The following is a 144179-nucleotide window of genomic DNA, read 5'->3' as shown; positions in this document are numbered from 1 at the left end:
CTGTAGATCAATTAGGAGAGTATTTCCATCTTTATAGTATTAAGTCTTCCTATCTTCCCTCATAGCTCAGATGGTAAAGAATCTGTCTGCAATGCAGGAGACCCGGTTTTGATCCCTGGGTCGGGAAGATCCCCTGGAGAAGGAAATGGCAACCCACTCCAGTGTTCTCACCTGGAGAATCCCACGGACAGAGGAGCCTGGCAGGCTACAGTCCATGCTATTGCAAGAGCCGGACACGATTTAGTGACTAAACCACCACCACCCACGAGCACATGATGTCTTTCCATTTATTTTAGGTCTTCTTTAATTTCTTTCAACCATTATTTTTAATTTTCAGAATAATTTTTATACCTCTATTAAATTTGTTCTTTAATATTTTATTCTTTTTGGTGTTATTGTAAATCAAATTGTTTTCTTAATTTCATTTATGGTTTGTTCATTGCTACCACATAGAGGTACAATTGACTTCTGTAGTATATAAATCTTGTGTCCTACAACCCAGCTGAATTCTTTATTAATTCTAATAGTTTTTTAGTAAAATTCTTAGGATTTTCTGTATACAAGAATGATCACATCATCTGCAAATACAGCTCATTTTTTTTCTTTTCCAATCCAATCCTTTTATTTATTTTTTTGTCTAATTGCCCTGGCTTAAAACAACCAGTAGAATGTTGAATAGAAGTGATAGGAACAGACATCCTTTTCTTGTTCTTGATCTTTAGGAGAAAGCATGTAGTCTTTCACCGTTGTCTGGTAGAAGCTTTTCATAGATACCATTAATCAAGTTGAAGAATTTTCCTTCCATTTCTAGTTTATTGAGTGTTTTTATCATGAAGGTTAAAATTTTGTCAAATGCTTTTTCTGCATCTATTGCAATGTTCATGTGGTTTTTGTCCTTTATTCTTTTGCTTGATGTGTTACACTGATTGATTTCAGATATTAAGTTTGAGCATTTAAAATATGCTTACAGGCCATTTGTCTTCTGTTAAATACTATTCATAGCGCTTGCCTTTTTTCTGCTGGTTGCTTGTCCTTTTAATACTGCTTTTAATACTTTTTTATATAGTCTAAATATCTTTATCTGTTATAATTTAGCAAAAATTTTCTCCAAAATTTTTGTCTTTTATTTTTATGAAGTCTTTTGATGAACAGTAGATTCTTAACCATAATGTTATGAAATTTAAAAACCTTTATAGTTTGTGTCAGTCGTTTTGGAGATGTTTAAACATTCCTTCTCTTCAAGGAATAAGTATATTCTCCTGAAATGTCTTGCCATTCGCAATTAGATCTTGACTCCCAACTTGAGCTTTTTTTTTTTTTTAATGTGTGAGGTAGGATCAAATGTCGTATTTTCCCAGTTGTTTTGGACACAGTTAACGCAGCTCCTCAGATTCACTCAGCCTCACCTTGCTCAGGGTCCTCTGCTGAGCATGCTTGATGAGCTCCTGATGGTTCCGTGGGTGCTGTTGCTAATGCCTCATTAGCATGTTGCTAATGCCTTATTTACCTTGCCCATGGAGAGCAGCAACTCCAGCATCGCCCCCATCGTGTCTATTGCTGTGGGAACCTCAGTGGGTCTGGAACCCAGGCAGTATGGTCAGGTCAGTCAAGATGGCTGTTCTCTTGTTCTCTGTACATCCCCTGCTGGACTGGTCCTTGCTCCACCTTTATCCTACTCACATGACTGACCTTCCCTCTTAGTACATACTTGCCCCATCACAGCTAGTGATTGTTCTAATCTTTGATCAGAGCATCTTCACCATGATAGCTTATCAAAGGGATGGTGAAGGCATGCACCTCTGCTGGTTTCCTTGGTAACAGATCAACAAACGGGATGTCAGGTCCCTCTATACACACCCCTGTCCCCACCCCATGGCAAAGACCATCAGCATGTCCTGCCGGCCATCTGCTGCACATGTTGGGGTGTTGCTCCAGGATCTTGTTTTAGACATGTAAGATCTCCCATCCATTAAACCATTAATGTCTGTGTTGCTTCCTGACTCTGAGCTCTTCCTTCAGTTTTGAGGCTGGACAGGTACAGGGCTTGCAGGCCTGCTGGGTGCAGCCCAACATGGGCTCAAACCGAATGGACCCACAGAATCTTTGGCTCCTCCTGCCTCTGCCCATTCTGGACAAAATCCAACACTACAGGGTATGAGTGTTCTAGAGGTGGCCCAAAGAGATCAAGTGATACTGCCTGAACTGTGCTGGGGGTCATGCTTTCGGAGACAAACTTTGACCCAAAGAGGAAGAGAAGATAGGAGTGAACCAGATCATCAAGTCCTTGTACCTCCCCACACCTGAAACATGATGCATCCGAACACCCTGTCTTAAAACGTCCAGCATGACTGAGCAGTGCGCAGCCAACTGTGTCCTTATGTGAAGCTGTGGCTAGCTCAAAAATGTGTTTCTCCCCCTTCACAGTCTTAATGCCCCCTTCACTTTTTGCCCCTCAGAAATTAGATCTACCAGTAAAATAAAAGACCTTAGGCTTTTCCCTAGGCTCTGGTTTCTAGAAAACCAGGCTAAGATAATTATCTTAGACTTTCCTTTACTCCCTTACCTGCAGTGCCTGTTATATCATAAATCAGGGTTCTCTGAATGTATCTGTTTCAAAAGTGTGTATTTTGTTCCATGGATCTATTGTGTAGCTCTACTGATACCACTCTTTTTTTTTTTTTTTGGTGGTTTGGGGTCATCAGCTTTATTTATTTATTTTAAGAAATTTTTACAATGTTGTGTAGGCTTCCGCTGCACAACAAAGTGAATCAGCCACAACTGCACACTTGCCCCCTCCCTCTTGGGCCTCCCCTTACCACCCATCCCACCGCACTAGGTCACCACAGTGCCAGGCTGGGCTCCCTGTGTTATACAACTATCCATTCTACACACGGTAGTATGCGTATGTTGATGCTCCTTTCTCCATTCATCTCACTCTCCCCCTCCTGCACTGTGTCCACAAGTCCACTTTCTACAATCTGTGTCTCCATTCTTTCCCTTCAGATTCTTTTCCCTTCACCAATACCATTTTTCTAGGTTCCATGTATATGTGCTAATATATAATACTTGCTTTTCTCTTTCTGACATACTTCACTGTGTATAACCAACAGGCTCTAGATTCATCCACCTCATTAGAACTGATTCAAATTCATTCCTTTTTATGGCCGAGTAATATTCCATTGCATATATGTACCACATCATGTTTATCCATTCATTTGGGGATGGACACCTAGGTTGCTTCCAAGTCCTGGTTATTGTAGATGGTGCTTCAGTGGACACTGGCATACCTGTGTCTTTTAGAATTAAAAACTCATTTTTAGTTTTATCAGATATCCCCTAATTCATCTTCAGTTAACTTGGGGTCATAATATATCATAAATATAATACTTACTTAGATCCAGTTCATTAATACTTTGGCAAGCTTTTGCAGCTATGTTCATGAGCAGAAGAGTTTGCATAAAGATGGAATTATATGATAGAATTCACCTGTAAACTTTATGGGGCTTGCCATTTTTTCAAGGAAAAATTTTAAATTACTGCTTCAGTTTCCTTCATGGTTAAAGATTATTGCTTATACTGAAATATGTATCAATTTTAGTAAATTATATTTTCAGTTTCATGAGCTATAGTGTATGTATGTGTAAATATAAGTATCTACAAATCAATATCCAAAAAATCAAATAGCAATGGATGTGAACAAACCCTTTGCAAAATAGGAAACACAAGAAAAATGCTCAGTCTCACTAGTAGTAAAGGAAATGTAAATTTAAGTAAAAGTGGATGCTATATTATACCCATAAAATTGGTAACAATAGTAGCCTGATGATACCACATGTTGGGAAGAATTTGAAGCAGTGGGAACTTTCACTTATTTGTGAGATACATGTTGTTATAACTGCTTTGAAGAACACATGTTACATGTATGTGCACAAGGATATCATGTGTGTCCCCAAAAATATCATCAGGTATATTGATGAAAAACTGGAAGCAACTTGCCATAAACATAAGAATAGAAAAATAAATTTTAGTATAATAATACAGTAGAAAAAGAAGAGTAAATACTAAATGCAACATGATATCCCAGATTAGATTCTGGAACAGAAAATGAGTATTAGTAGAAAAACTGGTGATCTCTAAATAAAGCCTGTAGTTTAGTTGTTTGTAATGTATGAATGTTAATTTCTTAGTTTGGACAAAAGTACCATTGTTGTGTGGGATGTTGACACTGGGGAAAGTTGAGGAGGTGATATGTGGGTTGTCTCTGTACCCTCTAACTTTTCTGTGAGTTTAAAATTATTTCAAAATAAAAAGTTTATTATTATTTAAAAATAATGACTAGAGTTACTTGTGTCATTATAGATAAATCTCACAAACATAATGCTGAGAAAATAGCAAGTTCAAGATGAAACATAATATGTATCCAAATATACAAATGTAAAAGCATTTAGTATGATAATGTCATTTAATGATACATTCATATGTACTGTAATTTTCAACACATATATCTGAATAATAAATATCAAATTATGAATATCAATTATTTCTTGAAGGTGAGGGAGTATCATATGATCAGAAATTAATAACAGAATTTAAACCTTATTTGCAGTGTTTAATTTCTTAAGCTGGATTGTGTATACACACACAGGTTTTGTTTTAAAAAAATCTTCCTTTAAATTATTTGAAATAAAACAAAAAGCCAGTTTCTCTAAAAGGAAAGAAGCAAGGAAGGGAAGGAGGGAGAGAGAAAGAGAACATTGAAAGGAGAGAAGCAATTCTAAATACAGAGAGTTTTAAAATGAAAGATTTTTCTGAATGGTTTGTAAGTCTCATTGAGAACTGGTTTTAACAACTTCTTGTAGTAACCTTTAAGGTTTGGGGTTTGAGGCATATTTAGGACAACAGCCATCTGAATCAGAAGTTCAAGGAAGCTCATGTAAAAGTTTGATTCTAGGTCCAAGACTCCAGGAGATTTGATTTCAAGTAAGATTTGAGCTCCAGAACTTGAACTTATATCATACTAAGTGTCCTTATGTCCTTGCGGTGTTGGAGGAGACCCTTGGACAGCAAGGAGATCAAACGAGTCAATCCTAAAGGAAATCAACCCTGAATATTCACTGGAAGGACTGATGCTGAAGCTGAAGCTCCAATACTTGGACCACCTGATGCGAGGAGCCAACTCGTTGGAAAAGACGCTGATGCTGGGAAAGATTGAAGGCAGGAGGAGAAGGGGACGACAGAGGTTGAGATGATTGGATGGTATCACCGACTCAATGGCTGTGAGTTTGAGCAAGCTCCAGGAGATGGTGAAGGACAGGGAAGTCTTGAGTGCTGCAGTCATGGGGTCACAAAGACTTAGCAATTGAATAACAGCTTGTCCTTATACTATTGGACAGATTTGGTTTACTTCAGCATGAATTAATTTTTTTAAAAACTTGTTTTATCTATCTATCTGTATCTCTCACTATATATAATCTTGCTATGTCTATCTACCTACCTATGTATACTTTATGTGAGTATGAATGTATGTATATATGATTTATAGGTTACCTGAATTAATGAGTAGTCCCAGCTGAGAGATAATTTGGCCAGGAGATTATTAGCTAGCCAGATAGCTATCCTATGTGGACTTTTTAACCTTTTATTGTACTTTGGATCCTTTAACAGTCTGGTGAGGTTGTGGATCCCTTTTCAGAATAACTCATTTAAATGAATAAAAGAAATTTCATAAGATTATAAAATAAAGCAATTATATTAAACTGTAGCTATAAATTATTAAAAAGAAATTTGTGGTATATTAATGTGTGCTTCTTTATTAAGGCATTGAATAACAATATATACTGCAGATGTAAATACCATGATTTGAAAGTTGTGATGAACAGAAATATTTGGCGATATTTGCCACAGTCATAATGTCGCATGAAAATATCAGTAATTTCTACTGGCCTCAAGTCACAGATAATATTCATACATTTACAGCTTGTTGCCTAAGTTTATAGTTAAAGGAAATGCTTTAAAAAAGAAAATGCTAAGTTTCAATTAGAAGTTTGTGAAAATAATAAACCCCTATAGATCAGGTCTACGACCAGGATGAGATGAGTAAAGTCATTGCCTCAACGGTAAAATTTAAGGAGCACCAAAGAACTCCACTATCAAGCTATTTAACAAATGTTTAATATATTTAATAAATTTAAAAAATCATTTAAATATTTTATTTGTTTATTTAACTGCACTGGGTCTTAGTTGCGGAATACAGGCTCTTTAGTTGCGGTATACAGGCTCTTTAGTTGCAGCATGTGAGATCTAGTTCTCTGACCAGGGAGCGAACCCATACCCCCTGCACTGGGAGCATGGAGTCTTAGCCACTGGACCACCAGGGAAGTCCCTAATAAATTAAAAAAAATTTTTTTACGTTTACAATATTTTTAAAAATAAAAATTAAGGTAAAAATCATGATGAGCAAAATATCAAGAGGTTTAAATTAAAAGAGGATCAGTACAAATGTCCTGGATTCCAACTGCAAGAATTCTCCCAGAATACAAAATTCATGCATTATAGGCAGGCATTCTCATTTTGGGCTTCCTCCTGGCTCAGCAGTAAGAATCTACCTGCAATGCCGGAGACGCAGGAAACATGGGTTTGATCCTTGGGTTGGGAAGATCCACTGGAGGAGGAAATGGCAACCCATTCCAATGTTCTTGCCTGGAAAATCTCACGGACAGAGAAGCCTTGTGTGTTACAGTCCATGGGATCACAAAGAGTTGGACATGTGCAAGTTGGACATGCATGCACACACACACCCAGTCACTTTGCCTCTTTTCCACCACTTATTTGTCATTGGTTGGCAGTCTTCCATATTTCACTGTTGCATTATTAATCTTTACATGTGACAACAAATACAAATACATTTTTCAAAATGCTGCATAGATCCCTTAAAATAAAAAAAGTTTCAAAATTGAATAAGTCTGTCTTCATTCTTTGACGATAGTGACAAAGATTTTTTTTTAAAAGTTAATTTTGACATCGTGTGGTTTCTGTTTGTAATCTAATAACAGCAAATCATTAAAAAATAATTCTAATTATATCTCTTATAATGTTAGATTTTTTACTCTTAAAATAGGTTAGTTAGTGGTGGTATCCCTCTAAGGAGAGAAGAGAAATGGTGAGGAGAGTGTGCTAAGAGGTTAGAGACAGTCCCTCTTACCCAAACTATCTCAGAGACAGAATAAATTGAAGTATAGTTGATTTACAGTATTGTGTTAATTTCTACAGTGCAGCAAAGTGACTTGGTTATACATATATATGCATGTCTGTGTGTTAGTCCCTTAGTCATGTCCAACTCTTTGTGATCCCATGGACTGTAGTCTGCCAGGGTCTCCTGTCCATGGAATTCTCCAAGCGAGCATATTAGAGTGGATAGCCATTTCCTTCTACAGGGGATCTTCCCAACCCAGGGATTGAACCCAGGTCTCCTGCGTAGGTTCCCGCGTTGGGCTTTCCTGATGGCTCAGATGATAAAGAATTCACTTGCAGTGCCGGAGACCAGGGGTTCCATCCCTGGGTTGGGAAGATCCCCTGGAGGAGGGCACAACAACCCACTCTAGTGTTCCTGCCTGGAGAATCCCCATGGACAGAGCAGCCTGGCGGGCAACAGTCCATGGGGTCCCAAAGAGTCACAACTAAGTGACTAAGCACTCCTGCGTTGCAGGCAGATTCTTTGCCATCTGAGCCACCAGGGAAGTCCATTTATATATACTACTTTTCATATTCTTTTCCATTAGTTTTGCACGGAATATTGAATATAGTTCCCTGTGCTATACAGTAGGACCTTGTTTGTCTATCCATTCTACATATGATAGCTTACAACTGCGAACCGCAGAATAATGTGCTTTCATTCTTTATTAGGGAACACACTCTTTTGAGAGTTATTCTTAAGCAAAACATATGCTTCTATATTCATGTTTTTCCTATGCCAGAAACATAACATCAGCAACACACAAATGTGGGGATAAGATGCCGTCATTCCTTCTGGCATTTTTAGAGGACTTTGATTTATGTTGTTTTCCACTTGGTCTTGCATTTGTGACCACCAGTACTGAGGCTCCACCTAGGGCCCTTTTCTGTAATTACATTCATATTCATGAAAGCTAATCTTCAGGATGGCAATAGTGAAAACAATTATGCAAATTAGAGGGAGTGGTTGAGTCTGCTTTGTTCTGAGCATCCAGCACAGACAGATTAGATTCGGTTTCCCTTTGCACCCCCTCCCTGCGTGCCCCCAGGCACTGAAGGCTGAGGCTCTGATGGCCACAGGATATTGCTCTGGTGAGAAAGTGGTTAGCATCTTACCTTTGGCCTTAGGAAAGTGCCCTCTGGGAATGCAGCTGGCTAACCTCTGTGTAACAGGTGGTCCCAGTCCGGGGGTGGGGGAGTGGGCCGGGGCGGGGATAGGCAGGGGGGTAATGGGTGGGGGGGTTGGTGATGGTTCTGGGGCGGTAGTAAAGTGGAGAAACCACAGCCTCCTTGTGCTTCACGGGAATACCAGCAAGGGAGGTGGGAGAGCTTCAGTCAGAGGAAGGCAGACAAAGATCAAAGGGCAGGCCTGAAGAATTTAGTTACAAGTTACAAGAAGTCCCCTACACCCGAACCTTCAAGTTGCGAACCTTTCAAAGGTGCAAATGTGCGTTCCCATGTCCAATCATGTAAGTTAGTTCATGCGTCTGGAGTATATTGTCATGTGCATTCATCTTCTAGGAGAGGTTGTGCTTTTGTGTACTGGACTGCAAGAATAAAACTATTTATTTGTGTGTGTGTGTTTCTAATACATTATTTGCATGAAAAGTGTTATAAACCTATTATAGTACAGTACTATATAGCTGACTGTGTTAGTCGGGTACCTACGCTAACTTTGTGAGACTTACAAACAAAATGGACTTAAAAACTCCTTCTCGGATGAGAACTCATTCGTATGTACAACGCTTAAGACCCTGGTTATCTCCTCCACCTTTTGTTTCAGTTGTGTTTTCAGCATTTTGCTCCTTGACCACTGGGCGATTGGTTTTTTGATTCCCTCTTTCTCTAGCAGTGAGGAGTGCAGGATGATTTGAGCTAGCACCCCAGAGTGTTTTGACTCACACCTGCCATCTGTCTGCTTAGTCACTGTGCAACCATCCTTCCCCGAAGTGATGGTTTTTATTTGATATAAGAGCTGGCAGGCAGCAGTGGCTGTGTGAGGAGATTGCTGGAGTCCCGGTTTTCTTTATTCCTGTGATCATAGCAGCAGGGTGTATTAATGTTTCAGATAGCCACTTGGCTTTTTCTGGGAACTGCCATATGTTCCTAAAGATTCGGAATGTGGGGAAGAGTTGTGAGGAAGGGGAAGGGGATTATTTTTAAAAAAGTTATTTTGAAATTTGTAGACAATTCAAAATTGTTATGTTGAGCAGCTTGTCACCACTCAGCGTAGAGCAAAGTGGAAATCTCCCAAATTATTCCTATACAGAGTGAATACAAATAATCCCAGTGCGCCATTTCATTACAACTACTCTGACTTTCTACATAATCCCATTGATAGTCTTCCTCCATAGATTTTGGGTGTGAACTCTCGATGAAGGAAGATAGAGCTGTAAAGAGCGAGTTCTCTTTACACTGTTATTGGGACCACGCACACAACAGAAATTGTGCTTAAAGTGATTACTGCAGGTGCATATCCAAACAATTTAGGCAAACAAACCCACTTTAGAATCAGGATGCAAACTAGGAGTGTTTAGCTAAGCACTCACTACATATGATAGCAAGCTCATTTAATTATTACACATATGTAAAGAATATATAATATACATACGTACAGTATAAGTAAGAAAAATAGAATAATCATGCCTCTACCCACTGCTCAGCTTAAGAATGAAAATCATGACATATTTTTGATCCTGGCATCACCAAGCATCACCATTCTGTCAATTTACTCCACTCCTGGCTTCCAAGGTAATCATTATCTTGAATTATGAGTTGTCATTTCTTTCTTTTTCTTTCTAGTTTCAAAAAACTTGAAAGTGAAAATCATTCAGTCATGTCTGACCCTTTGTGACCCTATAGACTATACAGTCCATGGAATTCTCCAGGCCAGAATACTGGACTAGGTAGCCTTTCCCTTCTCCAGGGTATCTTCCCAACCCAGGGATCGAACCCAGGTCTCCCGCATTGCGGGCGGATGGATTCTTTACCAGCTGAGCCACAAGGGAAGCCCAAGAATATTGGAGTGGGTAGCCTATACCTTCTCCAGTGGATCTTCCAAACCCAGGAATCAAACCAGGGTCTCCTGCATTGCAGGCGGATTCTTTACCAGCTGAGCTATCAGGGAAGCCCTCAAAAAACTTATGCATCACTAAATAATATGTTTGTACGGTTTTGTATGTGTTTCTAATACATTTTTTTATAAATGGAACTGTATGTATTCATCACTTTCTTTCTTCATCAGTATCATTTCATTCATGTGGATGCATAAAACTCTAGTCGATTTGTTTTCACTGGTATAAATTAAGCATTCCACTTTATGTACCTACCACAATTTATTTATCCAGTCTCCTGTCAATGGTCCTGTGAACTGTGTTCCAGTTTTTACTTATTAAAACCAGTACTGCAGTGAATATTTCAGTACCTGTAATATTTAGTACCAGTACATATTTTAATATTTTAGTGTTCTGCTGATCATATATGAGGGTTTCTTTAGTCTGGGATATTTAGCTTGAGTTGGAATCGCTAGCTATTAGGTGGGTACATCATTACTAGATAATGTCAAATTATTATCAAAGGAGGGTGGACATATTTATCCTCCCAGGAGCAATGTTTAAGAATTTCTGTTTTCCCTCATCCTCATAAGCACATTGATCTGTTAGGCTTTAAAATTGTGGCCAACATTTTGTGTGCAAAAGGATATTTCAGTCTTTTCCTGATTACAAGTGAAGTTGGACATGTTTTTATATGAATATTCATTATAGGCTTTTCCTTTTCTATATAATGGATATCTATCTTTTTTACCCATTTTTAAAATTGGTCCACACTTTTTTAATTGAAGTTTCATAGATGTATATGATTCTAATACTTTGTTCTAACTAATATATGTTGGAAATACATTACCATGGTTTATATCTTGTGTTTCTACATTTTAACAATAGTGTCTTCCAATACACAGAAGTTCTTATTTTGGCAGACTTCTGTTTGTTTCTTTTACTTTATGAATTCTGCCTTTTTTAAAAGAAATCCTTTCTGTGATACAAGTTTGCAAAGATAATCTATATTTTCTTCAGAAAGTTTAGAAATCTATGTGTATCTAAACCACCAAGAATTTATTTTTTGGTTATGTATGATGTGGAACCATATAGAAAGCAAACTGTCTGGGCATTATTTATTACGTCATTTGTTCCTTCCATACTGCTCTAAAATTGCAGCTCTGGCTTCTGTCTTATGCATATGGGAGGGTCTCTCTCTGAGGTTTGGTTCCTATTTTTGTTGCATTAGTATATTGGTCTATCTCTGCCCTACTAACACACTGGTGAAACTAAATAATCCTCAAAATCTGGTGAGTAAATTCTCTCATCTCCCTATGGTACTTTTTTTCTTCAACAGTACATTGGCTGTGCTTTTTTTCTCCCTGGCTATTCTTGCTGTTTTGCTCTTTTGTATAATTTTATTTTTATTTTTTAAAAATTATTATTATTATTATTTTGGTTGCACTGGGTCTTCATTGTGTGCATGGGCTTTCTTTACTTGTGATGCACAGGCTTCTCTAGTTGCCCTGTGGCATGTGGGGTCTTAGTTCCCCGACTAGGGATCAAATCCCTGTCCTCTAAGCTGGAATGAGGCTTCCCTGGTGGCTCAGATAGTAAAGAATCCGCCTGCAATGCGGGAGACCTGGGTTCAATCCCTGGGTTGGGAAGATCCCCTGGAGGAGGGCATGGCAACCTGCCCCAGTATTCTTGCCTGGAGAATCCCATGGATTGAGGGGCCTAGTGGGCAACAGCCCATGGGGTTGCAAAGAGTCAGACATGACTGAGTGACTCAGCACTACGTTGGAAGGTGGATTTTTTACCACTGGACCACCAGGGAAGTCCCTTGTGTAAATTTTAAATTCACTTACCACATTTTGCAAAAGCAATTTAATAAAATTTTTATGCAGGTGTACTTTCTTTAATTATAATTTTTCTATAACATTGAGTCTGCACAAAGCAGTATTAAATTATTTCAAAGGATTGGTGGAAGATTAAGGAATGAGTTAACTCTGTAACATCTATCCTAAAAAAATTTAATTAGCACAATTTTATTTTGTTTAAAAACACGAAATATCACAGCTTGTAGGAAACCAGCCAAGATCAATGAATGGGGATTTTATACGCTGTATCCCAGCCAGCTCATTTTTGAATCAGGCCTATCTTGGGAAAATCTAAACTTTCAGTAAAAATAGGAACAAGTATTTATTCACAAGCAATTGTAATGTACCTAGCCCCTGTTATTGATGATATAAAGATATGCAAATGAAATAAACTATGATTTAGGTCTTCCAAGAATTTATAACTGATTGTGAAGACAATTGATTTTCAATAAAACTCCAACTTCATAGTTCTGACTATGAGCTCTTGTGGATAAAGGGAAAGGAAAGAACTATGTGGATTGAAGTAATCAGGATAAATTTCACATTAAGTAAGTAGCATATTTTTTTAAGTAAGGGAAGGAAGAGCAAGGTCTGGTACATAATAAACATCTAATAAATATTTGTAAAATGAGTGATATCAAGGTATATTTGACCAAGTAGATACAGAGGTGTATATGGTGGTCCAATGGAAACTTCACTTTTATAGGTTAGAAAGCAGAATTAATCAGGGAGAAAGACTTCCCTGATAGCCCAGTGGTCACAAGACCCGAGCTTCCACTGAAGGGGGCACGGGTTTGATCCCTGGTTGGGGAACTAAGATCCTGCATGCCAAGTGCTGTGTCCAAAAGGAAAAATAAAAAGAATGAATCAGGAGAAATTGAGTCACAAAGTAGTTGATTAATCCAGTACAAAGGCAATAAACCTCCGAAAAGAGCGTCATGGCCTTGTGAAAAGAACATAAATTGATGAATTAAGAAAATATTTATAAAGGCCTCATTTAAATAAGTGACATACCAGATCACTAAAAAAGAATGATTAACATCATAGTTAGTATCTAATAAAAATAAGAAGGGCTTCCCAGTGGTGCAGTGGTAAAGAATCCACCTGCCAAAGCAGGAGACACAAGAGATGCAGGTTCAATCCCTGGGTAGGAAATGGCAACCCACTTCAGTGTTCTTGCCTGGAAAATTCCATGGACAAAGGAGCCTGACAGCCCATGACTTTGCACAGAGTCAGACACGACTGAGCCACTGAGTGTGTGTGCAACACACACGCACGTACACACACGTGTGGAAGCGGGAGAGTCAAAAATTCCCTCAAAGCTTCTCAGGAAGTATGATGATAATACTGATTCCTCTTCCCCTCCTCCACAAAGTTAAGAAGTCGGAAAGACTTGCTAGCACATGTGACAGGAAAGATAACATACTGAGTTTGGGACAACAGAAAAAATATAAGCAATTGGAAACATGAGATGAGCGCACAGTTAAGATTTTAACTAAGTTTGTAAAAGCTAAAATTACAGAGGGGTCCCTCAGCCTGGGAATTTAAATAGGACTCCTTGGATGGGACACTTTTAAGTCTATCTAGAGGTCTGGCAAAGACTGCTGCTTAGTTCAGGAAACTTACTACATGAATTCAAGATAAATCCAAGCTAAATATCTGATGCCAGCAATGATCCAGGTTTTGTTCCCAGAAGTCCCTGCTCTCATTAAATCCAGAATCCGGTAGGTGCTGAGATGCTCTCGGGAAAGTAACTCATTCTCAGGGAGGAGAGTGTTGAACACAGGCTCTGGGATGAGAGACTAGAACTCTCAGCTTCATCCTCCTCACCCTGAGACTAACAGTGGCATACCACTCAACCCACTTTATACTATATTAAATGAAAAAAGAAAAGGTAACCCCAATGACTCTGGGGTCTTTTTGCCATTTAGTGTTGAGAATTATGCCAAAAGTTGAGAATTATGTTTTATTAGGTGGGCATTCTGAGGACTTCAAACCTGGAGACAGCATCTCAGATAATGCTGAGAAAATGTTCTAAAGAGGCAAGTGGAGAGCCAGAATGTATGAGAGCTTTTGTAACAAAAGACCAGGTAATCAGAACATCAAAAGGTTACTGTGAATTAAAGAAAACCAGAGATCTCAAGTTAAGAAATTTAGCGCTTTTCCATGTATCTGAAGATGAAAGAGTCTGGGCTCACTGACATTTCCTTTGATATGCACCTCACTCTCTGGGGCCAGTGTCTTGTGTTTTCTCATCCTGAGCCTCCTCGGGGTGCCCTGGGACGGGGTGCGGCAGGAGCTGACTGCTAGATGGCAGGCAAATTCTGCCTCCAACCTGAGTTCCCTCAGGGCTCACTGTCAGGATGCAACATTGTAGCTCACGACTTAACGGGAGGAAGCAAGCAGTACAAGTGTATATATGGAAAGAGCTGTCACAGGAAAAGTACCAGTAATGATGTGATGGACATCACTGCAGAAGGCTGGAGCAGGAAGAAGGAAATTAGCTGCTGCCATGTGGCAGAGGAGAGGTCAATTTCATGCGCACAAGTGAGATGCCCTCTGAAAGTGAAAAGGGAAAGTGTTAATCGCTGAGTTGTATCTGACCCTTTTTGTGACCCTATGGACTGTAGCCCGCCAGGTTCCTCGGTCCATGGAGTTCTCCAGGCAAGAATACTGGAGTGGGTAGCCATTCCCTTCTCCAAGGGATCTTTCCGACCAGAGGATCGAACCCAGGTCTTATACATTGCTGGCAGATTCTTTACCATCTAAGCCACCAGGGAAGCCCTGCATGACTCCTATAATTCATTGTGAGAGATGTAGAGAGGAGAAGGAGAGAGTTTGGGATGTCTCAAATTTGTACTGTATCAATGAATCTGCTTCAGTTAGCGACAATACCATACCCCCAGAGGGTAATTATAAATATACGTGGGCATTTTTGCTTATCACAATGACTCTGGGGTCTTTTTGCCATTTAGTGTGTTGGGACCAGATGTGACAAACTAATGCTATGCTTTGAACAGTCTCACACCTGAAAATATCTTTCTGCCCAAAATACTACTAAATAGTGCCTCTAGTGAGAAACTGTGCTTATAAATATACCAAGTAACACGATAAACTATAAGGCTGTGCTCCCTTTCTTCTACAGTAGTAAGATATTTGATAAATTCTATAGTACTTAAGATAGTGATACAACTGCATTTGATGAGCATTAATTTTTAAATCAAACATCATGACGGAAGTAGTAAAAGACGCACAATTTGCAAACTCAAGGAAAGTACAAACTAATGTTGAATTACAAAAATCTAAATATTAAATAAAATTCAGTGCAGTTTCTTAACATTTCTTCTGCCAAACATAAAGGTCACTGTAGGAGGCTTAATTACTATTGTATTCAAGTTTTAAAAAGATGGAGAAGTTTCTCTTTTCCAAATCCCAAGAGAATGGAGATTATGCAAAATTTTGAAAAATAGAAGACTTAAAGAAGTTTAATGTGTTCTCTGATTTCAGGGAAAATAACATATAAATTGTTCCACGAATGGAGTTCACTTTGTGGAAAGGGAAAGAAAGGGAACAATTATATTAACTGAATGTATTCCTTCCTTCCTAAGTAGGTTTAATATTATATCCTCCTGTTGTTGAACACCCATTTCTTCCTTGTTCTCCTGCCAGGGAAAATTCCATTTCATTAATCTAAATGGGAATTTTCCAAATAAAAAAAAAAAAAAAGAGGAAAAGCTTTTCCAAAAAAAGAGGAAGACGCTAAGCCCCAAACAGCAGGAGATATACCAGGGGAGCATTACGGGTCAAATATCAAAGAGAGTCCACCTTCAACAGTACAAACTATCAGAGCACTGTAATTTCCTCTCTATTATAATTACCAAAGTGGAAAGCATATTCTAGCCCTTCATACATAATGTATCATTCTATCACCCATCTTAAATATTAAAAGGATTCAGTTCTGTGAAATTCTTGTGTATTTTTTGAGAATCATTACAATAATGAAAAAATGCAGTACATTTTAAGTTAAATAACTCATCCATTGGAAGGATTTCTTTATTGATAGTATTAGGAAACAGGGAAGAAGGAAAGAGTACTAAATTTGAATCCAGATAGCTCAAGATCAGACCCTGGATTTACAACGTACTATATAATTGGGTGGAGCTACCCCACGTCCGAGGTCAGGGTCGGCGGCCGAGAGGACCTACCCCACGTCCAAGGAGCGGCTGCTGCGGGGCGCAGGAGGGCTGATAGGAGCTACTCCGCGTTCAAGGTCAGGAGGGGCGGCCGTGAGGAGATGCTCCTCGTCCAAGGTAGGAGCAGCAGCTGCACTTTGCTGGAGCAGCCGTGAAGAGATACCCCACGTCCAAGGTAAGAGAAACCCAAGTAAGATGGTAGGTGTTGCCAGAGGGCATCAGAGGGCAGACACACTAAAACCATAATCACAGAAAACTAGCCAATCTGGTCCCAGGACCACAGTCGTGTCTAACTCAGTGAAACTAAGACATGCCATGTGGGGCCACCCAAGACGGCAAGGTCATGGTGGAGAAGTCTGACAGAATGTGGTCCACTGGAAAAGGGAATGGCAAGCCACTTCAGTGTTCTTGCCTTGAGAACCCCATGAACAGTATAAAAAGGCAAAATGATAAGATACTGAAAGAGGAACTCCCCAGGTCGGTAGGTGCCCAATATGCTATTGGAGATCAGTGGAGAAATAACTCCAGAAAGAATGAAGAGATGGAGCCAAGGCAAAAACAATACCCAGTTATGGATGTGACTGGTGATAGAAGCAAGGTCCGATGCTGTAAAGAGCAATATTGCATAGGAACCTGGAATGTTAGGTCCATGAATCAAGGCAAATTGGAAGTGGTCAAACAGATGGCAAGAGTGAATGTCGACATTCTAGGAATCAGCAAACTAAAATGGACTGGAATGGGTGAATTTAACTCAGATGACCATTATATCTACCACTGTGGGCAGGAATCCCTTAGAAGAAATGGAGTAGCCATCATGGTCAACAAAAGAGTCAAAAATGCAGTACTTGGATGCAATCTCAAAAATGACAGAATGATCTCTGTTCATTTGCAAGGTAAACCATTCAATATCACGGTAATCCAAGCCTATGCCCCAAACAGTAACACTGAAGAAGCTGAAGTTGAACGGTTCTATGAAGACCTACAAGACCTTTTAGAATTAACACCCCAAAAAGATGCCCTTTTCATTATAGGGGACTGGAATGCCAAAGTAGGAAGTCAAGAAACACCTGGAGTAACAGGCAAATTTGGCCTTGGAGTACAGAATGAAGCAGGACAAAAGCTAATAGAGTTTTGCCAAGAGAATGCACTGGTCATAGCAAACACCCTCTTCCAACAACACAAGAGAAGACTCTACACATGGACATCACCAGATGGTCAACACTGAAATCAGACTGATTATATTCTTTGCAGCCAAAGATGGAGAAGCTCTATACAGTCAGCAAAAACAAGACTGGGAGCTGACTATGGCTCAGATCATGAACTCCTTATTGCAAAATTCAGACTTAAACTGAAGAAAGTAGGGAAAACCACTAGATCATTCAGGTATGACCTAAATCAAATCCCTTATGACTATACAGTGCAAGTGAGAAATAGATTTAAGGGACTAGATGTGATAGACAGAGTGCCTGATGAACTATGGATGGAGGTTCATGACATTGTACAGGAGACAGGGATCAAGACCATCCCCATGGAAAAGAAATGCAAAAAGGCAAAATGGTTGTCTGAGGAGGCATTACAAATAGCTGTGAAAAGAAGAGAAGTGAAAAGCAAAGGAGAAAAGGAAAGATATTCCCATTTGAATGCAGAGTTCCGAAGAATTGCCAGGAGAGATAAAAAGCCTTCCTCAGTGATCAATGCAAAGAAATAGAGGAAAACAACAGAATGGGAAAGATTAGAGATCTCTTCAAGAAAATTAGAGATACCAAGGGAACATTTCATGCAAAGATGGGATCGATAAAGGACAGAAATGGTATGGACCTAACAGAAGCAGAAGATATTGAGAACAGGTGGCAAGAATACACAGAAGAACTGTGCAAAAATGATCTTCATGACCCAGATAATCACGATGGTGTAATCACTCACCTAAAGCCAGACATCCTGGAATGTGAAGTCAGGTGGGCCTTAGAAAGCATCACTACGAACATAGCTAGTGGAGGTGATGGAATTCCAGTTGAGCTATTTCAAATCCTGAAAGATGATACTGTGAAGTGCTGCACTCAATATACCAGCAAATTTAGAAAACTCAGCAGTGGCCACAGGACTGGAAAAGGTCAGTTTTTGTTCCAACCCCTAAGAAAGGCAATGCCAAAGAATGTTCAAACTACCACACAATTGCACTCATCTCATATGCTAGTAAAGTAATGCTCAAAATTCTCCAAGCCAGGCTTCAGCAATATGTGAACCATGAAATTCCAGATGTTCAAGCTGGTTTTAGAAAAGGCAGAAGAACCAGAGGTCAAATTGCCAATATCTGCTGGATCACTGAAAAAGCAAGAGAGTTCCAGAAACACATCTATTTCTGCTTTATTGACTACACCAAAGCCTTTGACTGTGTGGATCACAATAAACTGTGGAAAATTCTGAAAGAGATGGGAATACCAGATCACCTGACCAGCCTCTTGAGAAACCTATATGCAGGTCAGGAAGCAACAGTTAGAACTGGACATGGAACAACAGACTGGTTCCAAATAGGAAAAGGAGTACATTAAGGCTGTATATTGTCACCCTGCTTATTTAACTTATATGCAGAGTACATCATGAGAAATGCTGGTCTGAAAGAAACACAAGCTGGAATTAAGATTGCTGGGAGAAATTTCAATAACCTCAGATATGCAGATGACACCACCCTTATGGCAGAAAGTGAAGAGGAACTAAAAAGCCTCTTGATGAAAGTGAAAGAGGAGAGTGAAAAAGTTGGCTTAAAGCTCAACATTCAGAAAACTAAGATCATGGCATCTGGTCCCATCAGTTCATGGGAAACAGATGGGGAAACAGTGGAAGCAGTGTCAGACTTTATTTTGGGGGGCTCCAAAGTCACTGCAGATGGTGATTGCAGCCATGAAATTAAAAGACGCTTACTCCTTGGAAGGAAAATTATGACCAACCTAGATAGCATATTAAAAAGCAGAGACATTACTTTGCCAACAAAGGTCCACCTAGTCAAGGCTATGGTTTTTCCAGTGGTCATGTATGGATGTGAGAGTTGGACTGTGAAGAAAGCTGAGCTCCGAAAAATTGATGCTTTTGAACTGTGGTGTTGGCGAAGACTCTTGAGAGTCCCTTGGAGTGCAAGGAGATCCAACCAGTCCATCCTAAAGGAGATCAGTCCTGAATGTTCATTGGAAGGACTGATGCTGAAGCTAAAACTCCAATACTTGGGCCACCTCATGCTAAGAGTTGACTCATTTGAAAAGACCCTGATGCTGGGAGGGATTGGGGGCAGGAGGAGAAGGGGACGACAGAGGATGAAATGGCTGGATGGCATCACCAACTCAATAGACATGAGTTTGAGTAAATTCTGGGAATTTGTGATGGACAGGGAGGCCTGGCGTGCTGCGATTCATGGGGTCGCAAAGAGACACAACTGAGCAGCTGAACTGACTGAACTGATCTAATTGGGTAAATTTCTTAGCTTTAATGACTTCATCTGTAACCTCAGAGATTTGCTTTTCCTAATAAAACATCATGACAGAAGTGAAGTCGCTCAGTCATGCCCGACTCTTTGCAACCCCATGACAGTAGCCTGCACCAAGCTCCTCCATCCATGGGATTTTCTAGGCAAGAGTACTGGAGTGGGTTGAAGTAGCAAAGACTTTGCAGACTCAAGGAAAGTACAAATTAATATTGAATAAAAAGTTAAAAATTGAATAAAATATAATGCAGTTTTATGTTCTTAAACTTTCTCCTGCCAGGCATGAAGGTCATTGTCTTCTATTTACATACTGCCCAGTCTCTTCTTTGGCTCATCTCCCTCTTACAGTACTTTAAAAAAAAATTTATTTGACTGCATCAGTTCCATGCAGGATCTTTAGTTGTGGCATGTGGGATCTAGTTCCCTGACCAGGGATCAAACCCAGGCCCCTTGCCTTGGGAGCATAAAGTCTTACCACTGGACCACCAGGGAAGTCTCCTTAGAGTACTTTCTAATAGACAGCTAGCAGAAACCAGCCAGCACTGCCTGGAAATCTCCATAGTTAGCTAAAAAAAATTTTTTTTTTTTTCTTTAGCTCCACAATTTTGTTAGCTATATTTTCTATCTTCCAGAGTACCGCAGGTGACAGTTATGAATTGTTGCAGTAGTGTGTGAATGGGTCACCACTTTTTTCAGCCTGCTGCCGTAGTTTACTTATTCTTGTTCCAGCCTTCACTGGTGGTTGGTTCAACATTCTTTGCAGCCTTTGCTAACTGTTTCCTTGCTACTATCCCAGTCTTTGTTAACAGCCATGGTCCACAGCTCTTCCAGCCTCCGCAGATTGCCTAGCCCTAAAGTCAATTGTCACGCATTTTAGATATTTGCAATAGCAATGACCCACTTACAAAAAAAATTTTTATATCAGTTCATGTTTGCTTGTAATGAACCACTCCAAAACTTAGTCCCTTAATAGTATAATCATCTGTTAGCTCACAAATCTGTAAATCAGCGATTTTGGCTGGACTTACCACGGTGGTCTCACCTGGACTCACTGACGTGGCTCCATTCAGCTAGTATGTAACTGGGGTCTGGTTATTTATAAATGGGCTCACTGACATATAGTGGGTGACGGGAGCAACAGGGACATGCCTCCAACGTGTAGCAAGGAAGTCTAGGCTTCTTGTCATAGTTGCTGAAAACCAGGTCAAAACAGCAAGAGAAAGTGAGTTCCAACGCATAATCACTTTTCAAGTGTTTGCTTTGTCATATTTTTTTATTCTCATTGGCCAAGCAAGCTCCTTGGCCATGCCAAAAGTCAGTGTGGGAGGTGATTATCTGAGTTCGTGGCTGTAAGGAGAGAAATTTTGTGAAGGATCTGTAACAGATGGTAGTGCCTGAGTTTGGTTTTGAATACCACAGGATTTTGTCTATTTTACAGACAGACAAGTAGGAGGGAAATTCATTGCAAAAATAGGGGACATTGTATTAAAAGCTGTGTAGGAGTAAACCCACCCAGAAAACATGGGATTTTGCCTTTTCTTCATATCCCTGTCATTCAACATTGCATGACTCAAGCTTCAAAAGAGAACTTAGAGGGAATTCCCTGCCGGTCCAGGGGTTAGGACTCCACACTTCCACTGCAGGAGAACTGAGTTCGATCCCAGTCAGGGAATTAAGGTCCTTACAAGCTGCGTGGCCAAAAAAAAAAAAAAAAAAAGAACTTAGATTATTTCTTCAGACGTAGAATTTTAATTCCAACCCATGCATATTCTGACAGAATAAACTTTAAAAATCATGAAGAGAACATGATTTTTTTAAAGGCAGTTCTATTGTCATTACTTTATAAATAGGATAAAATTTCAAGGGTTAACTCACAGACAAATAATAAAATGAATGATTAATATTATTTCCATTCAAAATGATTCAGATTGGGAGTGGCGATGGTGGTTGGCAGTGCGTGAAACCAATAAAGCACAGCAGTGGAAATCCTTGAGGAAATAGACACTGTTGGCTATGATGGATTTTACATAGAAGGGGGACAAATGACTAAGTAAAGTTTATTGGTGATGGTCAACTGTATGTTGAAAATGGATTAACCACTAATAGTAGTTGACCTGTTATGTTATACACCTTGCTCTGTGCTTAAGTGACATTATACAACTCTCAACATTCTAATATTCTGGAATTGAAAGAAACATCCATGTTTAAATGCATTTCACATTAGATGCATTTCACATTTAACTGCAGGGGCTCCCAAATTTTGCCAATGGATCTCTTTTATGCCACTGTCAAGGTGCCTGTTTTTCAGCATTTTACTTCTGTGATCTAGATGATGAAAATTGTTGTTCAGAGCAGTTGTAACCCAACTTTGTGTCTTGGTTCCCTCGTGACCTATGATAGTTTTCAGAAGAAACTATCTTTCAGAAGATAGTTCTTCTGAAAACTATCATACCTTTGAAAATTAGTGAGTTATTAAGCTGTTACATCTGGAGTTTTGCGAAACTATTGATAATGAGTTTTTTTGGCAAAGGTGTGAGGAGATTAATCTGAGTGTGTTAGAGGTGAATTGGAGACTGGAGATATGGCCTTTCATTTTAGCACTGTCCAGGGAGCTGAAGGAACTTATCCAAAACTACAAGTCAGTTAATTGCATAGCTGAGCTCCTAACCCAGACCACCCATCAGTACTATTGCTCTTTCTGCCACATCATGTTACTGCTCATCAAAATAAAGTTTGTGGTACAAATAAATCACCATTTCATAGCCATTTCAAAAAGTTTTATTTTCACAGCTTTTCATATTTATTTTCACAGCTACTTCAAAAGTTAAATATTTATTAGCATGGTGCTAGTGGTAAAGAACAGGCCTGCCAATGAATGAGACCGTGAATTGATTCCTGGGTTGGGAAGTTTCCCTGGAGATGGAAATGGCAACCCCCTTCAGTAGTCTTGCCTGGAGAACCCCATGGACAGAGCAGCCTGGCAGGCTACAGTCCATAGGGTCGCAAAGAATTGGACACAACTGAAGCGACTTAGAATGCACTTATGCATGCCCCAGTTCTAGGTGCCTAAGATAAAGAAAGCTGAGCTCCAAAGAATTAATGCTTTTGAACTGTGCTGTTGAAGAAGACTCTTGAGAATCCCTTGGACTGCAAGGAGATCAAACCAGTCAATGGCAAAGGAAATCAGTCCTGAATATTCATTGGAAGGACTGATGCTAAAGCTGAAACTCCAGTACTTTGGCCACCTGATGCCAAGAACTGACTCATTGGAAAAGACCCTTATGCTGGGAAAGATTGAAGACAGGAGGAGAAGGGGATGACAGAGGATGAGATGGTTGGATGGCATCACCGACTCAAAGGACATGAATCTGAGTAAGCTCTGGGAGTTGGTGGTGGACAGGGAAGTCTGGGGCTTTGCAGTCCATGGGGTCACAAAGAGTCAGACACTACTGAGTGACTGAACCTACTGAACTGAACTAAAGACAGGATAGTGAACAAAATATAGTACTGGCTTTCATATGTTATTAGTATCAGATTAGTTAAGATATCACATAACAAATGATTTGTGTGATAAACAGTCTTATAACTGTCCATACATGCATTTGTTCAAGAACTATTTCCTAAGCACCAATAAAGTGTCATTACTTTTCTAGGCACTGATAAAATGTCAGTGAATCAGAAAGAAAATATCCCTGTTCTCAGGGAGCTTGCAATATAGTATTCATTTGAAAATATGTGAATTTTTCTTTATAAGTAAATATAATAGTATAAATATAAAATATATAAATATAAAATATAACTAAATAAAATAAATATTATATGCATACAAACATTTATACACATAAACAACGTGACATAGTGCAAAGGCAACTTTCTAGGAATCAAGAGATGTGGGTTTTAATTTTGACTTTTGCCTTTCAAACTGTATGACTTTGAAAAAGTTACCTAACTTGCTGAGGTCCCTATTTACTAGTCTGTAAAACAGGGGGAAGAGACTACACTTGTATAATTCAGTATGGTAGCCACATACCAGTCCTGGAATTAGCCATTCCTCTTAGAAGCCCTGGTTCCTTTCTGTAAGGATGACATCAGAGACCAAGGTTGTGCTACTTGCTATACTTGCTGTTTTGCTTTCAGATGCCTCTTACTGGCCTGAGGGCTTCCTATTTCTTTTCCTTCAAAATTCTTATCTTCTGTTTATCTCAATCATTTCTACCTGCTTCTGATTCTTTCATCCTGCTGGCTTCCTTTTTGTATTTGCAATATGCTGTTATTTATCAATCCCTGTTTCGCCAGAAGTTTTCACTTTCATCTCAGGTTTGAAGGATTTGTTAACAAAATAAGCCATTCGTTATACACAAATAAATAATATAGATATTTATTAAAGCATTATCTAGCTTACTTTCAATATACTAACATTAAAAGAAAAGACAAATGGAGCGCAGCATACATCACCAAATTGGGTTTTGACCAACATCCAGACTTAATTAGCACTGGGAAGTCCCATATCATAGCACATCTGGAGTCCCAATTGGGAAAGGGTCCCAGGGAGCCTGTCTGCTTGGGGCGGGGGGTGAAATTTCAAAGATTGCAGTTCGGATTCCTGTTTATAATCCCAGGACAGCAAAGTGATTTCATCATAATGTGTGACCAAATTGCAGCTCTGGTTTCATGTTAATGCTGTTTGTTTTGTCTTGTAAAACTTGGAATGTTGCTAAACCGGGGCCTTGGTTGGCCAGTTCCCCTCCAGGGGCTCAACAATCTCAAGATTCCTTCCCCATCTTCTGTAGGGTGCTGCAAGTCTTGCACTCACAACAGGCAGTCACTCACAGTCACTCCTGGTCAGGGCAGTGTCCAGGTAGGTTAGAAGCTAGCTCAGAGGCCTGCTCTGCTTTGTCTCTGAAGCCTAAACAAGACGGTCTGATTTCCCTAACAATCCCATCCCTCATTCCTGACGTGCCCCTTCTTCTACACATCCAAAATAGCTCCTCTTTTATTCTTTGGAAAGCTGGTACATGTTAACCGCTTTCTTTTCTTCCTTCATTCTGGACCCTGGAAAGTGGATCAGCCTACCTTTTTTGTGTGTGTGTACTGGCAGGTAGTGGGGGGTGAGGAGGGGTAGTAGTATATGGTTAGATTGTGATTCATTCTGTTTCACACTTTCATCTAACCAGTTTTAATATCAAACTGGTCTACTAGAGTGCAGTATTCTTCCAACAGTGGTCTTAGCTCCCTTTTTCCTGTTACAACTTTGGGAACTAAATCCTTTTTTTTCTTGTAATTTGAAATTTGTTCATTAAATCCTTGCTTGGTATTCCAGAAAATAAAGAGAAAGAGAAGACACACCTGCCCGTGGTAATTCTAATCAAGGTCCATGCCATGGAAATATTGGTAATTGTTTTCACTTAGTGATAGACACATGGAGATTCAGTATATTGTTCTATTTTTGCATATGTTTGAACATTTTCATAAGAGGGTGTGGTATATACACACAATGGACTATTACTCACCATAAAAGATGAACTAATGCCATTTGCATGGATGGACCTAGAGATTATCATACTGAAGAAGGAATTCATAGGGCCTGGACTCCATCTGAGGCCTGTTCATGCTGATCATGCTCGGCCGCCTCTCCAATGGACTCTGCACTCTTGTGTTCAGTGTCTATGGAAACTACAACAGAAGGATAAGACCCCCTCCGGACAGGCGAACCATGAAGATCGTATCCAGGTTACTCATCGCCTAAGAGAACACATACACTAATCACCCCTTCCTCCAGACCTCCAGACAGGCCATACGTTTTTCTGTACCTGTCGGAGTGTAACCTCGTGCTTATTGATTAATGGCTAATTGTTTAACTGTCTGAGCATATGGCACATGAGTGATGGGGTTATTGGGGTTGTATTTACTCTTCCTTAGTTTATGTAAGTCTCAAGGAATTTGGGGTGGTGGGTTCGGACACGTACACATGGGATATAAAAGATTTTCACAAATGCTGGTCGGGGTCCTTGGCTAAGAGGAGACTCTGCCTTGGGCCCGCTGGTGTAATAAACTGCACTCCACTATCTGCATTGTCCTTCTGAGTGAGTTTGTTTCCTGGAACGCATGGCTACAACAATACTAAGTGAATTGAGCCAAAGGCAAATATCATATGATATGGCTTATATGTGGAATCTTAAAAAATGATACAAATGAACTTATTTGCAAAACAGAAATAGACTCACAGACATAGAAAACAATTTATGGTTACCAAAGGTGAGGGCAAGAGACATAAATTAGGAGTTTGGAATTAAAATATATATACACTACTATATATAAAATAGATAACCAAAAAGGACCCATTTATGGCACAGGGAACTATACTCAGTATCTTGTAATAATCTATAGTGGAAAAAAGTCTAAAAAAAGAATACATATGAATCACTTTGTTGTACACTAGAAACTTCCACAACATTATTAATCAGCTATATTTCAATAAAATTAGAAAAGTAAAAAATAAAAACTCCAACTTTTTTATTTAAATTAAAAAACAACACAAGTACCAAGGATGCATCTTATATATTCACGTCAGTTTGTCACCAGAATATTTTGCTGTGTAGTAGCCATCTCACCATTGGTCAGAAGGTCAATTAGAGATCTTTCTTATTTCACGGAAAATTTATATGTTACTATGGACATTGGGGTTCATGTATCTTTTCAAATTAGAGTTTTCACTGCGTATATGCCCAGGAGTGGGATTGCTGGCTCAAATGACAGCTCTGTTTTTAATTTTTTAAGGAACATCCATACTGTTCTCCATAGTGACTGCATTCGCACCACCAGTTTAGAAGGGTTTCTTTCTCATTTTTTAAAAGTAAACCTATGACTATATGTTTGTTCTCCAAGTTTGGCCTTGGAGTACAAAAGGAAGCAGGGCAAAGGCTAACAGAGTCTTGCCAAGAGAACACACTGGTCATAGCAAACACCCTCTTCCAACAACATAAGAGACTACTCTACACCTGGACATCACCAGATGGTCAATACTGAAATCAGATTGATCATATTCTTTGCAGCCAAAGATGGAAAAGTTCTATACAGTCAGCAAAAACAAGACCAGAAACTGACTGTGGCTCAGATCATGAACTACTTACTGCAAAAGTCAGACTTAAACTGAAGAAAGTAGGGGAAACCACTAAACTACTCAGGTATGACCTAAATCAAATCCCTTACAATTATACAGTGCAAGTAAGAAATAGATTCAAGGGATCAGATCTGATAAACACAGTGTCTGAAGAACTATGGATGGAGGTTCATAACATTGTATGGGAGGCAGTGATCAAAACCATCCCCAAGCGAGAGAAAAGCAACATGGCAAAATGAAGCCTTACAAATAGCTGTGAAAAGAAGAGAAGCAAAGGGCAAAGGAGAAAAGGAAAGATATTCCCGTCTGAATGCAAAGTTCCAAAGAATAGCAAGGAGAGATAAGAAAGCCTTCTAAGTGATCAGTGCAAAGAAATAGAGGGAAACAGTAGAATGGGAAAGACTAGAGATCTCTTCAAGAGAATTAGAGATACCAAGGGACCATTTCACGCAAAGATGGGCACAATAAAGAACAGAAATGGTAGGGACCTAACAGAAGCAGAAGACATTAAGAAGAGGTGGCAAGAATACACAGAGGAACTATGCAAAAAAGATCTTCATGACCCAGATAACCACGATGGTGTGATCACTCACCTAGAACCAGACATCCTAGAGTGTGAAGTCAAATAGACTTTAGGAAGCATCACTATGAACAAGACTAGTGGAGGTGATGAAATTCAAGCTGAGCTATTTCAAATCCTAAAAGCTGATGCTGTTAAAGTGCTGCACTTAAAATGCCAGCAAATTTGGAAAACTCAGCAGTGGCCACAGGACTGGAAAAGATCATTTTTCATTCCAATCCCAAAGAAAGTTCAAACTACCACACAATTGCACTCATCTCACATGCTAGCCAAGTAATGCTCAAAATTCTCCAAGCTAGGTTTCAACAATACATGAACCGAGAACTTCCAGATGTTCAAGCTGAATTTAGAAAAGGCAGAGATACCAGAGATCAAATTGCCAACATCTGTTGGATCATGGAGCCAGCAGAATTCCAAAAAAAATCTGCTTCATTGACTATGCTAAAGCCTTTGACTGTGTGGATCACAACAAACTGGAAAATTCTTCAAGAGATGGGAATACCAGACTACCTTACCTGCCTCCTGAGAAATCTGTATGCAGGTCAAGAAGCAACAGTTGGAACCAGACATGAAAGAATGGACTGGTTCCAAATAGGGAAAGGAGTATGTCAAGGCTGTATATTGTCACACTGCTTATTTAACTTAAACGCAGAGTACATCATGCAAAATGCCAGACTGGATGAAGCACAAGCCGGAATCAAGATTGCCGGGAGAAATATCAGTAACCTCAGATATGCAGATGACACCACCTTTATGGCAGAAAGCGAAGAGGAACTAAAAAGCCTCTTGATGAAAGTGAAAGAGGAGAGTGAAAAAGTTAACTGTTGACTTAGAGCTCAACATTCAGAAAACTAAGATCATGGCATCTGGTCCCATCACTTCATGGCAAATAGATGGGGAAACAATGTAGACAGTGACAGGCTTTATTTTGGGGACTCCAAAATCACTGCAGATGGTGACTGCAGCCATAAAATTAAAGGACGCTTGTTCCTTGGAAGAAAGTTGAAGAAGTGAAGTAAAGTGAAGTCGCTCAGTCATGTCTGACTCTTTGCGACCCCATGGACTGTAGCCCACCAGGCTCCTCCATCCATGGAGTTTTCTAGGCAAGAATACTGGAGTGGGTTGCCATTTCCTTCTCCAGGGGATCTTCCCAACCTGGGGATCGAACCCCAGGTCTCCCGCACTGCAGGCAGACGCTTTACCGTCTGAGCCACCAGTGCATGCTATGACCAACATAAATAGCATATTAAAAAGCAGAGACATTACTTTGCCAACAAAGGTCCATCTAGTCAAAGAGCTGAGCTTTCTGCAGGGGTTAAAGTAACAAACTCCACATACATCCTCTCATCTGTTGTTCATTCCTCACGGCTATACTATCTCCTTCCCCACAGGAATAACTTATTCTTTTTATTCAAGTGAAACTCATTTGACCCTCATAGCAAATCAATGTGCTGATGTGTTTAAATTAACTTTTCTCTTTTAGGAGATTCTCATTTACGTTATTCATTTGCATTGTAAACATTTTCTCCCTTGATGATTCCAAGGAAACCAAGAGCCAAGTCAGACTTGAATGATCATGTCTTAAATCAGTGAAGTTTAAAATAATAAACTGTAATATACATAATTGTTTGTCCATTCCAGCCTGATTAATTCCAAACTCTGTGCAATCAAGGGTAACTTTTCTCCTGGAAGCATTCTGGAAAAAGTTTTGCATGCCAAATGGGACACATAAATGAATTGTAAAATATTAAAATTGGCTTAGAAAAAAGACATTCTCTGGATTTTTAATGTTTGCTGGCTGAAGCAGTGTCCTAGCAAGCTCATCCACTACTAATTACAATGCATTTTCCTCCAGTGTGCATTTATTCCAAATGTAAATATTCCAAACATAATTACCTTTAGAAGGCTACTGCATGGTAATATTTGCTACAATCTGGGAACACTCCCAGGGGAATAGTTCCATTGCTCTCATTTCTCTATTAATAGCTCCTCACATTGTTTATTTCATTTTACAGATGTTTTTGAAAATCTTTTCTGGATGCTTTTTGTTGCTCAATAAAATTTTAAACCTTTGATATTTTAATAACAATTTGGAAATTTTAAAATCTTCTCAAAGTCATTAATTTTATTTTTTCTTGTCATAAATCACTAAAGCGATCATGAATTAAAAGGGAAAAATTTGATAGGTATCAATTTTAATAAAAATTACAGTGATTCACATTATAATTCTGTGTGTCTTCTTTACTCAATCATCTTACTTATCATCATTTAATTTAGAAATTATCTATAAAATATTATAAAATGCAGGTACTCTTTTATATCTGCTGATTAAAACAAACAAATCATGTTTTTAGATCAAAGTTTATTGAACTGTATGTAATAGCATTCTACTTGGACACCTTTGTTGTTGCTGAGTCACTAAGTCATGTCTGACGCTTTGCAACCCATGGACTGCAGCCCACCACACTCTTCTGTACATGGGATTTCCAAGACTCAATAATTGTATTTGTGGTCTGGGAAGAAATATAAATTGGCAATTGTTATTTTATATATTTCTCACATGGCAGAAAAGCATGAATTGTTATAAAAGTAAATTTGTTACTGAGTTTTCTAAAGTACTTTATCTTTTTCTAATCATAAAAGTTAAACATGTTCATAATAGACAAATTAGAACCTATATTTAAAACACAAATTCAAAAATATCCAGTAGCTCCATCATCCAAAACCAGAGTTAATATTTTTGCACATTTATTATGTTATTATGTTGAAGTTTGTTTCTTTTCAAAAATTATTGTATTATTTCCTTTCCTCATTATGTTTAACATTTTTAATGTTTCCAAAGTTTAATCATATATGATAATATTTAATCACATTACAATTTATAGTATCTTCAATTTTCTTTTTTAAATACTTTCATGATTATTGAATTTTGCACATTATAATTTTTGTACAGAGGAATTTCTTCAAACAGAATAATTCTAAAAGTGGAATTATTGGGTTGAGGGATACAGTCATTTTAAGACTTTGATATACTACTAACAAAACAATTCAAAGCAGTTTATACTACCAGAGTGACTGAGAGTGCCTGTTAGAATACCTCCTTACCAGCATTCAATATTTTTATTTTGAAATAAGAAATAAGTGGAGAAATGAAAACAGAATCTACTTGGATCTAATCCCTTGATTTTGAAAAATTTTAAAGGCTTCTAATGATGTTAGACTTTTCCATATTTCTAACATGCATTAACTTCTCTTTGGGCAACTGTCTATATTTGTATCTTTTGTTAATATGTTTTACTGGAAACGTCTTTCACTATTTATAACTTTAGAAAGCTTCCTGCTTGCAGAAATTGGATAAATATTTCATGTTATACTTGCTTTTTATATTTTGAATATTATATTTAGTTCTTAAATTCATTTGGAATGTATTTGATGAAATAGTATAAGGTATTGGTTATAAATAGAGATGTCTAAGTCTGTGATTTTCCCCAGAGTCATTTAATGAATAATTCTTATTTTTATTTGAGAAGTTTTCTTTATCATATATTAAATTTATGTTAGTACTATTATAAAAACTTTGGTAGCACTCTAATATTTTAATGTTTGAACATTTTATATTTCTCCTCATAATTATTAGTTTTCATTTTTAGCCTTACTTTGTGTGCTTATTCATTTGAATATATTTTAAGATCATTTTGAAAAAAATTTTTAAATGGAGTTTGGACTGTCAGTGAACTTATAAATCAATTTGGGATGATTTGACACCTTTAAATTATTCAGTTTTCCTTTTCAGGGACATGGTATATTTTTAGCTTTTTCTTTATGTAGGTCATGAAATGTGACTACTGTGAATGAAACATCTTGTCTTTTACATTTTCTAGCCAGATACTGATAGATATTTCATAACAGTATCTGTAAGACAATATTTATCTATATAATGTCTATCTCTTTCATTGTCTAATTAGATATTGCTAGGTATATAGTAATAATATAATAACATACATACACTTACATATACTTACACTCAGTGGCCTTAGGGTTTACTACTCAATTATGTTATTTAATTTACAAAAATCTGAGGAAGTGAACACTTTGGCTTCCATTTTACAAACAAAGAAACTAAAACTCAGAGCGTTTTGAGTAACTTGCCCCAATATGCACCTTCTGAGTGACAGAGCCAAGTCTTTCTGACCTCTGACCTCAGAGTCTGTGTTATTAAACACATCACTCTGCCGTAGGAAAGCTATTCCATTTTATATTTTTGACTTATGTTCTGATGGACTGAAACTTAGGATTTGGAGGAAAGTACATTTGAATTACAAATTTCAAGTCAGCATTTTTTATTCCCTGTTGCAGACTCCTCAATAAATCCTCTATTGAATTTCAAAGAATACTCTAGAAACAAGAATTCTCAAATGACTGTCAGTAGAACTTGTCAAAAGAAGATTAGAAAGGCTCTATTAATATTTTTGCATATATTATGTCCTTAGCACAAACTTTGTGATTTAGAAATTATGTTTCTCTCCCACCTCTGGAATTTCTTATATAAAAATCTTCTAGGTACTTCCAGAAATTCCTATTTAATTTTTTTCAGTAGACAGCTATCATGATGACATAGCATGAACATACCTACTATGGTTACAACATGAAAAATAAGAGGGAAAACAGGTCATTTGCCTCTCCAAAGATCATTGAGAATTATAAGTTCTACACAGCTCATTTGGCCACATAATTTTAAAATGACATTAAGAAATGGATGATAAATAATAACTTATGAAAAATAAATGGATGATAAATAATAACTTATGGTCCCTTAAGAAATGAATAATAAATAATGACTTATGAACAATAACAGACTGAAGAACAGTCCTTTAAAAATGGGGACAAACCATATAATTTTCTCAGAAATCTGTTCATTATCAAAGACACTGAATGGAAAAGGAAGGAAGATGGCTCAGTCTTACAAGATTAAGTCATCTAGAATCTTTGCTATTCTGATGGTTTCTGTCCATCATGACTGCAAAAGTCACTCTTCTTGTTTTGATGTTTACATGCTCGTCCAAGTGGTACATAAAAGGAAACAAACCAAAACACACAAATTTTGGATCTCTTCTTTTCACTGGGGCCACAAGCATGGTTATCTTCATTTATGTGATAAACTTTTCCTTTTGCACTCAGTTCTTCTGCACGTGTGTGTATCTTGTCTAAAATTGAAGTTTGTTGTGATTTTGAAGAGTTTCAATAGAAAATAGTCATGAAAATTATTTCCACCCATCTTCCTCAACATTCCATAACTTTGATCGGAGTAACATTGGGACTGGCAGATACAAACTCAGAGACCGTGGCTAATTAGATGGTAAAATGAGAACTTTGTTTCTTGACTCACACCAACTACGAACTATGTTTTTCTTTCTTCACTTTGTTGTGTATATTATATAAGTTGCTTCTCAAAGGAAGATTCCAGCCATGATTGAAAAGCAGCTTCCATACCAAAACTGAATACTCTTTGGAAGATGAGATTCTTTCTGGTCTAGTGCAACACAATTAAAAGGGTTCGAATCACCAAGACAATGAGGAGTTGATTCCAAACCTTTGGCAAAGAGTCTCATGCCTAGAATAACTGCAGTCTGAAATACTGCAGTCATTATGAGAAGCATGTAACCTCGCTTAAGTATCAAATAACCATTATAGAATGCTCAGATAGTATTTGTAAAATTCATAAATGAAGAGCCACTGTTTTGACAACTGAAAACATTCCCAAAGCAGCCTTGGATTCTCCTAAACTAATGCTTTTCAAACTTTGCTGTGTATACAAATCACCTGGATGAAGGCTTTTATTCCGTAAGTCTGGGGCGGGGCCTGAGACTAAGTGCCTCACAGAGATGCTGACACTGCTTGTTTGTGGACGCCACTTTGAGAAGTAAGATTTTAGCCAAAAATATCCCAGCTCACTTTAGATAAACCACTGCAAAGCAGCCATGACTCCTTTAATATTTCAATAGCTTCTACTGCTCCATTATATAATAAAGGATTTAGGAGATGAGGCTTTCTAACTCCGAAGAACTTGTGCATAATTCAAAATCTCTTTATAGCCTGCAATGCAAAAAGCTCACCTGTAGCAGTCCTGGGCTTCCCTGGTGGTCCAGTGGTTAAGAATCCACCTGCTAATGCAGGGGACACGGGTTCAATTCCTGGTCCAGGAGGATCCCAGACAGCAAACGGCAGCTGAGCCTTTACAACACGACTACTGAAGCCCGTTCACCTAGAGCCCACGCTCGGCAACCAGAGAAGTCACTGTCGTGAAAAGCCCACATATCGCAACGAAGAGCAGCCCCCACTCACTGCAACTAGAGAAAGCCTATGCACAGCAGTGAAGACTCTGTACAGCTTAAAAAAAGCAACAGTCCCCCAATTATGTATATTAAAAAATGGAGTAAAATCTTTTAAAATTGTAATTATTCTACTGTATACTTGAAACTTACATAATATTATACATCAACTATACCTCAATAGAAAGATTTTCAATAAATAAAAGCTTGGAAATGGGGGTAAGAACAACAAATTTTGAAACTTTGTGAAAAAGTTCTCAATTAGCCTTCATCAGGGTTCCTTAAAATGATGGATATTTCTCAAGGAGCTCTTTCTCTGTAGTAGACTGGCACGCTCCCCTTTGTATATTCAAGTAACACTGCACCCTTGACTGTTGACTTTCATAGAAAATCTCTACTGGATGTTGCATGAAAGGATACACTCTTCTGGCACATTGGCAGAAAAAGTATTAGAAAGGCCCAGAGACAGATGCCGAGGTCATGACATCGAAGTCCCAGTAAGACAGGTTTGCCTAACTATCTGAGACACAGATAGTTATGCCGGCAAGGAGGCTGCAAGGCAGAGGCATCTTCTAGGGTCATCAGTTACTGAAGGACAGGGAAGCCTGGCGTGCTGCAGCCCATGGGGTCGCACAGAATCAGACATGACTGAACGACCACCACCACACCACACCATATGTGGTGACCACCCTGTAAAGAACTTAACAGCCCATGTGGTCTTGACTTGACCATTTGTAGGAATAGCAGTCAGGTGACCATGGAGGTAATTCTATAAGATCAGGTCTGGTTTCTGTCAGACAGGACCAGCCAGTGCAAAGCCAGGAAGCAGCAGCTCTGGGTAGAGTAAGCCCTAATGGGGAAGGTCTCCCCATTAGGTGGTCAGGTTTTTGTCTCGGTTATATTAAATCAGGGAGGAAGATGGATATGCATGTCTCATCCTACAAAAGATTCTAGAGAAGCAAAGAATCCCAGTTGGGGGGAAATTCAGGGGTGGCTCAGTAAACCCATAGCTGGTCAAACTCTCCATTCCAGTGTCCATGCAGAATTCATTCCTTTCTGAAATCAGTGCCAGTTTCTGCTCTCAGGTCCAATTTCTGTCTCTTTCTGTTACCAGTAGTTACAAAACCAAGCCTCCTCCCTTTAGCTACATGTTGTTTCAAATTCTTTATCTGCATGCATAATACTGTACAGCAAAGCCATGGTCACAACAGTCACTTTGTGTGTGTGTGATTTGAGAGCCTAATTTTTCATATCTTTTTAATTTTTTTTTTAATTTTTAAAATTGTAGTATAGTTGATTTATAATGTTGTGCTACTTTCAGGCATACAGGAAGTGATTCAGTTTTATATATACTATAGCCCGCCAGGCTCCTCTGTCCATGGGATCCTCCAGGTAAGAATACTGGAGTGGGTAGCCATTTCCTTCTCCAAGGAATCTTCCCGACCCAGGGATCAAACCTACATTGAAGGTTTGATGAAACCTACATCTTTACCATCTGAGTCATCAGGGAAGCCCATAATATATTGTTTTTTAGGTTTTTTTCCCTTACAGGTTATTGCAATATATTGAGTATAGTTCTCTGTGCTATGCAGTTCCTTAATAAAAATTTTTTTTTCTATGATGGAAGTAACGGAGATAGTAAGCTTGGACAATGTAGAGCTATAGAAAACCCCCAAATGTCCATAATTCTTATAATTCAAAAGCAATCACTATTAACATTTTAGTATGTTTATTTCTGTTTTCCTCTTGAAGTGAAAGTGAAAGTTGCTTAGTCATGTCTGATTCTTTGTGACCCCATGGACTATACAGTCCATGGAATTCTCCAAGCAAGAGTACTGGAGTGGGTAGCCTTTCCCTTCTCCAGGGGATCTTCCCAACCCAGGGATTGAACCCAGGTCTCCCACATTGCAGGAGGATTCTTTACCAGCTGAGCCACAGGGAAGCCCAATTTTCCTCTTACTAAACATTTAACAATTTATTAAAGCAATATCAAAACTTAGAAAATCTTCTAAGTGATACAGATTTCTCTAAGACTCCTTGCCCCTCCCCTCATTACCTGTGCCAAGTCTCACTCCCCAGGGGTAATCATTTTCATCTAGTCCTCTGAATGTAAAGGATTTTATTTTTTTGTGGTGGTTACCCTCTAACTTCTCACTTCTATTTATTGACATTGATTTTAGGTGGTCTTCATCAACTAGTTATGAAAGATGAGGAAATTAGGACATTTACAGATACCCCACCTTTTTCCTTCCTGAGTTTTGTTAAATTTTTTAAAAAATTGTTGACATTTATAATGCTGATAGGGCTTCCCAGGTGGCGCTAGTGATAAAGAACTTGCCTGACAGTGCAGGAGTTGTAAGAGACATGGATTCGATCCCTGGGTCAGGAAGATCCCCTGGAGGAGGGCATGGCAATCCACTCCAGTATTCTTGCCTGGAGAATCCCATAGACAGAGGACCACAGTCCACGGGATTGCAAAGAAGCGGATACAACTGAAGTGACTTAGTGACACACACGCACATCATGCTGATAGTGTCTTGTGCCTTTAAGGAGCTCTTCCATGCGTGCTGTTTGTAGACGGAGTTTGGGGATATAAACCCAGGGAAAGACAGAGAGAGGGAGAGGGGAGCAGGGAGGACCCAACTGTCTCAGTAGTCCTTTAATTAATTATACTGATGATAACCCCATCTTAAATTGACTTTTGCCAACAGTGTCTCTGAACTTGGAATTTCTCTGGGCCTCATTTAGAAAGGAATTCTCTTACCTATGAAGTTTTAGACTGTAGCTTTTCACTTCTCTATTTGCACCTTCAGTCTGATCCTAATTAGTTTCTGTCTTCTAGGATTTCTGCAAACTTTTGGCCAGTTGCTATCTCTGTCCCACGGAGGTATGTTATGTTTTTAATCTTTAAAATGTTTTTTAAGATTTATGTGATGGTTCTTCTGTTATTTCCCTGGGACTTCATGAGGCAGAGGGTTAGATGTGTGTGTTCAGTCCACACTTGGCAACACTAGGAATAACCCCCCCTGTATGACCATTGCATGGTTTCAGCCATGTTATTATGAATCTGATATCTCACTAATTGAATTGGTTAACTTAAATCTCAATAAATACAAAGCTGTAGCATCGTGTCAATATTTATTCAGATACCAGAACGTGAAGCTCCTTCCCCGACTTGGTCCTATATTCTACTAGCTGCCCTGCCTCCTGTCATTTTCTTCTGTTAGGTCCATTCTTATCCTAACCACCTCCTATGTGGTTCCCATAAATGCCTTCTGCAAAAACCAAAAGGAAATTGAAGAGTAATTATGTCCCATTCCTACTGAAAACTACATTCATTTTTTGTTTTAAACTATTTTGGTGCCTACTCTTGTGTGGATCCCTGTTCTAGGTGCCAGGCATATGACAGAGAATCAAACACAGACAAACTCCCACCCTGAGGTGCCTATATTCTAGAAGGCAGGGACATGTTATATCCTTTAGGACTACAGCCATCAGCTCCATACAAATTGGCAAGCACCAGAAGCATAAAATGTGTAATGCTGCCAGCTTTGGAAATGCATCATCAGAAACTTCTGGCTAGCTTACCAATACCACAGACTGTTGTAATGGATTACTTGGTGGTCAGAATATCTTTGTCCATGGATCAGCAGATATTTTTTTTTTCTTTTTTTTTTTTAATTAGTTGGAGGCTAATTACTTCACAACATTTCAGTGGGTTTTGTCATACACTGATATGAATCAGCCATAGATTTACACGTATTCCCCATCACGATCCCCCCTCCCACCTCCCTCTCCACCCGATTCCTCTGGGTCTTCCCAGTGCACCAGGCCCGAGCACTTGTCTCATGCATCCCACCTGGGCTGGTGATCGGTTTCACCATAGATAGTATACATGGGATCAGCGGATATTTAATAATGAAAATAATAATCACAAATCCATGGCTGATTCATATCAATGTATGACAAAACCCACTGGGAAAAAAAAATAATAATAAAAAAAAAAAAAAAAAAATCACAAAAAAAAAAAAAAAAAATAAAGGAACAAATAAATGCTAGAATTCTTAAAATTTGAAAACAACATCAGTATCCTACAATATTAATGGTTAACAAGTTGTGACATATCTGTAAAATGGAAATAGACTATTATAAACAATATTTATATAGATTTTTTTGCGAGTGTGAAGATTTTTTTAAGATGAGAAAATTGTTGTCATCAAGTGAAAAAAACTCATAAAAAAATCACGTATATAGTTGGATTATGTATGTTAATGAAGCTGTCTCCATATTCAAAAATACAGCAGTATCACTGCTTTCCGCTGTGTTCTCTTGAATTCCAGATTAACATCTTGGGCAGATTCTATAACACAGCTGCTACTTTCAGGGTTGGAAGTATATTTCAGTTTTAAAGCCTCAGGCTCATTTCTGACTCAATCTCTTTCCCTCCCCTCACATAGTAGAACCTGGAGCTCTGAACACAATGAAAGGCAGGGAGCTGGTCCGGCTGGCTATGGAGTATGGAGGGGATCAACCTCCACCTTCTTCTGTGATGGCCCATGGGTCTCAGTGGGGAGGCATCACTGGTCTCTCTGTGGTTCATCATGTTCTTGTCTGATGCCAATGCCTCCGAGGATGAGGTGGTCCCCAGGCAGATGAAGTGTAGGTGCCTTGGGGCAATGCTCAGCTTTCCCCCAGTCCCCTCTGTTGGTGTGAGGAAGAGAAGGTCCAACCAGACTTCCTTCAGGTTGCCCTGCTGGTCATCCTTCCTGTCTGTCTGGGTTGTTCATCGACCACCCATGGGTCTCCTGGGCTGCCCCATGCTCTTCTGCTCCTCCTCTAATTCCCTGCTCCTGCACATGGAATCTTGAGGCTCCAGATGTCCCTGCCCTGTCCTTTAACACCAAGGCCGACAGACTGGGGCCAGGAGCCCTTCCTTCTTCTAGGCACACTGTATCTTCAAGTCTTATTGGGAGTGGCTTCTCTATTCTCACCATTAGAGATTTTAGCCTGGAAATGAACATTTAGTCTCTGCATGCCTCATAAACACTGGGAGACACCCCCAACCAGCTCAAATGCTTTAGTCCAATGGCAGCACAAAGTTCCCAAGAGGTTGCAACTTAGCAGACATCATTCAGAGACCAAGATGCTTAGCCTGCTCTTCTTCAAGGCACCTGATGAATCTCTCTGAATTATTCTCCTGGATTTCTTCCCCTCACGCCCACCCACTAGGCCTTTCCTTTGGTAAGATGAAGGCAAAGAAAGGAGTTTCTGAGGGTGGTGGTTGGTAGTGGTAAAGTTGATTCTATACTTTTTAATAAGCTCTGGTGGAACGTTTTGAGTCCTAATTATTTATGGCTCCTTAAAGAATGATGGGGCTTCCCTGATGGCTCAGACGGTAAAGAATCTGCCTGCAGTGCAGGAGATGTGGGTTCGCTGCCTAGGTCAGGAAGATCCCCTGGAGAAGGGAATAGCTACCCACTGCAGTACTCTTGCCTGGAGAATTCCATGGACAGAGGAACCTGGCAGGCTACAGTCCATGGGGTCGCAGAGTCGGACATGAGTGATCGACTAACACTGTCAGTTCACCTCAGAGAATGAGCTCAGCTTTGGGCAGTAGCTACACCTCTGGACCAACAGGAAATCTCATGTAATACTAGGAAGTGGGTAAGGGGAAGACCAGAGATACTTTTCAAGTTCAATAACTTTTATCCCACTCTCTGTCTTTATATTATTTAATTTGTATTATCTGGTGAAAAGTCTTCTCAATTCATCCAACTCTTAGTTTTCTTAAATGTCTTAGGTAATGTCTTACCTAGTAACCTGCTGCCTCTTGATACCATGACCACAACCCCACTCTTGTCCTGTCACCAGGAGCAAGCAACTGGCCACTGTGCCTTTGACAAGAAGAAACAGTTCAGGGATGCCAAACAACACAAGTGGGATCTGGCTTCCTGCTGTCTCGTTTCTTGCCTGAGTCTTCAGATTCAGTGTCACTCATTCTTTTTTTTTTTTTCCTGAAAGCAGCCATAGGCAACTGGGTATATTTGTGTTTCTTATTTATTTATTTACTTGGCTGCATCTGGCCTTAGGTGTGGTACTTCGTTGTGGTACTCCGACTTCTTAGGTATGGCGAAGGGGCTCAAGGGCGCTTGGGGTCAGCAGCTGTGGACGGGCTTCTTTGCCCTGCGGCATGTGGGATCTTAGTTCCCCAACCAGAGATCCAACACACGTCCTCTGCATTGGAAAGCATATTTTTAACCACTGGACCACCAGAGAAGTCCCAGGTCCCTCAGTCTCGTCTCAGGATCCAGTCTAATGAATCGCATGGTTACTGCTGCTCAGCCACGGCCTGGACTTGCCCTGAGTCCTGCTTTGCTTCTGAATTTTCAGGAAGGGCATCCCGTGCATGCCAGCTTCGCTCAACTTTAAAGCCAGATGTGACCACCTGTGCCAGTTCATGACAGTTTCTGTCATCAAGGCTAAGGACAGCCATGAATTGCAATATTTTTTAAAGTTGTGGTAAAATATCCCTGGTAGCTCAGTGGTAAAGAATCTGCCTGCAATGTAGGCGATGCAGGTTTGATCCCTGGGTTGAGAAGATCCCCTGGAGAAGGGAATGGCAACCCACTCCAGGATTCTTACCTGGAGAATCCCATGGGCAGAGGAGCCTGGTGGGCTACAGCCCATGGGGTTGCAAAGAGTTGGACATGACCGAGCAACTAAACCACCACCAAAATAAACATCACTGTGTAAAATTTACCACTTTAAGCGTACGATTCAGTGGCACTAAATAAATGTAAAAGTTGCATTATCATCGCCTTTGTCTATTTCCAGAAGGTTTTCATCATCTCAAACAAAAATTCTGTATCTTGTAGACAGTAGCTCCCATCCCTTTTTCTCTCTTTTGTTTCTGGTTCTGTTCTACTTTCTGTCTGTATGAACTCGCTTATTCTGGATTGTTCATATGATACTAATGTTTTTTCCCAAGGCTTACTCACCTCTGTCTACATTGACCACTGAGTGTCAGACTTTTGTGGGTTTTTTTTTGTTGTTGTTTTCTATTTTTAAAATTGAAGTATAGTTGATGCACAATATTATATTAGTTATAGGTATACAATTTTAATGGTTATATCCCATTTATAGTTCTTATAAAATATTGGCTCTATTCCCTGTGTTGTGCAACATATCCTTGTAGCTTATTTTATAACCAATAGTTTTATACCTCTTAAAATCCTACCCCTGCCTTCCCCCTCCCAATTTCCCTGTCCGCACTGATAACCACTAGTTTGTCCGCTGTATCTGTGAGTCTTTCTTTTTTGTTTTATTTACTAGTTTGTTTCATTTTTTAGATTCCACATATAAGTGATGTCATACAGTATTTGTCTTTCTCTGTCTGACTTATTCCACTTAGCATAATATGCTCCAAGTCTATTCATGCTCCAAATGGCACAATTTCATTCTTTTTTTTTTTTTTAATGGCTGAGTAATAGTCATTGTATATATACACCCCCATCTTCTTTATCTGTTTATTTGTAGATGGATGTCTCTGTATTTTGGCAATAGCAAATAATGCTGCTATGAACATTGGAGTGCAATGACCCAGCAATCCCACTCTTAGGTACATATCCAAAAAACAAAAACACCAATTCAAAGAGTGTCCAGACTTTGGAGCAGGATAATAAGAGAGGTAATAGTTAAGAAAAGTGTACAAATGCATATCACCCCCTCGCCCCCTTCCCCACCAGAAAAACAGACAGGACCTTGGCTCTTGACTATAGCACAAATGTGGAGAATTAAGTGTCCCATAACTGCTGCCTTCATGACTTCTGCTATTTGTTTGTATCATTTGTCGTATTTATTACATTTTTTTTAATGTAAAGAAACTTTAGATCACTGAAAAGTCAGTGTCATTCATAAATGAGAAGGAAACTATAAACATTGATAGAATGGAAAGAGTTAACACATTTTAGCTGGAAACCATTGCTTGCAAAGCTTGTTTTTAAAAAATGCCTGTTTTTTAAAAAGCTTGTTTTGATAAAACAAAGCCTGTTTTTTAAAAATGATCAGCAGGTATTAGCATTAGTGCTGAAAACTGCCACCAGGCTGAGATTTTCTCTTTCCTGAATTCAGAAAGATTTGCAGCCAGTTATGTAATACTATACTTAGAGACCACTGAAGTCATTTCACATACTGGTTTTAAGAGGCCAACATTTTGGGAAGTGACACTTTGTAAATGTTTTACAGTTTGCTTATGTATTCCCAAGTGTTATACAGGCTCTCCAATCTTTACTTAGCCTGATACAAGTCTCTTATATACATGTGGTGAGGAGGAACTTTAAATATCTTTTGTAATTCCTTTTCCTTTGGAATCATATTTCTGAAATTATTTTTGTGTTGATTTAATTATCAAGAAAAGAGTTGCAGATCCTGAGATGAAAAAGATTATTTGAACTTAGCAAGGCAAAAAAGATTTTTAAAAAGGAAGAAAAGGAAAAGAGAGGAAGGAAAGAACAGGCATGTTAATTCTTTAATAATTCAAGATTTCAGTGATCTGAAAGTACTGGGGCGGTTGGGGGGGAAGTCACCTGCATATTAATAAAGCATGCATCATTTGAATGGATTAAAGTTTAAATCACTCCAAAGCAGCTTATTTTTCACCCATCACCATGGATACAAAAAGGACAGCTCAAGTGCAGGCATCTGACATCACAAGCATGTCCAGACAGGCCAGGGAGGAGAGCCCAGCCACAAATGATGGGAAGAAAAGCCACGAAGGGAGGGGAGGCAGAGGGAGAGGGTTATTGTTAAAATGATGAATCAAATGTTCAGTTGGGAGGATTAAATAGAAGGAGGCGCGAAGCCAACTGAGAAGCTTGGAGACAGGCAGTCCTTTACAGTGACCTTTAAATACCTTCTTAGCCAGAAATAGAAGCAGAGAAAGACTGAGAGGCAGATCAGATCAGTCCCCTCTCAGATGGCAGTTTCAATAGTTTTTTTTTTTTAATGTTCTCCTTATTTTATGTGTAGGCTTTCATTTTAATAATGTTCTAGGGGCCGTGCAAAAGGCGATTACCTGTATGGGTTAAGGGGACCAAAGAAGAGAGGTGGGGGGGTCACTAAAACTTAGGAACTCAGAGGAAAGATCCAACAGGGCTGGTATCTATACCCATAGGAGAGAAATCCAGGTATCTAGTCCAAGGAGCAGCGAACAACATGTCAGACTAGAACTAACTGCTGCTGCCGCTGCTGGAGGAACATTATAGGAACAAGGACATGAAGAAGAACATGGCTCTCCTCACTGCCTGCCTTCTAGCCTTTTCCATAATGCCTCCTGCTCTCAGAACCTGACAGTGCGCCAACTCGCAAGGGAGCCTGGGAGATGCAGTTAGCTGCGTTCTAATCTCAGCATCACATAAGAGAATATAGAAAGGCAGGCTAGGAACTGAGAAACAACGGCGTATAACTGGCTGAATTCCAGTTCAACTTTGGCATGGACGTAAGTCATGGTACTCGGTCGATCAGTGACAGCCACCAGCGAAAACTGCTGGGTTCTGAAGACAAATGAGGTAGATTGTCACATGCTAGGGCAGCAGGCCTGCTCTCTTTCCTGAGGATTACCAGTGAGGTTAGTTGTAAGTATGAGATACTCTCTGGAAAGTCCTGGAAATTATTGATGGGGGTGTCTTGACAGTGGCTGCTGCTGCTGCCGCCAAGTCGCTTCAGTTGTATCCGACTCTGTGCGACCCCGTAGACGGCAGCCCACCAGGCTCTGCCGTCCCTGGGATTCTCCAGGCAAGAACACAGGAGTGGGTTGCCATTCCTTCTCCAATGCATGAAATTGAAAAGGGAAAGTGAAGTCGCTCAGTCGTGTCCGACCCCTAGCGACCCCATGGACTGCAGCCTACCAGGCTCCTCCATCCGTGGGATTTTCCAGGCAAGAGTACTGGAGTGGGGTGCCATTGCCTTCTCCCTTGACACTGGAGATACTATAAATCAGAAGGGGTCAGCAGACAACCAATTTGGCTGATCTCATATATAATAAAGACTAGGGAACTTAGACTTACATGTGCTTTTCTTAAACGAATTTAAAAATCACCAGATGCTATGAACCCGTTTGAATAAAAGTTTATCATCACCTTGGGGACATCTATTGGTTTTGTCCCATAATCCTTCTTTTAGTAGCAAGATTCCCGTTTTCCTTTGGATAACCACCTCTCTCAACTCTCCTGGATGAACATGAAAATTCTTTTCTGCCTTCCCCACCCAAAGGATCCACCTGGCCACAGTAATTACTTCATGCTCAGGTATGAGCAGAGATTTTAATACCAGGATTTCTTCTGGATCAATCAGAAAAGAGGTATTCTTTTCCAATGGGGTTGTTAGACGAATAGAATGTAAGCCTGGAGCTTTGGTGGTCAAACCTGACAGGGAAAGCCTGCCAGATATAAAACCTGCACATTAGAAGGTACGTGCAAGAGATAAAGGGAAAACAAAAATGTAATTGGGCTTCCCTGATGGCTCAGTTGGTAAAGGTTCTGTTTGCAATGCAGGAGACCACCTGGAGCGGAGGAGACTCGGGTTCAATCCCTGGGTTGGGAAGATACCCTGGAAAAGGAGATGGCAACCCATTTCGGTATTCTTGCCTAGAAAAATCCCATGGACAGAGGAGCCTGGCGGGCTACAATGCATGGGGTCACAAGAGTCGGACAGAACTTGGGGATAAATCACCACAATATTTGGAGCTGGGTCTACTTCTAGATTTTTCTATTAATTTACTCTTTTTTATTTTTTTACTAAGCCATTTTTAAAAATTGAGGTTAAGTTCACATACAGGGAAAAACATGTAAAGTATAAATTCTGATAAGTTTAGATAAAGGAAACACTCTTTTAACTACTACCTCAGTCAAGATATAGTAAATTCACATCACCCAAAAATTTCCCTCACTCTCTTTCAGTCAACCAGTACCTGACTGTTCTGATTTTTACTGGTACAGATGAACTTTGTCTGTTTTGAACTGATTAATGGAAATATACAGAATATATATATTTTTTTGTGTCTGACTTCTTTTGCTCAACATCATGTCTTTGAAATTTATCCATGTTGATCAGTTGTTAATTCTACTGATGCCCAGCATTACATTATAATTTTTATTTTCATGTGATGGGTATTTGAATTGTTTCCTATTTTGCCTAATATGAAGAAAGCTGTTATAGACACTATTGATTAAGTACTTTTTGGATATATGTTTTTATAGCTCCTGTGTAAATGCCTTGGAGTGAAATTACTAAGTCATGTTAGAAATGTATGCCCCAAAGATATCTCAAACATGGTCACCAAACCCCCTATTACTGTCCTTGACAAGTACAGTTCATACTTGGCCTTCTGTCCTCACCATCTTTGGTGAAGTGTGCGTGCGTGCGAAATCGCTTTAGTCGTGTCCAACTCTTTGCAACCCCGTGGACTGTAGCCCACCAGGCTCCTCTGTCCATGGAATTCTCCAGGCAAGAATACTGGAGTGGGTAGCCATCCCCTTCTCCACAGATCTTTCCAGCTCAGGAATCGAACTCTGGTCTCTTGTATTGCAGGCAGATTCTTTACTGTCTGAGCTCCCAGGGAAGCCTGTCAATTCTTTCTAAAGCAGAGATCAAATCATATCGATCCCCAAATTTATTCGTCACTACATCATGGCTTTTGGGATTAAATAGAAGCTTAAAAGGGCATTTAGAGACTTCCCTCGTGGTCCAGCAGTTAAAAATCCACCTTGCAACACAGGGGACATAGACTCGATCGCTGGTCTGATTGGGGAACTAGGATTCCCAAGCCTTGGAGCAGCTCAGGTCATGCACAGCAGCTAAAGAGTTCACGCGCTGCAATTAGTGAGCCCTCATGATGCAACAAAGATCCCGTGTGCTGCAACTAAAACCAGCACAGCCAAGTGAATACGTTAAAAAAAAACCAATTCATTTAAAATCTAGCCTTTGCTTCCTCTTCAGGTGTACACTGGAGAGAGGGCGCCATTCCCTCACCCAGTGTATGCTCTACGTTTCCCCACGCCGGCCCCGTGATGTTTACTGAAGGATTTGCCCTGCCTCTCTGGGCATGTGCTGTCCTGCTTGGGTATATACTGATTTATTTCTGCCTTATTTATTTCTTCCCACTCTGGTTAGCTTTATGTGACATAAACTTTAATTCGAGTCATTTCCTCTGGGAAGCATATCTGGGCCACCAGGCTGAGTTGAGAGCTTCTTCTCCAAGTCCCCTCAGCACCTTAGGCATATGTTTATAATTGCCCTTATTGCATAGCACCTGCAATCAGAAAAACTTACCTTTCTTGTTCATTAGATAGCAGGCAGCTGGAAGACAATTTCATTTTTCATCTCTGTATTCCCCCAAGTACTCAATATGTATTTAATGAATGAATGAAGGTTTCTAGTTCAGATTTTCCATTTTCCAAATGGCAGTTCTTCTATGCCATTTACCTGTTTTCACTGAAAAAAATAGCTGGCTATTCTGCTAGAACTCTGAAGTAGTAGGAATATTTTTTCTTTACACAGGATGTTTATTGTCAATTAAAAATAGTCACTTATTTATTTTATTTTATTTATTTATTTTTTTAGTCACTTATTTTCACAGAATCTCCTGTGGGTTATTTTCAGTTGAGAACAGGCAAGTTATCTACTAAGGAAATTATATTATTCTCCCTTTCACGTTGAACAATGTGAATACAAATAGAATTATATTTTCCTTCAATGCTAGTCCTACTGTGTTGAAGACAGCATTTTGATCTATAAGTGACTTACTTAAGGATGTAATTGTGGAGGAACAAAATATGAAAACATGTATTGAAAACTAGCTTAAACCAACTTTGGGTTTTGTTCTTTTTATGCAAAACAAAGCTCAGATGGTAAAGAATCTGCTTGCAATGCAGGAGACCAGGGTTCAATCCCTGGGTCAGGAAGATCCCCTGGAGAAGGAAATAGCAACCCACTCGTGTATTCTTGCCTGAAGAATCCCATGGACAGAGGAGCCTGGTGGGCTGCACTCTATGGGGGTCGCAAAGAGTGACAGGACTGAGCGACTTTCACTTACTCACACATTCATGCAAAACAAAAGCAACACCCCCTCCCCCATTCAAACAGACTCCATGAAATTGAGAAACTATTAGTGATTTACTCACCAATTATGAAAGAAAAATACTAGTAAATATCTCAATACTTTTCTTTCTCCACTAACAAAATAATTAACTTGTAACTTTCAAAGTGATCAAATAAAATTTATCCTTTAAAGAAAAGTATGTTAACCACTCAGCCATGTCCAACTCTTTGGGACTCCATGGACTGCAGTCATGTAGTACAGCATGTAGTGGGAAGCCCACAAGGTTTCTCTGTCCATGGATTTCTCCAGGCATGAATACTGGAGTGGGTAGGCATTCCCTACTCCAGGGGAGCTTCCTAACCCAGGGATCAAACCCACATCTCCTGCATTGCAGGCAGATTCTTTACCATCTGAGCCACCAGGGAAGCCCTTACTTAAATAAAGCAATAATCAAAGGGTATCAGCCTTTCTGTACTGCAAAGGCAAATAATAACAACAATCAGACTAAATTTGTTCTTATACGAGGAGACCACTTTGTGTGTCTCCAACTTTACTGTTCTTTATACTCAAGTTTTCTGAAGCCATTCAATTTCTTTTTTTTTTTGGTCGTGCTGGGTTTTCATTGTAACTTCTCTAGTTGTGGTTTGCAGGCTTAGCTGCCGCACAGCATGTGGGATCTTAGTTCCCCAACCAGGGATGGAACCTGTGTCCCCTGCATTGGAAGGTGGATCCTCAACCACTGAGCCACCAGGGAAGTCACTCAATTTCTTTTAAACACTTGGTGTATTAGATTATGTTAAAGTTAAAATGCATGTGCTGACAATCTACTATTTACCTGGAATTTATTAATGAATTTAAAATTTTCTAGCAATATATCACCAAAAGTTAGATTTAGAATTTTTGAATTTTGCATTATGTATCACATATCTAGGTAAAACACACAAAACTATGACAGTATTTTTTTTTAATTATATACATGGACAACTGAATTTTAGCTAAGAGTAATTATATGCTGGTGAACTTTCTAAGTTGTGATTATTTTTAGTATGGCCATTTTAAATTATAGTTATTGTAATTTCTGGATTGTCTACAGGTGCAAAGTCTACTTACTACTCTGCCTATTAATTTCATGAAGCTTCTAACAAATTGTTCAAACACTTTAGTTTCTCCCTATGGAAAATGGAAATAAGTCTGTTCATAAGCATTTCTAGGAAAATTTTCATTAATATCATCTGTATCATTGGCCATATAGCATTAAACAAGGCAATCAGAGTACTGCAAAAAATTAACATTCAGTTAAATCTGGAGATATGGTAATACCAATGTAAGCCTAAGAGTATTAAAATAAAACTCTAAAGTGCTTAATGATTATTAGAATAATTTTTTCATAAATATAATCTTTAAAAACAAGAAGAAGCCTGGTTACTGTTGATTATAATTTCAAGTGGCAGAAATATAAAGGTGTAGTTTTATTGATTTTGCTTCCTTTTTTTTTTTTTTGAAAAGCACAATTCTATGTAGTATAGTGAAATTAGATGGCAAATGGTATAATCTTAGAAAATTCTAGTCCTATCAGAATATCAAAATCATGTAAAATCACATAAAAACATCTGAAATTATCTATTTTGGGATAACCTAGTTCAATAAACTGATCTCTAACTTCTGTAGGTTTATAAATTCTTTTGATCATTTTCCTAGGTCCAATAAATTGATAGTCACTGTTATTTCAAATATGATAAGAGTGAATAAAACTCTACATTGTAAAGATCTTGAAAATGTGTCACATCCAATTGGACAATTTTATGGAGCTTCTTAAACTTTTCAGTTCTTTCTTGCTTTCCAGAAACTCTTACCAACTTGTTGGTGAAACATATTAAAGGCCTTAAACTTGAAACCTCGAATTTAGCTAACTTGACTTAAATCTTGGTTCAACCACTTACTACTTTGGTATCTAGTGGTAGTTCCTTTAACCTCTCAGAATCTTTTTCTTCAGGTAGAACGATGAATAACAATACCCGTCTAGTATCTGGGTGAAGATAGAATGAGATTACACTGACTATCAAATTGTGATGGCTGAATAAATACCCATCATTCTCAACTGTCCTTGAGTGCTAGCAAACCCCAGTTGATTCTGGAGACTTTTTTGTCTTTCGGGGTTTTTGACTCTTTATACAACTTCCTTTAAAAGTAATCCACTGATGCATTTACTAAACTATGTAGTATAAACTTTCAGTTCAGTTCAGTCACTCAGTCGTGTCCGACTCTTTGTGACCCCATGAATGGCAGCACGCCAGGCCTCCCTGTCCATCACAAACTCCTGGAGTTTACTCAAACTCATGCCCATCCAGTCGGTGATGCCATCCAGCCATCTCATCCTCTGTCGTCCCCTTCTCCTCCTGCCCCCAATCCCTCCCAGCATCAGGGTCTTTTCCAATGAGTCAACTCTTAGCATGAGGTGGCCAAAGTATTGGAGTTTCAGCTTCAGCATCAGTCCTTCCAATGAACACCCAGGACTGATCTCCTTTACGGAGTACTATTAGCTCACTATATAGTGAGCTATTTTAGTGAAGAATATTAGCATTTAAACAAATTAATGAAAAGTTATTTCAGTGCATTTTCTGACATTACTCATCTTTTTCACTAACATAATTACTTTCTTCAAGCGATTATTAGCGCATAGAGAAAATTATATTTAATTATGGTATTGTTTGGGCTTCCCAGGTGTCACTAGTGGTAAAGAATCCGCCTGCCAATGCGGGAGACATGAGAGATGAGGGTTCAATCCCTGCGTAGGGAGGATTCTCTGGAGGAGGGCATGGCAACCTACTCCAGTATTCTTGCCTGGAGAATCCCCATGGGCAGAGGAGACTGGCGGGTTATGGTGCATATGGTCGCAGAGTCGGACAGGACTGAAGCGACCACGCAGGCACACATGATATTGTTTAAGTGGGTTAATCTTTAACTTGAAATATATTGATAGGATAAAATGAAAGGTTTGAAAGTGTGTAAGTCTAAAACAAGGCCAAGCAAGAAAAGGAATTATCATAATTCATGGGCAGAGCGTTGATTAGAACACCTTTGCCCTCAAGAATTAGATTGTCTGCAGAATGGAAGTTCTAGAGCTTTTAACAATGGCGAGACAGCGGAGTGTGGTGTTAAACCATCTTGATAATCAGAAGGCTTTGAAAGGCTTAAAAGGACCTTCATCACAAAGAGGATTTTTTTTTTTTAACCTTCCTCGCCTCCCGCGATTAATGCCGTTTAATACACTATTATTTCTAAAGGGAAAATATGCCGTACAGCAGCTCTTAATAGTTACTGGCATGCGCCACATATGTTTCCTTTAAAAAAAACACACACACACGCAAATGTTTCACATGTCATTCCACCTCAAACCCTTTCTAAAACACGGGGCGCTTTCGTCCTTCACGAAAGCAAGGACTTCGAGGCAGAAGAATCATTATGGTTACTCCACATCCTCTTGAAAATCAGCAATTTCAGGGCTAAAAACAGAGAAGCGACTGGCTGTTTCTAATCCCAAACCAAGTGATTTCCAAAGCGATCCGAGACAATTTTCAACGTTTTCAATTAGGCAGTGGCTCATTTTTACAATTCACTTCAGCAGAGGCTTTCACCTCCCGACCACCCACGAAGCCCCTAGACCCTCTGCAGCCTTGACTGCCTCCGCGGAGCCTAAAAAGCGCCGAGCGCGCCTCTCAGGTCTGCGGCTCGCACGGCTTCGTCCCTCTCCTCAGCTGCCACAGCGAGAGCGGCCAGCCAATGGCCGCCTTCCCTTGTACGCATCGTTCCGCCTTCCAGTTCCACAGAAGCCAATAGAAAGAGAATCCTGTAACAACAGAAGCCAATGGGAAGTCGGGGGCGGGCATATCATTGGCTGCGGGCGCCCCGCGGTGCAGTCTGGGCCTCCGCCTCCGTTACCTTGGAGCCGAGGTCGCCGCGCTGTGGCCGCCCGGGGCTTACGTTTCCGCCCCTGCTCTCGCGCCGTGTTCAAACCTCCCGCACCCCGGGCCCCTCCGCGCCCGCCCCGCAGCTTCCCCTAACCCCCGCAGCCGAGTCAGGCACCCCCCACCCCCTCCTTAGCCGACAGACGCCGAGGCCCCGCGGAGAGAAGGCAAGGCGGCGGGCGCCGCGTCGGCGCTGAGGAGGGGCCGGAGCGGGTTGGAGGTGGGCTTTGGGGTGGGCGTGGAGACATGGGGGGAGTTGGGGGTGCGGGGTGAGGCCCGGCTTTTGGGCCGTTGGCGAAGTGTTTTTCGTGGATAGGGGCGTGCGAGTGGACTTGTTAAAGGATTAGGGATGGAGGAGGATTTGGGGGCGCGGGGAGGAGAAAGTCCCTAGGAAAGTAAATCTCGAGCCCGGCACGTAGGAGTGTCCCGGGAGGAGGGGAGTTTGAGGGGAAAGAGTTGGGGGAAAAGGTTGATTTGGGGATCGGGAAGAGAAGGAAGGGAACGCATTGTAGGAGTACTTAGAGAAAGGGGTTCGGAGTTATTAGAAAACCCCAGAGGCCTGTAGACTGAAATGGGAAAGGAGGACCAGAGTCAAGAAGGGGGAAGAAGCTGTGAGCCTTTGGGTAGCTCTGGGATGATAAATGATGGGAAATGGAATACTGTAGTTAGCGTGGAGAGGATCTTTGGTGCAGGCTGTGAAATTTTTATGAATCCTTCAGAGATAGGATGAGAGGAGGAACGAGTTGGCCAAAAAAAATGCCTTCTTGGCGTAGATGAGTTGGAGTGGGTGCTCAAATACTTGGTGTTTTAGGTTGGCAGGACCACGGGATAGTGTTAACAGTGGCGAAGATCACGGGTCCAGGTCGCCTGAGCTTCGTCTCCTCTCTGACTCACCTGGGCTTAACCCCCTCTCATTGACTCACCTGAGGCTAAATCCCTCTCATGCACTTTGCGGCCTTGGATAATCTACAAACATTAATTAGTAACAGATTCCTGGCTAGGAACAAATTACTAGCATCATTTTTTCCCATTTCAGAATGGGAATGGTATAGATATCGTGAAGATTAAATTTATTGAGACTGCCCACATCTGTACCTACATAAGTGAAAAAAAGAATTGGTTATTAAATAGTCTGCCCTGAGTGGTGATTTTCAGTTGTGGAGCACCCCCCTGAAAGTCTGAAGAAAGTTTTGGCTCCTGTCTCTACAAAAGTACACTTGGGGACCTACACGTTTATGATGGTCCTTTACTTCAGGTTCAGAGTTTGGATTAGCTATCTCTTTGGGATCAAAGTCATCATTTAAATGATTTTTGTTGTTGTTGAAGGGGCCTCATGCAATTTGGAAAACAGTAAAACAGAAAAGGATACAGTTCTGGAGATTATTTTTTGCTCACCTTAGTGTGGTTATTATTTTCATCTTTTTCAGTTGTAGTTTTACATTTGAAATTTATTTTGCTGTTCTGAATATTTCACTTTAGGATTTTGCTGAGTGTTGACTTGCATGTTTATTCAAAACATAATAGGAAATAATTTGTTTTGATTCTCTTAAGTTGACAGAGTGTCATTTTAGATGTCAAAAACTGTGACTTTAGAAAAGTGATTTTTCTTTTGTCAGAGTCACATCTCTTCTGTTAAACAATCATGGAACCATAATTCTGTATGACACAGTAGAGGACTGTTAGGATAAACAGGATAAACATGCTAATCTCTCTCCTGGTTCTTCTCCTGCCTGTCATTCCTCATCTCCTGTATGGAATCCTCCTTTATCCACCACTTAATTATTGTGTTTCCTCATAATTCAGTCTTCTGTCTTCTGTTCACTCTGTATTCTTTTCTTGGCTGAGTTCATTCTCAGGCTTTTGATAATTTTCACTTCCACCTTCCATATTTTTATCAATATACAATGCATTTTTTAATCTCTTTCCTGGAACACTTGAGGTAGCTACAAATTTATATAATTATTTTTTTGGTATTTCCACATAGATTTCCCATAGGCATCCTCAACTCACTGTGTCTGATATTGAACTCATCAGGTTTCCCCGCCAAATCTGTCCTGTTGAATGGTACCATATTCACCCAATTTTTCAAGGGTTTATTTAGGTTCGTTCTCCTACTCCACGTATAATCGGCCACAAAGTCCAGTTTATTTTACTTGATAAACATGTCTAAATCAATTCTGCATTCTGTATTTCTAAGTTACCGAACCTTAGTTCAAACTTCTGTCATTTGTCACCTGATCTCAAGGCCAGTTGTTATTATTCCTTAAGCTTTGTTGCTCTCCAGTTCTTGGGTTGAGGATGAATCATTCTATTTTTGAATCATTGTCAGATCTTTGTCAGGGTTGGTCATTTTAATCTTATTGAAGATCCTTTGCTTTCAATCAACTTAGTATGGCATAAAAACCCTTCTTGTAATGGTCTCTTCCTCTTAATTCTATCTCACTTAATATTATCCATACTTTATCACTACCCCCAGCCAATACAATCATTTTAAACCAGCATTGTCCAATAGAAATATAATGTGAACTGTATATGTAATTTTCAGGAACTGCCCAAGAAAGTACATACAGGTGAAATTAGTTTTAATAATATATTTTATTTAACCCAAGATATCCAAAATGCTGTTTCAACACACATTGAATATTAAGATTATGAAAGAGGTATTTTATGTTCTTTTCATGTACTGTTTTCAAAATCCCATGTGTATTTTATCTTTAACAGCTTATTTCTGTTTTAACTAGCTGTATTTCAGGTTCTCAGTCATCACTGCTTTGGACAGCACAGTTATGAACTGTTTGCAGTTTATCTCACGCCTTCTACTTTTGCACATGTTTCCTCTTACCGAAATAGAGTCCTGCTTCATCAGCTGTTGTCTTTGCTAACCTTAGCTGTCATCTTGCCCCCATAGAACACAAATACACAACCCAAATCATACTTGTACTTGACCTCTGCTATACCAAATGACTCAATTTTAGGCATTTTCTCTTCTGGCAGTCTTCCCAAACACCCTTTGGTCCTCTAATCGTAGTTTTGCGTTTCCTCAGCTTCTGATACTTCCCTTTATCATTAGTATTTAATACTATTTATCTTTCTTTTCAGGCTGGCAGTTTCTTAATAGTAGGGATCAGTTGTCTCATTTTTGTGTCTCCAGCTTTATCCATAGTTCAGTGCCTGATGGTAGGTATTCAGTAAATGCCGAATGAATGAATATTCTGTGATGTTTTCATTTAACTGACTGAAGTTTGGGAATACATACTGTAGTTAAGATGCTTTAGTTTGACCCATGTTTCAATGTGCTGTTTAAAAGAAGTTGATTATACCTTAAATCTTAAGTCTAGCCTTTACTGTCATCTGACCTAAAGTCTAGAAAACTATACTTAAAATCTAAACATAGTTTGATTTTTAAGCAAAAGTCAGTGCTGTGTAAATATATGTAGGATAAGAAACCACTTAGCAACGTCCTAGAATGTTGAGAAGTAGAGGAATGGAAACACTACTTGTTTCTAATCCTTTCTCCCTTACAGGAGAGAAAGAGTTATAGCTTTAATGCAGCAGTATTGTTTTTACCTTAATCTCATCTTCAGTTATTTGTGTTCTTAGTGGGAGAGAGGGTAAGTATTGTTCGTATCTTTCTCTCCTGGTTTATTTTTATTTCACTCATCTAGTTGGCTATTGTGTGAACTCTTGTTGGCAGCAGAGGTAGCCAGGTAGCAATGTTTCATGCAAAGAAGCTGAACACAGAGAAATGACAGGAAATTAACAGTTCTTTGATTTTACATACTTTTTTTTTTTCTTTTTCTTAAAATGAATTTTTCTTAAAGTCACGTGGATCAGATGCTTATTATAATATTCAATATACAGTGGACTCTGCAGCTTTGGTTTACTTTCTGATTCATCTGAAACTGGATTTGTGTATCCTTTATAGGAGGCAATTCTGTTACTGCAGAAGCTTCTGGTATCTTTTTTCTGACCTGTGATGTGTACTACTTGGGACTTTTTTTAAAGACCAGTTGGAAAATGATAAGTGGTAGATTTGATGGCTTTCTAGCATTGCCACAGTAGCACTCCTGGCCACTTTTGGAAGATAAACAATTTAGAAATTGAAATTGGACAAGATTTATAGTTTTTGTTTTTATCTGGTTACCCTTGTACAATTAAGAGAAACAGATGAACAACTGTTAACTGATTCATTCTATATCACAAAAAATTAGTTTAAATTAGCTGGAGAGTTACACGTGAAGTATAAATCTTCAGTGTTCTCTGTTGATAATTTTTTAAGAAAAAAATTTTGTTCACTTAATGTGACTAGTTTATATTTGTAACTTCAGGTGAAATTTATTTTGTCTGAAGCCCTACAGGTTATTTCCGTCATTTAAAATTAACCCAGTAAGAATATTCCAACTTTATGATGGGAATGGCTCAGAGCAAAACTTTTGACTTGTTCATTTTCTCCCTTCTTAGGCATTTTAGAGATTTGTGTAAGTCTTATGCAATTAGTTGGATGTGGGATGATTTAATTATTTCCTTTAAAATAGGTACATTTTATTGAATGAAACTACTAATATTGTATTCAAAATAGCATTATAGATTAATCATTCATTTCACAAAAAGATTAATACATGGTATTGTGATTATTCTGGTGAACTAGACAGATAAGGTTTCTGTTCCCATGGGTCTTATATTTAACAGGAAGAGACAAATGTGAGATTATTCCCAATAGTAATGAAGTCTGTGAAGAAAATCAGAGTAATCTCACCCTTGTGAAGTTCTAAGGGAAGGTCCTGGGCAAAAGGTGCAGCAGATTGCTGAGTTGGTGACAGGTTTGGCACGTTAGAGGCACAAAAGAATGCCACTGTAGCTGCAGAAGATGAGGGGAAGAGACAAGGTGTGAGATCAGGATGGAGAAGTAGGCAGGAGGGCCAGATTTTACAGGAGTTTGTAGGTCTGGTTAAGGAATCTGATGACTATTGGAAGCCATTGAAAGGTATTAAGCAGAAGATCTGCTTGATGCTGTCTGATCTCTGTGTCATGTAGCTTTCTGTAACTGGGGCAGCAAGAATGAAAGCAGGATATCAGTTAGGAGGCTATTGCAGAGAGAAGATGGTGGTTTGGACCAGGGCAGTAGCAGTGGGGATGATAAGGAATCATCCAATTTGGAATATATTTAGGAGATAAACCAGCCTGGTTTTACAGATGGTTTGGTTGTGGGATGTAAGGTTAAGAAGAAATCCAGGATGATCCTTCAATTTGTGACATGGATAATTTAGTAAATGGAAATGCCATTTACTGAGGTCAGAAAAATAGGAAAGAGTTGGTGGGAGTAGAAAGCGAACAGATCATGATTTTGTATTGGCATGTTTAGATACCTAGCTGGAGTTGTCAAACAGGAAAGTGAATATATGAATCTGGAAGGCAGGGTAAGGGACGTCTAGATGAGATCACCTAAGAAGAGAGTGTAGATAAAAGAGGGCCTAATACATGGTGCCTTGTGTATTCCAGCCTGTAGAGATCAGAATGAGGAGACAGATTCAACAAAGAAGACGGAGATAGCCAGTGAGGTAGTAAGAAAGCCAGGAAAGCAGGAGACTGTGGAAGTTATAAAGAGAGTGTTGTAGGAAGGAGGGAATGGTTAGTCTTCAAATGCTGAGGTCAAGGACAAATAGGACAGAAAAGCGATTTTTGGATTTTGCCAGGATGAACCTCATTGTTTGTTTTGATAAAAGCTATTTCAGGGGAATGGTCAAGATGAAAACCTGACTAGTGCAAATTTAGAAAAATGTTGGGAAGGAAGTAGAGGTATAACGTTCTAGATTATCATATAGTATAATATTCTTGTATAGATTGGGCTTCCCTGGTGGCTCAGTTGGTGAAGAATCCGCCTGCAGTGCGGGAGACCTGGGTTCGATTCCTGGGTTGGGAGGACTATTCTGGTATAGATAGAATAGAATTCTTTTACTGGAAGATTGGAGTGGAGAAATTGGGTTGTAAACGCAATAGGGACCTGGAGCCAAGCAACAGCTTTAGTAGAGCCTCTTTGTTAGTAGGAATGACCCAGTAAAGAGGGCTGAATTGCAGGTGTACAGTCCTTGAGTGGAGAGGAGGAGTGGAAAAGAAGGCAGGTGAGAAGTTTAGCTCTTAGAAGGAGCAGCAGTGCTTCTTCAGTTTTAGCAGGGGAGTGCCATAAAGCGATGTAGTTGCAGATGGAGGCACCTTTAAAGATAAGGTATTTCTCACCGGATTGTTGCTATTGAAGTATTGAATAGGTCCCTCAACTAAGAATCAGAAAACTGGTAGTCCATTTCAGATTTTACTAACTTACCTCTGTGACCTTAGATAGATTGCCGTCTTGGGTAAATCACTTTGATTTTCTGGGTCTTAGTTTCCTTAAAAATGCAAAGAAAGGACTGATTTCTTAGGGTTCCTTCCAGTGCTAAATTGTTACATAATCTTGTTTAACTAGTAGTAATTCATGGGTTTTTATTTTCTTGTACTTTGTAACAAACTTATTAGTTATTATTCTAATAGTTGCATTATCTTGTCTGTACCCATTTCTTGCCTTTCATCTTTTTGGTCTAATACTTTGTGTATGTTCTTTAACTTGTTTTGTTTTCCTGTTTGCTTGTTTGAACTGTTTTTTCTGGCAGCAGTGTCAGCCAGGCAACTGTGTTTTTATAAAAGAAAATTTTCACAAGTGTCTAAACTTCCATTCTCTACGAATGTTTAGATCTTTGGGTTGCTATACATTCTAAGGAATGCTTGTTTGTTGTCATGAAGAATTGTAACATAATATGCTATACATATTTTTAAAATAGCTTACCTTTTTTTGGAATGGATGCTAAGTAATCAGAAGTTTGCAAAGGGAAGAAAATGTTGTCTAGTGTTCCAGGGACTATTCTTTTTTTAATTTTTTATTGGAGTATAGTTAATTTACAATGCTCTGTTAGTTTCGGGTGGACAGTAAAGTGATGCAGTTATACATGTACATGTATCTATTCTTTTTCAGGTTTTTTTCCCATATTGCTTATTACAGAATATAGAGTTCCCTGTACTGTACACTAGGTCCTTGCTGATTATGTATTTTTTATATAGTAATGTGTATATGTTAATCCCAAACTCCTAATTTGTCCCTCACCCAGTGTTTCCCCTTCGGTAAAGGTGAGTTTGTTTTTGAAGTCTGAGAGTCTGTTTCTCTTTCATAAATAAGTTCATTTGTATCATTTTTCTTTTAGATTCCACTTGTAAGTGACATCACATGATACTTGTCTTTCTCTGTCTGGCTTACTTCACTTAATATGATAAATCTCTAGGTCCATCCATGGCCTCCACTGCAAATGGCATTACTTCACTCTTTTTATGGCTAATATTCCATTCTATATATGTACCTTATCTTCTTTATCTATTGCTCTGTCAGTGGACTTTAGATTGCTTCCACATCTGGGCTATTGTAAATAGTGCTGCAGTGAACATTTGGTTGCATGTATCTTTTCAAATTATAGTTTTCTCTGGATATATGTGCTGTTCTGGGACTGAATTTATCACTTTAAAAAATGCTTTCATGTAGTTAACATGTAATATTTTTAGGGACTATATAAAGGATACATAGTATAATTTACTGTGATTTTTTTCCTTAACTGGCCGTCATGGAAGAGCCAGACCCTACCTTAACTGAACTCATAGTATGTTTTACTCATCTTAATTTCCTCATTGGCTTTAAACGGCATCTGTAGCCATTAGTAATTTTTGTTGACTGAATTCAATAGGTGTATGAATTGAATAGTAGTTTCGTAAACTTTGGAAAAGTGATTGCTTATATCAAGTTCTGTTAAAAGTTTGAGCATTTTTATTAGGAATAGTTAGCCTAAAGATAACTCATCCTGTGGCTGATTCATGTTGATGTGTGGCAGACACCAACACAACATTGTTAAGCAATTATCCTCTAATTAAAAATAAATTTAAAAGAAAGAAATAGCCATTTACTTAAAAAGTTATATTTGCTGTTAAAGATGCAGATCTGACCATATGTATTTGTCTTTTCTTCTAGTTGGAGACAACATTAAAATCACATTAAAGATAAAAGAGAATAAACCTTTAACATTGAAAGGATGATAGAGTACTCTCAGTGGATGAGAGATTATTAATACAACACATTTCTGAAACAGGAAAGGGAAATGATGCATGGAACAGATTAGAACAAAGAGAACTATGTCACAAGATACTCAGGAGGGAAAGAAGTATTCTGATGTATCCTGCAGATTCTCAGAGAATCTTAGGATTTAAAAAGAAAGGAAAAATTAAAAATGGGAAGAAAGAATAATTGAAAAACGGTGAATGGAATAGTTGTGTCTCCTTTACCACCCAAGCCTGTGCACATCAACAGTCAGTGTGATTCTCTCTGCCCTTCACCCCTTCCTCTCTTTCCCATTAAAAAATACAGATGTAATTTCTTCTGGAAATGAAAACAAAGATGACACTTTAAAAGTAGAGTTGCCATGGTGGACATTTGTGTTTGGAGAGAATCCCTCCTCTTTGCTAGCTCTCAGTCAGTCCCCCATATAGTGCTGAGTCTTTGCTGCTCACCCTGAAGCAGCGTGTGCTTGTCAGGAGGCCATGCTCACGTGCAGTTTTGTTCATCCTTTTTCTTCTTTCCTATGGGTGACCAAAAATTCAAAGAAATTAGCAGTATTTAAAAAGCCTAGGCTAAACAAAGTGAAAAACTGTAGCTATGTGAAACAGATAATTTCTGCATCAGAAGAGATCTTACACAAAATGTCTATTTAGAGTGTTCTCAGGGGAAGAAAACCTATTGCCTCATTAAAGCAAGAATAGAATAATTGTTTTAAAAAAATCAGAACAAGAAAGAGTTCTTAGAAAATAAGATTTTTGCACAAATTCAAAAATCCTGGATGGTTTTGAAGATAAATTGAGTAAATGTCTTTGAAAATAGAACAAAAAGACAAAGTCTGTTATTTAACCAGTAGAAGTTTAAAAAAGAGTAAAGGGAGAGTCAATTATCAAAAATGTAACCTAAGCACAATAAGGAAGAGGGGAAGAAAGGGGCAACACAATGAAAAAAAAAAAACCTCCCACCTATGTGTTCATCTTTGTGACATTTCAGTATAGCAAGAGGGAAATTCCTAAAGGCAACTAAGGAGTTTTGTTTTTTCTTTAAAGACTACCTATAAAGAATGAGAATCAGGTGGACAAAAGTAGAGTGTAAACTCCGTAAGGCAGAGATTTTTCATTGTTTTTTTCATTACTGTTGCATAATGAGAGCACAAGAAACATATGTTGAATAAAAGAATGACTGTCACATCTCATAAGCAGCTCTGAAGTTTTAAAGACAGTGGAGCGGTGTCTCCAAAGTTCTGAGAGAGAATGACTTAGAATTTGGAACCTATGAAAACAACCAAGTATGAGGCAAAATAAAGACACTCTCAGGCATACAAAGACTCAGAGCTTTCACTTCAGGTGACCCTTCCTGAAGAAGTTACGTGAGAATATGGAGCAGTGAACACAATGAAAACTAATAAAAATGACATGGACTCCTAGAAAAGGTAGATTAACATAGAAGTACAATAAAAATAACTCCAGAATGACTGGTACAGCAAGTAGAAAGTAATTGGTTTAAGTTAGAATAGGAAATCACTGGTCTCCAAGAAAAAATGTCCTTAAGAGGAAGAATAACAGATTTCAGGCTACAGATAGAATGACTAAGAAACTGATAGATATCAGTGGTAAGAAGAATTTTTTTTCCTCTCTAGAAAAAAGGACAGAAATTCTAAAGAAAAAACTGCATAACCAACGTGTAGTTGCGTGTTGCGTGCTAAGTCGTGCCCGGCCCTTTGTGACCGTATGGACTGCAGCCCGCCAGGCTCCTCTGTCCATGGATTCTCCAGGCAAGAATACTGGAGTGGGTTGCCATGCCCTCCTCCAGGGGATCTTCCTGACCTAGGGATGGAACCCAGGTCTGCAATGCAGGAGACCTGGATTCAATCCCTGGGTCGGGAAGATCCCCTGGAGAAGGGAATGGACAGAGGAGCCTAGCGGGCTGCAGTCCATAGGGTCACAAAGAGTCGGACATGACTGGAGCAACTTAGCACGCACGTATACACACTGAAACTAACACAGTATTTTGAATCAACTATACTTTAGTAATAAAAAGGAATAGTATAAGCAAAAAAGTATAGGCCATTAAAATAGTTGTCCCAGGCAACAAGACTTGGATAATGGGGCAACGGATATTTCCTTGTTTCTTTTTTTTTTTTTAAAAAGATGCATATATTGGGGGCAGGGGGTGGGTAGGGAGAGAGCTAGTGTTGGTACATATGAGATGAATGACAGGTAATGTTTTTGTGGATTCTTACCCTTTGCAAGAAAAGTTAGGTGGATTCCTGACTTAGAGGGGATAGGTCATAGGGAACTACTTCTGCTACATGCATATAAACAGAAATAATCCTCATCCGTATCATATAGTCAACTTTTAATTATGCTATTAAAATTAAAACTGAAAGTCTTTGACAGGGAATGTTAATCAGAATTTACCGACCATCTTGTATGTTTGTATTATAAATATAATTATTGATATTTACCAAGTGCTTACTGTGTGATAGTAAATTATTCCATTTAGTTGTCACAGCAATTTTCTAAGGAAGATACCATTATTATTTCCATTTTACAGAGGAGAAAATTGAGATTTAGATGTAGATTGAAATTTGCACAGCTGATAAGTGATGGATCCACTTAATTGCTTTAATTCATTATCCTTTTTTCTTGGACAGTTTTTTACATGTGTAAATATTTTCTTTCATGATTTGCAAAGTGAAAGCTTCAGACTGATTTATATATTTCTAGTATTAGTCCTTGCCTTTGCTGATTTCAGCTCAAAAAGCTAATTTTAACAGTGAGTGAGATTGCCAGGCAATAAAATCTAAGTTCTAAGTTAGTTTGCTTGATTTTTTAAAAATCTTTTTTTTACTAAGGGAAATTTCAAACAAATACAAAAGCAGTGATATTGAAGCTGCAGGTCTCCACAGTTTTTACATTGTTTTACTAACTCATGGCCAGTCTTATTTAACATATACTTTTACCTCCTTCTCCATGGATTATTTTGAAGTAAACTCCAGACATTATATAATTTTATCTATAAATATCTCAACATCTGCCTCGAAATATAAGGACTCTTTAAAAAAAAAAATAACCACAATATCATGATCTTACCTAAAGCAATAGCAGTTCCTTAATGTCATTAAATATCTAGTCAGTGTTTTAATTTTCTCAGTTTTATAATTTTATAATTTTCTTTTACATAATTTGTTTGAATTAGGATTGAAACAAGGCTCATAGATGGCAGTTGTTTGTGTTCCTGAGGCTTTTAAAATATAAAGAAAGCTCTCCCCATCTCTTCTTTTTCTGCTTGCAATTTATGTTAAAGAAGCCAGTTGGTCCTACAGAATTGGCCACATTTTGCTAATTACTTCCTTGTACCTCTTCCTTGTACCACATTTGCTAATTGCTTCCTTTTACCTCTGTCCCCTGTATTTTCTATAAATTGTCATTTCAGTTTAGAAGTTTGATCAAAATCAGATTTTGTTTTTCTTGCAGAAGGAATCTATTACCTCAGTGGAACTGTTGCGTCTCCTCTGGAGGCACACCATGTCTGATTACTTTCTGTGGTGTTAGCAGCCATTAGTGAGCATGATCTAGTTTCATTATTTCATTAGTAACTGCAAAATGACAATGTTCTAATTCTGTCATTCGAATATCCCCCTTTTTAATTTATTAGCTAGAATAATTCTGTAAAGAAGTACTTCCTCTTATCTACTATTTTGTTGTTCTAAGATACAGCTTGTAACAGTGTAGACAGGATACATGTTGGATTTTTTTCCTCTTCATCTGTCAATTTTCAGATGAATGAGTTGGTTCCTTAGTATCTTTCAGAGGTAGCTCATTAGTTTTTTAAAATAACATATGACCTCGTGAATTTAAACACATTCTATGTGTTTTAATCCTTTGCTGATACAGTTCTCATTGAAGATGCAATTGTCCCATCGTTGACTGATTGGAGCTTCCTGGAGCACTGTCCTGAACCCTTCTGACACTCCATCACGAGTGTTTCATATCTTTCTTGCTCTCTAGTATGACCATATTTCTAGATTGTAGAATAATACCAGCAATGCAGTTATTGAACATTGTTTTTAGAAAAATTTTGGACCTCTTTTGTCAGTAGGATCATCTCTCTAGGGATTGTGTTCTTTAAAGTTGTTAGTACTGGTTAATCTGTGTGACTTTGCCACCAACTGTATATATGAAAGTGAAAGTGTTAGTTGCTCATTGAAAGTTGCTTTGTTGGGTCTGACTCTTTATGACCCCATGGACTGTAGCCCTCCCGGCTCCTCTGTCCATGGGATTCTCTAGTCAAGAATCCTGGAGTGGGTTGCCATTTCCTTCTCCAGGGCGTCTTACCCACCTAGGGATTGAACCCGGGTCTCCAGTATTGCAGTTGGATTCTTTACTGTCTGAGCCACCTACAGTTAGATTTTCTTTTGATTCATAGGAAATGCTTTTTAAAAACCTAATTTCTAAAAAGTATGATTTCCAGTGTTGAATCTACAGAAGTTAACATAAAGAAGTCTAACTCCTATCCCTGTCCCTCAGCTCGGCTTCCTCCCTTCCTCTGCAGCTGTATCGTCCAGTCAGCTAACCACCAGTGCATTTGGCTTTTAGCACTTAATTAAAATTCAGCATAATTAAAAATTAGTTCCTCGTTCACACTTACCACATTTCAGTGTTCAGTAGCTGCATGCAGCTAGCTATCATCCCGAACTGATTTTAAACCATTTCTGTATTTTAAAATTGAAGTGTGGTTGATTTACAGTGCTGTGCTAATTACTGCCTTAAGGCAAAGTGACTCCGTTAGACATATATATACCTTGTTTGTTTGTTTTTAAATAAATACCTTCTTTTCCATTATGGTTTATCATGGGATAATGACTGTAGTTCTTTGTGCTGTGCAGTATCCATTCTGTATATGAAAGCTTACATCTGCTAACCCCAACCTCCCCCTCCATTCTTTTCCCATCTCTTTCCCCTTTGGCAACCACCAGTCTCTTCTCTAAGAACATTTCCCTTCTTGCCGACAGTTCTGTTGGACACCCCTGCCCTGAAGAACCCATTGTGTTTTCATGAAGGGTATAGTTTGTTCCTCTCCTTTTTAAAAATATGAAAGTTACATAGATGAATTTATAACCCTCCTTCAATAAGTGGTAGCACACTATGCATGCCTTTCTCCCTCCCCCTTTTCTTCGTGTATCTTGGCGATCACTGCAGACTGCAGAGAGTGTGCAGAGGTAGTCCTCATTTCCTTAAGAGCTTGGTAGCACAGTACTTCGCTGTGTGGACGTGTACAGTGTAGGTAGCCAGTCCCCTGTTGCTGGTCATTTTGATTGATTTAGGCCTTTACCACCACACAGTGCTGCAGTCAACAGCAGTAATGCTGCCTCGTGTATGTCTTTTTCATTTATTACTAGACCCAGGATTCTTTTAACACGCATTTCCTCAATGGACTTTGTTTCTTCTAAATATTAAGAACAGTTGTTCTGATTATAGAAGTAATCCGGTTTCATTTTACTAGAAAATTAAACTCTGTTAAAGAGACAGATAAACTTATCTAAAATTCGTGTTGCCCAGACAGAAATTATTTTTGTGTACGTACCTTGGTTTTTGCAGCGTTGTTTTTTTTTTTTTCCCCAGTTCCTGAGTTCAGTTAAAAAGAGGACTCAGCATTTTTCAATGACTGTGTAGTTGAGATCATATTGTATACAACACTTTGAATTTTTCCTTTACCATAATAGTATAAGCATCTTCCTTGTTGACAAACTTTTTGTAAACATTTCTGACATCTGCATAATACTATGCTGTATTAATTTTTTTCAATACTTTTCTTAATTTCTTATTTTGCAATGGTTAGACATTTACTTTTTTTCAATTGTGCCACATTCAACATTTGTGCATAACTTGCCCCCTGTTTTTAGGGTAATTTTCTTGGTATCCAGGAATAGAATTATTGAATCAAAGGTTAAAAGCATAATTAAAGTTTTAACCTATTTTGCCAGCTTTTTTTCCCCCAGTCTTGTTTTGATAGCCATTTTGGAAGCACTGAGTGTTATTTTGAGGAATCTTTGGTAATTTGATAGATTTTAAAATGATGCGTGAAGTTAAATATTTTTTTGTGCCTATTTTTGTATTGCCTGCTGTGGGTCTTAACATGTATTTGCCCATTTATCTTTTGACTTCCTATCTTTCTTGTGGCATGATGTGAGGTATTTATTGATTGTTAAGGATGGTCATGATTTTTCTCTCATGTTGCAAATATTTTTCTTCACATGCTTTAATTTGATTAATTTTTTGCATGGTTCAGTTTTACATTTTTATGCAGTCAGTCTTAGATATTTTTCTTATTTTTGTTAGCAAGCTTGTTCTTTACTACCTTTCCCGCCACCCCCACCACCAAAACCAAAAACTGGTGACTTTATTTTCACCTAGCTTTTGTGTTTGTTATAAATCTTAAGATTCAAGGGAGTCAAATTCAGTTAACATTTATTCAGAAGCAGGTGTATGTCAGGTACTTTACACATTCTCTATCTAGTCTATGACAGTCTATCATTTTTCCAAATACTGTAGACAACTAGGTATGAAAATATAGATGAATTAAATTATGGCCTCTTTTTAAAGTTCTAAGCAATATGTTGTTTTGCTTTTGGTATCTTTCATTGTAATTAACTCTTGAAATCTATTTCATGAAATATGATGAGTTTCCCTCCCTCTGCCTTAATTGTAGAGGAAAAAAGCATATCTTCTGTACATAGAGAAAACAGATTGTACAGACCTGAATATTATCCCCAGGATCTGAAGACGCAAAATTGCTCTTCAGGCTTATTTTGGATTTTTCTGAGAAGACTCTGTGAAATTATGTGAATAGAGACTATTTTTCAAAGCCATGGGGGAAAGAGAAAGAAGTCCAGCTACTGATCGAGAAAGTAAGACAAGCAGACACGATTACTGTTCATCTGAATTTGGAACTACTCCCCAGTCTTCTGGCCGGTCGTCGCTGGTGCATCCCTCCCCACCTGCAAGTGTTAAGGGAAAACATCCTAAGAAACAAATTTCAGAGAGCCAAGTGCATCATCACGGTAAGCATCCTTTAAAAGACTCCAGTAGACCTAGAATATTCATTCTGAGTGCTTAAGGAAACCTGTGTGAATGAGAATAGGGTATATTTTTATAAATGTTGCTCACAGTGTACTACCCTTTGTTACATTCACAGCCATACTGTATCCAGAAGAAAGAACTCTAACTGAGGTTTCTCATTTTTGTTTTTGCTTGTTCCTGAATAAATGATAGCCTTGGGGTTTGTAAAGGCAAAAAAAAAAAAAAAAATCACAAAACATTTGTACCTTTATTTTCAGAAAGTTGTGAAAGGCATGGATATAAAGTGGTTAAGGGACCTTTTTATAGATTGGGTAAAATTACTTCTTCTTACTGAAAAAGTTCAAACTCAGCTTAGAAATGGAATTTGGGACCACCAGTCTGTTTTCTATTAAATGGTGTTATAATGGAACAGCATAAATCTTTAGAAATAATTTTTCTTGTTAGAATGTTATTAGTCTGGAGCTAGGTATTAATACATATTTGACTGCATAATGTTCTGGAAATCTCTTCTTCATCTTAATAAATCCCTAGTCAAGAAAATCTGTATGTATTTAGTAACAAAATATGTAAGGACTAATAGTACATCATAGGTAAGCTAAAGTAAATGAGGTTTTATTTGTTGTTATTCAGTCACTGAGTCGTGTCCGACTCTTTGCAACCCCATGGACTACAGCACGCCAGGCTTCTCTGTCCTTCACGATCTCCCAGTGTTTGCTTAGATTCATGTCCATTGCGTTGGTGATGCTATATCTAATCATCTCATCCTCTGCCACCCGCTTCTCCTTTTGCCTTCAGTCTTTCCCAGCATCAGTAAAATGAGGTTTTATAGTATCGGTTAATAGATACAATACAGCCATCACATTAGTAGCTTAGAGTGGTAAGATTGCAAGGCAAGAAGTAGTATGTGAGCGGAAAAGGAAAACAGGGTGAGGTCATGAAATGCCTAGAATCCTGTGTTAAGATATTGACTGTTTCTGTGGGGGGGATAGTTAGCTATTGAAAAGTTTGAAGCAGGGGTTTTATTAAATTTGCCTTTATAAATTTTTACTTTGAAAAGTAACATTTACCTTTTTAAAATCTGCAAAGAATGTGTGTTTCTTTTGAAAGCAACCTTTTTGTGAATCCTTGATCAGGCTTCCCAGGGATGTTGACACTTTTAACAACTTTTAACAACAACTTTTAAAAACTTTAAAAGTTTTTTCTTTTTTTTTTCTATATGGTTTTTGCTGGTATGTTTTTGTTTGTTTATTATTGCTACAAGTACAGTGCTGCAGGTTTCATAGTCTCTTCCTCCAAATCTGTCTCAGGGTCATTTTCTTGTTTTGATTTTGTGGTTGAGAGCATGATCTGATATTAAACTTTTGCTATATAATTAAGAATAAATGACTGTTTATTCCCAAGAAATCATTCACATACCTTGGGAATTATTGGTAGGAATACTTTAATTTTTCACTCCTTACCTAGAAGCAGTTTTATTTAAGAAGATATCTGAGAAAAAGCCGTGAGAAACAGTTTGAGTATCACCCAGAAAAATTTCAACCTGACTTGTACTGTTTTCTGTTTTGCATTGTCCTTTGAATTAAAGTCTGTGGTAATATGGCTACTTTAGTGCAAGCCAACAGGGCAAACTGATAATGTCCCCAATCACTGATTTCTTTCGGCTTAAGTTGGCAATTATCAGTGTCGACTAAACTAAGGAAAAACCAAATGTGATTTAAAAAGCATCTTGAACACTTGAATTTGCAAAATTTTACATTTGGTAACATATTCTTCCTTCTTCCTTTTACATTTTCAGCCTATTTTATTATTTTAGAAATAAAATTTGTGCTCTATCAGAAGTTATATGTATAATACAATTTAATAATAATTTCAGTTATACATATTTATATATTACATATTATGTACATATTCTGTTTCTCATTTTATCGGTAATATAGACATACTACGTTTTTGGTAGATGCATAGTTTATCTTTGTTACATGTTTTTTTAATGAGTCATACTGTAATTTTAACACCTGATGGAAGGAAAACAGTATTTGTCCCACCCTCTTTTTGGTGGTAACAAGGGGGAGATGAAGAATGATTTCAACAGTCAGTCATCTTTCTTCTGAGTGTTACTAGCCCTGTATTTCATCTTGATCATTTTGAAAATGAAAGAGATAAATGAAAGGTGAGAGATATTTTTTGAGATCTGGTTAATAGAATATAGTAGAAAACAATGTTCAGATTTTGAGGATGTCAAATGTTGGTGGCAGAAACCCTTTTTGTCTGGCTATATCTTAGAACAAAATATTAGTGGAGAATTTGTAACCTGATTTGTACAATATCTAGACTTTCACTTCTCAAATTAAGTTTCCATGTGCATGAAATCTTATTTGCTGAGCAATATAATTTTATACATAAAAATCAGAGATTTGGGATGATTAACATTTATTCTTATGTGCAACCATTTTTATGTATAAAGTTTCTGTCATTCCAAGAGCTGAATACATATTCTATAATAGCATATAGATACTAAAACTCTGTTTACTCAGTATGTTGGGAAAGAAAGAAAATTGAAATGATAGATGCTTCAATTTAAAATTGGAGCAGTTTCTCCAATGGAAGTATTACACAAATCACAAATGCAGGCCACACATACAATTTTTTATTGCCAAAAGAAAAACAAGTAGAAAGGTGGAATTAATTTTAATAATTTTTATTTAACTCAGAATATCCAAAATATTATCATTTCTAAATATAGTTAGTATAAAACATAGTGTGTGGAATATTCTGCATTCCTTTTTTTTTTCCTTTGAGTTAGGTGTTTGAAATCTGGTGTGTATTTCAGTTATGGACTCAGCTTGGATCACCCACATTTCAGTTTTCAGTAGCCACCTGTGGCTGTATTGGATAGCATAGTTTCAAAGTTACTAATAGGCTTTCCTTCATTTCTTTTTATTACTACTTCTTTTCAAACATTCATGCATGTATAGAGCTGGAATCCCAAATCAGTACACATTTAATATACCCTCTGCAAAATTTCTGTGTCTTTAAATGAAACTTTATAATGTTACATTGTAAACATGTTTTCCTTGTTTACATGGTAAAATCAGGGTATCCATGGCTGGTGAAGTAGGTAGGGAAAGATTGGATTTTCTAGTTTTTCTTCATTTTTTTCCCCTCTGGAATGCATTTCCTTCTAGAAAAAATGCAGTCACCTTAGAGATTAAAGTTCGCTGTTCTCAACTTTGGCAAACTTCCAGATGCCTCTTTTAAAGGGCAGGTGCTCTGTATATTGAGGCCAAGGTTTAATGAACTTTGAGTAAATAATATTCAAAATTTTTGTGAAATGTTGTGATATGTACACTTTAAAGATTTCGTGTGCTTTTAATTTTTTAGGCTGGAGTCGTTTATCTTGTTCTTAAATTATGCCAGATGTTTTTTATTTGAACATCACACAAAAGAAAGCCTCTGAGAAAGCATTTAGAATCACATCTGTACTGCTAAAGTGTTTTCCATTTTCAATCACTGATACGTGGGATTAAGTTCTTAATACTGACAGAGAATATTTGTGGAGAATTTTCTGTCTTATACGCATACTTCAGTTAATCCTCACAACAAAAGGGAAAATAGACCTGGAAAAGGTTTAAGTTGAATTGCCCAAGGATCTATTAAGTAGTAAATCTGAGCCCCAAATCTTCTTGCGGTCATGTTGTCATCTTCTTTCCTGAAATAAAGATTTCTAATTAATTTAAAAAATCATATGTTTCCATATTTCAAATTGTGATCCCAAATATCTTGGCACAGATGACTTGATTATCATGATATTTTGTATTTATTAGGCACTGTGCTAATGCTGATGGTGCCTATGTTTGAATACTGGCTGACCATCTTATCTGCAAAGGTAAAAATGGTGGTCTGATGTTGCCATATTTTAAAACAGTGTAAAATAATTCCTTGTGAACCATGGCATATTGTTTTGCTGGATCAGAATATGTTTCTTGAACTGTCTTAAAAGATTTCAAACCTTTCTTAATAAAAACGACATGCTAAAAGCTCTAAGTAAAACCAAATATTTAAATATTGTAGAATCATTTTTTAAAAATGTTTCCTTAAAGAAAACAAAATGACTAAAGAATATTATGGATTCATTTGTGTTAGGATGAGTCAATAATTCTACATCTGATACAGCTTTCACTTTACGTTATTACTATTTGTTTTTCAGCCCTTAGGAAACCAAGCCCTAAGGGTTCACCAAACAGAAAGGGAGTCCAAGCAGGATTTCGCTCCCAGAGCCTCAATAGGGAGCCCCTTCGGAAAGATCCTGATCTTGTTACAAAACGGGTTCTTTATGCAAGACTGCTAAAAATCAATGAATTGCAGAACGAAGTAACTGAACTCCAGGTCAAGTTAGCCGAGCTGCTAAAAGAAAATAAGGCTTTGAAAAGGCTTCAGTACAGGCAGGAGAAAGCCCTGAATAAGTTTGAAGACACAGAAAATGAAATCTCTCAACTTATTGCTCGTCATAACAATGAGATTACAGCACTCAAAGACCGCTTAAGAAAATCTCAAGAGAAAGAACGGGCAGCTGAAAAAAGGGTGAAAGAGACAGAAGGTGAACTGCTTAGGACAAAAGTTTCCTTACAGAAACTGAAAAAGATCTCTGAAGCTAAACACCTACCTGAACGAGATGATTTAGCAAAGAAACTCTCTTCTGCAGAGTTAAAATTAGATGACACTGAGAGAAGAATTAAGGTAAAATTTCCACAGTTTCTAATTGTGCTGTTTTGTGTTATTTTTCATTGGGCATTTGATGTGCACTTTTAAGACTGCTTATTGCAGTTCAGCATTTGCTTGGAAATGAAATCTGATTTTTTTTTTTTTTTTAGTATCTTTCTGAGTAAGAGATTAGGAAAAATTTAAGATTTTATCTTTAAGAGCAAGATGTGAAAAATTGTGTACATTAATGGGCCACATGCTAATAGATGTTTAATTCCCCAAATCTTAGCTATTTGGGGGAAATACACTGATTATGTGATTGTTTCTTGAAAATTGAAAATGATACTATAAGAACTATAGTATATAAAACTGACATTTGGGGCCATTGTGTAAGAAATGCCACATGAATAATTTCTGTTTTTATTTCTTTGAACATTTGTGAAAGATATATTTTGGGGCAGGGTGTGCTTCTACTCCCTCAAGTAAGACTTGATGTGAAAAGTGGGTGGAATGATGCTGAGTTAATAGTCTGAGAATACAGCAGATCTTACAAAAATATTTTTTTTCTTGAAATTAAAGGAAAAGAGTACTACCCCATGACTGTTATATGGAGAACTTATATTAGAAGCTACCTGATATATATATATATATATATATATATAATCTGTTTGGAAAGCAAAGGTTGCGAAAAATATACAGACTCTATATACCAATGCCCTGCCCAAAGAGAGTGGCTTATTAAATCGAGTGTATATCAGTGGCCAGAAAAAGAACTTAGCTTATTCTCCAATATTAGCAATCATTAACTTTTGCTTCAGTATACAGAAAATATCTTATTGCATAGGTTCCACCAGTGATCAAGTCAAACTGCAGAGCAACCATATGAAAACTTTTTTTGAAGGACCATTTACCTACCTAGGTAGTGGGGTGAGGGTAGGGGATGGAAGCAACTATTGTCATGAATAGCTGATGTTTATTTTTAAAGGGAAGTACAAAATGTGCCCATATGGATTTTAAAATTAGGAACCAAGAGCACAGAAGGTTGATTATTAAGTATGGCTAAAAACAACCCACACCTCTGTGTGTATTTCTGTAAAACTAGAGAGAACATAGAATTGTAGTGCACACACATGTATGCACACACCCCACACATGTATACTGCAGTTCTCTCTTATAGCCTGTTATGAAGGGGGTTGTTGGAATGGTAGAGGAGGAAAGACAGAGAAGAAAGGAAAACTTGAACAAATCTGTGGATTCTGTGTTGTAGATGGAGTTGAATTATGTGGCTACTCACTTGAGAGCATGAAAATCAGTCATATGTGGTAAGGCTGTGAAAGTGAAAGTATTAGTCACTCAGTCACATCCAACTGTTTGTGACCCCATGGACTGTAGTCCTCCAAGGTCTTCCGTCCATGGGATTCTCCAGGCAAGAATACTGGAGTGGGTTGCCATTTCCTCCTCCAGGGGATCTTCCTGACCAAGGGATTGAACCCACATCTCCTGTGTCTCCTGCCTTGCAGGCAGATTCTTTACCTGCTGAGCCCTCAGGGAAGCTTCAGGTCTTTGAAATACTTACTGTATAGTGTTCTCAATTCTTAGGTTTTTCTTACTGGAGTAAGAAATTTTTAAAAAATTTTGGTGTTAATTGTAGATTTACATGCAGTTTAAAAAAAAAAAAATAGATCCCATATACCCTCCATCCATTTTCCCCAGTGGTAACATATAGCAAAAGTAGAATATAATATGTTATTGTTTAGTCACTTTCGCAACTCCATGAACTGTAGTACACCAGGCTCCTCTGTCCATGGGATTATCCTAGACAAGAATACTGGAATTGGTTGTCATTTCCTTCTCCAAGGAATCTTCCTAACCCAGGGATTGAACCTGTGTCTCTTGTGTTGCAGGTGGATATTCTTTACTGCTGAACCACCAGGGAAGCACATAGACAAATATAATATTATAATCAGGAAATTGGGAGTGATACATTGATATAGCTCATCCACCTTATTCAGATTTAACCAGTTTTACATGGACTCATTTGTGTTTGAGTGTGTATGTGTGTGTGTATTTAGTTCCGTGCAGTTTTATCACATGCAGATTCACGTGGCCATCACTGTGGTCAAGGGGCAGAACAGTTCCATCACAGGCTCCCCTGTGTTACCAACTTTTATAGGCATAGTTACCTTCCTGCTTTCCCTAGCACTCTGGTGTGGCATCCACTGATCTGTTCACCATTTCTTTAATTTTGTTATTTTAAGAATGTAATATAAATGGAATCTTCTACTATTTAACCTTTTAAGGTTGGCAGATTTCATTTTTCCCCTTGAGCTCCATCAGAGTTGTTGCATGTATCAATAGTTTGTTCCTTTTTTATTCCCAAGTAGTATTCCATGACATGGATATACAAGAATGTTATGGTATATCCTGTTGAAGGACATTTGGGTTGTTTCCAGTTTTAGTTATTAACTAATGAAGCTACTGACTTCTCTGGTGGCTCAGACAGTAAAGAATCTGCCTGCAATTCAGGAGACCTGGGTTGGGAAGCTCTGCCTGAGAAGGGAATGGCAACCCAATCCAGTATTCGTGCCTGGAGAAGTCCATGGACAGAGGAGCCTGTCCAGAGCAGGCTACAGTCCTTAGGTCTATGGCCATTCATGAACAGGTTTTTGTGTGAACATTAGTTTTCGTTTCTCTGGGTTATATGAATGAAATTGTTTGATGAATTGTTTGATAAGCACATTTGGTTTTGTAAGAAACTGCCATTTTCTTTTGTAAAGTAGTAGTATCAGTTTACGTTTCTACCAGCAGTTTATCAGTGATTCACTTCCTCCACATCCTCGACAGCGTTTGGTGTTCCCACTGTTTAAAAGTCTAGCCATTCCTATAGCTGTGTAGCAATATCTCTTAGTTTTAACTTAATATTATTCCTAATGGCCTATAATGTTGAACATCTTTTTAAATGCTTATTTGCCATTAGTAGATCCTGTTCATTTGTTTGTTTTTTGCCTATATTTCTAATTGTTTGTTCTTCTACTGTTGATTTTTTGATAGTTCTTTATATGTAATAGATACAGGTTCTTCATCAGATACATGGTTTGCAAATATTTTCTCACTGTGTAGCTTGTCTTTTCATCCTCTTACAGAGTCTTTCAGAGAGTTTTAAAAATTTGATGTGGTCCAATTTGTCAGATTTTTCTTTTATGGATTGTGCTTTTTGGTGTCAGGTCTAAGAATTCTTTGCCTATCCCTGTCACCCTTTGCCTGTAGCCCTAAAGATTTTCTACTATATTTTATCCAAAAGATTTACAGTTTTATGTTTTACTTTAAAGTTCATGATTCATGTTGAGTTGATTTTTATATAAGTTGTGAGGTTTAGGTTGACATTCATTTCTATTTTTTTTTTTCCCTGCCTATGTAGTGCCTGGTTGTTCTAGTACCATTTGTTGAAAAGGCTATTCTTCCTTGAATTTGGCACCTTTGTTCAAAATCAGTTGGGCATATTTTTGTGGGTCTATTTCTGGATTCTTTAGTCTCTTTTTCTGATGTATATGTCTTTTCCTCTGCTGACACCACATTCTTTTCATTATAGACTACGCTGTAAACCTTATTTATATGATTATGGTAGAGTGATTCCGCTCATCTTATGCTTTGTTTTTAAAATTTTAGCTAATTTAACTACTCTCAGTAGTTGTTTGTTTTTTTGTTTCAAGCCTTATTCAGTTTTTCAAATTTTACTTAATCTTTTTTCTTCCCAGCTCAGTACCACTGACTGTAAGGGTAAGGGAGGAGTCTAAGAACTATTGTGGTGTTTCATTTTGCAAATGAACTAAAATCAGAGAAAGTCCTGAGTGTCCCTTGAATTTGCAGTAAAATCCTTGTAGTGCTGACTTTTAAGTTTTGTGCCATTCTTTGCTAAGGATGAGTGGTGTTTTCTGTTTTTGTTTGGTGTAGCCTAATAGCTCAGATGGTAAAGCATCTATCTGCAATGCAGGAAATCCGGGTTCAATCCCCGAGTCAGGAAGATCCTCTGGAAGGAAATGGCAACCCACTCCAGTATTCTTGCCTGGAGAGTTCCATGGACCGAGGACCCTGGCAGGCTACACAGTCCATGGAGTCTCAAAGAATCAGAAATGACTGAGCTACTAACACATAGCATTTTAAGAGTCCTTAGGCTGGAATTTGTGACAGGCAGGTTTGTTTGTTTGTAGATTGCCTCATCCCGGAAGGGATATTAAGCCACAATTCTTAGAACCCTTGTGTTATATTTTCTTTTTACGGGAGGCAAAAGAAAGCATTCTTCAAGGTTACCTCTGAATAGTTGAGCTGTGAAAAACTTATCTCTGCACCCTCTATAGGTTGATTAACAGGTTTATTTTGTTAGTTGATGAAAGTGACAGAATGCATAGTCTCAGTAACTTTAGAAAATAGTGGCTTAGAAGCAGATAGATGGTTAGACAGAACCAAAAAAAGTATGAGTTGGGACAGTCACCCATGGCAGTTGCTTCTTGCCAGCCTTGTGTGATGTGGTCTGCTGGGTCCTAGGCCATATGTATACTTGGGATAGAGAGCTGCTTGACAGGGTAAACTTGTTAAATTTAAAATTGGTTAAATTTGAACTCTGTCCAAAAGGGCAGACAGCTAAATCAGGTTGCATGTTTATTTATTTACAGTCGGCTTTATACCTTCATTTTGACTTTAACTTTAGTAAGATTGTTGAATAGAGTCCTGTCAAAATATCAGCCCCATTTAAATATATTTATTTTCATATTAATAGTTATATGCATATTATTAATATTTAAAACTGCAACAAATGTAAAAAGCTGCAAAAAAAAAACTGTTAAGGTGCTAACATTTGTGGCAGTAAAATATTAATAGTTATATAATGCAGTGATTCTCAAAGTTTTTGTTTTCAAGACCCTTTTATACTCTTAAAAATTATTGCACACCCCCCAGTACCACAGGAGTTTTGTTTATATGGGTATATCTATTGATATTTACCATATTAGAAATTAAAATTGAGAACATTTAAAAATATTTCTTTTTTTTTATTTTTATTTTTTTTGACCCCAAGGACTGTAGCCGGCCAGGCTCCTCTGTCCATGGGGTTTCCCAGGCAAGAACACTGGAGTGGGTTGCCATGTCCTTCTCCAAAAATATTTCTTAATTTATTTAAAATTAATAAAAACTTACTACATGGTTTCATGAAATCTTTTAATGAAAAACATCTATTCTCTAAACCAAAATAAATTGGGACAAGAGTGGCATCATTTTATATGTTCACAAATTTCTTCAGTGTTAGGCTTAATAGAGGACAGCTGGGTCCTCATAGCTGCTTCCGCATTCAGTCTACTTCGATATATTGTTGTGGTTGATAAATACAAGAAAATTCAGCCTCACACAGATGTCTATAGGAGTTAGAAAATAGAGGAATATTTAAAAACTTTTCAGATAACTGGATATTCTTTGATACTATATCAAAACTTAGTAAGTGGTGTTCTCAAAGGTTTGTTGCAATGTGGAATCTAAAATCATATCAAAGAACTTTTTATACTCTAGCACATTAAAATCCCTTGGTCTTCCCCTTTGAATGAATGTTTTATCCATGAATGGTTTTGTATTACCATGCATTACTCATTTGGAAAATGTTTGTCATTTGGAAAATGTTCGTTTGTTGCATTAAGCAATAAATGACGTTTCATTCGTTATGTAGTATCACATGTTATATAGCCTTTTGAAAACTCTACCATACATTCATGATGGTGAGTGAAAATAGCAAGCAATATTGTATCATAAAGTAGTTCTGACCTTGCAGATTCCTGAAAGCGTCTCAGATCTCGAGGGTCCCTGCACCACTCTTTGAGAATCACTGATTGAATATCATTGTTCATTGTTATCAGCTTCATTAGCAGTTTCCCGAATTTGCAGTTTCTATTAATGACTGCCCAACTGCAGCGTTGTTCACTGGGCCTGGAGCTGGCCTCCAGTAGGGGCTAAAGACACCAGTTCTCTCCCATCCCTTGTAAGAAAGACTTACAGTGGAGGTTGCTTTCCTGATCTAAGGATGTGGTAGAGATGAGTCAGAGCTACGAACAACTCTGTCATAAAGCAAATACCGTGAGTTGCTAGCTATTGTAAGTATCCTTAATCACTAAATGGGAAATTATCTACTAAGCTTTATGAAAAGATGATAAGTATAATAGCATGTACATAATTGTTACAAGTACTCAAGTAAACTGTAGGGCACACATTTTTAATACATTAAAAAATCCAGCTCTGTTTTAACATCAAATTGGCACAGAGTGAATAACCTTGTCAGAAAAATATAATGGAACTATTAAGTAGGCTTTCTCTCCCTTTTAAGAAATTTCTAAAGATTTGGGGTAATTATTTGAGTAGCCTGAATATCATACAGCTCTCAAAGAAAGTTTGAATAGACTTTCTCTTTTGTCAGTTTTCCTTATAAGAAACTGGCATTCAGATTCCTTTTATCCGAAGGCTGCTTTCAAGTTGGTATTTGTTTCTTGTTGATAAAATAATAATATCGTCCTCCACTGGAAATCAGTTTCAGAAGAAAGAATTGATTCAGCCTTGTCTTCCCTACCCTTCCTAGTTTATACAGAATGAGAACTGAGCTGTGCAGTGTTGGCCAGGTAGATTGCTGTTTCTGAATCTTTCCCTGCCATACCTTATTCGAGGCTAGGTCTCTGCTCTAAACTTCTGCTTAGAGTTTTTTCTGCTCTAAGAGCAGGTTTTTCTGCTCTTTTACTTCCCCACTCCTCCCCCCACCCCCTGAAACTCAAACCCAGAAGGCATGTTTGCCTCACCTACCTGCTTTGTGTCTTAGTAAAAGAATGAAGTTAACTAAGACAGAGTAATAGAAGTCAAACCAGGAGTTCAACTCGATTCTTCCCCTGCTCTGATGCTGTGAGCCCTCTTAATGCTCAAACTTCGGTTGCTTCATTTGTGGAATTAAATGATTCTGAGGCCACTCTCAGGTCTGAAATCTGATGAGTCTAAATCATATTTTTAAACTTTTCATGTGTCAAAAGGTTTTAGTATGGTAAACCATATTTATTTAAAAAATTATCCTTATGTCTATTACTGAATGTTGCAGAAATGAAAGATTTCTAATGTTGAAAAAAGGAACTGATTATAAAATAAATATTTATTGAGATCCTATTAATTTTTTATTGCATAATAATTTAAGATATTGGCTAGATTTTGTTGTTTACAAGTTTCTTTTTTATCATTTTTGGTAGAGATTTACAATGAAATTATAAGATCTGTGATTGAAAGGCAAAGTTTAAACCATTGCAGAGAGTAAATTTTGTAGTGTTCTTAAAAACTGCCCATTTAGATAGAACAATTATATAAATTTCAAGTTAATATTTAAAATCATAACTTTCTTCTGAAAAAATAATAGAAGCACTAAAAAAAGGCCTGCAAGTTCAAATAATACAGAGAGGTGTGTAATGAAACACCAGTGTCCCGTCTATGCTGTCCTTTGTGACCTTCCCAAGAAGTAATTTCTGTTAAGAAATCACCTCTCCATGCACATGGTTATATGTGTGTATATTTTTTTACCCTCTAACTACAAGTGAAGGTGTACCATACACATTGCTTCATGTTTTTTTCACTGAAAATATATTTTGGTGCTCTTTACATATCCTTGTGGATATACATGTAATATATATATGTGTGTACACTCACATACACATATATTAAATTGCCTCCTTTTTATTTTCTGTTTTTCCGGTTTTATTGGGGCATAATTTGACATATGTATAAGTTTAATGTGTACAGCATAAAGATTTGACTTATCAATATTGCGAAGATATTACTGCAACAAGTTTAAATCTCCATCACCTCATGTAGATACAGTGAAAAGAAAAAGCAAAAAAAGAATTTTTTTTTTTTTGGTAATGAGAACTCTTTGGTTGCTCTGTTAAACAACTTTCATATATATTCTACAGCAGTGTTACCTTTAGTCCTCATCCTATATATACATCAAATGCCTAGTACTTTTTAACTAGAAATTTGTACCTTTTGACTACTGTCATCCAGTTCTCCTCACCACCCCTACCCCCTGCCAACTCTACCTCCACTTCTAGTAACCACAAATCTGACCTCTTTTCTCTATGAGTTTTTTTTTTTTTTTTAAAGATTATTACATACACATGCATACACACCCCTTACAACTTCTTTATCCATTGATGAATAATGGACATCAGTGGACACTTATTTTATGTCTCAGATATTATAAATATATGCTGCTATAAATGAGAATGCAGATATCTTTTTGAGTTAGTATTTTAATTTCCTTGAGATGTATTCCCAGAAATGGAATTGCTGTATCATATAATAGTTCTATTTTTAATTTTTTGAGGATCCTCTATCCTTTATCTCATAGTGACTACCAGTTTACAATCCTACTACCCATCATGCTAATGGGTGTGAGGTGTTAACTCATTGGGGTTTTGATTTGCATTTCTCTAGTGACTAGTCATGTTGAACATGTACTTTTGGCCTTTCGTATATTTTCTTTGGAAAAATGTCTATTCAGGTCTTTTGCCCATTGTTTTACTTGGTTATTTGTGTCTTTTGTTAACAAGTTGAATGAGTTCTTTATATATTTTGGATATTAACCTCTTAGTGCAAATAATTTTTTTCCCATTCTGTAGGTTTTCACTTGCTGATTGTTTACTTGGCTGTGCAGAAGCTTTGTAGTTTGATGTAATGTCACTTATTTTATCTGTTATTTTGTTGCTTGTGCTTAGGTGTCCTATCCAAAAAAATCATTGCCAAGACCTATATTAAGGAGCTCACTTTGAATGTTTTCTTCTAGGGGTTACATGGTTTCACGTCTTACATTTTTTAATCCATTTCAAATTGATTTTTGTGACATGTAAGATAGGGGTCTAGTTTCATTCTTTTATATGTGATTAATTATCTCAGGACCATTTGTTGAAGAGGCTATGTTTTCTCCACAGAATGTTTTTGACTCCCTTATCAAATATTAGTTTTAACTTTATATGCGTGGATTTATTTCTGGCTCAAAACTGTTCCATTGATCTCCTTGTTTTTATGCCACTACGATACTGTTTTAATTACTATGTGAGTGTGTGCATGCTCTGTTATGTCTGACTCTTCGTGACCCACCATGACTGTAACCCACCAGCCTCCTCTGTCCATGGGATTTCCCAGGCAAGAATGTTGGAGTGGGTTGCCATTTCCTTCTCTAGGGTATCTTCCCGACCCAGGGATGGACCCTACCTAAGTCTCTGGTGGCTCCTGCCTTGTCTGGTAGATTCTTTACCACTGAGCCACCTGGGAAGCCCCTTTAATTACTATATAGTATTAGCTTGAAGTCAGGAAGTGTGTGATGCCTCCTGCTTTTTGTTGTTCTTCTTGAGGATTGCTTTGGCTAATAGGGTTTTTTTTTTTTTTTTTTTTACCATTCAATATAAAATTTAGGATTGTTTCTTTCTGCTTTGGTTTAAAAAAAAAGTCATTAGGTACAGTAAAAAACCAACACAACATTGTAAATCAGATATACTCCAAATAAAAAACATAATTTAAAAAATACCATTAGAATCTTAATAGTGATTGCATTGAATCGGTAGATGGCTTTGGATAAGTGTGGACATTTTAGCAATATTCTTCCAATCCATGAACACTGTATGCCTTCTATTTACATATGTCTTCTTTGATTTCTTTATTAGTATCTTGTATCTTTCAGAGTAGAAGTTTTTTCATTTCTTTGATTAACTTTATTGCTAAGTATTTTATTGTTTTGAAGCTATTGTAAATGGGATTGTTTTCTTTCTTTTTCAGATAATTTGTTAGTGTATAGAAATGCTACTCATTTTTGTATGTTAATGTTAGGTTCTATAACTCTGCCCAGTTCAGTAATTAGATCTAACAGTTTTTTGGTTGAAGTCTTTGGGATGTTTGGAATATAAAATCATGTCATCTGCAAATAGAGACAGTTTTACTTCTTCCTTTCTAATGTGGATGCCTCCTCTTCTCTTGCCTGACTGCTCTGGCAGGAACTTTCAGTGCTATATTGAACAGGAGTGGTGAGAGTGAGCACCTGTCTTATTCTTGATCTTAGAGAAAAAGTTTCAATCTATCAAAATTAAGTATCATGTTAGTAGTGGGCTTGTCATATATGGCCTTAATTATGTTGAGATATAATTCTTGTAATTTGTTAAGAATTTTTATCAGAAGAAATGTTGAATTTTGTCACACTTTTCCTGTACTTATTGAAATAAGAGTTTTTTTTCCTGTTAATGTGGTGTATTACATTAACTGATTTACATGTATTGAGCCATCCTTGCATTCCAGCTATAAATCCCACCTAATCATGAGCAATGTTCCTTTTACTGTGCTGATGACTTTGGTCTGCTAGAATTATATTGAGAATTTTTGCTTTTCTGTTCATCAGAGATACAGATTGGTAGTTTTATTTCCTGGTACTGATATTTTCTGTCTTTAGTGTTAGGGTGGTACTGGCCTTCTACAATGAATTTGGAAATGTTTCCTCTAGTTTGATTTTGTTTCTGTTGTTCAGCAGAGTTACTGGTGAAGCCATCTGGGTCCTGCGCTTTTCCTCACTGGGTTTGGTTACTGATTCAGCCTCCTTACTAGCAATTGGTCTATTCAGACTTTCTCTCTTCTTGAATCAGTGTTGGTTTTTTTTTTTTTTTTTTTTAGTTGAAGTGTAGTTGCTATACAGTATTATATAAGTGACAGGTGTACAATATAGTGATTCAAAAATTTTAAAGGTTATACTCCATTTATAGTTATCATAAAGCATTGGCTGTATTTCCCATGTTGAACAATACATCCTTGTAGCTCTTTTCACACCTGGTAGTTTGAAACCCTGCCCCTGTATTGTTCCTCCCCCTTCCCTGTCCCCACTGGTAACTGCTAGTTTGTTCTCTGTACATGTGAATCTGCAGACAGGGAGAGACTCAGGCCTTGCTCTGCATTCAAGTGCCACTGTCAGCAGGGCTGTCAGGCGGGCTGCAGAGCCCGCTGTGTGCTCTGCTGAGGCTCCCTGGTCAGGCAGGCTGACCACTGTCTTCAGCAACAAGTGGGGCTCTGAGTTTGTTTCCTGACCCGAGCTCATCAGCTAAGGATCTCCAAGGCCACTGGTGCTCTTTGTGGTCCTGACTCAAGTCAGCCTGCACCCCAGGTTCACTGGCTTAACAGGTGCTACTGGCTTTGCTCTGGGGACCACCCGTTCTGCCCACTCACCTGCCCATCAGCTCAAGAATTGCTGGGTTTTGCAGCTTCCAGGTATTCGGGTGTTCTTGTCAGCCCTTCCCATCAGATGGGGGCAGGCAGGGACCACACTCCACGGTGGGCAGGGCTGTGACCCGACTTCTGCCTGGGTGGAGCTGGGAGAGCCCACTTCAGGCAGCTCCCCACTTTTCCTGAAGAGGCTTTCTGGTAGGAGGGGCTGGGAGCTGTGATCCACATGGAGGAATGGGAGGGGGGCTAGAACTCAGCTCTTCTGCTGGATGTGGGCAGACCAGGCTGCAGGGCTGGGAGAACTCTTCATTTGGAGACCCGAATTAGGCAGACTTGCGCCCCACCCGAGTTCCCTGGGCAGACTGTGCCAGCCAGCTGGGCTGCAGCAGAGCAGGCTGCTGGTTGGGTTTCCTGTGTGTGCTCTGCAGGCGGGAGCTCTGTCCTCCAAGACCCCATTGCTGCTGGCTGGAAGCCCCCCTCTCTTTGTCTGTCCCAGTCAGATTCCCAGTGGTTGAGCCCACAGAACTCTGTGATTCCCATGGGGTGAAACCAGAGCAGGAGTTCCCAGAGGTGACCCCCCAGTGCTGGGGGTGCTGGATGTCACCCCTGTGTGCTCCTTTGCCACTGGAGGAGCTGTAGGCAGGTGCCACACTGGGGAGAGGGCCCTGCGGTCAGCGCGTAGCTGTTCCTCTCACCCTTTAATGCAGCCTGTCTCGGTCTGTGTGGTGCAGGACGTGCTTCAGCCTCATTTCTGTGTTCTGAGATTTGCTCAGTGATGTCTTCTTCTTGCATAGTTACTTGTTTTTCTTTTAAAGTGGAGCCAAGTCAGGAACAGCTGTGTCATCATCTTGGTTATGCCATTCTTGCCTTCTTATTCTTCTTAAAGGCTCTGTATTATTCCACTGTATGTATCTCATCCTCTGTCATCCCCTTCTCCTCCTGCCTTCAATCTTTCCCAGCATCAGGGTCTTTTCCAATGAGTCAGTTCTTTGCATCAGGTGGCCAAAGTATGGAGTTTCAGCTTCAGCATCAGTCCTTCCAGTGAATATTCAGGACTCATTTCCTTTAGAATGGACTGGTTGGATCTCCTTGCAATCCAAGGGACTCTCAAGAGTCTTCTCCAATGCCACAGTTCAAAAGGATCAATTCGTCAGCCCTCAGCTTTCTTTATAGTCCAACTCTCACATCCATACATGACTACTGGTAAAACCATAGCCTTGACTAGATAGACCTTTGTTGGCCAAGTAATGTCTCTGCTTTTTAATATGCTGTCTAGGTTGGTCATAGCAAGCATCTTTTAATTTCATGGCTGCAGTCACCATCTGCAGTATTTTGGAGCCCCCAAAAATAAAGTGTGTCACTGTTTCCATTGTTTCCCCTCTATTTGCCATGAAGTAATGGGACCGGATGCCATGATCTTAGTTTTCGGACGTTGAGCTTTAAGCCAACTTTTTCACTGTCCTCTTTCACTTTCATCAAGAGGCTGTTTAGTTCGTCTTGACTTTCTGTCATAAGGGTGGTGTCATCTGCATATCTGAGGTTATTGATATTTCTCCCAGCAATCTTGATTCCATCTTGTGCTTCATCCAGCTCAGCTTTTCTCATGATGTACTCTGCCTATAAGTTACATGAGCAAGGTTCCAAGTCTCATTCTATTCTGGGCTAACTTTATGATGTGCTTTACCACTTAAATTATCTGAACCTGTTTTCAGTCTGTAAAACCTTGCAGGAGGTGATGAACCATGTTAATGTTAAAGTTTATAAAGTTTAGGGTTTGGTATTTATCGGCCACCTAATATATGAATGGAAAAAAATGTGCTGAAAGAAAAGTACACAATTTAGAAATAAATACTTCACAGTTAGTATCCTACAGTTTAAAAGAACTATAGAAATGATTTAGTGCATTGGTTTTCAAATTGAGCTCAGTGGACTAAGGGTTCTTTTTTAAGTTTACAAGTAGTAATTTAGACAAAGGGTGAGCATGAACTGGTTAGGGTGCAACAAGGGCTTCCTAAAGTCACTTGCTCAGCAATCCGAGGCCACCCATGAAACGCCTTCATAGGTACTCTCTAGTTTAGTCTAACACAGCATTTAACAGTTGAGGAGGTTATGACAGAGATGTTAATTGCCATGTTCTATTATTTACTAAATAATAGGTCACATAGAGTCACACAGGTCATTAGGACCACATGTCTTGGATTAGAACTGCAGTCGTTTGTCTCCGATTCTGTTACTCTACTTTTCTATTTAGTAAAAATCCTTGCGACTTTATCATGTATCTAAAAGGTGAATAATACGTTCCTCTTATAATAGTTCATCTGAGTTTTTCCATAATTTTTAATAATAGCATAAATTAAGATATTAAAATTAACTTGGGCTATTTTATCAGCATCCTCATGTTAAAAGAAATCATTTTCTCAAAATCTCTCATCATATTAATTCTCTATATGTAGTTGGGTAGGAGCCACTTCTGAAATTTGTTTTGGTGCTAACTGCAGTAAATACAGTGGAGTGAAATCTAATGATGTTGAAACACAAAAATCCAGAGTAAGCAAAGGCTTGCAAACATTTTAAAAGTAGTTTCATTAGAATAATAGTTCCAAAATGCACTTCTTGAAATGCTCAGAAGAAGCATAACTTTTGGATTCTGTATTTGCTTCTTTCTTTCCCTGCTTAAAATAGATGAAGAAATAGTCAGTGATGGTAACTCATTAAAAAAAAATCTCAGTCTCCAGATTTAGATGAATTATGTACCCCAGAGGACTGAAGAATCTTGTGAATGTGATTCCAGAATCTTCGTCAGTATACATTGAGGAGTCAGGAAGAATAAGAAAGGCAAGAAAAGTAACAGGAATCAAGTACCAGTGTTTTCAAAGATAGGTGGAAATAGATTAGGAATTATCAATCAGTATACAAAATGCTAATTTCTACCAAATTTGTGAGTATGTTTTGGAAAATATTACTCACTTAGAGTGTCTTCACTTTTTTCCTCATAAGATTCTTAGATTGGTACATTAAGGTAAACTATTTATTATATATTCTGTTTACATATACTGTATACATCCTTATTCTAAACTATCTGCTATACTCTCTACAATATATACTACATGTTGTACTATACCACTTATATAGTATATAATATATGCTATGTACATCTATATTCTGTAGGTGTATACTATATATACTGGATTCTGGCAGGTATATCTTGACAAGTAGTAGATATAGTGTATGTCTTGATATATAATAGATAAAGTAAATTTTTCATGTTTGTGATTAGTGAAGGAATGTGGACTGGTTGAAAAGAATGTCAGAAAGCTTTACAGTTGATCAGTAACTGAACCCAAAGAGTACAAATGAACAAACAGCTCTCAGCTTGGAGAGAGCATTTCTAGACGGGTGCTTTGGGGACGCCATGTTAAGTCTTGTCCCTTTCAGCATGTTTATCAGTGAATTTGACTGGGCTCCTTAAGGGCACGAATAGGTCTTATTTGATTTTGTGTTTGCAACATTTGACATGCTATCTGGCTAGAATTAAAGAAATGAATGGATGGATAGATCAATAAAATAAAGTGGCACTTATATCAGGTTCATAAGTAGTAGGGACAGCTAATTTGATGGAGGAGAAGATTAAGAGTGAATTGATTTCCATAGGTTCAAAATCTGGCAGAAAACAAGCAGGGTAAAGTTAATCAAGTTCACTTTTAAGTTCTCAGTTTTTTCCTATCCATTTTATGGCTACTCTATGGGAGACCTGACTTGAAAGTTACTAACGTTTTTTGAGTCTAAGGTTTTAGTTGAAGAACCTGTAATCGTACAGCTGTTTAAAATGATAAGTAAAGGAAAAACAGTTAATTAAAGATAGTGGTACCCAGGTTCTCGAGGTAAAAATAACTAATTTTACTGGCCAGGTCACATCTGATAACAGGTGTACCCACTTTTAGGTAACAAACTAACATGTAGAGAGCAAGCTGGAGAAGCAGGGGGGTCAAAGAACTGGCATATAAGGAACAGGGGAAGAAGCATGGAATTAGGGATAAGATTCAAATTAAGGGAAAACGTAAGTTCAGTATTTAAAGAGCTGTTGTGTGGAAGAGGAGAAATCAAAATGCTTTGGGGTATGCAGATGACACACCCCTTATGGCAGAAAGTGAAGAAGAACTAAAGAGCCTCTTGATGAAAGTAAAAGAGGAGAGTGAAAAAGTTGGCTTAAAGCTCAACATTCAGAAAACTACAATCATGGCATCTGGTCCCATCACTTCATGGCAGATAGATGGGGAAACAGTGGCTGACTTTATATTTTTGGGCTCCAAAATCACTGCGACTGTGAAGAAAGCTGAGCGCCGAAAAATTGATAACTGTGGTGTTGGCGAAGACTCTTGAGAGTCCCTTGAACTGCAATGAGATCCAACCAGTCCATCCTAAAGGAGATCAGTCCTGGGTGTTCATTGGAAGGACTGATGCTGAAGCTGAAACTCCAATACTTTGGCCACCTCATGTGAAGAGTTGACTCACTGGAAAAGACCCTGATGCTGGGAGGGATTGGGGGCAGGAGGAGAAGGGGACGACAGAGGATGAGATGGCTGAATGGCATCACCGACTCGATGGACATGGATTTGAGTAAACTCTGGGAGTTGGTGATGGACAGGGAGGCCTGGGGTGCTGTGATTCATGGGGTCGCAATGAGTCGGACACGACTGAGTGACTGAACTGAACTGAAGGCTTTTCTAATTGTTACAGTAACACTGAGCTATACACAAAACAACTGACATTTATAGACCTGTTTTAACAAATGCAGTTATTAAAGTTTATATTGCTTTATTAACTAATAGAAAAATAAGTGAAAATAAGTTCAGTTATTCTTTGGGTTTACTTGCAAAAATTCATTTCTGTAAACCTTTATGTCTCTCTTTAAAGAGTTAGAATTCTATCTTATTTTTTCAGATATTTACATTTTTTTTCTGTAATGAAAATGTTTGTTACAGTTTTAGACGTACAGAAAGTGAATTAGGGGAAAAAACACCCATGATCCTTCCAATCAAAGATTTTTTTCTTTTTCTATCCCATATCTTCAGTTTCTTAAAATATTTAAAGTTTTTTCCTTATGAAATACTTTGAACATAGAGAAGACAACAATATTTAAAACATGCATCTACCTACTTGATATTTTGCTAATTTTGCTTTAGGTCATGTTCTTAACAATAAGATGTTACTTTAAAGTTTCCCTTTACACTTTCTCCAAAACATCCGTCTTCTACTCTCTCTCCTCAGAAGTAACTGTTTGGAAGCTGATATATCTTCTTCCTTTTTTTTTTCTTTAAAGTTAAACATATTTTTGGAAATTGTCTTTTTATATAAAGTAGCACATGTACAGTTTTTAAAACTTGAGAAAAAGTCTAAAAAACAACGTTCTTATACTCAGATATCATCAGTTTTAGCATTTAATGTGTACCCTTCTTGATCTTTCTCTGTGTGTGTGTATAAAATATAGATGAAGAAGTTCCTTCTATTACTAACTTGCTAAGATTTTTGTTTTAAATCACAGATAGTGTAGAATTTTATCAAATGTCTTTTTTTTTTTTTTGCTTCTCATTTAATTAACATGGAAAATTACATTTATATATTTTTTCTGTTATACTACTCTTACGATGTGCTTATCTGGGAGAAGTGCTGCTTGTGATATAGGTTTCATACATTGCTAAATTTCTTTTGCTGATATTTGGGATTTTTGAAGCAATATACATATGTAAGAATGGTGTGTAATGTAGTTATTTCAAGCTGTTCTTATCCAGTTTGGGGATCAAGATGATAAAAGTTCTCATGAATAATGACTTGGGGAGTTTCTTCTCTTTTACAGATTATAATGAAGACAGGGAATATCTCTCTCTTTAAATTTGGTAGATTATCACTTTTGAAACTTAGATCTAGTGCTTATTTCTGAATTTGTTTTTGTTTTTTCTTTAAATTTTTTTCTACTTATTCACTTCATTCATAGATCGGTTCAGATCTTATATTTTTAGTTAACTTTTAATAATTTATATTTTCTGGAAAATTATTCATTTTTATCTCAGATTTTGTATTTGTCAGTATTAGGTTTTTCATAATATTGGGAGAAAAGGAAAGGTATACCCAACTGAATGCAGAATTTCAGAGAATAGTTAGATAAGAAGGCCTTAAATGAACAGTGCAAAGAAATAGCAGAAAATAATAGAATGAGTAAGACTAGAGATCTCTTCAAGAAAATTGTAGATATCAAGGGACTGTTTCATGCAAGGATGGGCACAACACATAGTAAGACCGTAAAAGAAACAGAGGAGATTTTGAGGAGGTAGAAAGAATACACAGAAGAACTGTACAAGAAAGGTCTTAATGACCCAGAAAACTATGATGGTGTGGTCATTCACCTAGAATAGGACATGCTGGAGTGTGAAGGAAACATTGCTTTGAACAAAGCTAGTAAAGGTGATGGAATTCCAGCTGAGCTATTTCAAATCCTAAGAGATGATGCTGTTAAAGTGCTGCAGTCAATATGTCAGCAGATTTGGAAAACTCAGCAGTGGCCACAGGACTGAAAAGGTCAGTTTTCATTCCAATCCCAAAGAAGGGCAATGCCAAAGAATGTTCAAACTACCGCACAATTGCACTCATTTCACATGCTAGCAAGGTAGTGCTCAAAATCCTTCAAGCTAGGCTTCAGCAGTGTGTGAACCAAGAACTTCCAGATATCTTGATTTAGAAAAAGCAGAGGAACCAGAGATCAAATTGCCAGTATTCATTGGATCACAGAGAAATCAAGGGAAAAAACGTCTACTTTAGCACTAACTGTGCTAAAGTCTTTGACTGTGTGGACTACAACAAACAGTGGAAAATTCTCAGATGAGAACACCAGACCACCTTACTGGTCTTCTGAGAAACCTGTATGCAGGTCAAGAAGCAACAGTTAGAACTAGACATGGAAGAACAGATTGGTCCAAAATTGGGAAAGGACTACGACAAGGCTGTATATTGTCACCCTGCTTATGCAGAGTACGTCATGTGAAATGCTGGACTGGATGAATCACAAGCTGGAATCAAGATTGCTGGGAGAAATATCAATAACCTCACATATGCAGATGATACCACTCTAATGGCAGAAAGTGAAGATGAACTAAAAAAGAGCCTCTTGATGAGGGTGAAAGAGGACAGTGAAAAAGCTGGCTGGAAATTCAACATTAAAAAAAACCTGAGATCATGGCATCTGGTCCCATCACTTCATGGCAAATAGAAGGGGAAAAAGTGGAAGCAGTGACAGATTTTATTTGGGGGGGGGGGGGCGGGGCTCCAAAATCACTGATTGCAGTCATGAAATTAAAAGATGCTTGCTCCTTGGAAGGAAAGCTATGACAAACCTAGGCAATGTATTAAAAGGCAGAGACATCACTTTGTCAACGAAGGTCTGTATAGTCAAAGCTATGGTTTTTCCAGTGATCAAGTACAGATGTGAGAGATGGACTGTAAAGGACATGGAGCACTGAAGAATAATGCTTTTGAATTATGGTTCTGGAAAAGACTCCTGAGAATCCCTTGGACTGTAAGGAGATTAAGCCAGTCAATCCTAAAGGAAGTCAACCCTGAATTGATTAGAAGATCTGTTGCGGAAGCTGACATTCCAATACTTTGGCCACCTAATGCAAAGAGCTGACTCACTGGAAAAGACCCTGATGCTGGGAAAGATTGAAGGCAAGAGGAGAAAGCAAAACAAAGTAGCTCAATCATGTCCTACTCTTTGCGACCCCGTGGACTGTAGCCCACCAGGCTCCTCAATCCACAGAATTTTCCAGGCAAGAATACTGGAGTCGGTTGCCATTTCCTTCTCCAGGGGATCTTCCCAACCCAGGGATCAAACCCAGGTCTCCCGCATTGCAGGCAGATGCTTTACCATCTGACCCACCTGAAAAGGGGGTGGCAGAAGATGAGAAGGTGAGACAGCATCACTGATTCAATGGACATGAATTTGAGCGAACTCCAGGAGACAGTGGAGGACAGAGGAGTTGGTATGCCACAGTCCATGGGGCCACAAAGAGTCAGATATGACTTAGCAACTGAATAACAACAAATGATTTTAAAATTTCTATTACTTCTATAGTTATATGCCCCATTTTTATTCCTAATACGGTTAATATGTTCCTCTTCTTCTTGATAAAGCTTGCCAAAAAATGTAGCATGTATGGAAGCTGTGTTATTTATAGGTTCAGAATTAAAAAACTAAAATTGGTTCAGGTTTGTTTTACCTTTCTGGTGATTGTTTTGGTTTTTTTACATTAAATAAAAAATCCTCTCTCTCTAATGCTTTTGTCTTAAAGCCTCTTTAATCTACACTACTTTTAGTTTTTTTTCTTTTGCCTAATATATTTTTTCCTTTACTTTCATCTTTTTTTTGTGTTAATGTTTTAATCTCTGTGCTTGTACAATATTTGACTAGATTAATTTTTAAAATGAATCCAGCATAAGAATATTTTGTTCCATATTTATTTACTACATTTGTTGGCATTACTGAGATAGATAGATCTACATGGGTTATTTTTTTAAAACAAAGTTATTATCACCTTTTCTCTGCTTCTTTTTTTTTTTTCATCCTGCCTCTTACTCTTTACCCTGCCTTTGCATTGATTTCAGAATGACAGTTTCTACTACTCTTCTTTTAAAGTTTAGCCTCGAATTTTTAAGATAATCTGTATTTGAATTAAGGGAGTCTAAAGTCTTACTCCTTGGAAGGAAAGTTATGAACAACCTAGATAGCATATTAAAGAGCAGAGACATTACTTTGCCAACAAAGGTCCGTCTGGTCAAGGCTATGGTTTTTCCAGTGGTCATATATGGATGTGAGAGTTGGACTGTGAAGAAAGCTGAGCACTGAAAAATTAATGGTTTTGAAGTGTGGTGTTGGCGAAGACTCTTGAGAGTCCGTTGGACTGCAAGGAGATCCAACCAGTCCATCCTAAAGGAGATCAGTCCTGGGTGTTCATTGGAAGGACTGATGCTGAGGCTGAAATTCCAGTACTTTGGCCACCTAATGCGAAGAGTTGACTCACTGGAAAAGACCCTGATGCTGGGAGGGATTGGGGGCAGGAGGAGAAGGGGACTACAGAGGATGAGATGGCTGAATGGCATCACTGACTCGATGGACATGGGTTTGAGTAAACTCCGGGAGTTGGTGATGGATAGGGAGGCCTGGGGTGCTGTGATTCATGGGGTCGCAAAGAGCCAGACAGGACTGAGCGGCTGAACTGAACTGAACTGAAAGTCTTAATACCTGTGTTTTTTCAAATTCTATCAGGACAGTGGAACATTTTCTCTAGTCTCATGTCATCATATTATTATTGTCTGTTTTAATTTACCTTATTTTAAAATTCCTCAATTCTTTAATCATTTTTATGAGGTTTACAGTTAGTTTCTTGGCACATTGTTATTACTTGCATATCACTATTATTCATTATCATCCACCTTTCCTTCAGGGTTTACTTTCTTTCTTATCCTTTTGGTCATCCTTTCAATGAGGACTTTTGAGTAGTTAATTTTCTAGTCTTTCTATATAATTTATCTTCATTCTTGAATGACAGTTTTACTGAGTCTTGGATTCTAGGTTGACAGTTACTATCATTTAGAATTTGATTTTCTCTTTTAACCTCCAGTAGATTTTTAAACATTTTGTTTGAGTTCAGTGGTTTCTTGTTTTGCCTCTAAGGTATCTAAAGGTATACTTATTTAAATTAACTTTTAATATGGGGATAATTTTAAGGTCATAGAAAGTTGCAAATATATACGTAGTTCTAACAACACTCTCATACTCTTTACCCAGATTCACCTTTTGTTAACATTTGCCCCATTTGTCTTATGTACACATATTCTTTCTCTGTCTTGTGTGAACACAAACATACATGTGCACATACATACACATGTACTTTTTTTTTCAATATTTGAAAGAAAGTTCTATGTGTTTCCTCAGTTGCTTAGTTGTGTCCGACCCTTCGTAATCCTATGAACTGTAACCTGCTGGGCTCCGCTGCCCATGGCATTCCCCAGGCAAGAATACTGGCATGGATTGCATTTCCTACTTCAGGGGATCTTCCCAACCCAGGGATCAAACCTACGTCTCCAGCATTGGCAGGCAGATTCTTTACCACTGCACCACCTGGCAAGCTCCTGAAAGTTCTATACCTATGCTTTTTTCCTCTAAATGCATTGTTTTTATTTCCTAGGAGTAAGGATATGTCCTTGTATAAACATAGTACAATTATGATATAAATTTACATTTATAAAATAATATTCTAGAATCTCTCCACAATATATTGGTTTTTTTCAGTTGATGTAATAATGTCTTTTATACCACTTTACTGCTGTAGTACAAGATTCAATCTAGAGTCAAGTATTGTGTTGGTTGTCCAGATATCTTTAGCCTCCTGTAATCTGGAACATTTCCTCATACTTTTGTAATCTCTTTTACGACATTCACATTTTAAAAATTTTAGTTCCCTGACCAGGGATTGAACTCATGTCCCCTGATTGGAAGGCAGTCTTAACCACTGGATCTTAACCACTGGGAAGTCTCAACATTCATGTTTTTGAAGAATATGGTACCCCATCCCTTTTCATTTAATAGAATATTGTTAATTTGCATTTCTCTGATGTTTTCTTATTAGACTGAGGTTTTTGTATTCTTCTCCAGAATACTGAATAACTGATGTGATATTTCCTTGTTAAGCTATCACAGCTGGAGGTACATGATATTCACCTATCCTTTACTGTTGATGTTAATTTTAATCACCTTGCCAATGTATTGTTTGATAAAATTACTATTTTTCTTCAGTGAAACGAAGAAGCAATCTGTGGTGAGCCACTTGGGATGTATAAATCTTTTTCCCCATTAAAATTTAACATCCACTGATGATTCTTTCATAATTCAGTCTTTATCATGATGGTTTTCCAGCTCTAATCTCTCTTTTTATATCTTCAGTTCTGGAAAATTTGTAGCATTTTTGTTTTGTTTTTAATATTGTTTTTCCCCATTTTGTCATTATATTCTAAATTCCTATTCAGTTCAGTTCAGTCACTCAGTCGTGTCCGACTCCTTGCAACCCCATGAACCACAGCACACCAGGTCTCCCTGTCCATCACCAACTCCCGGAGTCCACCCAAACCCATGTCCATCGAGTCAATGATGCCATCCAACCATAAAACTGTTTATAAAGAATATGGATGGTCAATAAATATACAAATTAACTTCAGGATTATTAATCCAGGAAATACAAATTACAATAGTAATATTCTGTTTTTTGCTGGTCCACAGATTTTAAAATGTCAGTATCTAGTCATTCCAAGAATATAGTAAAGTAAAGGCTTCTAGACTTTTGAAGAGAATGTAATTGTTACAGTCTTTCCAGAGGGCATTTTGGTAATGCTTTTCAAAAGCTTTAAAATCATATAAATGGGTCCTTGGCTAAGAGGAGACTCTGCCTTGGGCCCACCGGTGTAATAAACTGCACTCCACTATCTGCATTGTCCTGAGTGAGTTTGTTTCCCGGAAAGCGTGGCTATGACATTTGGCGCATTGGCCGGGAAACTCCTCACTTTGAGGAGACAGGTCTCATTTGAGGCCACCCCGAGGCTTTGTAGCTTGAATCTCCTAGAGGGGGGAAGGTGCCTCGCCCCTCTGGAAGGATTCTGCTTCTCAACGCCCGGACCTTTCACGTCAGCAGGTAGTGGACGGCAGCAGGGGAACTGAGCGCTCAGGTGAGGAGGAACCCACCCGGCAGGGTGGAAGAGGGGGCCTGATCACCCCCCTGGGAGGGACTAGAAGGAGCGGGGACCCACAGGAGCCTGGAATAGGCAGGCGGCGATTGCTTGGTACACAGGTCGACGAGTGTGCTAGGGTTTAGGAAGGAAATTTGTGAAGGTCATTTAGGAGGTGTGTCCACGCCGTCTTGGGGAAAATTATTACCAAGCGAGCGCCAGGGGATTTTTAGGATAGGAAACTGGTCCTTGTATGCTCGTATTCTGCCCTCCCCCAGGAGGTGTCCTGTCTGCTGTGAAATTCTTGACCCCCTCGGAATTGTTAGGCTAGAAGGAGGGGGATACAGAAGTGAGTATGAATTGGCTTTTCCGGAGATGGCCTGGGACATGGGATATTTAACCCATCTGTGTTTTCATTCGCACCTGATCAAGCCCACCAAGGCAGAATGGACTTTAAGGGAGAAACAGTCTTGGACCATGTGATGTTCTGGTTCAGCTATGCTGACTGGCAGGTGAAGACACGCCGATCCCCCTTCTCCCTCTGGGGTCTGGCAGGTAAGGCTCTTCTCACCCCAATTAGGAAGGAGGCAGAATGGCAATTTAAGTGTCACTGAGTGGAAATATCAGAAGTACATAGGGTACTGAGAACTTCGTGGACAGAACGAAAAGGAAAAGTAGAAGAAGGTCCAAGAAGTTAAAGTTGCAGGTATTGTCCCTTGATCCATCACACCAGAGCAAAGAAGGCATACCACGCTGACCCGGAGGACGCCAAGTGGACCACCCAGAAGGACCCCACTGACCCACGGGAAACCAAGATCATTCTGAGGAGGAAGAAGAAAACTAGGTCCCAGACGAGCCCTCTACAGGATGGAGCTGGGTAAACGACTCCTGCTGCTCGGCCTCACCAATGCAATTCTGAACTTGGGTATGTGGGGCTATGCCCCTGTCAGTAATAGACAGACTCCCCTGGTGGGTATCGTCACTCCGTTATGGGGACTTTAACAACAGAAAGGACCTTTCCTGTCTCTCACCAACCATAACCTTTCTTTGCCCTCTGGTGTTAGAAGAAGCCATCAGTGGGCCAGGGACATAGGGTTACATTTAACATGAACACCAGCCTTATGGAGATAACAAAGGCTTATACCTCATATATGAGAATTAAGGAGGAAAAGGGCTCCCTTACAAAAGGGGGACAGGCCTCCCGGTGCCTTGAGCAATACTTCCAGGTCTGGGATGAATATTTCTGGATGACTCCTGAGAAAGGACAGTTGATTGCTCCTGCTACTATTTGCTGGGAACAAAAAGAACAGAAAGTTGGATTTGGAGACCATCCCCTAGACCCAAAAGAATTGTTATTTGTCCCCTGAACAAAGTAAACAAATCTTGGAAGTTACCTATCACCCCAATCAGTCTGCTCAGTGGCCCGGTTCCGACTGGAAATATAATCCTGGAATCCGCTGGGTAGCCCCCAATGGGACCCAGTGGCTCTGTGGGCTTAACTTATGGCCATGGTTACCAGTTGGCTGGGTGCCGTGTTGCACATTAGGATTTGCTTTCGCCCACGGCAGAATTAAGCCTAGCCTACACCAGCCTCCAGTAAACCTGCCTTATCTGCATGCAAGATGGACACGATCTGTGTTCCAATGGTATGACTATCTTGCTGCCTTGTTTATACCCTCTGTAGGGACAACGGATATCATGGTTAAGGTAGAGGCCTTGACTAATTTCATTAAACAGGCCCTCTTAGACGGTACTAAAGCCATTCAAGCTTTGAACGAAGAACAGATTCAGATGAGGAAGGCAGTAATTCAAAATAGGATGGCATTAGACATACTCACAGCAGCCCAAGGAGGGACTTTGGTGAATGGTGTGTACATCCCTGACCTGTCTGAAGATGTATCTGCTGCCTTGGAGGATATGCAAAATCAAGTGAAAGCCATGTCTAATGAACTGTTGTTATAGTAATCTTGATCATACTGCTTTGTGGGCCCTGCTTCCTACAATGCCTTGTGAATTTTGTAACCCAGAGGTTGATAGCATTCTCTCATGTGGGTGGCAGGAGGGCTAAGGTACAATATATCTCATAAATGATGCTCGTTATGGAAACTAAGAGCATCAAGAGGGGGGAATGAAGAAGGAATTCATAGGGCCTGGACTCCATCTCAGGCCTGTCTATGCTGATCGTGCGCGGCCACCTCTCCAGTGGACTCTGAACTCTGTGCTTAGCGCCTGTGGGAATGACAAGAGAAGGATAAGACCCCCCTCTGGGCAGGGGAATCTTGAAGAAGAGAAAACAGACACTAATCACCCCTGCCTCCGGACACTATCTATCAGAATGTAAGCACAGGCTTATCAGTTATTAACTATTTGGAATGTAACTGCGGGCTTATTGATTATTGACTGTTTGAACACATAACACGTGAATGATGGGGTTATTGTAGTTGTATTTACCCTTCCTTTGTTTATGTAAGTCTCAAGGGAATTGGGGTAGTGGGTTTGGACACGTACACATGGGGTATAAAAGATTTTCACAAATGCTGGTCGGGGTCCTTGGCTAAGAGGAGACTCTGCCTTGGGCCCGCCGGTGTAATAAACTGCACTCCACTAAAAAAAAAAAATAAAATCATATAAATATCAATCCAGAAACTTCATTTCTTTACATTTACCCTGAGGAAGTAATATAAAACTAAGTTGAAATGTGATATAATAGGATGTCCACCATAGGAGATATTGAAAACGGTTGGATATTAAGAAGCAGAATATGGTTAAATAAATTATGATAATTTATTGTAGAATAAATTTGGCAGTGTTATCTCCTCTTCAGTTTTTTGGAATAGTTTGAGAAGGATAGGTATAAGTTCTTTACATGTTTGGTAGATTTCCCCCATGAAGCCATCTGGGCCTGGACTTTTGTTTTCTGGGTATTGTTTTTATTTAATTATGAATTTTTAATTAAAAATTCTATTTTACTTCTAGTGATTGGTCTATTTAAATTGCCTGTTTCTGCTTGACTCAGACTTGGCAGACTGTGTGCTTCTAGAAATTTGTCCATTTCTACCAGATTGTCCAGTTTGTTGACATATAACTATTCATAGTATTTTCTTATGATTTTTTGTATCTCTTTCTGTTGGTTGTTATTTATCATTTTTCATTGCTTATTTACTCGAGTCCTCTTTCTTTTCTTTTTGATGAGCCCGGTTAAAGGTTTATCAATTTTATCTTAAAAAAAAAAAAAAAAAAAAAAAGCCCTTGTTTTCATTTGATCTTTTCTACTGTTTCTTTTAAATCTTTATTTCCTCTCTGATTTTTATTATTTCCTTCCTTTTGATGACTTTGGCCTTTGTTCTTTCTATTATTTATTAAGGTGGTAAGTTAGGTTGTTTGAGATATTTCTTGCTCTTGAGGAAGGCCCATATCACTATGAACTTTCCTCTAAGGGTTCCTTTTGGTATATTTTGGAAAGTTGTATTTTCATTATCATTTCTCTCTAGGTATTTCTGATTTCCTCTTTGATTTTATCATTGACCCATTGTTTTTTTTTTTATTAGTATTAATATGTTATTTAATCTCTATATGTTCCTTAGCTACTTTTCTTTCTGTAGTTGATTTCTAGTTTCATACTGTTGTGGTTGGAAAAGATGCTTGAAATAATTTCTGTCTTAAATTTGTCGAGGCTTATTTTGTGATTTTGGTATGTGATCTATACTGGAAGACATTCCATGTGCATATGATATGAATGTGTATTCTGCTTTTTTTTGCATGTAGCTTCATGTAGGTATCAATTAAGATTAATTGGACTGTTCTGTCATTTAAGGTCCCTGTGCCTTTTTGGTTTTCAGTCTTGATTATCTGCCCATTGATGTCAGTAGGATGCTAACATCTCATACTATTGTTGTATTATTATCAGTTTCGCTCTTTATGTTTGTTACTATCTGCTTTATATGTTTAGGTGCTCTTGTATTGGGTGTGTATACATTAACAAGTGTGAAGTGAAGTGAAGTGAAGTCGCTCAGTCGTGTCCGACTCTTTGAGACCTCATGGACTGTAGCCTACCAGGATCCTCAGTCCACGGGATTTTCCAGGCAAGAATACTGGAGTGGGTTGCCATTTCCTTCTCCAGGGGATCTTCCCGACCCAGGGATCGAACCCGGGTCTCCCGCATTGTAGGCAGACGCTTTACCGTCTGAGCTATCAGTAATACCCTCTTATTAAATTGATCCTTTTATCATTATACAAGGCCTTCCTTGCCTTCATTATAGTTTTTATTTTAAAGGGTGATGTGATTTTGTGTGAGTATTCCTACCCATACTTTGTCATTTTTATTTGCATGAAACATCTTTTTCCATATTCTTACACACTTGTGTGTCTTCAGCCCTGAAATGAGTCTCATACAGACAGCATATTTAAGGGTCTTGGTTTTTGTTTTTAAATCCAGTTAGCCACCTATGTCTTTTGACCAGAGCATTTAGTCCATTGACATTTAAAGTAGTTATTAACAGGTATGTACTTACTGCCATTTTATTGCTTGTTTTCTGGTTGTGGCTACCATGGGGTTCATATATGTTGACTCATAATTACATCTACTTGTTTTAAACTTGGGTAATCTTAAATGTTTGAACTTAAATGTTCAAACACGTTCTGAAAGATCTACCTTTTTAAGCTGCATAACCCACATTTTGTGTATTTGATATCACATTTTACATCTTCCTGCTTATTCCTTAACTGTTTTAGTTATAGCTGCTTTTCTACGTTTTTCATCTTTTAATCTACATACTGCCTTTCCTACAGGGATTTTCTTACTTCATTTCAATTTACACTAGACCCTCAACATTTCCTTAGGGTAGTTTTTCGTATGTTGAATTTTTTAACTTTTGGTTGTCTGACAAGTTGTTTATCACTTCTATTCTAAATGATAAATATCTTTCAGAGCAGAATATCGTAGGTTACAGGTTTTTCCCTTTGACTATATCATGTCACTCACTTCTAGCCTGCAGAGTTTCTGCAGAGAAATCAGCTGATAGCCTTATGGGGACTCCTTTCTTCTTTGCATATGACTCTTCTCTTCTCTTACTGCCTTTATAATTGTCTCTTTAACTTTTACCGTTTTATTGTATGTCTTGGTGTAGGTCTGTTTGGGTTCATCTTGTTTGGAACCCTCTGTGCTTTATCTGAATATCTGTTTCCTCCTTCAGGTTTGGGAAGTTTTCAGCCATAATTTCCTGGAATGAGATGGGACTTCTCTCTGTGCAGTGGCTGTCACCTCTTTATCAGGATGGGGTCTGATCCCAAGTTGCCAGAGCAGAAGCCTTCCTGTCAGGCTCAAGCTGCCTCCGTTCCCTTTAAGCATGTGCGTTTCTCTCTCCCAGCACCAGGGCCTTTGCCCCCGAGCAGGAGTGCTGAAGCCGGTGGGGCCTGTTCACAGACAGAGGTTCAGCGCGCTGCTCAGACAGGTAGTCTGTGGCTCCTTTAGATGCAACCCACGGTAGAGTCTTCTCCCTGGTCGTGGCCATCCCATACCCAGTGCCACGCTGTGGCAGGGACTGAGGAGGGATGGAGCATTTGCTTGGCTTTGGCTGGGCACACAGTGAAATAGTTTCAGGAAACCCAGAAACCAGCCAGACCTCTCCTCAGAGGCACGGCAGGACCCCCTCACAGCTGATCACTGTCCCCAGTCTCCACTTGCCTCCACCGGGGGGGAGGAGCCTGTGTGGTTTCTCTGTGTTTGTGTGGCAGGGGAGATTGAGGTGTGGTACAGTGGCTGCTCCCAGAAACATGTCCTGTTTCTGGGCACCGCTTTAAAAAATGCCAAAAATGGCTGCTGCAGACCCACCTGGACCCTGCCCCAGGACTCTGCCGCCTCTGTGTCCCAAGGTTGAGTCTTTTCCCTGATCCTGGCTACCCCAGATTCATTACTGCATGGTGGCTCAGAGTGAGCGGGGCTTGACTGTTCACTTGGCTTGAGCTGGGGCCTGGAGGGACGTGGTTGTGAGAAACCAGGTAGGTGCTAGAGTGGACCTTTCTCCACCCTGCTTCAGAGGCAGGCCAGTGTTCATGTGCTGCTCTTTAGTGGAGTCCAGGGTTCCCCAGCCTTTCCATCTGTCCAAGCAGTCCAGGGTGCTTCTCTCCTCCACTAAGACCCCGGGACTGGGACCCCAGTCTGTGGCTCAACACACTTACTCCTCATGCAGTTTCTCATTTCCTGAGTTCTCGCCCAGAAGCACAAGTCCCTACCCAATCACTTTTCTTTCATTCCTCTTTACCTGTGTATCTTCCTTACAGCCTTGGTTGCACAGTCCTTTTTTCAGTTTCTAGTTAGTTTTCAGTGAGAATTACTCCATTTGTAGACGTATTTTTGATGTGTTCATTAGCACAGGTGAGCTCCATGTCCCCTTAACTCCACCATCTTGATCTCCTTTCTTCCATGTTGGGAATTTGATTACTGATTCAGTCTCTTTACTTATTATTAGCCTATTCACATCTTATGTTTCTTCCTGATTCATTCTTGGTAGGTTGTGTGTTTCATTTTTTCTAGGTTATGTAAATTTTTAGCACATAATTGTTCATACTAGTCACTTATGATTCAGAGCATTTCTGTAGTATTGGCTGTAATCGCTCCTCTTTCATTTCCAATTCTTTTTTCCTTAGTCCAAGGTAAGGGTTTGTCAGTTTTGTTTATCTTTTCAAAGAACCAGTTCTTAGTTTCATTGATCCTTTCTGTTGTTTTCCTGGTCTCTATTTCAGTTACTTCCACTTTCATCTTTATTGTTTCCTTCCTTTCGCTAATTTTGGTCTTATTCTTTAGCTCCTCAGAGTAAAGTTAGGTTGCTTATTTGAGATCTTTCTAATTTATAAATATATGCATTGATGCTCTAAACTTTGAATTTTCACTGCCTCCCACAAGATTTGGTATGTTGTGTTTAATATTTCCAATTTTGTTGGTTTTAAGATAATTTTTTAAATTTCCCTTTTGATTTCTTTTTTGACCTAGTGGTTGTTTAGAAGTGTGTTCTTTTATTTCCATATTTATAAATCTTTTCACTTTCTTCTTGTTGATTGATAGCACTAGAGGTAAAGAACCTACCTGTCAGTTCAGAAGACATAAGAGACAAGGGTTCAGCCCCTGGGTCGGGAAGATCCCCTGAGGAAGGCCTGGCAACCCACTCCAGTATTCTTGCCTGGAGAATCCCATGGACAAAGGAGCCTCGAGGGCTACAGTCCATAGGGTCACAAAGAGGGTCAGACACAAGTGAAGTGACTTAGCACAAGCACACTGGCATAAGTGATCAGAAAAGATAGTTGGTATGATTTCATTCTTCTTAAATTTGCTAAGATTTGTTTTGTGATCAGTATAATCAGTCTTGGAGACTGTTTCATGTGTACTCGAGGAGAATAAGTATTCTGCTGCTGTTGGATGTAGTGTTCTATATATATCTGTTATTTCATTTGTTCTAAAGTGTGGTTCCAACATTTCCTTGTTGATTTTCTGTTTGGACAGTCTTTCCATTGCTGATAGGTGGTATTGAAGTTTCCTGCTGTTACAGTATTGTCCTTGGTTTCTCCCTTAAGATCTATCAGTATTTGCTTAATATGTTTCAGTGTTTGGGTGTTGAGAGTATATGTTACAATTGTTATGTCTTCTTATGTATTGACTACTTTATCATTGACCTTTGATTTTTGTTACCTTTTTTGGCTTGGGGTTTATTTTACCTAATACAAGTAAAACTATGCCACCTTCTTCTGTTTCTGTTTGCTTAAAATACCATATTCCATCCTTTCACTTTTTTCTTGTATGTCTTTTGAGCTGAAATAAATAAAAACTGGGATGCTGCTCTCTGCACCTTTAATAGTGCTGTGTAATTTTACACAGCAGTCTCAGTTTCTATTTGCTAAACAATGGTTCCCAAAGCCAGTGTTCCTCATCACATCCTTTAGCTGTCTTTTGCTTTCAATTTAAATGATTATCCATGTACTCTTCATGCAGCATTTATGTATAAATCGTGAAAAACAAATGAAAGTGAAATAATAGGCTAAATATCTTTCTAAAGTGTTGATAAATCTATATTCCATTTCATTGTATATTTATGAATACTAAGCACAGTCTAATTTGTGTGTCTTGTTAGGTACCACAAAAAATGTCATTTTGACACTATGTGCAGTATTTTACTGTTGAATTATTTTTTAAATGTTTTTTCTATGTATTTATATACATATCATAGCAACTATCAAGAAACCTTGAGCTAAGTAGTAACAGTTTCCAACGACAGTTGCTTGCTGAAAGGAAAAGGGCATGTGAGGCTCATGATGAAAATAAACTTCTTCAAAAAGAACTACAAGGACTATATGACAAATTAAAGGTAAGCATTTTATTTTAAATTGCATCATTTTTCCCTATGATATATATTAGATGAAGACTCAATATTTTAACACTGTTATCATTTATATTTGGAACTTTGATACAATATCATTTATAAAATTCTCATATTTTTGACACTTATAAAGAAAATATTTATTAATATAATCACTGTAACTAAAAATGAGACATTAGATTCACTAATGTAGATAGCAGTGCTACAACTGAAAAAAGTTATAGAATCCTGGAAGAAAAATTATGGGTCTAGAGTCTTTCTGTGTTGCATTGGTTGAATAATCTAATGTTCTTCCTCATATAACCCCATGATTGATTATTTTTAAAGTTGTTTCAAATAATGCCCTTTTTTTCCATAGTATTTAGAGAAAACATTCAAATTATTTAATTTTGTTGAAGTAGATGTTCTTAATTCTATCCAGAAGTCACTGATGGGTTGACATGCTGTACAACTTAAAGCATTTATGCATTATCTTTCATAGAATTTTCATTTTGTTAATCAAATTTTCAGAGAGAGAAAGTGTTAGCTACAAAATGGTGAAGAACACTTGTGTTTAAAAAAATGGTCTAATTTTTAACTCATCATTAATTTGGAACCCAAATTTGAGAGATGCTAATTAAATTCTTTGTCTCTGAGGCTAGGCCTATAAGTCAGTTGAAAACAATAGGAGTGGGTAGAAAAAGACTTCTGCCTTATTCTGATTTTCTTGACTGCTAGTGTGTATTGGATTTTTAATGGAGAATCATTGGTCTACCCTAACCTAAATGCCCTAAAAGCATTCCTTTCTGTAGTTGGTAGTTACAAAGGGAAGCTGGACTTAGGTGTATTCCAGTTTGATGAGGAAAATACCACTGGACAAGATGAGGATTTTAATTTTAAACTGAAACTCTATACATTCTTAATTATATTGGGTTTGTTTTTAGGAAAAGGAGAGAGAACTGGACATAAAAAACATATATTCTAATCATCTGCCAAAGACTTCTCCAAAGAAAGAAAAAGAATTTACATCAAGAAAAAATGGTATAGTAGTTATTATTGTTGAAAGACATATTGCAGTTTTTATTATTAATAAAATAAATTAATTTTTAGGGAGAAGGAAGATGAGGGGAAAGAACTTTATTGAAATAAATTTAAATTCCCTTATAGGTACTTTTCAGAAATCTTTCACTTTCTCAGTTTTTTCCCTTGAGGTCACTGAAATTATTTTTTACATGATTAAAATTTTTTTATTACAAGTTTTTTTTTAATCTTTTATGAAAAAATAAAAGCATACCCTAAATGGGAGATTATAGTATAATGAACCTTTATTTTTGGATTACCTACCTTTTAACAGTTATACATTTAACTAATTTTATTTCATCTAGTTTGTCTACTTTTTTTCTACCTTAGAGGAAATCCCAGCTGTTGCTCATTTCACTCATAAATACTTTGGTGTTTTTATGCACATCCATACTTTTTATAAAAAAAACAAAAGTGTAGATTTCCTTCTTTTCTGAATTCCAAAAAGTTAAAAACATAAACTTTCTAAAAATAGGATTTATTTTTAGAAATAGGATTTATTCCTCAGAATTGCCTTCAAGTCACAAAATTGCCAGCAAATCCTACAAATAAAAAAGTAGTAATAGTGAGTAGTCATGGAGCTGAGAAACATGAGTTATCTCATGTAGAGCATGAACATATACCAGTTGAATTCCATATATCTTAGCACTGTACAATTAGAAAAATTCTTTTATAATTTTCATGGTAGCTGCATGCCAGAGTGATTTTACAAACCAGTGTACAAAAGGAGTACAAACCAGTGAAGACTTCAAGCTGGAGGAATATCCTATAACACCACAGACAGTTATGTGTTATGAAAACAAAAGGGAAGAACCCGAACGTCTTTCTTTGGTGAGTTTAGCAATATGATTAGGTACTAAACTCTAGATGTGAAGTATTCCTAAATACACAATATCAAACATTTAAAAATTTCAACAATGAAGCGAGTGCTGTAGCTGTATAAATATGCAACTAGCCTTTTACAAGGAAAAAGATAACATCTGTGCATTTTATTAAACTCCTTTGGATTGACTGTCAGTTAACACTATCTTTCAGGGGCTTCAGAAAGGTTGTACTTTCTGGGCTGGAGAAAGAAGAAAAGTTTTTAAGTGTCTTACCTTTTATGCCTCTTAACAGATAGTCTCTAAAAATCCTTCTTGCTTTTGTGTTTAATAGCAAACTATAGTAGCTTTCAAATGATTTGTCAGAATTTGACTATATCTTTTTGGCCTCCTGCATAAAAGACTTTTATAGGTTAGATGAATGTTGAACAAAGTAATTGCAGTAGAATCTGACTTTATATCATTCAAATTAGAGTGGCATTGAGGAGCTCTGTGTTGGATCCTCATTAAAAAGGATTCATTGAGTACTGAAAGGTCCTTTTCTCTAATAGGGTTTTGTCTTTGGTGTTTACAGTTGAGGTCTCTTCCTGTGGTATAAAACAGAAAGGATGGACTAAATTAGTTCCTGTGTGTACTCCAGTTTTTTCCTTTATTTCATTTTGTTTTACAGTTTAAAAAAGTTATTGTATCTCTGTGTTTCTGCCTATATTTGAATATCATTGAAACTGTGTGTGCATGCAAAGTCAACGTGTCCAACTTAGCGACCCCATGGACTGTAGCCCACCAGGCTCTTCTGTCCATGGGATTCTCCAGGCAGGAATGCTGGAGTGGGTTGCCGTGCCCTTCTCCAGGGGATCTTCCCAGCCCAGGGATCAAACTCGCGTCTCTTACGTCTCCTGCATTGGCAGTTGGGTTCTTTACAACTAGCGCCACCTGGAAAGCCCATCATTGAGACTAGATCATATTAATTTATTTTTAAAGGTAAACTGTAGAATACCAAAGTAATTCTTAATTTTAGAAAGGTTAAAAAAAAAATTGCTCTTTTTAAGAGTCAGCACAAGCAGCAGCGATCTAGTATGGTGAAAGAGAGGATGTGGCCTTGGAGTTAGTGCTGCTTTTTAATTAAATTATGATTCTAACATTTTAGTGACTTGTATGACTTCTTGGAACATCAGTTTCCTAATCTTTAAAACAAGGAGGGTTACCCTTCAGGTCTGTGGTAGTAACTAATCAAGAAGCTTATCCTGTAACTTTAAGGGGTCCCAGCAGATGGGAGCTGTTACTATTGGAAAGAGACCCAGAATACAGTGGCTCAAGCAAGATTCAAGATGCTTTCTCTGGTAGTAAACTGAAGGTCAGGGGATAGTCCAGGATAGGCAGAAACGTTTGTTCCATGGTAGCCATTCTTTGCCTGTTTTTCAGTCGTAAAGAGTGTAACCTCATCTGTGTGGTTGGAATTGGCTTATGACACCTGGGAGAAGGAGGAATAAGGAAGTGGAGGGCAAGCAGTTTTTGTTTAAATAAATGTGGTCAGAAGTTGCATACATACTTCCACTCACATTCCACTAGTCCTGTCTAGCTTCAGCGGAAGACTAGCAAATGAGACCTCCAGTTAGGGAGCCCTATGTGCTGCTGAAACTCAAGGGATTCTGTAACTAAAAGGAAGAGGGAGGAAATGGATACTAGGGGACAGTTCTTTCTTCTGCCTGCCCACTAATTATATATTCTACTTTTATTAAGAAAAATCACACACACATGTGAAAGGGACCATAAGAAACAATACATTTTAAGTTTACATTTTTAATTGATTTTAAATGTTATGAGATTTACTAACTGGAGGCCTTGGGCATAGTATAAACTTGAAAGATTGAGTGTGTCACTTGGGCCTTTAATAGTTGATGAATAAATAGCCTTTTCTTGTTAACTGAATTCATCAGATTTTGTTGTGAAATGTATGAAGTAAGGGTACTTTAGAATTTTATGTAGGATATTGGTTCTGATATGTCTTCCAAATGCCTCTTTAAAGATTTTAACTAAAGTAAGAATTTTATGTGCTTGTGAAAATCTTCCAAAGGCAGTAACTTGTGGCTTGCTGCTTTAGAAATGGAAAATTTGCTTTAACTTCTAACTTAGTTGGAATATGCTTAATGGGAGATAAATTTATAATACTTACTTTTCCCCCTTTTCCGGCATGTGAACTTGCATTTTTTAAAAAAAAAACACATAATAGGATCTGGAATCACAAGAGAGAGATAATTTTGGAGAAGCTGGGATCCTAAACCCAACTGTGGAAAGAGAAGACAAATTTGCTAAAGATCAAGGACTCCGTGTTGTGAAACAGGATGTTGAGAAGCTGGAGAATGGTAAGAGTTTAAGCAAATGATGAGTCAACATCCCTTGGGAAAGAATGGGTTAATATCCCCTAATATCTTCCAGCTGAACAGTGAACTGGTTATTCGGAACAAGAGAAGGTTGAGACAGTGGTAGGGGGATTCTTATCAAGAGTCACAAACATCTGAAGTTTTGAAGGAAAGAAAAAGAATGATGACTTTAAGTCTTTAAGTATATTTAAACACAGAATATCAAGTATAAAAATGAAATTTATAGTGGACTGATCATACACAAATTAGCTAAAACTGGTTTGTAAATTAAGATGAGAGTTGTTTTCTTATTTGAAAATACTGACTACTATAAAATCCCGTTTTAAAAATTTGATTTCATACAGGGTGGGAAAGAGAAGAACTTTCTAAAAAGCCAAAGGAAAAGACATCTTTGTTGGAGAGACAAGGAAAGCCAGTGTTGGAAACTGGAAGATACCAAGTGGAAATGTACCAAGTTCAGAAAATTGATAAACTGGAAGAAGAGGAAGAAGAAAGGCTAAAGAGAGAAATACTACTTGCTAAACTGAATGAAATCAACAGAGAACAAGACTCTCAGAATGTAAAATATCCTTCTCTGCCATTGCTTCCTGACTTGAAGCCAAAACTGCATTCCCCAAAGAGAAACCCCAGAACACACATGTCCTCCGGATCCTCAGAGAGATTATTTAACGGGCATCATTTGCAAGACCTCAGTCTTTCAACAACGAAAGGAGATGGTCAGAATCCAGGCCACACTCGAAGCCCAGCCTCTCCAGATGAGCTTGTGTTTGGTAGCTATGTGCCTTCGTTTGCAAAAACATCAGCGAGGTCAAATCCAGTTAGCCAAAAAAGTGACCTTTTGGATTTCTCAGGAAATAATACAGAGAAATTTAGTAAAGACAGTATAGATTCAATTACCAGACAAAAAAGAAAAGCCACCCTGATGGAACAGCTGTTTGGTACCAGTGGTAGCAGCAGCCTTTCCTCTAAAAGCAGTGACCCAAATTCTCTGGCTGCCACTAAAGAAGACTGTGACCCTCTAAATTTTCTCCCTGGGGATAAAAACAGCCGGGGTAGGGAACATAGTGATGATGATGACTTTTTCCTCAGCGAAGGAAGAAGTTTTAATCCTAGTAGACACCGATTAAGACATGCAAACAGTAAACCAACAGTAAAAGTAGTTGATTCTGCAGAAGATGAAATTGAAGAAGTAGTGCTGAGATGACTGACTAGAATGTTTTTTTCCAATTGTAATTATTAGGATATTTTAATACAGTATTTATTATGAACATTTAGGCTTTCTAATATTAAAAAGTCCTCATTAGGGATAATTTTTAGTATATAAATACAGTGAAAAGTAGCCGATACCACTAGTAGCTACACACATGTAGCTAGTTTGCCAATAAGGAAGGAGGCTCTTTTGAATGAAACCAGAAATAGAGATGTATCTTACTTTCTTTGTCCAAATAGAGATGTATCTCACTTCCTTTTTGCAAATAGGTTTTACCTCTTGAATCAACTCTATGAGGAGTTTTACTCCATTGGCATACACATTCATGTTCTGTTTTATTCCTATTATTATTGATCCTATCCTCACCGAGCTAAGTACAGTTTTCCCGCTGATGGTTGTGTGGAAATGGAGAGATGCTGTAGGGAGCTGGTGCTACTAGGAACCTCTCCACTGTGACTAAGAGTGAAGGGGGTCCCTTTCTTATACGCCAAGACTGACCTACTCTTAAGTGGAAACAGTGACAACGTGGGAATTTCCCATTCTTCTGGAGGTAACCACAGTTAAATGGTACTCATTTCGCAGTGACAGAGTCTCATACCACTTACCTACAGCTGTGCTAACTCATTAGGCTGAATTCAGAAGACGTCTTTCTGTTGGCACGAACGACGCCCTCCCTGTTCTGGCTTCCAGAGGCTCTGGTGCAGTGTAATCGGTAATTCCTCTCCTTGAACTCCTAATGCTGTCTGTATCTCAGTGACTGGTTGTGAGAGGTCATACCAAATGCACAGAATGGAAGAAATTTCACTCCACTGGAGCAAGATTTGCAACTCAATTATGATTCCAGAGTAACATAACTTGGAAATTTTAATATGTACTTTAAGATTTGAACTTACTGTCAAACCAAAGAGACAATGATCATGTGATACTTTCAACAGAAACATCTTCCACCCTACTCAGCAAAGGGAGGAGCTCCATCTGTAAAGCACTTTTCACCAAGGCTGCTTTAAAACTAGTCCTCTTAAGTCCAGTGGTATCACATGATCATTGTCTGCAGCTGCAGAGGGGTCAGGGACCTTGGATTATGCTGGGCATGATTGGTCTCTAAGAAGCAGAAATATACCAGCGGCCTAGGAGAAAGCGCAGTGCAAATGAAGAGTGGTGGGAACAAGTGTATCAGGGCAAGAATAAGTGGTGATTGGCACTTGTTCTAAAATGAACTGTTGTTTTCTAGAATTTGCTACATATTTGTTCATAGTAGGATTTCTGATGCCAGGCATACACACTGATCAGGGGATTAGAGTTACTATCTTGAGTTCTTATAAATGCTTATTATTGAATATAATTTCATAATTATCTGACAAGACTTACTGGTTAGGTCTCTAATTACAAGATGTACTACCTACATCTTCTAAATTGTGTTCCTGTTACTTACTAGGAACCGAATCTCTCAAAAGTGCTAAACTATATCAAATTTTTTTATAAAGAGATTTTTAGGTTGATATAAATAAGCATTTACTACATTATAAATCATTCTAATATATGTAAACCACAATATTTTTGTAATGCAGGTCTTGATAAAATATTATGTAATGTTAATGTTTTTCATAGCTGCTAATTTTTCAGCCAAAAGTATTCTCATTTTTAGGCTGTTTTTGTATTAAAGGCTTTTTTCTTTGAAAAGTCCTTTAGTAAAGTTTTAAATTCAGGTCATTTTAATTAGTCTCTTTTTTCTACTTGATGTTTTCCAGTCTTTTTAACTAGATGTAATAAGGCAGAATTGTTAAAATTAAATCTAAAATTAAGTTATAGACTTGAAGCATTATGGAGTTAAGCATTAAAATTGGAGATTAAAGTGTACAGAACGAGTTTTTCTTTATGAACAAACCTTAATGGATAACTTTTTTTTCTAAATGTCAAGTTAAATTTATTTGTACTCCAAACTATTGCTAATAAAAATTTAAAATATGCTGTGACTCTGTTTGAATGATACTTTCCTTAGGTCACTTAGGAAATATATAGTGGAAATAAAACCTGAAAGGTTTTTATTTCCTTATTCACCTTTTTAATTTTCCTTTTCGGTATTTTTAGTTGAAGTAGATGAATTTGCCTTAAATCAGGTTAGACAGTATGCTTAGTCTGATCAGATAATTAGTTTTAATTAATCATTTCACCCTTAATAGCTATCATAATGGCATATATTGCTCATAATATTCAAAGGTAAGGAGGATTAAACTGAACCATAAACCCACTTCGCAGCTGACTCACTGTTGTTCTGCTCCTCCTCGCCACCTCATTTTCAGACACACCTCACTTCTGCTGTCCTGGGCTGGGTGTTACTCGGGTAGAGCCCGCAAGTCGGCCTGGTGAAAAGGGGACGGGAAATTTGTGTTACTGTGACAGTGTGGACTTTCTAGGATTAAAGAAGTTACCATAAATTGTCAAGAAAGGATCTGCTCTTAAAGCTTTTCTTCCTTCTGCACAATAAGTGCCCCTTTCACATTAAAGTCCCCTTTTATATCACTTGAAAGTGCTTTTTTACTTCTGTGAAGAGCATGGCATGTATTCATTCATTAACTGAGTGCTTCCTGAGGGTGCCCTGCTCAGCATTAGGTGCCAGGAAGAGGAAGACCCTGCCGCTCCCCCAGTGTGGACGTGGAGCAAGGCCACCCCTGCCCTTTGTCCACTCCCCAGGTGTCCTTGGGTTCCTGCACTCACTGGTCGCTTATAATACTGCTTGGGCTTCCCAGGTGGTGCTAGTGGCAAAGAATCCGCCTGCTGATGCAAGAGATACAGATTCAATCCTTGGGTCGGGAAGATGCCCTTGAGTAGAAAGTGGCAACCCACTCCAGTATTCTTTCCTGGAGAATCCCATGGACAGAGGAGCCTGGTGGGCTATAGTCCATGGGGCCACAAAGAGTCAGACGTGCTATGAGGAGTAAATACTTAGGTTAAAGTTTGGCAGGGTGCCTGGTACCTGACAAATAGTAAACTTCAACTGTCGTCACAGCTATTTATAGACTTCCCTTTAGGGAATAATTAGAAAAAAATAGAGCATAGATGTGTACATGATATACTGACACTATACTTTGAGTACAATATAAGCAAAAAGAGCTTCTAAACCTCTGAATTAAGAGAAAACATCTGTACCAAATAGATCGTGCCTCTTAGGCCTGCACTTGGCATATCCCTTACTGTATTCAGCACTAACCATGCAGCGTGATTGATGAGCTGCTTCCCTAATATACAAATGAGTAGAATAGCTAAATTTTGGAAAGGTTTTCTGAAGACAGGTTTAGTGACATAAGGAGGAGTGAGAGTTAGCCTCATAAAACGACAATGAAATCCAAAAAACCCAGAACTTCAATCACTTAATGCAACGACTTGTGTACCAGAGCTCCCTCAATGTCTGTGTGTGTCCCTGGATACCGCCCTTCCCCTCTATAAGATGGGCTAATTATAGTCTCTAGCTTGTGGTACTTGCATACGTTAAACGAGTTGATGCATGAAAAACACTTAGGACTATCTGATGCTCAAGTTGTTGATATTTTGGAAAGGTAATGGGGGAAAGGGGGAATGATGTGGTATTGCTGAATTCTATATGTGGCGGTGGCATTTTTAATATACATGCTCTATTTCATTGAATCCTCACAAAGTTTTTTTTCTAAAGAAGGTACTTATTGCTCTCCTTTTATCATTGAGACTAACAGGTTGCAATATGTGCCAAATCTATCATACACATGTAATAGATTACATTCACTAGTCTCAGTTTATGTCCAGAGAAATAGAATATTTTAGGAAGAGTTTTGCATTAGTACTTTTTAAGTGGTAAAAGACAGATACCTAAATTTCTGAACCAGGAGATTATTTTGGCTTGAATCTGGCAGGTTCAAGAAAATGTAGTTTGCTCTGGAGATTAAAATAGGAGTGCTTACTCTGCCCACCTCTCAGCCTTGCTGGGTATCATTTCCAGTTTTAACTCTACATTTGCTAATAGTATTGGAATTAGCAGCCTCAAGCCACAGCATCCCTTCAGCTTGCACCTACCTCAGAAAGAGAAAATCTTTTCTGTAGTTTTGGCAAAGGTCTGTTTGGCTAGTTGATGTAACGTGCTCACCTGTAGGGCTGGTGGCAGGGGAGGGGTAGACACCCTAGTACATCTCTTCATGGAATGATCAGTATTGCTGTGGAATGGGGAAGGCATTTTTCTCTGATGACACTTTGGATACATAAAAAGAAAACCATATTTACTACATTGCCCAATTTGTTAAAAATTAATGGCTATTGCCTGGTGGCTCAGATGGTAAAGAATCTGCCTGCAATGCAGGAGACTCAGGTTTGATCCTTGGGTTGGGAAGATCCCCTGGAGAAGGGAATATCAAGAGAATTCCATGGACAGAGGAGCCTGGTAGGCTATAGTCCATGGGGTCACAAAGAGGTGGACACAACTAAGTAACTAACACTTTCAAAGAAAGAAATTTTGGAAGGTTCTCAGTGGAATAGCACTAGTTCCTTACTCAACAAGCCTTATTCCTAGGAACAAGCCATTTTGGGGATAAGATCTTGCTATGAAGTTCATTTTGTTGTTAAAGGTGAACAGTTTCAACAATAGATGAGTCTGCAAGACATTTAAACTATGCTTTAGAGTCTATCGGAAAGGCTTAGACATCCAGATACATATTTTCTCATACAAATGCTACATTTGTGAAATCTACATCCATAGAAAACAAAGATATTCCACCTCAATCCAGAGCAGAACAAAAATTAGAAGTAACTGACCAGGGTAGGGGAGAAAGAACCCAGGCTTTGGGGTTGGGAGTTTGTAACTTAAACTACTTGCTACTTTGGTCAAATAATTTTTCTTAAGGTTCCTCAGATGCAAAACAGGGCAGATCATATCTTACAAGGGTATTGTGAGGATGAATGAGATGATATATTCTCCAGAGAATAAAACTGTAGCATGTCAGCAGAGGGAGAGCACCACCTCATCAGTATTTTACTTCTATCTCAACACCCCAAACTTCTCTTTAACAAGAGACACTTGCTAGTGTGGAGCCGAAGAAGCTAAACGTGCTGTTTTACCCTGTGATCTGCCATCTTGGAAATGGCTCTTGTCTTTACAGACCCACGCGGAGGTTACGGTCTTTCGCAGAAGGCACTTCGCTGCTTCTGGGAATCAGCAGCCCTTGGGAGGAGTAGTTTTACACACATAGTTTTGCTTCACCAACCGTTTCCATGGAGGAGGAATAGATGGCAATCAGGAGCCCACACTGTGGTCTGCAGACGGCATTGAAATGCAGGGTGAAGCCTCCTGGCCTCGGAGCGAGGGTTGCCCTGAATAGCATGGCCAAACGTGGCTGCCTTGCCTCTCTCTTTAACTGACCTGAGTATCAGATTTCAGAATTCCTGTCCCACGTGATATGTGATATTGATCCTGGCTAGGTATACTTTTCACCCAATCTATATAAAACAGGACATCATAGATGTCAGATTTTTTTTTTTAATCCTGATGAAAAGAACCCAAGAGTTACCTACCTAGGCAATCGTGGATACTAAAAACTGGGTACATCTGGGAGCAAAGGTGTAGTGGAGTCTTTTCCTTCTCTAAGAAATTCCCCCTCTAAATCTTAAATTTAGCTCCAATATTTGCTTTTAGTCTCAATGATATCTGTAATATTTGCTCTCCCTAAGCACTTACAGAGGAGCTCCTTGAAGTAATCAGCACAGATCTGTTCTTTACCTAAAATATTTTCAGTCGAGAAGAAAATCTGTTCATGTTATCACCTCAAACATTATCACCAGGGTTCAGAATCAGTGCTGCCTGTAACTCTGAAGTCCAACTGTATAACAAATACACACTCCTTGGTCCCAAGCAGGAGTATGGCATTTCCCTGGACAATAACCACAGCTTTCCTCTTGAAGAACAGACTCAGCATCATTTAAATAGACATTTGCTTTATACTTGGAGTAGTTCTCAAAGTGTCTCACTCCCCAACACACACCCCACAGAGCTGCCGCAGTGTCCCCTGAGAACTTGTTAGAAATGCCAGCTCTTGGGCTCCTCTCCAGACCTCTGGAACCAGAAATTCCCAGGGATGAAACAGTCTGTATATGAAGAGTCCCTCTAGGGCATTTCAATGCAGCTCAAGTTTGAGAACCGTTGCTGTAAGGTAACACAAGGCGGTGAGGGTGGGGGAATGTTGCTCTACAGACAGACATGGCTGCCTGCAGGATTTTGCAGCTTTGAATCCAGCACTTAGGACTTGGGGTCACAGTGTGCAGATTCAAGATATGGACCCACCTTTGTCCATCACACTGCCTGCCACCTAGACTAGAAATAATCCACCTTTTTATGGCTATAACCAGATACGGTCTGTCAGCTCTCTGTGGATAATGTATCAGAAGATTTGATCTAGTCTTCTAATTCAAACTAGTCTTCTATCAGAAGATTTGAACTAGGAAAGCGAAACGCCTTTGAACAACCAGCGCCAAAAAGATTGGGTCACGCCTCCGTCACAGCCTATAACCCCCAAGCTTCCAGAAAAACCTAAACATCCTCCAACACTCCCTGAAGCAAAACTAATCAATGGGGTTTACATCTGAATTCTTCGTGAACATACATTTTGTCATAGAAATACCTTTTTTCAATTTAATTTTTATTTTATATTCAAGTATAGTTGATCCAGGTGGTGCAATGGTAAAGAATCTGCCTGCCAATGCAGGAGACACGAATTTGATCCCTGGGTAAGGAAGATCCCCTGGAATAGGAAATAGCAACCCACCCTAGTATTCTTGCCTGGACCCTTTAAAATTTACAAAGCACTTTCATAAGAGCTTCCCTGGTGGCTCAGACGGTAATGAATCTGCCTTCAATGCAGGAGACCTGGATTCCATCTCTGGGTCAGGAAAATCTTCTGAAAAAGGGAATAGCTACTCGATCCATCATTCTTGCCTGGAAAATTCCATGGACAGAGGAGCCTGGTGTGCTGCAGTCTGTGGGGTCACAGAGAGTGGGACATGACTGAGCATCTAACACTTGTACTTTTTTCACTTCGTTGTTGATTTACAATGTTGTGTTATTTTCAGGTGTATAGCAAAGGGACTCAGTTACACATACATTCACTCTTTTTCAGATTCTTTTCCCATACAGGTTATTGGAGAATTTGAATATAACTCCCTGCTATATAGTAGGTCCTTATTATTTATTTTATATATAGTAATATGTATATGTTAATCCCAAACTCCTAATTTATTTTCCCTTTCCAAGACCCAGTCAATTTCTACAGTAAAGAAATTTTAAATGGTCAATTTCAAACAATAAATAAATAGGTGTCATGGAGAAAATGTAAAGAATAGGAGCTGGTTGCCTATTCAGACCGTCAGAAAATAGGAAAAAGACAAACTGTCTTGGAGCAGGCTACTCAAAATATGATCTGTGGGCCTGTCCTTGTTACTGATATAAGTACTGCAATCAAGGGCAAACGTTTAGAAACTTCTAGGGCAAGTTTATTGGATGAATTAGGAGTCTGAGATTAGTAGCAAGTTTCTTAAATTTAAAAGTTCAGCTTTCTCAAAGTTTGAGAAGTGTGTGTGTGTGTGTGTGTGTGTGTGTGTAGTTAATGACCCAGGCAAGTAGCTTCTGTACCTGACGTTTAAGAAATATTAAAATTATCTAAAAGAAATTAGCCTGTATGCAGGGACTATGTTAAATAAAAATGAGACCTAAGTATTCAGATTTCTTTAGTCCATTCCTTAGTGTTGGTGAAGGCAGATGTAAATAAACAAGAATGCCTATAGATGTCCAGAGGAAGTTTTTATTTATAGATAAAGTAGGTCATGTTTTCACAAGTGTGGATTTTGTTTGCTATACAGAGTCTCCATCTGTCTTTCTCTGGCTTCTTTAAAAAAAAAACAAACAAACCCTACCTCATCTAGGACAGAACTGTTTCTACATAATCTGTTATAAACAGATATAGATATAAACAGATACAGATGGGGCCAAATATCAAGCCATGTAAAATAATGGGGGTGATTACTGGGTGTGGGGATGATTACTGGGGGTGGTTGAAGGAGGCAGTGGTGATGAAATGAGCTCTATTTCCAAATGCATGGTCAAGAGAAATGTGTTTCTCCAGGGCTTAGTCTCCTTAAAATACATCAATGCATCACCACTAGAAAACATACATGTAGGCAGTACCTTGAAAATGCAGTAGGGTTTCAAGTTTATCTGTCAAGCTACTAGTATTCCAATGTAATTTTTGACCCTTAGACTAGCAAGCTCTTAGAGTAAATAATATATTGGTTCTGACACCCCTACTATTATCATAACTTTACCAATTTCATTGCTACTCTTTTTGATAAACATGTTCCAGAGTAAAAATTTCTCTTTATAGTCAAGAAATTCTTCCCTTATGCCCTTTTACCAACAGTGCTAATTTTCAGCTGTGGGCTTAATTTCTGTTTCTGTTTTTAAGTATCTTTTTTATTAACTGCATAGTTTGCCGGAGACCAGCAGCATAATTAAACTGGTGTATATTGTCATCTGGGTCTTTCCTTAGCTCCTGAGGGGTTGCTGGGATACTCTCTTACAGGCACAATTCTCTTGACTAACTGTAAAACCCAGATTACCCAAAGTAGCATTTTTATTGATTCATAAAAATACAGGTCAGGATTACATTTAAATTTATAGCAAGATGAGTGTTATATATCTCTGGAGGCTTTAAATTTTATAGAAATGTGTGTAGGTACACTTACAAAGGTTGTGTTTTGAATAACACATTCTTAATAATTCAATGGATGAAAATTAGTCACTTTTTTGGGGGGGGGAGGAATATTCCTTTGTGTTGCACAACATATTTATGGATTTAGCACTGAAAGAATTCTGAATTTTAAATTACCATTAAGAAAGACATCTCTACTGTGTCTATAGTACTGCCAAAATCCTCTTGTGATTATTATAAATATTATTTATTGGTCTTTTCAACTCCAAAATTTCTTAAAATTGCCATCATCATCTCTGGTTGATTTAATGAAATAAAATCAAGAAACTTACAAAGAAAATCACTTTCATCTGTAATGGTTTGATGTGATTGGACAGCTGTTTCATAGGTTAAATTCCAGCAAATGGTTTTAATTGGTTGGTATTTCTTCTAACAATTGATTTATAGCTAATAAGTCTGAAAATAACTGTACCTAAATCTATTCACTGCCCCTCATCCGTGTGTTCATTTATTTGTTTATTTAACAAGACTTTATGGAGCTTCTATTATACAAAATGCAACTTCCTAGAAGTCAGAGAGGACTTTTGATGACATAAGGGTTTCATTTTGGAGCAATTACTTCTATACCAATGTGGAAAATGGGTTCAACTGTTTAGGAATTGCAGATCAGAAAAAAAGAATGATGCCACCAAGAGGGTAACACAGATCATTCCTGACGTGACTCCCCTTCCCAAAAGAACAACTAACAACTATGCAAGAAGAAGACATCACTGAGCATATCTCAGAACACAGAAATGAGGCTGAAGCACGTCCTGCACCACACAGACCGAGACAGGCTGCATTAAAGGGTGAGAGGAACAGCTACGCGCTGACCGCAGGGCCCTCTCCCCAGTGTGGCACCTGCCTACAGCTCCTCCAGTGGCAAAGGAGCGCACAGGGGTGACATCCAGCACCCCCAGCACTGGGGGGTCACCTCTGGGAACTCCTGCTCTGGTTTCGCCCCATGGGAATCACAGAGTTCTGTGGGCTCAACCACTGGGAATCTGACTGGGACAGACAAAGGGAGGGGGGCTTCCAGCCAGCAGCAATGGGGTCTTGGAGGACAGAGCTCCTGCCTGCGGAGCACACACAGGAAACCCAACCAGCAGCCTGCTCTGCTGCAGCCCAGCTGGCTGGCACAGTCTGCCCAGGGAACTCGGGTGGGGCGCAAGTCTGCCTAATTCGGGTCTCCAAATGAAGAGTTCTCCCAGCCCTGCAGCCTGGTCTGCCCACATCCAGCAGAGGAGCTGAGTTCTAGCCCCCCTCCCAATCCTCCATGTGGATCACAGCTCCCAGCCCCTCCTACCAGAAAGCCTCTTCAGGAAAAGTGGGGAGCTGCCTGAAGTGGGCTCTCCCAGGTCCACCCAGGCAGAAGTCTGGTCATAGCCCTGCCCACCGTGGAGTGTGGTCCCTGCCTGCCCCCATCTGACGGGAAGGGCTGACAAGAACACCCTGGAAGCTGCAAAACCCAGCAATTCTTGAGCTGATGGGCAGGTGAGTGGGCAGAACGGGTGGTCCCCAGAGCAAAGCCAGTAGCACCTGTTCAGCCAGTGAACCTGGGGCGCAGGCTGACTTGAGTCAGGACCACAAAGAGTGCCAGTGGCCTTGGAGATACTTAGCTGATGAGCTCAGGTCAGGAAACGAACTCAGAGCCCCACTTGTTGCTGAAGACAGTGGTCAGCCTGCCTGACCAGGGAGCCTCAGCAGAGCACACAGCGGGCTCTGCAGCCCGCCCGACAGCCCTGCTGACAGTTCAAGTGGCGCCTGAACAACAGTACAGCCCATGTCTCTCCCCGTCTGCAGGGCAAAGCTGCTGGCCTCACCTGACCTGGATCTTCAGCACACGCACTCTTGCCTGATTTAGGTCCCCAAACAATGAGCCTCCCAGGCCCTGGGTCCAATCCTGTAACCCTGTGAGGGCAGGGACGCTAATTCATAGCCCGGCCCACTGCTGAGGATAGCACCGGGTCTGGACTGTCTGGTGAGACATCCAGCGAAGCCAAGCAATAGCGAGGCCATCCTGCAGCCCCACCTTTGCAGGGAACCAAGCCAGCCGTCCACCCAGCTGCGCTCAGCCAGAGGCACACCTACCCCTCCTGACCTCAGAGCTCAAGTAGTTGCCTCAGCCAGAAACAGACCTTAAAAGCAGCGCCCCCCCACTCCCTGACCCCATCCAAGGATGTGACCAGCAGAACGCATCCAGAAACCCAAACTGAGCTGACTGGTGAAGAAACGTCTCTGCCCAAGCAAACCTGAAAAGTTCAGAAGAGCATACCACTCAAACACAGAGATAACCGATGCCAAGAATCAAGGATCCAAAAAAAAAAAAAATCAGGGAAATGTGACACCACTGAAGGAAACTATTAAAGCTCCGATAACTGACCCTAAGGAAATGGAAATCTATGAACTTTCAGTCAAAAGGATTCAAGATAATCAGTGTATAAACAAAACAAGAAGTTCATAACAGAAACAATGAAAAGCAAACAGAAATTCAGAGTTGAACACTAAAATAACTGAAGAATTCGGTAGAGAGCTTCAGAAGCAGAGTTGACCATGTAGAAGAAGGAATCAGCAACCCAGAAGTAGGACACTTGAAATTATCCAGTCAGAGGAACCCAAAAAAAAAGGAAGGAAAAGGAGTGAAGAAAGCCTGTGGGACTTAACAGGACAAAATGAAAAGAAACAATATTTGAACTATGTGAATTCCAGAAGGAGAAGAGAATGAAAAGGGGACAGAAAGTGTATTTAAAGCAGCCACGGTTGAAAACTTCCCAAATTTATGGCAAGAAACAGACGTCATCTAAGAGACCCAGAAGACCCCAGGATGCTGAACCCTGATAAGGCTAGACTGAGATACACTATGATTAAATTGTCAAAAGTCAGACTTTGATAAAAGCAACAGAAAAAGGGAGGCAGAGAGTTACAGAGAAGGGAAGCCCCATAAGACTGTGGGTAGATTTCTCAACAGATCAACAGTGTGAACAGACAGCTAACGGAATGGCACAGAATATTTGCAAACCATATATCTGATGAGAGGTTAACATCTAAAATATATAACGAACTCATATAACCCCATAGCAAAATTCAAATAACCCCATTTAAAAATGGGCAAAAGACATTCTTCCAAAGAAGATATTTGTCAGGCCATCAGGTACATGAAAATGCTCAACATCACTAGTCATTAGGGAAATACAAAATCAAAACCACAATGAGAGACTATCTCACACCTGTTAAAATGGCACCATCAAAAAGACGAGAGATGACAAATGCTCGCGAGGATGTAGAGAAGAGGGAATCCTTGTACACTGTGGGTGGGGTTGGAAAATGGTACAACCAGTATAGAAAAGAGTACGGAAGATCTTCAGAAAATTGAAAACAGAACTACCATATGATGTGGCAATTCTGCTTCTGAGACAAGGAAATGAGAAGAGACTCAATAATAATATCTGCACCCCCATGTAATAGTAGCTCTATTTACAATCACCAAGACATGGAAACACTAAATGCCCACTGATGGATGAATAGATAAGGAAATTGTGAGCTTTATCTGTATCTGTGTCTACATCTTCCCTGGTGGCTCAGCTGGTAAAGAACCCGCCTGCCAATGCAGGAGAGCCGAGAGATGTGGGTTCGATCCCTGGGTCAGGAAGATCCCCTGGAGAAGGGCAAGGCAACCCACTCCAGTTTTCTTCCCTGGAAAACTCCATGGACAGAGGAGCCTAGCAGGCTACAGTCGATGTGGTTGCAAGAGTTGGACATGCCTGAGCGCAGGTGCACACGCACACACATCTGCGTCTATATAGATATGTTAAAACAGCCATAACAACCAAGGAAATGCTGCCATTTGCAACAACATGGCTGGACCTCAAGGGTATTATGCTTGGTGAAATTAAGCGAAATAACTCAGAGAAAGACATATACTATATGATCTCATTTATATGTGGAATCTAAAAATGGACAAAAAAGCTCATAGAAAAAGATATGTAGTTAACAAAGAAGGCAGGGTGAAGCAGGGGCAGAGGAATTAGAGGAAAGCAGTCAAAACTACAAACTTCTAGTTATAAGAAACCTAAGTATAAGGGATGTAGGGTATAGTACAGTGACTACAGTTAACCCTGTTGTATCTTACACACATGGAGGAGGGCATGGTAACCCACTCCAGTACTCTTGCCTGGAGAGCCCCATAGACAGAGGAGCCTGACAGGCTACAGTCCATGGGATTGCAAGAGTCAGACACGACTAAGCAACTAACACATACACATATGTTATACATAACTGTTATTAAAAGAGTAAATCCTTACCGTTTTCATCACAAGGATTTTTTTTTTTTCTTTTTTGGCTTTTTTTAAAAAAATTAAACTATAATCAGATGGTGGATGTTAACGAAACCTATTGTGGTCATCATTTCACAATATACGTAAGTCAAACCATTATGCTGTATACCTTAAACTTATACAGTGATGTATGTCAATTATATGTCAATAAAACTGGAAAAATAGAAGTAATGAGACAGAGTCAATGGGAATGCCCCATGGATGAACTGAGTTACTTTGAGAGAACTGGCAGCACTTGGTAACCCACTGGATATGGGAGCGGGGAGAGAGGAGAGGCGCCATGTAAGTGAGGAGGCAACAGTGATGCAGGCTGAGACGGGGCCTGGACAGAGCAAGTGCGAGGGGCAGGAGGTGGCGGGGGGCATGCTGAGTTTGTTGTGGGTTGTCCACATGGACACGTCCAGCAAACTGAAGGAAGATCTACACCAGAGATACTGATTTGGGATTCAGTCACACATGCATGGGATTTGTAGCCACGGGTCTGCACAAGGCTCCGAAATATAAGTGAAAAAGTGAAAGTTGCTCAGTCATGTCTGACTCTCTGCAACCACATGGACCATAACCTGCTAGGCTTCTCTCTCTGTGGGATTCTCCAGGCCAGAATACTAGAGTGGGTTAGCCATTCCCGTCTCCAGGGGATCTTTCCGACCCAGGGATTGAACCCAGGTTTCCCACCTTGTGGGCGGATTCTTTACCATCTGGGCCACCAGGGAAGCCCTCCTAAATATATAAAAGATGCAAATAGAAACATCAGTCATAGCAGACATGATCCTGTCAGTTCCCCTAAAGATCATTTCTCACTTTTAATTGAGTTTCATGAATACCTGTGTTGTACGATTAATGAAGTTGCTGGACCTTTCTCCTTTCTTTTGCCCTTCAAATCCTACAAGGGAAGAAATGTATCTTTAAAAAAAATTGGAGAGGCTCTCAGTTTTTTAACATTGTTATGAAGATGAATTCTCTGATTCTCAAAAGGCTTTGATTCATAATCATTTGCCTCTGCTAAACTTTCCAAGAGCAATTAAGGACATTTAATTATTTTTCTAGTGCTTCAGAAGAAACAAATTCATTGAGGAAATAGACAATACAGATAGGGAAAAAATGGTGTGTGTGTTTTGTGTGTGTCTATTATTGGACTTTGTGACTTGTTCTAATGATCTGCCTTTTCTTACACCAGTACCACAGATCTTACTGTTGCATCTTTTTTTTTAATTTTAATTAAACATTTTTGCCTAGGTAATACCTTCCATGGTTCAACAATTAAAATATGACAAGGTTTCCTTTCCTCGTCCCTAAACAGTTACACAGAGGCACACATATAACTATGAGAATCCTTCCAGAATTTATGCAAATAGAAATGATAAGAATTCTTATTCTTACTCTTGTAAATAAAACGGAGCATATTTTATATACTGTTGTGAACCTTGACTTATTCTTCACTTAATATATTCTTGGCGATTGTGATAGCTCATTTTATGTGTCAACTTGGCTAGCTGTGGTACCTAGTTATTCAATCAAACACTAGTCTAGAGGAGAACACCACGTGAGGATGCAGGCAGGTATTAAAGTGATGTCTGCAGGTGAAGAAACACCAAGGATTGCCTGCAACCAGTAGTATCTAGGAGGAAGACATGGAGCAAACTTTCCAGGATCTTCAGAGGGGATGTGTACACGCTCAGTTGCTCAGTCTTGTCTGACTGTTTGAGACCCCATAGACTGTAGCCTACCAGGCTCCTCTGTCCCTGGGATTCTCCAGGCAAGAATACTGGAGTGGGTTGCCATTTCCTCTAACAGGCGGTCTTCCCAACCCAGGGATACAACCCGCATATCCTGTATCTCCTGCATGCGCAGGCGGATTCTTTACCACTGAGCCACCTGGGAAGCCCTGAAAAGGAATGTGGCCCTAAAAACATCTTGATTTCAGACTTCTCATCTCCAGCAAAAGGACAAATTTCTGTTGTTTTAAAGCCACTCAGTTTGTGGTGATTTGTTACTGCAGCTCTGAGAAACTAACACAATGATCTTTTTACATTGTTACATAGAAAGCATCCTTATTTTTTAAAAATAGCTTCTTGCCAGAAGATACATCATTTGTTACTTTGACAGATATTACAGTATTACCGTCTATGGTTTTAACCAATTCATACTCTTATCAGCAATATAAGTGCCTGTTCTGCCTTTCTGAAGATCTCTAATATGGCTTTTATTTGTATTTCTCCTACCAAGTGTAGGATTGTTTTGTTTACACAAAACAATTGTGTAAATTGTTTTACATTTCTGAAATGCCCATTCATATTTGTTTCCATTTTATAGTAGGTTATTAATCTTTATTGCTAGGATTTATTTACATATTAGATAGATTAGCTCTTCACCTGTGATATAACTTAGAAACTTTTCCCCCACATTATCGCTTTTCTTTTGACTTGCTTATGTGTTTTCTCTTTTCACATAATTCATTTTTATGCACTGGTCATTTATTTTGAATCACTATAGGGTTATAATTGGAGAAGGAAATGGCAACCCACTCCAGTATTCTTGCCTGGAGAATTCCATGGACAGAGGAGCCTACTGGGCTACAGACTATGGGGTCGCAAAGAGTCGGACATGACTAAACAAGTAAAATGCACATAGGGTTCTAATAGGATTCATCCTTATTTTCATCTAACAATTTCTTAATCTCATTTTCTATAGAATTTATACTCATATATGCTTCCCTGATGGCTCAGTGGTAAAGAATATGTCTGTCAACACAAGAGAGACGGGTTCAATCCCAGGGTCTGAAAGATCCCCTGGTGAAGGAAATGGCAACCCATTCCAGTATTCTTGACTGGGAAACCCCATGGGCAGAGGAGCCTGGCGGGTTACAGTCCAGAGGGTTGCAAAGACTCAGACGTGACTTAGCAACAACAACAATGCTTGTATATACTGTGAGATATGGCTTCAACTTAATCCTCTTCCCAAATGGCTATCCAATTGTCATGACACTATTTGTTGAGTTCATCTTTGGACCTTGATTTGAAATTCCATCTTTATTATATACTAAATTATTTTATCTATTTGGGTGTATTCCTGGTATATCTATTTTGTTCCTCTGGTTTTCTGTCTATGTATGTGCCAATATTACATTGCTTTAACTTTTGAAACCATAAAATACATTTTAATGTCTAGTGGTACTAGACCCTCCACCCAATTACTCATTTTATGTTTTTCAGAGCTTTCCTGAAAGCTTTCCACCTTATATATTGCTTTTATATATATATATGTATATATAAGCTTGTTATATATATATATATATATCCTTATATATTTCCACCTTCTATATTGCTTTCCACCTTATAACATTTAGAATCATTTTGTCTAGTTCTTTTAAAACTTTTTGGTGTTTTTATTAAAATTATATTAAATTGATGCTTTTATAATATTTAGCTGACTTATCTAAGAATATAGTATGTGTTTCCATTTGTTCAATTTTTCTGTATCTTTCAGAACATTTTACAGTTCTGTTATTGTTTTTGTATGTGCTTAATCACTCAGTCATGTCCAACTCTTTGCGACCCCATGGACTGCAGCCGACCAGGCTTCTCCGTCCATGGGATTCTCCAGGCAAGAATACTGGAGTGGGTTGCCATGTCCTCCTCCAGGGGATCTTCCTGACCCAGGGATCAAACCCAGGCCTCCTGCATTGCAGGTGGATTCTTTACTCTCTGCGCCACCGGGGAAGTCTTGTTTTTGTATAGGCTCGCACATTTCTTGTTAAGTTCATTCCTAGGTTTTTAATATTTTTGCTGCTACTGTAAATAGTAACTTTACTTTCATCGTATATTTTATCTGATTATTATTTGTGTGTGTAAAAGCTGCTCTTCACGTTTTCCTGGTTTGTGATTATTGTGATAACAGTAGTTTTAGCTCTTTGGTTTCATTCCACATCTCTAATTTCTTTTTTGTTAGTGACTGCATTGGCTCCTTTATCCAGCACAGTTTTATATAATAGTTGTGATAGCAGTCATACTTGTTTTGCATATGATTTTTTGATAGAAATATTTCTATTGTTTTCCTTTTAAGCATGATACTGACTTCTGGGCTGAAAAAGATTTCTTTTATCATGTTAAGCAAATAATCATACTTTCCCATTTCTCTTGAGTATTTGTAATCAAGAATGATTGTTCAGCTGTTTTCCAAATGCTTTTTGGTGACTGGTGACTATAGATAGGATTATATGATTGTCTCTTAAGGTCTAGTAATGCAGTAAATTATATTAGTATTAGTAGACAGTGTTTCTATTTCTTCTCATAGGTTCTGTAATTTTTGTTTATAAAATTGCAGCAGCATTATTTGGTGTACAAAAGTTTCTTAATTACATGCTTACTGAGAATTATGCCCATTTAGGGTTAAGAAAGTCTTTTTTTGTGTGTATTGTTCAGTACTTTTTGGTATGAATTCTACCTTTTTTGATATTAAAATCCTGACTCTATTTTTATTTGGGGAAGTCTTTCCTTAGTATTTATTTTGAAATGTTCCAGAGTATTTAATTTTTTTTACACTTAAAACATTATACTTATTTATTTATCTTGGCTGCACTTGGTCTTCATTGTCATGCAAGAGTTTTCTCTAGTTTCAGAAAGTGAGGGCCACTCTCTAGTTGCAGCGCGTGGGTTTCTCAGTGTATGGCCTCTCGTTGCAGAGCGCTGGCTCAGGGCACACGAGGCTTAGTTGCTCTGCAACCTGTGGAATCTTCCTGGACCAAGGATTGAACCCATGTCCCCTGCATTGGCAGGCAGGGTCTTAACCACTGGACAACCAGGGAAGTCTTAGATCATATTGTTTTAGATCTGACTTTTGTATAAAACATACAGTTGGGTATTATTTTGTGATCTAATCTGAAAATCTTTCTTTCAATACATAAAGTAACTTTACACTTATTGATGTTCAAATAAGCTTAATCTTTGTTCCCTTGTATTATTTTATGTATTCTGTTTTAGCAGTTTGTAAAATGTCTTGCATTAGGTGGCCTGTTTTCTTTGCATGTAAATATGCCTCTGTGTGTATATTTTGCCTGATAGTAAGAGAGGTTTGTGGGTTTTCTTCCCCCTACTACCTAGTACCCTCACTTAATCTTCCATTAGTGTGTACAATATCTACTAATTTCCTACCCTGCAGTGTTAAAAAAATTAGCATGTTTCTCCCCCCATCCCCTTTTCTTTTCTCCAACAAATTTTAGCTGATATTATCTTCTTGTTATATTGTTAAACGTTATTATATTTCTGCTTCTTGGGTCATTGGCCTTAAATGATATCTTTTAATTCTAAATTATTACAGATGAAGAAATTAATGTTCTCACAATAGCTATTTCATTCTCCCTTCTTTCCCCAAGTTTTATTAGTTTTATCATTTCTCTAATACCAGGACATAAAACATTTACACTCTGTTCTGACACCCTGCATTTGCTTTAGTCTTAATTCTAAAGTTAAATATACTCAGCGCTCATAGGCAGCCATCCTTTCCTGGCAATATTCTGTCCTCTCTCAACCTCTTGAGGTTCATCTCCCCACAGTGGGGTTCTTATTGCCACCTGACTGGTGAATTGGGTTTCAGATACCATCCTGAGGGTAAACTTTCCAGAACCTTGCTTGACCTAACTTGTATTCCTGGGAAAGGAGCAAGTGAGTCTGAGACAAAAGTTTGTGGACAAGTAGTTTTTTGGGAAGTGATACCAGAAGCAGATGGACTTCCCCAGTTGGTGAGACAGTAAATAATCCACCAGGAATCCAGGAGAGGCAGGAGATGTGGGTTCAATACTGGGTTGGGAAGATCCCCTGCAAGAGAGCATGGCAACCCACTCCAGGATTCTTGCCTGGAGAATCCCCATGGACAGAGGAGCCTGGCGGGCTACAGTCCAAAGGGTCGCAAAGAGTCAGACATGGCTGAAGTGACTGAGCACGCACGCACACACGAGGAGCAGGAGTGAGCGTCTAGGGGAAGAAGGGACATTCAACGCACGTGTACATTATTGAATTGATGATCATTATGTGAAAATGGCCCTTGATTTTAGAAGGACATTCTGAGAACTGCATTGAATGTGTCACAAAATTGTCTCCCCAAAGGACAGGAATAAGAATTTCTTCTCCACTGACTTCCATCCCCATTGGTTGAGGTCTTAACTTACCCACACATCCTGGTTGAGAATCCATGAGCCCTGAGTATGACCCACCCTTGAGGGGCAGGGCCGTCCACACAAAACAAGCTGAAGCCTGTGGGGAAATACTTGCTCAGATACAGATGGAATAAGAGGTGAAACCAAGAAGGATGCAAGGTGCACAGGCAGCATATGATGTAATTCATCTTAGCTTTCTGAAACTGTGACTTGAATTGTTTCTTCCACTAGCAGGTTTTATTGTTATGGTTCAATTGCTAAGTTGCGTCTGACTCTTTGCAACCCCGTGCACTGTAGCATGCCAGGCTCCTCTGTTCTCCTCTGTCTCACAGAGTTTGCTCAAATTCAAGTCCATTGAGTTGCTGATGCTATCTAACCACCTCATTATCTGCTGCCCTCTTCACTTTTGCCATCTATCTTTCCCAGCATCAGAGTCTTAGTTCTGAGTCAGCTCTTCGCAACAGGTGACCCACTGTATTAGAGCTTCAGCACCAGTCCTTCCAATAAATATTCAGGGTTGACTTCCTTTAGGATTGAATAGTTTGATCTCCTTGCAGTCCAAGGGATGCTCATGAGTGATCTCCAGTGACACAATTTGAAAGCATTAATTCTTTGGTGCTCAGCCTTCTTTATGGTCCAGCTCTCACATCTATACATGACTACTGGAAAAACCATAGCATTGACTATACAGACCTTTGCTGGCAAAATGATGTCACTGCTTTTTAATATGCTGTCTAGGTTTGTCACAGCTTTTCTTTCAAGGAAGAAGTGTCTTTTAATTTCATGGCTGCAGTCATCTCCACAGTGATTTTGGAGCCCAAGAAAATAACATATGTCACTGTTTCCACTTTTCCCCCTCCTATTTGCCATGAAGTGATGGAACTGGATACCATGATCTGTTTTTTAATGTTGAGTTTCAAGCCAACTTTTTCACTTTCCTCTTTCACCCTCAGAAACTAGGATTACTTAATATTTTTAGTTTATTTAAAATTTTAGTTTACTGTTATGTGTATTGGTAATTTTCAGTTTTATTTTTTTACAGTCATAGGATATAGCAGGTAGAATTGTCACTTGTTGAATTTTATTGAGTTTCTATTTGGGCATTAGTATATGAACAAATTTTGTAAATTTTCCTAAGAATACATAAAAAGAATGAGTATCCTCTCTGTTCACAGAGCACAAATTTCAACATACCTTTTCATTTCTGTTCTTATTATTTGTTCAAATTATCTATCTCCTGTTCTGTTTTTTGTCCTTTCATTAAGGATTGAAACAATGTTTAAGTATTCCTTCTAGAATGTGGTTTTGTCAATTTCTGCTTATACATTGCTTTAATGAATTTTCATTAAAGTTAATTTAATGGCCCCCATTTTGGAGGTTTGGAGGGTATAATTACCAAGAGCTCTCTTTTCTAGTTTGTAAACTAATTGGGAAAGATACTCAGAAATCAGACTGAAATGAAATATTAACTTTCTGTGTACTAAACTGAACTGGAAGATTTAGCTTGGATTTCTGCCAAACTGGGCTTCCCTGGTGGCTGAGATGGTGAAGAATCCACCTGCAATGCAGAAGACGTAGGGTTCGATCCCTGGATGAGGAAGATCCCCTGGAGAAGGGAGTGGCAATGTACTCCAGTATTCTTGCCTGGAGAACTCCATGGATAGAGGAGCCTGGCGGCTACAAGTCCATGGGGTTGACAACAGTTGGACAGGACTGAGCAACTAACACTTTCACTTCTAGCCAAATTATTTCCACTACTTACTGACTTCATTTAGTCATTAACTCAGCAGTGGCCAGAGGACTGGAAAAGGTCAGTTTTCATTCCAATCCCTAAGAAAGGCAATCCCGAAGAATGCTCAAACTACCGCACAATTGCACTCATCTCACATGCTAGTAATGCTCAAAATTCTTCAAACCTGGCTTCAGCAATACGTGAACCATGAACTTCCAGATGTTCAAGCTGGTTTTAGAAAAGGCAGAGGAACCAGAGATCAAATTGCCAATATCCGCTGGATCAGTGAAAAAGCAAGAGAGTTCCAGAAAAACATCTATTTCTGCTTTATTGACTGTGCCAAAGCCTTTGACTGTGTGGATCACAATAAACTGGAAAATTCTCAAAGAGATGGGAATACCAGACCACCTGACCTGCCTCTTGAGAAATCTGTATGCAGGTCAGGAAGCAACAGTTAGAACTGGACATGGAACAACAGACTGGTTTCAAATAGGAAAAGGAGTATGTCAAGGCTGTATATTGTCACCTTGCTCATTAAACTTATATGCAGAGTACATCATGAGAAATGCTGGGCTGGATGAAGCACAAGCTGGAATCAAGATTGCTGGGAGAAATATCAATAACCTCAGATAGGCAGATGACACCACTCTTATGGCAGAAAGTGAAGAACTAAAGAGCCTCTTGATGAAAGTGAAAGAGGAGAGTGAAAAAGTTGGCTTAAAGCTCAACATTCAGAAAACTAAGATCATGGCATCTGGTCCCATCACTTTATGGGAAATAGATGGGAAACAATGGAAACAGTGGCTGACTTTAATTTGGGGGGCTCCAAAATCACTGTAGATGGTGACTGTAGCCATGAAATTAAAAGATGCTTATTCCTTGGAAGAAAAGCTATGACGAACCTAGACAGCATATTAAAAAGCAGAGACATTACTTTGCCAGCAAAGGTCTATCTCATCAAGGCTATGGTTTTTCCAGTAGTCATGTATGGATGTGAGAGTTGGACTATAAGAAAGCTGAGCACTGAAGAACTGATGCTTTTGAACTGTGGTGTTAGAGAAGACTCTTGAGACTTCCTTGGACTGCAAGAAGATTCAACCAGTCCATGCTAAAGGAGATCAGTCCTGAATGTTCACTGGAAGGACTTATGCTGAAGCTGAAACTCCAAAACTTTCACCACCTGATTCAAAGAGCTGACTCATTGGAAAAGACCCTGAAACCAGGAAAGACTGAAGGCAGGAGGAGAAGGGGACAACAGAGGATGAGATAGTTGGATGGCATCACCGACTCAATGAAGATGAGTCTGAGTAAACTCCAGGAGTTGGTGATGGACAGGTAGGCCTGGCGTGCTGCAGTCCATGGGGTCGCAGAGTTGGGACACGATTGAAAGACTGAACTGAACTGAGCTCAATGGAGTAGTCAGAATGTGAAAGGCAGTAGCCCCAGGATTTCTATATTGTTGGGGTGATTTTGTATAGTGAAGTTGGCAGAGCGTGGCAGGGAGCAGACCTCACATCTGGGTCTGCAGAGCAAGCATACTGTTTCACTGTTCATTCTAGTGGCTTCAGTGGGGACATGGCAAGGTTTCCCCAAAGCCGCTGGATAATGGAATCATTCTATGGTCCAGGAAGATTTCCAAGTGGAACTCATTATAGTTTTAGGTAGGTAGCTCTAAGAAATTGTGCCCAGAGAGGAGTTCATGAATGTGCACTGATCCTTGTCTGATTTCACAGATCATAGAAGCCATCCCTTGGAAGGGACATCAGAAAGCAAAGGACAAAGCCCTTCTGCGAGGTCGGGCGCTTCTATATAGGGAGGGAGAAAATGGCATCTCTCCTTCTGGTCATCATTGTGCAATTTTCAACAACATTAAAATCTCCCCTTTTCTCCAGATAATTATTGTTTTACCTTGAGTTTTATATATGGGGTATTGATATCAAGACCTCCAATTTCTTTATGGTGTGCATTTCTTATGATATCTTGGTTTATCCCTGGAATTAGTTTATGCATTCTGTATGATTTTGTTTTTGATAGATTGCTTATAAAAAGCATATAGCTGGATTTATGTAAAAGCCAGTGTGTTTTCGGTTTTTACACTTACAATTGTCATTATCCACTTTTATTTTACATCTGTTAAATAATGCTAGAATTTCTTGGTGCTTTTTCTCTATTAGGCTTTCTTTCTCTCCTTATTTGAAAGCTATTAATCCTAATATTTTGCTGTTACTTTAGCATTAAATATGTATGTATGTATGTTTTTATGTGTATGAATATATTTATTTTGTAAATTTTCTTTTTAGCATCAAGAATGAATCTAATCAGTGTAGAATATAAAAAATTAGCATACTTTCTTCATTCCTCCTCTTCACCTCCTGCCTTCAATCTTTCCCAGCATCAGGCTCTTTCCAATGAGTCAGTTCTTTGCATCAGGTGCCCAAAGTATGAAGAGGACAAGAGAGGATGAGATGGATGGATGGACTTGAGTTTGAGCAAGGATCGGGAATTATTGATGGACAGGGAAGCCTGGCATGCTGCAGTCCATGGGGTCGCTTAGAGTTGGACACAACTGAGCGACTGAACTGAACTTCATTCCTCCTCTCCAACTTATTAGCTTTTTGTTGAAGTACTATAGGATTTTAAATTTATACTGTTATTATTATCTTACTTTACCTTTCAAGACTTTTGCTTAACGTGCATTTTAAGTTTAGTAGCCATATTAACAATTATTTAGACTAAATATTTTATTGGTTTTATTGTTTGCTGATTTTTCTTCTAAATCCTGTCTCTGCTTTTTAAATTCTGATATTTTTTGGTGCCTCAAATATTTCCCTACTAAGGTACTATAAATACTAAGTTGCTTTAAGAATAGTTACTAGGACTATATTTTTTACATCAAATTGAAGTGCACTGGCATTTCCCAAATAATGACTCTCATTCTGAATGAGTTTGGGAAATACCAGGGTCAACAAAATTAAGCATGCTTCTTTATTGTAAGCTTCTCAGAGTCTGTACTGTGCAATTACATATTATGAATCTTTACATGGAACATACCTCATTTCCAAAACTTGACACCACTCCAGTTCTCTTGCTGTTTAGTATTAGAGAGAACTATTATTCTAATTCAAATCTCCTCCCCTTAGTAACTTCTTTTTTTGCCTAGATTTTCTTTCTTTATTACTGAAATTAAAATGTCAGCAGGCCACGTTTACTGACGGCGTCTCCTATTTTTCCTGGTACTCAGCGTATCAGAGTTTAGCATAAGACAGAAACCACTCTAGAGACTTTGAACAGAAAGGATTTAACACTGGGAATGAAGTGCTTGGGTTTCCCTGGTGGCTCAGATGGTAAAGAATCCACCTGCAATGCAGGAGACGTGGGTTCGATCCCTGGGTTGGGAAGATCCCCTGGAGGAGGGCATAGCAACCCAATCCAGTATTCTTGCCTGCAGAATCCCACGGACAGAGGAGCCTGGCAGGCTACAGTCCATGGGGTCATGATGTTGGACATGACTGAGTGACTAAGCATAGCACATTGCTTATGAAAATAGAAGAACTGGAGGAACGAGGTCTAGACTGGACTCCTACAACTCATTCCCAAAACACTGCCTGACTCATCACTGCACACAGTCAGGGGCTCCCTCTGATTTCAAGAATGCATTATCAGGGACTTCCCTGGTGGTCCAGTGGTTAAGACTCTGCCTTCCAATACAGTAAGTGCGGTTCGATCCCTGGTTGGGAGCTAAGATCCCACAGACCTCACAGTAAAAAAAAATCAGGACATAAACAACAGAAGCAGTACTGTAACAAATTCATGAGGACTTTAAAAAATGGTCCACATTTAAAAAAAAAAGAAAGAAAAGAAAAACAAAAAACAAAGGACCGAGTTACTGCTGCTGCAGTCAGGGGATTAAAAGCTGGTACTGGAATACCGTCACCACGATTGCTGGACCCTGGAGCCCGGAGTTCAGTTCCTGCTGCCTCAGCAGTAACTGGAAGCTGCACGTAGGGTTTCCACAGTCTTGGCTGCCAGCAGGAAAAAACAAAGTGCCCCAAACTGAGAGAAGGTAGCTTTCACTTCATTGCATCCAGAACCCTAGGTACATGCAAGTCTGGGGAATGTCATCTTTAGCTTTCTAGTCTTTGGAATTCAGGAAACTGATGGGTTCCTGACCGGTGGAATCTTAGACAACTGGGGTGAGCCAGTCTAATGGAGGCCAAATGCCTCCAGGGATTGACCCTGTAACTTGTACAACTGCAGAAAATGTCCTCAGGGTTCATTTGCATTCTCTTTATCAGCAGGCTCAGAAAACAGTTCTGTTTGCAGTGCATATTCTGAACCAAGGCTCATTTAGGTAACGGGCCCACGGACCCCTACCAGCTCTTCCTTCCTCATCCTGTCTTGCATGTGTGTGCTCAGTTGCTCAGTTGTGGCTGACTCTGTGTGACCCTATGGACTGTAGCCCGCCAGGCTCTTCTGTCCATGGGATTCTCCAGGCAAGAATGGAACAAGTTGCCATTTCCTCCTCCAGGGGATCTTCCCGACTCAGGGATTGAACCCCCATCTCCTGTGTCTCCTGCATTGGCAGGATTCTTTACAACTAACAACCCTGGGAAGCCTCCATCCTATCTCACTGCACTTCAAATCTATCCCAAACTGCTCCTACTCTTCCGGTCCCCAGAGCAATGCACAAATCCAGCAAAACAGAAGTAAAATGTGTGAGAATAATTGCCCCATTATCCACAAGAAACATCATGAATGATTCTATCATTCTATAATTGAATGACTATGGTGTTCTGGCAGAAGATTCCCGTATACACAGGACACAATCCTTTATCTAACTGATGTAGCGCCCACACCCTGTCACTCTGTACTCCCAGCCCAACACAGAGCAGAATCCTAGTATCAGGGTCAGTTTTCCTGAACAGCCAAAAGACCTGTGATGTATTCCTGAACATCCTACAGGAGATCTGGAAAGGTGCACATTTACTCACTGCTTTTCATCACCTACCCCTAAAAGCCACAAGAAAATGCTGTCCTTTTCAGCCCCAAATTCTTACCCAGACAGTGAACACTTCAAGATACTGTCTCCAGAAAGATCTTAAAGAGGGGAGACCAAGGTGGAGTTACTTCTGATCTCTTCTCATTAGTGTTAGTTCCTTTTTCAGATTGCATCAATGTCTTCTCCTTAGTGTTAGTTCCTTTTTCAGATTGTGTCGTGGAAATTAACTGCAGGAAAGAAAGAGGATGGGTATACGACAGAAAGCAGAGAGCACAGCTCACACAGTGGAGCCAAGGGTGGTCAGACGGCCAAGTGTCCTCAGACCCAATCATTTCATTTCTGCCTTGGTTTCCTAGCAGTGCGGTGGGGATAATAATCTTTGCTCTTTTACCTTGTGGAGTTGCAGTCCATGCCATGTTCAAGCAGGACAACCATACCAAGCAGTATAATAATAATCATTCACAAGACAAGGCAGAGCTGGTTTGTGACAGTGAGAAGAACCACTCCCAGTGGTTAAGGAGTCAGTAGCATGGGGGTTCCCTGGTGGCTCAGACGGTAGAGAGCTTACCTGCAATGCAGGAGACCCAGGTTCTATCTCTGAGTCAGGAAGATCCCCTGGAGAAAGGAATAGCAACCCACTTCAGCACTCTCAGATGGAGAATTCCACAGATAGAGGAGCCTGATGGGCTAAGTCCATGGGGTCATACAGTCAGACACGACTGAGTAACACACATAGTAACTTACCAGCCCCCTCTCCCACCCTCCCTGCTCAGGGCTGCAGGCTTTGACCTCAGACAGAGTTTAGTGCATAAAACAGAAATTACTGGGGACTTCCCTGGTGGTCCAGTGGCTAAGACTCCATGCTCCCAATGCACAGGGCCTGGTTCAATATCTGGTCAGAAAACTAGTTCCCACTTGTTGCAACTAAAAACTGATTCCATGTGCCACAACTAAAAGAGCCTTCACGCTGCAACTAAGACCCAGCAGAGCCAAACAAATATTCAAAGAAAAAGTACTACTTCTGTTCACTGGCCAAGGCACTGAAGGCAGACAGCTTCTGACCCTCAGTTGTACTTAGACTGTTTCTAGGTTAGAAGCTTTCTTGCTCACCCATCCAGAAACCCCCATGAGCAGAAACTCCATCAAGAGCCATTTTGTTTTTCCCCTAAGTGGAGGCTTGGTTCCAGAAATGAATTCTGAAAATGCTGGGAGAAGGCCGCCCACATCCCACCCCACACTGAGATGGGCAGTCAGAACCAGGGAACTCTGTGATCCGGGCCCTGCCAGCTATTGTGTTGGGTGGTGGTGGTGATATAACCTTAGAAGTACATCTTCAGCACCTACATTAAAATAGCCTCCAAGTTGAAAAGGGTAAGTCATAGGAGGAGGGGTTTTTGTGTAACCTCCTGCCCTGGAGATTTAAAGAAATCTATAGTTTCCAGAATCTGCCTTTTCCAGGAGCTATTTGGAAGGGAAACTGAAATGAACATTTAAAACCCCCTTTAACTCTAGCCTGTGAAGTTCAAGTGCATTCTAGGAGGCCCGTGAGTCAATGTAGTGCTGTAAGTGAGCCATTTGCTCCTGGTAGCTTCCACACACCTGCTGCTCTGATGATATGCCTTTTAGCTTCAGTCGTAGTTTGGGGAACCTGCTAAGAATGACTCTAATTGCTGTAATTCTCCAGTCAAATGAGTCACTTCTAATTAAGATGGTACTTGCTCTACTAACCACGGGCTTCCCTGGTGGCTCAGTTGGTAAAGAATCTGCCTGCAATGTGAGAGACCTGGGTTCAATCCCTGGGTTGGGAACATCCCCTGGAGGAGGGCATAGCAACCCACTCCAGTACTCTTGTCTGGAGAATTCCCATGGAGAGAGGAGCCTGGTGGGCTGTGGTCCATGGGATCACAAAGAATCAGACACAACTGGGCAACTAAACATACACACTTACTACTAATGATAGCCATCTCTCCTGAACCACCCCAAAAGGTGGGGGACAGCCCTGCTGTGGCTGATGGATCATCTTAGCAGGTTTTTAATTTCCTTTCATCTTTAACCTCACATATCTCCAGGTGTTTTAATATTCTAATCAATAAGTAGCAAAAAGGATCATGAGAAATTAAATGCTTATGAGGTTTCTTTCATATAATAGGCTCTGTTATTGTAATAGTTGACCTCCTCACATCACAGGGTCAGTGGGAGGCTCAATGCAGTCTTATATTTCGATGTGCCAGGTCTCACCTGCTAAAGTGCTGAGTGCCAACCTCACCGTGATCTTTATTGTCTGACAAAACTGAACATGAAGACTGAAGCAGCAAGTTACAGCATGCATTTGTGAGCGAGAGAGCAAGGACCCACTCATGTGCATAAGGGAGGTGTGGCCTTGGGACAGGAGTGCACTCTGCAAGGAAGACAATGAAAAGATCAAGCCCTGAGCGTTTGAAGTGGAAGCACTGACTCCAAGATCCTAGACTACCGGAGAACTAACCCCAGGGAGTATCAAATAGTGAGAACTCACACTAAGGAAACCACTTGAATACAAGACCTGGCATCACCTAACCACCGGTAGCACCCTGTACAGGACACCTCATCTAAACAACAGACAAAACAAAAATACAAACGCAATCATCATTAGACAGGATTACCACCTCACTCAGCCTTGCCCATCAGAGGAAAAACAAACAAGCAAACAAATGAAAGGTCAGCACAAATCTCAGCCTATACGAAGCTTACACAAACCACTGGACCAACCGTAGGAGGGCAGAAACCAAAAGGAAGAAGGAATTCAACCTTGAAGCTGGGGAAAAGGAGACCTCAAATATAATAAGTGAATATATATATATATATATAATGAAAAGGCAGAGAAATACTGCATAAATGAAGGAACAAATTAGAAACACTGAAGTCCAAATAAATGAAGAGGAAATAGGCAAAGTACCTGAAAACGAATTCAGAATCATGGTAGTAAAGATGATCAAAAACCTTGAAAACCAAATGGAGAAAATGCAAGAATCAATTAACAAAGATCTAGAAGAATTACATAATAGACATACAGAGAAAAACAACACAATTACTGAAATTAAAAATACTCTGGAAGGAATCAATAGCAGAATATCTGAAGCAGAAGAATGAATTAGTGAGCTGGAAGATAAAATGGTGGAAATAACTTCAGAAGAGCAGAATAAAATAAAAAGAATGAAAAGAACTGAGGATAGTCTCAGAAACCTCTGGGACAATATCAAATGCACCAACATTTGAATTATAGAGGTCCCAGAAGAAGAAGAGTGAAAAAGAAAGGGTGTGAGAAATTTTTTGAAGAGTTTAGAGTTGAAAATTTCCCCAACATGGAAAAGGCAATAGTCAATCAAGTCCAAGAGGTGCAAAGAGTTCCATACAGGATAAACTCAAGGAGAAACACGCCAAGACACATACTAATCAAACTAACAAAGACTAAACACAAAGAAGAATATTAAAAGCAGCAAGGGAAAAGCAACAAGTAACATACAAGGGAAATCCCATGTGCTTAATTTAACAGTTGATCTTTCAACAGAAGTTCTGCAGGCCAGAAGGGAATGGCAGGATATATTTAAAGTACTGAACAGGAAAAATCTATAACAAAGATTACTATACCTGACAAGGATCTCATTCAAAATTGATGCAGAAATAAAAAGCTATTCAGACAAGCGAAAGTTAAGAGAATTCAGTACCACCAAACCAGCTTTACAACAAATGTTAAAGGGACTTATATAGTCAAGAAATACAAGAGAAGGAAAAAGATCTACAAAATCAACCCCAAACAATTAAGAAAATGGCAATAGGAATATATATATCAATAATTACTTTATATGTAAATAGATTAAATGCTCCAACCAAAAGACACAGGTTGGCTGAATGGATACAAAAACAAGACATATATATGCTGTCTACAAGAAATCCACTTTAAATCTAAAGACACATATAGACTGAAAGTAAGAGGATGGAAAAATATATTCCATGCAAATGGGAAGCAAAAGAAAGCTGGAGTAGCAATCCTCATATCAGACAAAATAGACCTTAAAATAAAGAAGATTACAAGAGATAAGGAAGGACACTATTAGTGATCAAGCAATCAATCCAAGAGGAAGACATAACAATTGTAAATATCTATGTACCCAACATAGGAGCACCTCAATACATAAGACAAACACTAACAGACATAAAAGGAGAAATTGACAGTAACACAATAAAAGTAGGAGACTTTAACACCCCACTCACACCAATGGACAGATCATCAAAACAGAAAATTAATAAGGAAACACAAGTCTTAAATGATACATTAGATGAGATGGATCTCATTGATATATTCAGGACATTCCATCCAAATGCAGAAGAATACATGTTCTTCTCAAGTGCACATGGAACATTCTCCAGGATAGACCACATCTTGGGTCACAAATCAAACATCAGTAAATTTTTAAAAGTTGGAATCATATCAAGCATCTTCTCTGACCACAATGGTTTGAGACTAGATATCAATTACAAGAAAAAAACTGTAAGAAACACAAACACATGGACATTAAACAATACATTTCTAAATAACCAACAGGTTACTGAAGAAATCAAAAGAGAAATAAAAAAAATTTCTAGAAAGAAATGACAATGAAAACATGACAACTCAAAACCTATGGGATGCAGCAAAAGCAGTTCTAAGAGGGAAGTTTATATCAATACAATTCTACCTCAAGAAACAAGAAAAACATCGAATAGACAACCTCACTTTACACCTAAAACAACTGGAAAAAGAAGAACAAAAAAACCCCAACAATAGTACAAGGAAAGAAATCATAAAGATCTGAGCAGAAATAAAAGAAAAAGAAATGAAAGAAACAATAGTGAAGATTAATAAAACTAAAAGCTGGTTCTTTGAGACGATAAGCAAAATTGACAAACTTTTGGCCAGACTCATCAAGAAAAAAAGAGAAAAGAAATCAACAAAATTAGAAATGAAAAAGGAGAGGTTACAACAGATAATGCAGAAATAAAAAGGATTATAAGAGATTATTATGAACAACTATATGGCAATAAAATGGATAACCTGGAAGAAATGGACAGGTTCTTAGAAAAGTTCAATCTTCCAAGACTGAACCAGGAAGAAATAGAAATTATGAACAACCCAATTACAAGCACTGAAATTGAAACTGTGATAAAAAATCTCCCAGAAAACAAAAGCCCAGGACCAGATGGCTTCACAGGAGAATTCTATCAAACATTCAGAGAAGAGCTAATGCCTATCCTTCTAAAGCTCTTTCAAAAATTGCTGAGGAAGGAACACTTCCAAACTCATTCTACAAGGCCACCATCACCCTGATATCAAAACCAGACAAAGACAACACAAAAAAAGAAAACTACAGATCAATATCACTGATGAACATAGATGCAAAAATCCTTAACAAAATTTCAGCAGCACACCAAAAAGCTCATACACCATGATCAAGTTTGGTTTATTCCAGGGATGGAAGGATTCTTCAAAAAATGGAAATCAATCATGAAAGATAAAAACCACATGATAAACTCAATAGATGCAGAAAAAGTCCTTGACAAAATTCAGCACCCATTTGTGATTAAAACTCTTCAAAAAATGGGCATGGAAGGAACCTACCTCAAAATAGTAAAGGTCATATATAAGCCTACAGCAAACATTATTCTCAATGTGAAAAACTGAAAGCATTCTCCCTAAGATCAGGAACAAGACAAGGGAGCCCACTTTCCCCACTATTATTCAACATAGTTCTGGAAGTCCTATCTACAGCAAACAGAGAAGAAAAAGAAACAAAAGGAATCCAGATTGGAAATGAAAGAGTAAAGCTCTCACTATTTGCAGATGACATGATACTGTACATAGAAAACCCTAAAGATAGTATCAGAAAATTAGAGCTAATCAGCAAATTTAGCAAAGTTGCAGGATACAAAATCAATACACAGAAATCACTTGAATTTCTATATAATAACAATGAAAAATCAGAAAGAGAAATTAAGGAATCAATCCCATTCACCATTGCAACAAAAAGAATTAAATATCTAGGAATAAACTCACCTAAGGAGGCAAAGGAGAAGGCAATGGCACCCCACTCCAGTACTCTTGCCTGGAAAATCCCATGGATGGAGGAGCCTGGTAGGCTGCAGTCCGTGGGGTCGCTAAGAGTCAGACATGACTGAGCGATTTAGCAGCAGCAGCAAGGAGGCAAAAGAACTACACATAGAAAATTATAAGACACTAATGAAAGAAATCAAAGACTACATAAATAGATGGATAAATAGTCCATGTTCCTGGGTAGGAAGAATCAATATTGTGAAAATGACTATCCTACCAAATGCAATCTACAGATTCAGTGTGATCCCTATCAAATTACCAATGGCACTTTTCACAGAACTAGAACAAAAAATTTCACAATTCATATGGAAACACAAAAGACCATAAATAGCCAAAGCAGTCTTGAGAAAGAAGAATGGAGCTGGAGGAATCAACCTTCCTGACTTCAGATTATACTACAAAGCTACAGTCATCAAGACAGTATGGTACTGGCACAAAAACAGAAATATAGAACAATGGAACAAAATAGAAAGCCAAGAAATAAATCCATGCACCTACAGGTACCTTATATTTGACAAAGGAGGCAAGAATATACAATGGGGCAGAGACAGCCTCTTCAATAAATGGTGCTGGAAAATCTGGACAGCTACATGTAAAAGAATGAAATTAGAACACTTCCTAACACCATACACAAAGATAAACTCAAAGTGGATTAAAGACCTAAATGTAAGACCAGAAACTATAAAACTCTTAGAGGAAAGCATAGGCAGAATACATAATGACATAAATCAAAGCAAGATCCTCCATGACCCACTGCCTAGAATAACGGAAATAAAAATAAAAGGAAACAATTGGGACCTGATTAAACTTAAAAACTTTTGCACAGCAAAGGAAACTATAAACAAGGTGAAAGAACAACCTCAGAATGGGAGAAAATAATAGCAAATGAAACAAAGGATTAATTTCCAAAATATACAAGCAGCTTATACAACTCAATACCAGAAAAACAAACAACCCAATCAAAAAGTGGGGGAAACACCTAAACAGACATTTCTCCAAAGAAGACATACAGATGGCTAACAAACACATGAAAAGATGCTCAATATCGCTCATTATTAGAGAAATGCAAATCAAAACTACAATGAGATATCACCATGCACTGGTCAGAATGGCCATCATCAAAAAGTCTACAAACAATAAATGCTGGAGAGGGTGTGAAGAAAAGGGAACGCTCTTGCACTGTTGGTGGGAATGTAAATTGATACAGCCACTATGGAAGACGGTATGGAGATTCCTTAAAAAACTAGGAATAAAACCACCATATAACCCAGCAATCCCACTTGTAGGCATACACCCTGAGGAAACCAAAATTGAAAGAGACACATGTATCCCATTGTTCCCTGCAGCACTTTTTACAAATGCCAGGACATGGAAGCAACCTAGACATCCATCGACAGATGAATGGATAAAGAAATTTTGGTACATATACAAAAAGGAATATTACTCAGCCATAAAAAGGAATGCCTTTGAGTCAGTTCTAATGAGGTGGATGAACAAGACCCTATTATACAGAGTGAAGTGTGTCAGAAAGAGAAAGATAAATATCGTATTCTAACACATATATATGGAATCTAGAAAAATGGTAGTGAAGAATTTATTTACAGGGGAGCAATGGAGAAACAGACATAGAGAATAGACTTGTGGACATGGGGAGAGGGGAGGAGAGGGTGAGATTTATGGGAAGAGTAACTTGGAAACTTATATTACTGTATGTAAAATAGACAGCCAATGGGAACTTGCTGTATGGCTAAGGAAACTCAAACAGGGTCTCTGTATCAAACTAGAGGGGTGAGATGGGGAGGGAGATGGGAGGGAAGCTCTAAAAGGGAGGGGATATATGTATACCTATGGCTGATTCAGATTAAGGTTTGATAGAAAACCACAAAATTCTGTAAAGCAATTATCCTTCAATAAAAAATAAATTTAAAAAAAGACTGAAGCAAAGTTTTCAAAACATACATAACGCTCTCTATGTGTAGTTTTGGCCACAGAAGAAATGAAATATTTTGAACTTTATCCTCAGCCATCTCATTATGACAATAACCTGCTTTAGCAATTTATATCTGGGATTAACATCTCCTGTACTTATTGACTTTTAATGTCTCTAGGGCAGATATTAATCTCCAAAGCTTATCCCATTCCTAATCAATAGTAACAATACAAAATTGTGCCCAATATTTCTTGTAACATTATCAAGTCATTTGTGACTAATTCTCTGTGTATCATGCAAGATAGAGGAAAGATGAAAGATTAAATCACAAAATTAGATGGACAGATACAAATCCATAAATGTTTCATATCACTATTTTCTTTTAATTTATGTGTGTTTTAGCCAGACAAGACTGCCTGTCCCCTTTGAATTCAGCTGATTTGGCTGTCTTCCCAATATACAGGTTCTACGAGTTGGCCCAGGGCAAAAAGCTGATGAGGCTTCCTTGGAACTCAGTCCTACACACTTTTTCCTTCCAGGTAGCACACCTTCCCACCCAAGACACATACCTGGATTCCCTGCAGAAATTGTCACTTTTTCCCTTTCCGGGAACCTTCCATCTGGATGATGATAACAGATCACAGTGAGCAGAAGAATGGTCTTTCTGCTCCAACAGTCCTGAATTGGGGGTGGGCAGCTCCCTAAGATACTTATGACAAGGGCTGGACTGCATTCTTTTTATACCTTTGAATTCATTTTTGGATTTACAATTGAGTAACATTTTAGCAGAATGGCTGCTGAATTAAACCTGGATATGGAATGTACCTCACATGGATTTCCTTTAGAGGGCACTATTGATTCTCTGGAACCATGGAAACCTTCGTGTTTCCTTGGTAAAGTTGGCCAATTCTGAAATCATATTGGGTTTCATATCTACTCATGCAGAGAATAGTAGTACGATACTCATTACCAAATACATACTTTCAAAAGATTGTCCATGTACAGAACATTTCAGAAGCTAAACCAGAAAACTGGTTGTTAGGAGAAGTCAATATAACACATATAGTTCTATATTTGGAAACATCAACTGGTCTATTTGCTTTTGAAAATCCTCTAAATGGAAGTTTCCTTTTATCTGGTGATGCGAAACAATCAATTCAGTCTTTTGTTTAGGAAGACAAATTAGCACCTTTTAGGAAACTAATGTTTCATTCTAGAAATGGATAATTATTAACATATTTTTGGAAGAAACCATATTTATGGTATTTTCATTCAGATATTTATTAAAGACTGGAGGTAAGTTTACTCAAATTTGTTCTTCAAATTTCTTATGTTTCATAGCCTCTGCCAATTCACAGACTTTTGATAAAGCCCACAGGGAAAATTTTTCTTTTCTTTTTTCATTCTTTAAAGTGAACAGAAATAGAAATTTGTAAGCTAGTTCACTGCAGTCTATAATTTCAAAATAATAGGAAATTGAAAATAGTTCAAAGCTCAGAAACACAATTTTTCAGACTATAAAATACATTCATGCCACCATCTACCAGAGTTCATTAAGTAACTTTTCATAGCCTAAGATACTATTTCAAGACATGGGCCTTGTATAGTAATTTTTCACTACTTTACAAATATCCTGGGATAGTAATGGGTAGTAATTCCACAAGTGTTTTGCAAAAAATAAATAATAAAAATGTCATTCATGTATGTAATAAAAATGAGAGAAAAAGTGATAGATCTTCAAAATTTAAATATAAGTTCATCAGACCAGCCTTTAAGACTCTTCCCAGGATGGTTCTAGTCTGTCTTCCTGGCCTCAGCTTTCTCTACCAGTAACCTAAGCTCCCAGCAAAAGGCACCACCCAACATTACCTGAACATTCATGCTTTTCCATATTCCTGCCTTTATTCACCCAGAGTCTTTCACTAGAAATGTATTCTCCCTTTCAATTGCCACCCCAGACCCAAAAGAAGTCCAGTTCTTTGAGTGCAATTTTGAATACCCCTAATTGAACTGAGGGTTTCCTAACTGACTCAGTGGTAAAGAAATCTGCTTGCAATGCAGGCAGTTCAGTCCCTGGGTTTGATTGCTGGATTGGGAAGATCCTCTGGAGAAGGACACAGCAACCCACTCCAGTATTCCTGCCTGGGAAATTCACAGATAGAGGAGCCTGCCGGGCTACAGTCCATTGGGTCGCAAAGAGTCAGATGCAACTTAGCGACTGAACAAGAACAACAGTTCAAATGCACTCCCTTCAGAAGTGGTCTACCCATCCTGTGAATTTCCTTGGCTAGTCAGGCATCATTTCCATGTGAAAGTTTTATCCATTTTTTGTATTTAAGTGGTTTAGGTGGTCATTGCATCACTTTTCTAAACTCCGAATGTTTTAGAGTTCATTTCAGGATCTGTATCAAACTAAGTGTCCAACATGTGGTAAAAAGTCACTACAGTAAGTCCCCTACATACTACCCTTCAAGTTTTGA

General features: G+C 38.7%; 1 protein-coding gene across 2 annotated transcripts; it reads left to right on the top strand.

Annotated features, from left to right (window-relative positions):
- Nucleotides 1-50935: 50935 nt before the first annotated feature.
- Nucleotides 50936-109636, top strand: LCA5 (lebercilin LCA5). Of its 2 annotated transcripts, none has more exons than XM_061131499.1 (8): nt 50936-51120; nt 65737-66088; nt 70315-70844; nt 102050-102187; nt 103123-103219; nt 103947-104089; nt 106310-106442; nt 106805-109636. In XM_061131499.1, the coding sequence occupies exons 2-8, from the start codon at nt 65896-65898 to the stop codon at nt 107662-107664; spliced, it is 2094 nt and encodes a 697-aa protein (XP_060987482.1). In that variant the 5' UTR covers nt 50936-51120; nt 65737-65895; the 3' UTR covers nt 107665-109636. The 2 variants fall into 2 exon arrangements, with proteins under 2 accessions (XP_060987482.1, XP_060987483.1); XM_061131500.1 differs by lacking the exon at nt 50936-51120 and adding an exon at nt 54028-54077.
- Nucleotides 109637-144179: the final 34543 nt, after the last annotated feature.

This window comes from Dama dama, chromosome 28 (assembly GCF_033118175.1).
Source record: "Dama dama isolate Ldn47 chromosome 28, ASM3311817v1, whole genome shotgun sequence".
Classification (NCBI taxonomy): Eukaryota; Metazoa; Chordata; class Mammalia; order Artiodactyla; family Cervidae; genus Dama; species Dama dama.
This window is presented reverse-complemented; position numbering and strand designations above follow the sequence as displayed.

Excerpts from the sequence above, each read along its gene's own strand:
- LCA5 (XM_061131499.1), top strand. The coding sequence starts at position 65,896 with ATGGGGGAAAGAGAAAGAAGTCCAGCTACTGATCGAGAAAGTAAGACA. Across the intron at positions 66,089-70,314 it reads GAGCCAAGTGCATCATCACG|CCCTTAGGAAACCAAGCCCT; the intron begins GTAAGCATCCTT and ends TTTGTTTTTCAG. Across the intron at positions 70,845-102,049 it reads ACACTGAGAGAAGAATTAAG|CAACTATCAAGAAACCTTGA; the intron begins GTAAAATTTCCA and ends TACATATCATAG.